Source organism: Megalops cyprinoides, chromosome 22 (assembly GCF_013368585.1).
Source record: "Megalops cyprinoides isolate fMegCyp1 chromosome 22, fMegCyp1.pri, whole genome shotgun sequence".
Classification (NCBI taxonomy): Eukaryota; Metazoa; Chordata; class Actinopteri; order Elopiformes; family Megalopidae; genus Megalops; species Megalops cyprinoides.
Window position 1 is genome coordinate 19,353,608 of NC_050604.1, and position 142,966 is coordinate 19,496,573.

Below are 142,966 nucleotides of genomic sequence, written 5' to 3' on the forward strand. Positions count from 1 at the left end.
TTAGTTTGCTGTTCAATGTTAAATACACTAGTGACCCCTATGTATGAATTGTGGCGAATACATCCTACCATGAACTTTGCACAATTTGAAATGTATGAGTATTGGAATCTGAATAATACTTGATGAATCAGTTGCAGCTGTGGGTTTTTATCTGACATTTAATGGACTTGTTTCTCTCTCAAACATTTGCAAAATGTCACCCCTACAATAGCACAGAATAAATACGTTTCAAATTAGAATAAAGATAATGTAATCCCATTAAACCACAGCATGTGTAAAATGCTATATGCTGCATTACATTTGAAGTCTCATGAATTACATTTTCATTTTCATCAAATTGTGTCAATAAAAGAAAAAAATGCAATTACAATTTATTACAATTTTTCTAAAATGGAACAAGATTATATCTAAATCAGATACTGATCAATATGTCTGCCTTGGGTACACTGACAAAGGGGTAGTAAGCATGTAATGCATGTAATTTAATGTATTTAGAGAATGGGTGACGGAAAAGCTGGAACTCAGAATTAAACGGTCAAAAAAAGCAAAATATTTGAGGGGTGGCCATCTTGTGGCCGTTTATGAAATTGCAGGGGTTTTTTTTAGCATTTCATTTACTTTATTAGTGATCACCCCTTTGTTAGTCGATCCACCGACATGTACTAAATCAAAACAACAAAAAAAATTAACTTAATAAATACAAAAGCAAGACTAGAAGCTCCACCCAAGAGAACCAACGCGTTAACTGTAAGTGAATGTGCTCTAAATGCAGAATCAACAAAATGGGAGTGAACGGTTTCACTAATGCTTACCATGATAGGATTTATGAATATATTCATTTTATCATGTTATTCTGTTAATATACGTCTAGACATACATGCTTCATGTGAAACAGCTTTGCCAAAACCACCATGTATGTCAGAAAAACTTACATTCAATCGACCTTATGCACACTCTGCCCTTAAACATCAGTCACATATTTCCATAAGCATTATTTTTTACTTACAGGTTTGGAGATCAGCAATAGCTAAAGGGTATGAAAATGCCACACGAATGTTGCAGCAAATTTTTGCAATGAACACAAAACTCACTGCTGGCAGGCTGAAGAGGCTTTGGTTTTTGACAAGACTCGATAGCGCGTTATCATTGCAGAAAACAGGCGGAATGTGACATGCTTGGACAACAAGTTGGTCACTTACACAGCAGCTGCAAGAGTGAGTGAGGCTTAGTGCTTATTTCACATTTGAGATGCCATTCATAATTGGCAAGTTTAGGAAGTGCTGTCAGAGTGTACATGTACAGAGAAACCCTAAGATACACAAAGCCGATGATTTTGAAACGTAGCTCTATGCACGTTTTTTTTTTGGTACTGAATACTCATGCAGATTCATAACCCCTCTCTTCAGCATGCTCTGGAATGAGTCACATTTGACAGACCTTAAACAGCAATGCCTTACCGAAGTACTGGCTCTTATTGAATGAACACAGACACACAAAGCACATGTATGAGAATGAAATGTTTCTCACGAACGGTAGTCACATTAATACATAGTTTTAGTGACCCTCGCCAAGGTAACAAAAGCTGAGCGTTTCCCTTATGTGTCGTTTTGAGGATTAGAGCATCTGTTCTGATTCAGATTGGTCATACAGTCACCAGATATTTTCCTTCAAAAATCCTGTTATTAAATCAGTTATAGTTTTATCCTGCCCACCCCGACTAATTATAAAGCACTTTGAATCAGCTGTTATACCCACTGATAAGGTTAGCTGCGTTGTATGTGGTCTCAGGTAGATATTTTATGCGGTAGTTTAAGACTTTAAACCTATTTCACCTTTTACACAGAAAAGCAAAATAAAGACATTTCATCGCTGCTGGTTTATTCTGTAACACGCGCTACAGTAAGGCGTCTAAGTGCGTCACTCTGGCCTGGGTTTCAAGTTGTTCTTCTTCGGCTCAAAGAAGTTCTCCACGATGGCATCCACCAGGTCGTCCAGCTCCGTCTTCAGCTGATTCACATCGCTGAGAGGGGGACAGACACAGGGTCAGAGCACACTTTACACCTGCATTACAATGCATATCTAGAGGCTTCATCTACACCTGAGCTGACAAGGAGAAAAGGGGCCTTAGCTAGACAGCGCAAGCTTCCCTACAGTCGGTAGTGGTGGCCGTTTGGCTATGATAATGAAATAAAATTTTCACACATGGCAGTCACATGCCAGCATGCGGTAATCACCAGAAGTGATGTGTTAGCTTGTATACAAAACTTACAGGTGCACCAAAACATTTCCGAAAGCAGTTCTTCTCCATTTTAATACATTCTATGTAAGAATGCTCTCTCTGAATGACTTTTTCACTTGTTTTCAACCTCTTAGCACCACCTAGTGATTATGCACCAAGGAATCCCTCTGCTTGGAATATCATAACCGTTAATAACACCTGTGGTGCTACACATGAGAAATAACTGCTGGAGACTCGAATTAAAGCACACAATTCACATCCAAAAGAGCGAAAAACGTGACAAGAAATAACACTTCCTCCAGTCGGGCCCAGAGGTTTCTCCTAACGCTCTTCAAACCTGAAAGTGCGTTCTTGTTTGAGCAACTTCCCTCTGGCTCAGCTTACAGTAAGGAGCCCAGTTCCAGAGAAGCGTCGTCTCACCTGTTCCCAGGTGCAGCGCACAGCTCAGTGTAATACTTGATCTTGGGTTCAGTGCCGCTGGTCCTCATGGTTGCCACGCCCCCGTTGGAGAAGGTGAAGGTGATCATCTGGCTGCTCTTGCTGGTGGGCAGCACCTGAGACAGAACAAACACCAACTTACAATCTACAGTGCCCCTAATATGTATTTATTACCCCTAATTAAAGCTAAACAGGAAACCTAATAACGGAAACAAATGTATGTATTGCAAAATGTTCTATGCTTAAAAAATCCACGTCAAAGGAGGATTAACTGAATACTTGTGACCCTTATGTTTTCTGGAATAAAATTCTTTATTTGTGAACAATATGGCTTTGCTTTGTGCAATGCTAATAGGATTACGCTAATAAGATGTAAAACTCTTAAATGTTTTTAAGCAGAAAAAAAAAACAATCCAGTAAGTACATTTCTCCCATTATATCATGTACTTTGTGCTGTTTATTTTTCATTTAATTAGGGGTATGATTAAATTGGTATGATCCCTAATCAATCATACACTGTGGGCGAGGGCTACTGGATCCCCACTTTCAAATCAGCCAGAGACACTACTTTCTGGATCAATTAATCCTCATTTTACTTGAAACTAGTCACGTTCCCTCCCACATCTGAGGGTCGAAAAACTACGTTTCATCATATTCAGTCTCCTCTTCTCATACTCTCTTCTGACTGGTTTAAACATCCTGTATGAAAAGTGAAGGCAAGGAAGAGGATATGCTTTGTGTGAGGAGCACAGGAACCAATTTAATTGTTATAGGTTTACCTGAATAACCTGGAGTGTGGCTCTCAGAAACCAGCCTTGAGTGGTGCTTCAGTTAATGGACTTACTTGAAAAGAAGAAAAAAAAAAAACGTCTTACTGCTTTCTTGTCTGCCTGGTTGCTGTCGTAGCCAGTTGTGAGGTCCCTCACGGTGGACACGGTGAAGCCTCCACACTCCTTGGGGTACGTGTTCTCCCCGCTGAAGTTGCGCAGTCGGTCAAAGAGCTGCCGGATGGTGTCCTGGTCATGGCAGATGAAGTAGGAGTTCTTGGTGATGTGATAGCCGTACCTGGGAGCACAGACAGAGGAGTGAGACTCAGAAACACAGAGCAAGAGGGTCCAGACTAAGAGGAGGCGCATTTATATACAAACACCTCACTGACCTGTCCATTTCAGCTATTTCAATCAGCCATCCCTGAGTCAGAACAGACATATTCTACGACTGCCTTAACACTTTGACTCAGACATCCAAACCACTGGATCACTGTTTTAACCCTAATCCACCAACACAGTGCTTCACATCACTGAACGAATGGAAGCCCCAGTGCCCCAGTCCCCTGGCTGTGCGAAGGTGGCACCCGGCCGGGCACTCACTCGTCATAGATGGCCTTGAGCTGCTGGGAGAGAGTGCTGCCCTTGGTGGCCAGGTACGAGGTGAGCTCAGCAGCAATGGCCGCCGCACTCACGCCATCTTTGTCCAGGACGGCTGGGCAGCACATGTACCCTGGGAAGAGAGTCATTTTAGACATTAGGACATTAACAGTTGCCTTGGTCTCTTAAATCAGCTGATCTGGAATCAGATGTTATAGCGCCCTCTAGTGTTCTGGATGTCTCCTTCAGTCCATGGACACCTGCTTAAAATGAATCTTAGTCTAATAAAAAATCATCCTTGTCCATTAATGCTAATCAATAGCCTGACACACTGCTCAGCTGTGCATGTGATCAGCTGCCTGTGGTCATCATATCTCAACTGTACAGAAATCTGTGCTTGAGTTCACAGTGTGGCGCGGGGCTGTCTGAAGGTACCTATAGCCTCCTCGAAAGCGAACAGCACCGTCTTGCCCTGGTCCAGCAGCTGCTTGGCCCTGTTCCCCATCCATTTGAAGCCGGTCAAGGTTTCCTGTTGAAGGAGGAAGAAATGTACCATTGGAAAATAACAGGAAGACGTGGGATGGCCAAACAGCACAAGCATGAATCTCATTATTAATTTTCCATTTACTGCTAGCTGGCATAACAAAGAAAGAAGTACCCTGGGTAATTTTACACACTCCACAAAACATTTAAGTTGCCTCAGGACATGTTACACTTCTCTCAAATAAACTGAAAGGTCTGTTCTAAAGTTACAGAGTATCTTCAGAGTTACAGAGTATAGTTATAGAGTATGTATTTATATGTGATATATGTACCTATATGTAACTATATGTGTGGCTCCTCTCAAAGTACTGGGGTAACATTAAACAAATACTGATATAAACAGATGCTACTTTGTTCTAACTATATCTTTCAAAATGAATGCTGTTAATTAGTATGTCACTATTTATTGTTCCACGGCACTTGTTCATTGACTTACTGACAGCATACTGTGACAGAGCCACATACACCGACCACCCTGTGACCCAGCAAGCCTCTGTGTTGTAGATCCGGTGCAGATCCGGAGAGCCTCGTATCTCGCACCATGGACACACGGCGGTGAGGCTGGCGGCAGGGGCTTACCTCGAAGTGGAAGCCTTCCTTGAGCGCGATGGCCCTGAGGATCTTGGAGGACACGGTACTGGCCAGCATGTACACGTCCTTCACCTCGGCGGGCTCCGGGGCCTTCTGCCGCCAGCAGCGAAACAGCCACCAGCCCAGCAGCGCCCCCAGCTCGTTCCCCGAAAACACCCTCCACCTGCCGCTAACACACAGACAGAACACACCGCGGGTCACTTCCGGGGCACAGAGGGTTGCTCTATGACAAACACGTTACACCGTTGGAGGTGCCAAGCAGCTACAAAATCTTCCGTGGCTTCTCCTTGGTGTCAGCTTGGTACACCCAACTGAACATTTTCCCCGTGCTTCTAAAAACTTAGAATGTTACGAATGTATAAATGTAAAGATGGGGAACTAATCCTTGCTTTTTCTGGGAAAATGCTCTCCGCATGCATGTGCACAATTCAGGAATGAGACAAAAGTATAACTGTGTCCTTAATCAACCCCACGCATTTACTGTGATTATCAATGAAGTGTGTCGTTACAACAATAAAATTCCAGGGTGCAGTATTGCTGGCTTACACCTTGTTAGTGGACTGTTCATAATACAGAGAGGGAGACAAACTGTTCTGTAATTACAGTAATGTAATATTGATGCAATATTAAATACCTGCACTTTAGTCTTACTCCTGAGACCAGTTCATCATCTACATGCTTAACACTCAAACTACATCAGCCTGTGGCAAATCACTCAAACTGAAAACTCAGTTCTGCTACCGCACTGGTTGTGTCTGTAACCACACCCACATCACTGACCACACCCATAGCCACACCCACAGCTCCTACCACACCCACATCCTTACTCTTTCGGTTTCTCTGCCACTGCCAGGCGATCTGCATCAGGGTCGTTGGCCAGCACCACTGTGGCCCCTTCTTTGTCAGCCAGTGCAAACGACAGAGTCTTCAAGGATCCAGAGAGGCAAGGACACACATTTTAACACCTGGGCTCTTTCCTCTCAGACATTTACAGGTCAACTTGGTTGACAAATCAACAAGGCTGACCAGTGATTCATTTCCACAAAATCAAAATGTATTTCACATCATTGCAATCACCTCTCAAGCTAGCGGCAGGCAGTCTTGAGTAACATTTCAATATTATTTAATATTATAAAAATATAATCATTATTAATATCACTTTTATTCTGTGACCAACATGGGTTAAAAATCATATTTCATTTAATTTTAGCGAAAGTCAAACATAGAGCAAGATAAGTGAAGAATATAAAGAGGGGATGCATACATATATTGTAAACTGAAGGAGCACATAGACAAGATTAGTGCTCCACACTCACCAGCACCCCCTCTCCCTCCTCTGGGTTGGGGTACTTCACTGTGGGGAACTCGGGGTCCGGGTCCTTCTGCTCTGGCACCGCGTAGGGAGGGTGCAGGTCAAACGCCTGAAACGCAGACTGGACAAATGCGTGGCCCACCCCGTGAACTGAGGTGTGGACAAACTTGACCTCTGAACTCTTGTTAATGTCTCTGTCGGGGCACAGGAACGCAGCGTTAGTCCAATCGGTTCCGTTTCTTAATTAAAATGATTATTAGCTCACACGAAACCTTAGTGGCAACACGTTGCATATGATAACAGGAATAGGATGGGGAAGAAACAAAAAGGGGAAAACGAGGAGGGAACGGTTTTTTCCTCCTATGACTTATCTCAATATAAGAATAAATAACCTACAACAAAAAGAGGAATATTTTTGCAGTGTGCTATTGTGACATACTATGAAATGCTAATGTCAGGACAGGATGAGAGAGACACAAAGAAACAAGACCAGGCCCAGACTAACAGAGCTGTACCTGTGGAAGCAGAGACTCTGAATGGCCTTGAAGTATTCCCTGTTGATGTCCTGGTAGGGGTCCTTCACCAGGGGGCTCTGCTGGGCCAGCTGCTCGTCCCAGGACTCAAGCCAGGGCTCCAGGTTCTCCTCGATGGCAGAGGCGATCCCCTTGTCATGGGGTGGGATGATTTGGGCACCATTCTCCCAGTACACCTGCCAGAAGCAATAACCAAAAGTGGATGGCTGAGGGAGCTCTATGTTATTACTACCAGTAGAATTGCTATGTGCCAGTTATATTAATGGTACTAATAACAAGATTAAGATTTTACACCTGGTGAACAACAAAGAAACAATTTTGGGAAGTTTTGTTAAAATATGTTGAATATTTATGATGACAATGGAGCACAGATTACACAAAAAAGTACCATCACTACCTTAGCAACAGACATGTGGAGACAAAGACGTGAACAGGGATAAGAAGAGCCACTGTCCAGATGAAACTAGGTAGCTAATGTTGCTAACTAGCAAAGGTTTGCATACTCAAATTAACAGGTTATTCGCTGACAGCTTGCATTTCCTGATAAGCCAGGTCAGGAAAATGATTTTTTTTTTTTTCCTTTCCAATTTTTTTCCCCCCAGATTTTCAGATTTTCAAAAGATTTAAGATTCGGCAGTTTAAACCACCTTGTCATGTGTGCCCGGTCACCTGAGTTATGAGGTGACGTGGTGCTTACGCTGCAAAATCACTTGATCTCATTATGGCCAGTGATGAATGACCAATTGATCAAAACTGAACCTTCAGTATCTAAAACCAGCATTTTTAATCTTATTAAGAATATTTCAGAATGCATGCATCAACAGTGACCCATTCCTTTTAATGCTCAGTGTTGTTACAAAATATTGCTGTTACTCGACTTTGCTTTTATTCTGTATGCCCCTGTTCATATTTTTAAAGTGGACCTTGAGTGGTTCTCTGAAAAACATAATCTCAGGGTAAGCATTTGGCGGGACATTCTGAGCATAACACCCTTGTGATAGTACACCCAGCCAAGCCAAGTGACAGTTCCACTGTCAAATCATCATCTTGTGAAAGGAGATTAAAATTAATGTTTACCTGCAATTAGACAGACATATCAAACGATGAGGGTCTGGTCATGTATTGATGTCTTTTCATTAAATGGTTCAAACGTGTGTGCCAGATTGCAATAATCCTGCTTTACACCTGCCAATACAAGCTGCTTTTCTGGGTAGTGCCCACAGCAGACAATGCTGGCATTGTGAGACATGCCAGCGAGACGGTTTAGAAGGATTGGAGCCGCGGGCCGTACCTTGTAGCCATTGTCCTGTTTGGGGTTGTGAGAAGCTGTCACCATGATCCCGGCACACAGTCCCAGGTGTGACACTGTGAAGGGCTGAGGGAAAAGAGCAGGTTGGGGCAGGTGAAATCAATGCAAATACAGTCAGTGTGTGAACTGGGCCAACAACAATTACAACTGGGTGGCGCTGGTCATACAAGTTACGGCTGCACATCGACGGCTTCGCAAACGTCACACGCAAATAACTTTTAACAACAGAACACAAAACGAATACCACAAAAAACACAAAACTTACACGTGCCCGAAAACTCTTGACCAGAGGAAAAAGCAAGTAAGCAGACGGTTAAAAAACAGCGACTTTCACTGAAGGTAAAATTACTGTCAAGGTTATTTTAAACCGATGAAATGTAAGTGGGGAATGACTTTGCTGGCATATAGCTGAGTAATAATAAACTGTAAATCAATGAGATGTTACACTGCAGAAGGACAGCACTACAAATGTGTGCCTGTATGTGGTTGATTGTATTTATTAGTTCAATCCATTGGGCTTCCTTAATATTTGTCTCCGCATGAATATATCTGCAACTGCTTGCAATTCCCTCGGGTGTGATGCTGGGTTTGTAGGCAAGCTGTTTCCATGTGCGCCTGTCTGTGTATTCAAATATCCCCATCACTGTGGAGACAAAATGCCGCAGTGTGGAAAGTACTGGCAACCCTTGACTCCAATCCAGCTCCACTCCATGTGCACAGTGTGCATGTGCCCATGTGAGGTGCGCATGGCCAGCGAATGCCTTCACTCCTATTGGTGCCTGGGCTTCACCGAGAGTGCAGATTGGCCGGAGGCATTTGACAAGTGAGTAGCATACCAATGGCGGCTACAGAGTGCCGAGGGGAGAGAGGAGGCTGAGAGTGTACAAACATAAAAAAACACAGAGAACTCCCGAGTGAAAAATACTAAATGTGAGACACAGGTGGTTCTTGTTGTAAAATACATACTGCTTATGTTAATCAAAACTGAACATCCCTGATGTCTAACCTTTAAAATCTGAAGCAAAACCTTAACACGGATAAGGAGATTGGCCATCAGAGAGAGAGCTGATCATTTGTGAAAACAGTATGACCGGGTGACAGACCGCAGTTGCAGTTTTTTTATGTAACCTGTGCTGCAAGTGTCTGTTTATCTGGAGTTTGGTCAGCGTTGCACCTCCATTTCACAGCCTTTGCTGACAGGATCTAGTATTACAGCTGCATAGGGCAGTCCCCATATCCACTGACAAAATAGCTTACCTTTTTAAACAGGGAATTACGGAACTTATCTAAAACCACATTTTGAGGTGTCAGTCTTTGAGTATTTGACTAGCTTCCAAAGAAACTACTTTTGAGAAGATTATTTTTTCCATTTTCACTGCAAGACAGGGTCAGATTCTCTAATTACTCACCTTCCCTGTTCCTTTCGCAGTCATGTTTTAGTTTATTTGACTTGGAATACGCTTTTGATCACTTTCCCATCCAGACAACAAAATCCTTTTTTAGGCAGTAATGTAGTCAGCCCCATTTAAATACCCACCCATAAATGTCTATGCATGTTAGTGCCTACAAGTCAGGCCTTGAACTTTACTCAAACACGGGCACAGATACACACTGAAGTGGGTGAGAGTACAAACTCTTCCCCCAACACTCTGATCCCGGATCAGTGTGCACCTCACAGAAAAAAGCGCAGCAGCTATTAATAGGATGGTGAGGATAGTGCTGGATCAGTTGCTGGGGGCAGAGTGTGTCCAAAGCGCGTTTCCAATTGTTCTGTGAATGATTGACATCCGTGGCCTGCATTCCTGAAGAAAAAAGTGAGACAGGCCAACAGCAGTGTCACTGGAAAACCATTCTGGCTTGCAGCTGGTTGCAGCTGGTTGGGCCTGTAAAAACTTTTCAAACCATTCTAACATGAAAAACAAGGTTCAGATACAGGGGAAATTTTACCTGGATTTTGGATTGCAAATCACTATATATACAGATGGTATCTAACTAGCGACATACCACAAAAGGTGTGGGGGTTATGTCACAGAAGAGGTAGACGGGGACTCCGCGGCTGACCAGCACCGTGGCAGCCAGACTGGCGAATCGCTTACTGCTCCCCCCACTGGGCGGGTGAGAGCGGGCGTCGAACCCAATCACCACGCCCCTCTCCTTCAGGTCTGGGAAACACTGCTCCAGGTAACTGCAGAATCCCTGCGAGGACAGTGTGGTTACAGCACAACATAACATGGCAGTGCAAAAGTGTCACTGTAATTTAAGGTTGCAAATCTGCGGTTTCATAGAGGTTCAACAAATACAACAGACATGGTGTATAATGCCAATCTCTAGATCTACATCTCTCTCTCGCAAACATATACACATACATATAGATACTTGCTTCTTAAGATTTTATACAAGACATCTACAAAAAGGTCAGGTATACATATCATCAGAACAAAGATGAAGCATTAATAAAAAAATTATACAATTAATATAGAGCAAATAAAGTCAACCATGAAAAAACAACACAGTATCTTTCATATATCATTAACATGTTTTAGGTGAACAATATTGTCATCTACAGTCTACTCAAACCCAATGATTTTTCATTCATGTCAAAGCAAATAAATGGCTAAACTAACTCTATCTCATTGCACGTGAACATTTATCAGATCGCCATTTTAGTCCTGATGTTAAAATTCAAAGTAGTCATATCAATGACCTGTTATACGACACGCAATGTGTGCAACATGGCTACATGAATGCCTCAGCATGTTGTGGTGCAATGCGCTCACTGTGCTGGGTCCTACAGCCATGGCCAAGGACACAGCAATTGTAACTATATCACTATGACATGCCGTGTCTGCCCTGCAGTCACCCCCCCACAGCCAGGTGTGACCGCCAGGTGCGTGGCACACCTCCTCACCTGAGTGGTCTGGATGATGGTCAGGTCGTTCATGCAGGAGACCCCTGGCCCCATGGCGGCCCTCAGCCCGGCCGTCCCAAACTCCATCCGGGCAGCAAAGCATCTCTGCAGCTCCTCCACCGCCCCCTCCTTCACCAGCCCCCGCACTGCGGCCAGGGTCTTCGGGTTCTACAGCCAAACATCCACAGGGCCTGAAGTTGGCCATCAATACTGACGACATGTGTGTGTGTGTGTGGGGGTATGGGGTGTATTTAAAAAAGTAGTGAGACATGAGATGAGTAGAAATGACATGATTAAGTCTGTTTCCACCACTCCATGGACATGGATACAGTACCTTCCACTTCACCATCACTCTAAGGAGGAGAAGCCTCAGTACAGGAGTGCAGGGGAAAAAAATCTGATTTAGACACAGTTTGACTCTCTCACGCTTGTCATTCACCATAATTACACAAGCTTCTTTAATCCTAGAAGTTTAATAGCTCTTTGTATATGGAACCCATATTACAGAAAACAGCAGACAGAACTGAGAAAATTTATGGTTTAAATCAAAAACAAAACAAAAAAAACTGACAGAAGTGAGTTCTGCATTGCAGTGTGATCTCACTCACAATGCGACTCACAAATGAAGCGGGAAAGGACAATACAGCAGGTGGCAGCCTGTTCAGCGCGTAGTGATACAAAGGCCAACACTTTATGCAGGAATGAATGGGGAATAAAAGACAACTCTGTCAAAGAGGACAAGCTCACCACCTGTCCTGGCCCCCGGATGGAACTTATCAGCCATAGGCTCTGTACAGACTTCCACGGACATCTCCCTGTCTGCACTCCTCAGCTCTCACATGCTGGGAATCTGCCCCCGTATAGCCGAACTTAACAAATCCCATGTGAGCACCCATGATGAAGCAGGGTTGCTGCTCCATCAGAGACCAACCCTGCCGTCTGAAAGGCCCGTGCATTTTAATGCGGCTAATCTAATATGGCTTCAAAATGCTAATTTATCCGATTTCTTTTTGGTTCCAATTCTTTTTCGCTTAAGTGGCTGCGTCGCATTTCCGCTTAAGGCCGTGAATGCGTTTCACGTGTCAGGTGGCATGACATCTAAGGACAGGGCACACGTTACTTTGATTAAGACAATGCTACAGCCCTTCAAAGCAGACAGATCTATGCTTCTGTTCAGAGGCAGTTTCAGTTTATTTTAGTATGTTTGCCAGTGAATTTGCCAAAATATTTATTTATGAATGTGTGGTGGGAGTCGTGCTACACAGGGCAAGGGGCAGGACCAAAACAGTCAACACTTTAAATTAGCCAGAAGCTCATCTCTGTCAGACAGGTACATTTAGGAGCTCAAATCAAACATCAACAAGAACAAACTCTCTCTTAAAGCAGACTGTTGACCATTTACAGTTCCATTTACAGTAAAAAGAATCCTACTCAGAGTTCCAGAAGGGCTTACAGAAATACTTCTATGTAAAATTCACTTTCTGAAAAACTATGACCATGCTATAAATAAAAGGGAATAAAGTATTTGCTGGTACGCGAAGCTTTCCTGTTCTAAGCACTGACCCCAATCTCCTTGGTTTCTACGATGCAACATCCATTGATGCTTGGATTCAGACTTATCATGCGGATAAAATCTTAATCTAATACTTTTTGAGCATTTAACTCCAGCATTACAATAATATACTTTCAAAGTAGCCTTCAGGGAATTAACACAAAGTCATATTTAATGTCTGAGCACAGTGTTCCAGACAACTTGAAACAATGCCTTATCTATTAGTACGTTGTGCTTGGTAAGGGCCAGCTAGACTCATCAATCAATACAAGGAAAGTAAGCATGCCCTGGTTTGCTTTGCAAAACCACCATCACACAGCAAATTAGTTACACTTTGTTAGTACATCTTCAGAGTCACTGTACCTGACCAAGACGTCAAACTGTATCAGTCACAGTGCATATTAACTTGCTGGCTAACACTATGTGAACTCTAATAGTTTGTATGTCAACCTTAGCTGAGATAGACAACTATCTATTTGTAAAACGTTGTCTGTCAGATAGTTAGCTAATAGTTTGAGTAACTACTCTGTGAGAATCTTCAAGTTACCAACTTGCCTCTTGTAACGTTAAGTGACTATACCTTCAGCTAACTATAATGTCGCCACCCTAGAGCAAGTATTATTACCAGATACCTAAATTAGCTACCCTGGAAGTGAATTTCATAAATTCATACATAGCTACAGCCAGCTCATTTACCTGAACAGCTGTCATCAAGCGAACTATCACGTATGTATACACTTTGTTAATCCAGATCCACACTCACTGTCTATCTTCGTGAGCTAGCTAGCTGCACACATGCCAACAACAATGTGTAGCTGTGTGGTTCAAACAAACACCGGCCCATGGCGAATTCCACCACCCATCAACAATGCAACACCTTCTGGATCCGCACTTACTTCCTCACTTCCAAGCTAGCAAGCTAACTTTGTAGCAAACGTAATATAGCTAGATTTATTTGTGTCCTGTGGCTAACTAGTCTAACGTTAGCTACTTTGGGCATTTAGGTTAGCTATGGTTAACGTTAGATATTTAGGCAAACGAGACACCGACGAGCATGAAAAATCAGTCTGCTGTCTGACAGACAGGTTCACATCACCTTGTCAAACCTCAACCACTGTTTGACGGCGTGGTCCAGATCGATATCACCCGTGGTCGCGATGTCATTCTCCATGTTTCTTCCCTTTGTGTATGCTGTCAGCACCTTTAGATTTTTTTAATAAGGAAAAGCTAGCAGCAAGCGAACACGTCGGTCCATACAGACCATCTACTATCGCGCAGTCCCTCAAGTTCCTTCCCTGTGCAGTGAACGAGTGAGTAGCTGGCTACGTCATATGACGAACAGCTAAGTAGCCAATCAGTGGACGCGGGGTAGCTTGATAAGTGAGCCGTGACATTACGTCACGGGTGGAGTTTGGCCCGCCCTCGCTATCTACCGGTGATGAGTCACGAGCTCGGTCGCGCATGGATGAGCGTGAGCAGCATGTTGAAGTCATTTAGGTTAAATGCGCGGATAATTTCCGTAGCTACGGCAGTCGTATTAACTCTATTCTCAGCTATGCACATTTTTTAACTCACTATGTTTGTTATTAACCCGTATCATACGTATCCTGCAGTATAGTTGGTTCAAGAGCGGTAATAAACCTCTGCGTTAACTTGTCAGTACAAGTTAAAATATGTTACTCAACCATTATAAACGTTCTCGGCTTTTTGTAGGTTAATCTTAGAGACAGCCTGAACCTACTCTTCCTCATTGTATGACGTTAATTAAATTACTCAATAGTTGGTCCATCATGTACGCCACCAGGTATTCGTACCACAGGAGACAATAACAAAGATATTACAGTATGGTTTTAATTGAAGAGGCAAACAATTTTCATTAAGATTTGCAAATGAATAAGAGGTTGAAGACCTCTAACAAACTCACTAGATTTTTTTTTTCCACAAAAAAAAAAAAAAATTCAAAATCCCACTGTACATTGTTTATGCTTTTAAAAGAACAGGATTTTGAGCTGACCTTTTGGAATCTGATGTAAATCTACAACTAATATTTAATTTTTAATTTCTGGTGAAACAGACCCACGAACAGAATGCAATAGAAAAAAAGAATATCACACAACCAAAAAAATGTTCAGTCACCAACTTCAATGCGACCAGCCATGTCCACATATGGGCATTGTCATGGCAGCGGTTTCCAGGGTGAGGGCTCAGTGAGACAGGTGTAAACTGACTTCAGTCAATGATGTCAGTATTGACTACAGTCAATGCTGAAATATTTAAGAATACAAAAATAAACAGATTTAAGCTTCAGGTGCTTAGAAATGTTCAGCACATCATTCCACCTGCATTCTATCTTGAACTACCCAAATACCAACAGCTTTGCAAAAGAAACACACTTGGGCTGCTCGGCCCTTGGACCCCTAGGCAGCACTTGAAATCGGGTGTGCTGGACAGCATGAGAGGTGAGAGGTCAAGGCAGCGACTGGACCAGGATGATTTTCTCATTGATGCAGAAACGGTGCAGCACGGTCAGCAGGTTCTCCCCGCAGCGGGACACCTGTCTCTCCATGGCCAGCCGAAAGTCCTCCTTCACCCCCTTGGTGATGCCGCGGGTCACCGTGTGGTGCCTGAGAGGAAGAGGAGGAAGAGGGAGAGGAAGAGGAAGGAAACGTGAGGACCTGAGGCTCTGTAATGGCTCACACTACAGGACTTCCAGCTGTAGAGATCCCATCATCTTCCATATACACAGAAGCACATGTGGGCGTCAACAAGTGTCTCAGAAAATTACGAGGCTCAGACTCACTGCCTGGAGGGCATGGATTCAACCGCAGTGTTCCAAAGTGTTACAATCATTTACTTATGCTAATTAAAGTGTTTCAATTACCAAGATAGACTAATAATACTGTACACAATAGCTCTCAGAATGAGCAGACTACAGGGGCCCGCTGACCAAAACGATTCACATGCCTCATTCCAGAACGTAAAGATTATGTCATAATTAGGTCATGTGAGGGGTAATTAACTCAATTACCCATGCGCATCAGCCACTGAAGAATGATGTTCTGCACAAGCTCCTGTTGCCAGGGTCTTGTGCATCTAGTTTACGTTAAGTGACTACAACAACCTATATGGCTGAAATTTCATTTCATTTCACCCTCATCCAGGAGTGGTGACTTGCATTCAATTTAATCTACTTTTGTGGTTTACTCAGAATACACCGAATGCAAAACTAAAAATGGAAAAAAAAAAAGAACAAGGCTATTGTGAGGATACATAGGTCATGCAAGGGGGACGACAGACAGGGGCGAGGTACTGTGGGAGGAATGGAGACCACATGAACTGGCCGTCACTGGGAGGGGCGGCTTGCTTGTGCGTCTCTTCTTTCAGCAACGAGTTCCAGCTCAGCATTGCGTCTCAACAGAGAGCAACTACATATTCAAAAATTCATGTTCACTGTCTGCTGATTTTTTTTTTTATCAAGAGAGCACCTCTCGTTCAGTAAAACAAACTGCCTGCAGTGACCCAGGACAGTGATTTCCTTAGTGGTTCTTCACATATGGTCATTGCAGAGAGACAATCTGATGTCCTGTTCCAAACAACAACCAAAAGTTCCCATGTTCCCATACTATGCTACAAGCACTTTTTTACTGATAGTACATATTACACAGCACTTTGCCAGCAATTTTAAATTTGGTTTGGATAGTACAGCTACATCTACAAGCTCAGCTGGAACAGAGGTGAAGAGAAGTCAGGCAGGGTACGATCGGCTAGGGGAACACTGTCTGTTCCACAGACTCCCTCTTCCTGTATGTTCCTGAGGTGGATATCCAGCACCAAGACCAGGAAGGATAACTGGATGGCCAGTTTTGGGGAGCTCAAGACAATGGCCAGGAGCCAAAAATAAGATCAAACAAGTTCATCCCTGAATAAAATGGATAATCAACACATGAAAAAATGAGTACCCAAACAGACTGCAGACATCACAAAAGAATGACATAACATTGGCCACTATGAAAAAATGTACATACAGCGTAACGCAACTTAAAAATAATGAAAACAAAATGCTGTAAAACAAAACAAAAGCCAGCTGGAGAAACGGCAGGTGAATGACCAGGCTGAATGGAGTTGGGTGGGGTGGGGTATGGGGGTACCTGTCGGTGGTCTGCACCCCAGGAAGCAGCAGGGTGTTAAACTCCTGGGATACCAGCCCCAGGGCAGGGCTGGGGTTCCTAGAGACAGCAAACACCATCATTCAGCTCCCACAAGCAACTCGGAACCTCCCTCAGGGTCAGAGGTCAAGCCAGCGAAACAGCCAATGAGAGGGCTCCAGAGGAGGGCAAAGACACAGATAGGACCTGTGTGTGCTTTGACCACCCTCAAAGGACCCCATACCTGAGCACTGAGAGCATCGGTCCGGCAGCTTACGATAACTTAGTCATTTCTGTGTGGGCTTTGAACACGTCATTTTACACAACGGCCACAGCAAGTGCCGTAGATAACATCTGAGAACGCTCTCCTCCTTTGAAAGGCAGACTGCTTTGCCGATCGTAAAAGGAATGCGTCTCAAAGTCGGTGGGGCACTACATTTGAAGTCTGTCATAAATCAGATCTCTGTGCTGTGCCACAGCCAACGGCAAGCAGATCACAGGAGATTCACAGGAAATTAAGTCAAGGGTCTTTGAAACGATACATAAAAAAAAAAATAATTAAAAAAAAAAAGGATTTGAAATGATCTAATTCAGGTCAAACTTCAAAGGAAAACAAGGGTTTTGTATTAGTCTGAAACAGAAGTGAAAGTCAAAATGAAAAAGGTGTATAACACTGTTCTGACCCCCCTCTTCCTCTGGAGAAAAGGCAGAACAGCAATCCATGCTGAAAGGAGCAACAGCAGGGACACCACAAGGGCTGAAAGCGCCTTGCCAGATCCCCTTACCAGTGCCTTTCTGCAACGTGGTGTTAAATGAAGGAGCTGTCCCTACTTTGGGGGAGTACCTCATCCAGTCAGGCAGTCAGACAGTGAGAGACACTACTGCTCTTCTGTAGTCCAAAATGACCACTGAGCAAAACAGGGTGCATCTAATAATCTGTGACCAGATACTGAACATCTACATGCACCTATTTCCCAGTGATTTCCCCTCTTCCTCCTCTGCTACACCAGTGAGAGCAGTGATCTCTGTGTTTGTGTGTGTGTGTGTGTGTGTGCGCGTGCCTGTGTACGTGCACAGCGACAGCAGGGACCTACTTGATAAGCATGCCCTGATTGGGCAGAAGCTCGAGCTGGACCTTTCCACCCTCTGTGGTGCGCAGGTAGGCAAACTCCTCCAGCATGTCAATGTCTATGCCAGCTCATTAAGGAGTTGGTACTAGCAATCAAGGATTCTACCGCAGTCACCGATTACTCAGCCATAGGCCAATGTTAAATTTCAAGTCCAAAACAATGAATGCTTTCTGTACATAATGAGTCTATATTGCTAAAATAGCATAACATTTGACTACACAGTTGCAAACACAACAGACAAGTGTGAGTTTATTTGGACAGACAGTGAATACTGTGCTGTATATCAAAATGGAAAAATAAAGGATACTGGTGACGTAGTTGAAGAAATTCTCATACTGGAAGCTGCCTTGCTGACATATCTTATCGACCGCTTTGAGGAACAGAGCCTCCCCCTGAGGCCAATCATGCTGCAGAAGGACGATCACGTGACCCAGAGCCAAATCGTCCCTGCTCTCTGTGAAGGCCCGGAGCTGACACGCAAATACAGTTTCAGAGAGAGAGAGAGAGAAAAAACAAATAATAAGGAATGGCAGGAAATACTTCAACTTAAAAGACATCCAAACTTTGAGCTTTCAGAGAATAAAAAAAAATCAGGAAAAGTGTTTGGTCTGACACACCGAGCATACATTTGGCATTGTAACATATATCCTATAGGTGTGCTTAGGACATCCAACTAAGCATTTTACGCAGGAGTGAAACACCAGTTTACATTTTCAAGGATTTTCAATGAATTTCATGCTTAAATGAGACATACATAATACATGTTGAATTATAACTGCTACTGATCAGTTTTCTGAGAAGCACACTTTGAAGTCAGTAAAGCTGAGGAATGCAGCAGACCCCTGATGTGAGAGTACCTTGAAGCATGCCAGCATTAGCTGCAGACAGAAGGGCATGATGGTCTTGCTGGTGCAGGGAAGCAGCCTCAGGTCCGTACCTGTAACGCATACCGCCATTACAGAAATGCATACGCTAACAGCCTCAATAAACACTGTCGTCATTCTTTTAACTTTGGAAAACCAGGAGAGACTTGCATGAGGATAATCTTAAGAGAACTTAGACAAAAATTTTAGCAAGAGAAACTCTGTCCTGACTCCATTCCCACGCTGCCAACCCAAACCCATGCTGGACCCTATGGAGTAAGGGGGGGCGCACCTTTCCGAAACTTAGTCCTGGTCCTGGTGACTTCATCAGTTGTCCTGCCTGGGCCCTGAGCCTGGGGAACCAGCCCGCTCACCACCTCCAGAACCTTCTCACAGGCCAGCTGAATAAAGCATGACACACACATGCAGAGTATGGCGTGAAGCACTGCTCAAGACTTATGAAACTGAGAAGGAGGCTTCATGTCAAAACAGATTATTAAATGAGACGGAACAGGTGGCGGGCCATCTAAAGTAATTTACACACTATACCCAGTTTAGTTCAAATATGACTTGACTGTATGTGGGCTGGCTATTAGAGAAGTGGAAGGAAGGACTGAATGGGCCTGGCAGGAGGATGAGTACAGAGGCAAACAGGAAAAGGTGGTGTAATCAGGAAGGGTTCTGAAGAAATCTGAGGCGTGTCCTCACCCGGTACTCGCCCAGGGCGTAGTGGCAGGACGCCAACTGGATGAGGGCGCGGTGGTGCTCCAGGCTGCCCTGAGAGGAGACCTGCACCTGCTGGGGTGGCTGGAAGGAGGCGAGCTGGTGCAAGCTGCTCAGAGCCTTCCTGTACTGACCCTGGAACAGACAACAGGCTGAAATCTATGCAAAGCCCCTTAATCAACAATACACAATCGGCTTTACTGTACTGACCCCAGAACACACAACATGCTGCAGTCTGAAGAAAGCACCTTAACCAGGGTAGCAGGGTAGCATAGTGGTAAGGAGCAGGGCTTGTAACCAAAAGGTTGGCGGTTGGATTCCCTGTCGGGGAACTGATGTTGTACCCTTGGGCAAGGTATTTAACCCAGAAATGTCTTAGAAGAAATCCAGCTATATAAATGGATAGCAATGTAAAAAACCTGTGTAAGTCGCTCTGGATAAGAGCGTAATGTAATGTAATGTAATATAATCAACAAAACACAGTCTGCTTTCCTGCACTGACATTGGAACATACAACAGATTCTTACGGCACTGGCAAACTATGCAAAGACACAGGACCTGATACAGATGCAGTGTTTTTTTTCTAAACCGGTGACAGGTGACAGGAGCAGGTGTTCAGCAGTACTAAGGCGACAGTGGTACCTGGTATATGATCATATCTGTGAGGAAGATCCTCAGCCACAGCCAGCTCTCAGTCTTCCACGAGGAGCAGATCCTGTTGAACTCTGGGAAAACAGGGTGCGTGAAAGACATCAACACACAAATCACACAATTACACAAGAACTAGGACATGTAAGTGTATGAACCACCCAAGTGCTGCAAGTGATAAAATGTCCGTAAAAACACAAATGTGACTTCTCCAATGTTGCCTTGCAAACAGACTTAAGAGCTGGCAAGTCAACCGAAATCTCCTTTAGGACAGAGGTGCCTGGCATTAGCTATAGAGGTCCTACAGGTTCTCCATCTCTCTTTGAGCGATTTACACTCTAACAAACTGGGCAGTGAAGCTAAGATGGGTAAATTAAGGCAGGAATTAGTGGAATTGAATCACTTAATTGCCTAAGGGAGCGAAGCCTACTGACGTCCCTGAGCAGGACCAGATACCCCAGGATAACGGGACAGAAGAATAAGGCAAAACAGCCCCACGAGCACGAAGTTCACAGCCATGACTTTGGTGTGGAGTACAAATGGCTGGTTGCTTGACACGAGTCAGTTCAGTTCAATGACACAGTGCGTGCTGATGTTTATCTATGCCTGTTTTCGACTTAAAGGCAGCGCTACAACTGTGAAAAATGCTACTGATGCTAACGCCACTCTGTGTTGCGTTATCAGTGACAGGCAAAGCCTGACCCGTCTCCAGGGCCTCGTGTGAGTGCAGCAGGTCCCAGCTCTCCCTGGCGGTGCGGAAGCTGTCCAGCATGTCTGCCCACCCCGGCATGTCCGTCTTGCTGACCAGGATGTGCCGGCCACGCCCCTTGCCGCTGCCGTCCTCGTCATCCGAGCTCTGGGGCAGACAGACCAACCCACACACACATACACACACACGAACACTCAGTCAGTGATGACATCAGATGCGTGTTTGTCAAATTCACAGACACACACAGAGAACATCACAGCAGCACACAGCTACTAGGATACAGTCGTGGCCAGGTTAGTGAGAAATTCATTAATGGAGAACTCTTTGTGTATGTGTACATGCATGACAAACTTGAGTGTCAATGAGACGAATCAAACGGTAGAATACTGGGTGAAAGGTCACTGCTATAATAGGTATGGATAACAAATCTCACACACACACAAACGGTGATAACAGCATGCTTGCCTAGATAAGGCATGCAAATCCAATAGCCATGAGAACACGATTCATGGTAAAAGGATCAGTGTAAACCAACCCTCTCACACAGTTAAAACTGAGATATGTAACGGTACTGCTGCAATGTGGTATAGTGGGTTAGGAATTAGACTTGCAACCAGAGGATTGTGGGTCTGGTTTCTGACCAAAGAGACTTGGCTAACCTGTCCTGCTTCAGCTCATATCCAGTAGTGCAAATGGATAATGTATAAAATATGAGCTATGTAAATCAGCATTAAGAAGGGCATTTGGTAAGCATGCAAATATTGCATACAGTAGGGATTCAGTGCAGTGTGTCCATATTAACCCTTTCATAGGTGGTGACTGCGCACAACATAAAATATATTTTTCCACTTCTCACTGCTTTTTTATGACCTCCAAAGAAAGGCTGGTTGTAGTTTTATGCGTTGAATGATGGTTCCAGCTTTCTTAACAGATTGCTAAATTGAAATGTGAGCCAGACTAGTCATAACACATTTCAGAGGTGTTAATCCCTTATTTTTGAAAACACAAAAGAGGTGTGAGGTGAGTGAAGTATGGCTAAATCTGTAGCTAATGTCATTTACATTCATGGAGTAACATAAATCTTTCCCAGATTGTACTGCTACAATTTAACATTTATTATATCCATTTAATGTATCCTTTTGACCTAAAAAGTGGCATGCCACAAGACTAACATGTGCTTGTGATGCTACCACTCCTTCAAGAAGAGAGGATACCCAGCACAAGAAATGGGCCATTTCCCATGCAACACTGCGGTCAGTAACGCACATGCCTACAAATTCAATTTCCATTGAAAGAAATTCAGCTGGAGTCCACATGGTTTATGAGCTAGCCGTGTGTGGTGTGTGAGGATTGGGGGGGGCAGAGGTTCGCGGGGGTTCGTGCAGTCACGATGCCCTCACCATGGTCTTCTCCCGGCCCTCTCCCAGCTTGCGCTTCTTGTGGACGTGCTTGCTGGAAATCCTCTCCAAGTCGGCCTCGCTGAACACTGAGGACAAGTCCTCCAGCAGGATCCAGGGCACCGCACCAGGGGAGCTGTGAGCTGGGGGAACAGGCTAATGGTAACTACTATGTACAAGCAGTCAGCTATTAAACAGGGCTAATACAAGCTAATAATTATTATAAATTAAATTATAATAGGAGAGCTACATGTGAGATGTGAGTTGTGCCAGGTCAGCTAGGCGTAGGGAAGAGTCAAAGACATTTAATGTAAACTTCCAAAGTCATTATGTCATCACTCCCAAATAACCCCCTTTTTGACAGCCTCCCCTTGCCCTCCCTCCCCGCCTCCCTCTCTCACCCTGGAAGAGTGTGGGCTGCACCGCGCTGACGTAAAGGTAGGCGTTGTGGAAGAGCACCAGGGTGGTGCAGGTCACCACCTGGCTCCGGCAGCAGGACAGGGTCTCCCCCTCCAGGCTGGGCAGATAGCGGCAGAGCTCCTTCATACGCTGCAGAATCTCCACGTAGCTCCTGAATGCGCGCGCGCACACACACACACACACACACACACACACACATTAATACAGGAACAGTCACACATGTACAGGCACAGGAACAGTCACACATATAATCACACACACACACACACACACACACACACAGGCGCAGACAGATAAACACACACACACCAACAAAGTCAAACATAAGCGCACACACATATTCACAAGTAAAATCTAAGCAAAATCAATGTAGCAGGCTTTGAAACAAACTTTGAGAGAGTGTAAGCACACACTTGTGCAGAAATTATGCCATTGATCCCCCATACAGAGCCTTTTGCAGACCAGTAAAGGGCCTATAAGTCAACTTTTCTTCATTTGTGAAAACATTTCACCCACTCTAGCACTGCTAAAACCACCCCCAGCCCAGCCCAGCTCGGCTTGGCCCGGCCCAGCCCTAGCCCCTGGCCTCACCGGCTCCCTTTGTCCCCCTGCCACTCGCAGCGCGCCCCCACGATGGCCAGGATGTCCAGCAGCCTCTCCCAGGGCTCCAGCACCACGGAGGACTTCTCAGTCAGCCCTTCAATGATGTAACGCTGCGACCCCCGGGGGGCGCCGGGAGACTTGAGACTGATGCCCTCTTGAGAGCCTGCCCCACACAGACACACAGCCACAAGGCCGTCAACATGCATGCAGTCTTAAAGAGAACGCTCATTTTCACTTTCACAGTCACTTTTATCCTCTGAAAAAGATACATTTTAAAAGTCATTTTTGTTCCTGCCCAAATACTATGCATATTGCTTTATGTATATCTTCAAGCCTTAGGCTCACAGGATCTGACAATTCCATAAAAAGCCATAACCTTGAGCAATAGTGCCCATTAGAAATGACACTATTAACACACAGCACTCCTGAAACAGAAAGCTACTTAATAGAGAAAATACAGCACAACGGACAGTGGAGTAAAAGGCATGCACTGGTACTGCGAGACATCATACCCTGCAGCTGGCCGTCGGCGGAGGGTCCGCGTGTCACATAGCTGATGTAGAACTCGGCAGCCTTGTGCATGTACTTGTAGAGGAGGCTGGCGGGAAGGCGCATGTCGTGGTTGTTGATGATTAGCGGCAGGACGTCACACACTGTGAGGGCATGAGTCGGGAACATTTGTTTACAGAAAACAAATGTGTTGCAAGCTTTAACAAGACATGTATGTCAAATAATAACTGCAAGACAAACTGGTGATATTCTCCCAGAGAACAACCAAAACTGCACTTTAAATTGATACTTCACTTTAATCTGACGCCTATCTAGTGAGACCTGTAGACTTAAATACTGGTGCCAGTAAATTGGTACCAACAGTGACACCATGTGGCCTAAGGCCTCCTTTTTGGGCTGCCCCTCTCACCAAATAGCTTCCTGAAACAGTTGACAGGTGACTCCAGGTCCTCGATGCTCTCTGCCTCCAGCAGTGTCTCTCCCAGACTCACCTGGAAGGACAGAATGCCGTTACAATACAGTTTACAGGACACAGCAAGCCTGCACAGATTCAAACTGTTTCAATAACTGTAACTCATAGACATATAATCTATATGGTTGTGTGTATTATAAATACATGCAGAATCTATATAAATATGCTTACAGCTCCTACCAACACAGATCTTAGTTACCATCCCTAAAATGTAACTCATGTTTCACAGCTCTGTGACAAACAATCTCTATGTGTGCAATTCCTGAACACTGGGGCAGTACTGGTGAGATCACTGAATTAAGCTAAATTAGAAATCACAGGGGAGATATGTTTTTCCCTTATGCATTGCTCTTCCCAAACTTTTAACACAGATGACAGTTGAAGGGCTCAAGAGAGGAGAATAATAGGAAAATAGTTAAATAAAATGAAACATAACTCTGTGAATAATATGGAAATGAAAGTGAGGGGAGAGGGAGGCTACTGACCCCGTGCTGAACCACAGACTCTGGGAAGCGTCTCAGGAGCAGCAGCAGCATCTCGGCCTTCTCCAGAGTGTTGAAGCACTGCTCCGTGGCCTTCAGCAGCATCTCACACTGCACACGCCCCGGCAGAGTCTCAAACAGGCCTGCCGCACACACACACACACACACACACACACACACGCAGGTGATTCACACTAAACACGCTCAGACAGGGCAACAGGCTGTCTCAAACACACCTGTCATGAAGACAGACTGACAGAGATAGCCAATACATCCAGGTATCTCTCATCAGACAGGGTCTCAAACAGACCTGACAAAGACACACTTTACACAGAAACCCATCTGCATGGCGCCAAGCCAAAAGACACGGAGACCACAGCGCAAAATGCTAGCCATGAAAAACAGACAGGTGCAAGCCCTTCGCTCTCAGCTTCAGCGAGGTGCACTCATGCGCGCACGTATGCAAACGAGCAGCACAGCTGGCCTGCTCTCCGCCGTACCTCGGAGGAACTGGGCGTGCTTGTCCTGGCAGTCGCTGCGCAGAGCTGCGGTGATCACCGTGATTTCCCGCCACACGGCCGGCTGCTCGGGGAAATTGACAAACCTGCAGGACAGCATCAAGAGGGTTAGCAAACAGCCCCCTGTCCTATAAACCATGGAGTGCACACTGACCTAAAAACGCGATCACACACACCTTCCAGTACTCCAACACTGGTCTGTTTGGCACACCCCCTTACGAACACTGTGTTATGGACTCAAAACATATTCAGCAGTCCTTTGAGCGCAGGAAGACCATCATGATCACTTCATTGACTTACATATGAATTTGTAATTGTAATCCTGTCTGTGCACAGCTTTGCTCGTGCTCTTAAAAACTTACATATCGTACAGCAGTCTGCCAGCAGAAGCCGTCCTCTCTGCATTGCGCTCGATGGTGTACATCTCATACTGTAGACACAATGAAGATTAAAACAAATACAGTCACAGAGGGCTCTTACATGTAGCTGACTAATGCACGCACACTGTAGTCAGATCACATTCTGCCTGCACGAAAATTAAGTGTAGGCTTGCCACTAATGCTGACAAAGATAACCATTGCTCTCGCAAAGAGCGTCCAGTTATTCGCACCGTAGTTACGACCTAGTTAGCAAGTTGTCGACGATTTTCTGACATTATGCAGTGCTGCTGCTACACTAAGCACTTTACTAACTGCTGTATGTTAGCCAGTTACCAGCCAGGTACCACTGAAAATGCCTTATCACTTATCTGGAGCTAACTGGCTAACTGTGAAGCCCAAACTCACCTGTATGTTGAAATCGGCTGGATAGAGGGTTCGAGCTGTGATGAGCCACGCTTTGGCAGCCCATGGGTCCTCGGTAACCAGCTCCCGGGCTCTTTTAACTAAAAACTCGCAGTCTCCCTGCGCAGACATGTCTGCATGAAGAGATACAGTCGCTAGCTCGCCGACTACAGTATGCAGCTAACGCTAGGTAGCTAGCTATCTACTAAGAGCGGACACATTGTTCAGTACCGTGGCGCAAAATAATGAGATAACGGGCAGAATGCAAACAAAATCCAATGTTAGCAAGATGTGCTATTCAATTTAACCAAAGAAACTGAATTCAAAACCGTCAGGTCTTTCTAAAGACCTTTTAAACCCCACGACTAATTCATTGTTTTCCAGTCCGGGAAGAAACGAACAGGAACGTTTTGATGACACAAGTGTTAGTCGCACCGAGATGATGTTACTCGGATCCGCTGATGATGATTGGAGTGGCGCCGGAAATAAATAAATAAATAAAAATAAAATAAAGCATATTGCATAAACCATTTCAAATTTAATTTACCTAGTTTGAAATAAATTACATAAACAGATAATAGTTTAGCCCATGGCATAAAATGGTCATAGATGTAAACAGTCAGTACTGTGGCTGGTTTGCAGTAGCCGATCACATACGTATTAAGCATCACTTTGCTAAAGCTGATATACGCTGCATGAAAATCAATAACACGTTTCACGTCAAGCCTCGAGCTCTTCAAAACGGAAAGCTCTTACTAAGCACATTGCAGCACATAACCAATACCTGAAAACAGCTTTTAAGACAATGGGCGACTCGATCATGGCACTTCTTAAATTCCTTGAATCAAATAGTGTTTAGAATGTCGCAACAGACAGTAATTAACTTCTTCTATTTGCTATAACCAGAGAGTGAACAGTTTTGCTAATTAAAGTGCCACATACTGATGGATGCATTTCAATAAGCAATTAGGCCTATTTTGAAGTCATCAATAACCCTGTTAATTATGTGTATTTATAGTAGACACTATGTGTAATTATAGCAGACACTGCCAATAATATTGTTTTGAACATCGTTCATTGTTCCAGCATCCTTTGTTTTGATCTATCTAAGTACTCTAGCAGTACCATTATTTTCAAAATCAATATGCAGCTTGAAATGCATAATCCAATCTATGCTTTATAGGATACACTGAAAAAAAATCAATACCAGAAAACGTGCATCTAAAATCATTCATAATTAAGGACTAGGACTCCCTCAGTCCAATTCTGGCACAACAGGAAATCAGGCTATGCTTATTTTATCTATATCTGAGGGTGCAGTTAACATCCAGCCATACGCAACGCTTTTTTTTTTTTTTTTTTTTACCACGTTCCTACTTCACTAAATCGCGTAAGGTGTGTTCTCCACTATCTCCAGATAACTTCAGCTACTCGTAATTCTGGTTCAACTGCAGCAGCAATTGGACTAAACACATGAATTTAAAGTTTACTTCAAATTGACTTTCCTGGTAAGAAGTGCTAATCAAGTCACCCTCTTGGAAGTAAGCGCCATTCATTATAAGACGCTCTGGTTTAGTAATGCCATCTAGCGGTTCTCTAGGCTGAGACTGTACCTCGCCCCTTATATTGCGCGTGCGAAAAATGAGGTTGCAAGACCACCGTTTGGATACCGGGCTGTCGATGGCAAAAATGTTCAATTCCAGCTAACACACAACGTTGCAGCAACGTCACCGCGACATTACCTTCTGGCGACGTTCTTGTGACGTCGCAGCAACGTTTTTAAGAGAATGTTGCCATTTGGTCCCGTGGATAACGTTGCCGTGACGTCGACCCTTGGTCACTTGCAAACGTTATCATTTCCCAGCTAATGCACAACGTCGCAGCAACGTCGCTTGTAAGTGCTCATTTGGTCACTGTTAAATATGGACGCCAGGACGTCGAGGTTACGGGCTGACAACGTCACAACATTACGTTGCCTTACAAGCATTCTGAAATTGCATTATGGTGTGGCCTGGCCAGTGTTTAGGGTGTGATGATGGATGTTAGGTTAACACCAGTATTTCGAAATAAATTGTGAGCCATTAGCGGTATCCGGTGGAGGGAGATCAGTAGGGGCAAGACATCAGTATATTTGGGAAGACTCTGTACTAGCCAAGCAGAAGCTTTCTGGTTGGGCTGCAGGGATTTGATGTTGTAACTGATGTTGTAAGTTAATAGCTGTCTAAATGGACAGACCTTTCAGGTTTGGCCCTGCCACTGGCTTGAAGGGAGAACATTCAGGACAGCCTAGACATGACTAGGATTACACGGCCTGGAGTGCAGTGTCTGCTGACCTCTTTCAGCAGACTGGATGTAAACAAACTGGTAAAATCCTCTGTCTTTCCACACGACTCCAGTCAGCTGTTATCAGAAAATCTGTAAAACAAATACACATGAAACCCGTTGAAGAACATAAAAATGAAAGCGCTTGAACTTGGCAGCAATTTAATTTCCCGCGACAGACGAACGAGTCCAACACGCGTTTGATCTTTACTTCCAAACGTCATCAGCAAAGCGCCGCCGTGTGGGCGGAGTGAGCTGCGTCGGAGGATGGGGGTAGTGTCACGGCGGAGAGTGGGACCTCTCCATGTTCAATGGTTCCTGGGTCTGCGTGTCAAGGTACAAAGACACCGAGGGAGGTGACAGCTGCACAACAGAGGTACGGTTGAGCGCAAAGCGCGATTGATACTCAAGTGCAAATTTTACATCCGTTTTGTCGTGTGCTTTTGTAATGTTATTTTAATACACTGGCATCGCGGAACACTCTTTCGCTTGGATCTCATTCCGAGTCGTTTGCAGGTTTGCTGGTATGAGTCATGACGGAGAAAATGCATGCAGCTAACGTTAACTCGCAAAAGGGTGACGGGGTACCCTTTCAGGAGCCCTTTGACGTGAGAGCTATCTACTGAACTGTCTCTGGCTTCTTTCATAAGCCTCAAATGTGCACCTGTAGCTTATTAATGTCAGTGTGGGCCGTGGACTCCGCCTAGTTAGCTAGCAGGCTGCCAGGCCATAGCGAGCTAACTGCAGCTGGGCACGATCTTGACCCCTTGACTCAGTGCAACGACTTTAGCTTGCTAGAGTGCTTTCAAGTCAATGAAGCGACTTGACTGGCTAGCAGGTGCAGATAACGAAAGTCTTATACACTTACGGTGGTTAACTGACTGGGGGTATTGTGCAGTTGGTGCCGATCGAGTCGTCGTAGCTGTAATGTAGTAACAGTTAGCTCGCTAGCTAGCTAAGAACTGAACATAAATGCTTCAGATCCGAGCGTCAGCTGCCCCTTGCCATCTGGACACTTCAGAAACCAACAGAATTGCAAGCTGGTACCTACGTGTTTTTTTTAGATTGGATTTTTTTTCCGTGATTTGTGTTGTAATTCATGCTACACCGGCATTGGAAGAAGAATATCAGTGCAGAGCCTCGCTGTAAAGCTGAATGTGTGGAAGGAGGCTAGGAAGCTAGTTAGCTAACCGGCGATGATAGCCCGCTAGTTTTGCCAACGTGACATGAGGTCAACGTTTTATTTGACAGCAGTACTTTGCAGATTGTCTGAACCTAACTTCGTTATCTTGAAGGGAACATTGCTGTTGTAGTGTAACGGATTGCTTATCGCCGTCGTGTATATGCACAGTTTTGAAAACAGCTTTCTCTGTATCGACACATCAGTCGACCTCAGGCAAGAAAGCCGGGTACCTAGCAAGCTACATCTCAGTAACAGCAACTTGCTAGCTAGCCAGCATTTTACAGTAGTATAGAAAAGCGTAAAAACCTAGAGAGACAGCTGGCGGTAGATATGCACATTTACAGCTGACGTTACTGCCTCTGCTAATCGGTGAATGAATGTATTGTCGTACTGTACTGTAGATAGCTAGCTATCTACCTTTACTGTTATTTGTTTCCTAAGCTTTTGTACTTTGACAGTCCACAGTGTGCGTGGACACAACCGGACTGCCAGCTGCAAGGTAACGTCAAAGGCGTCTTAGAGAAACGAAACACGTTCCATTACGTGAGGACGGTCAACGCAGGCTAGCTAAGCATTGCCCCTAATAGTATAGTGCCTGAACAGCTGAAAACTCATCTTGCTGTGACATCTGCGTGTAGCCTGCCTAGAAATAAGTGCCAATAATGTGCTAGTCGTGGAAGGTGTCTTCCGTATTCATTCATTTGATGGTATACAAAGGGTTTTTAGAGAGTGTTTAAAATACTTTCGTTGGCCCTCACTGTGCGGGGACATGCCGGAGAGATTAGATACGACACTGGAATGAGGATGCCGGTCATAGTCAGGGTTAAGGTTGGCTAAGTATGGGGGAAAAAAACCCGATGACCCCAAACGAGCAAGAACAGTGTATGTAAATGATTTACATATTAAAACGTAATCATAAGCGAAGATCCACTTTCTTACTGTGAGGGAAAAAAAAACGGAAATTGCCAAATCGCTTACAGTAATTTGCACTGATTAATGTAGGATATTGCTTGCATTGCATGTTTTTACATGAGTTCAGCATGGTGATTCAGGCCTGTGACCTCCTGTTACCCCCAAGTGCTCCCAGGTGTCATTGCCTTACAACTGCTGCAAGCTGAAAACCTCCCTTGTAAGGTAAACTGTGCAGCTCCACCCCAGTATAAGTTTACAGAAAGGGTTTCATTGTCATTTTAATGTGATCAGATTAGCAATGAAATTTCTGAACAGGGACCTTGATAGAATGACTAATCGTTGCCTCATTGCCAGAGGTTGGTTGGGAATTTGGCAATAGTATCCGATGGAGTGGCTGACGGAGTTAAGTCTTGAGTTGGTGTCATTTGCTCGTTCTGAATTCAGTGCTGTTTGGGTGTGTCTCCGAGAAGTCAAAACAGCATTGTGTAAGGCACAGTAAGAACCAATGGCCTCACTCCTCTGTCTTTTCACCCCGTTTGACTGGGAATGCCATTGGACGATTGGGTAGCTCATTGTGCTGTAAATGTGCATATCTGAGGGTGACGTTGCTTTAGCACTTTCTGAATGTGAAGGAGTGATTATACTGACGTATGCACACACTGGAATGAAAGGCCCCATTATGATGTCATATCAGTCAGGTGATGCGTGCGCTGGGGAACTGGATGGCTGTATTCTGTGGGCCAGATTTGATTTGCTCTGTTGAAACAGGCTGTGTTATATGTGTTTTATTCCATCTAAAAATGAATATTTTCAGTCCTCCTCCTCAGTTGCTGTGTTGCCCAGAGCTTGTTAGTTCATGTTGATGTTGGCATAGTGACCTAGCCAGTTTTGGCACTGAATTTCAGTCATACTGCCAGCTCTTGCCACAGGCATGTTGTACAACTGTTATCTCCTGTTAAGAGTTGTATCTAAATGTACAATTAATAATGAAAAGTGTGAAAAATTGGTGGGGTATGAGTGGATGACAGGAATGTAACCTGTGTTGTTTGCCAGTTATATAGTGATCTAATATGTGTGAAGGAGTTTTTTTTAGCATGAGTTTGAGTGTGTTTTAAATCTCTTACTTAAAAAAAAAAAATAAAATTAAGCAGCCACATTGTTGATTTATTTCTTTTTTAAAAATGGATTGATTTGAAAGACCTGTTGTGCTGTACTAATCTGAATAAAATGAGAATTTACTGATCGTGAGCCAATATCTTTCATGGAAAATTTTAGCCAATTCATTACCTAATTGGTTTGAAATTAGTCATGCAAATGTTACTCTGGTATCATGACGAAATATTTCGTAGGTAAGAATTTTGTATGGAGCGAAGACTAAGGCATTTTATTGTGTGCTTTATTGGTGCAAGTGTATTGCTTAGGTACTAGATCCAAGTCTCATTTTAATCATTCCATTCAGTGTTTACACATTGACTGGTAGTAGAATTCTGCAATCCTTCAGTCCTCCTTGTTCCTGAACTCCTGGTGTGTGTCAGAACATGTGACCAGTGGTTTAGATTGCATTCTGTAAACCAGCTCTATTTGAATTCTATTTGAAAAATTTCTTGAGTCTTCTTGAGTCACTGACTTGCAGCGCACTGTAATAAAAGGCAGTAGGAGCTCATGAATGCACTATCCACATTGCCAGAGCTATTTTAGTGCTCTCTGTAGAGGCCTCATATTCAAAGTTGGTAGTGTACACCTCTCTGGACAGAGCGAACAAAGGTAAAGTTGTTTTTTTTCCCTTTAATTACCCAAATCGGCTGTGTCAGCTGTAGTAGCCAGCTGGACTCTAATCTGAGCGGGATGTTGCGAGTATCACTGAACGAGGCCTTGAAAAGGACACTTTCGGCATACTCCGTTTCGCTTATTCGTGCAGAAAAAATTCCAGTTGAGTAACTTTGTTTTGGTAACTCTTACGATCCTCAGCCAATATTTGACACGCCTTGGTTGTAATGTGTGGGTTAGTCAGAAGCGCACGGCTGTCCGGTTGCTCTCGGGCATGCCGGAAGAGCTGGGAAGTGCAGCAAATGTCACCACACTGCGTGCAGAGTGCTCTGCTGGTGAGATGACAGAGTCTGATTTATCATTGAGGGAAAAGAAGCACCACATCACAGAGTAGAACAAGGCCAGAGTTTCCATTGCATTGTGAAACACCTTGAGAGGAGTAATACATGGCTATGCATGGAACTGAAAGCTTTTGCACACTACATGGTGGAGCATCTGGTTGAGAGGAATACTAGATGGACAAGCAGGAGACTAAAAAGGGTATGTGCGTGTGGGTGTAAGAGACAGACTTGGGGAAGTTTACGAAATGTGATTACGAAGTTGTTTTTCATGCGGAGAAAAAAGCAGTTTTATTTTTCTGGGAATGATCATTGGTATTACAAAAGAATTGCAGCCGTAAAGGGTAAGAGTCATGGTGAGGCCAAAAGTACTTTCTGCAGGGTTTTTCTGACTTCCTGTGCTTTTTCCTTTTCGGTCATTTTAAATCATAAAAGGGCTGTGCAGCGCAAATGCATCTGAGACAGCCTGTGTTCAGAGTGAAATAAAAATACTAATACCACCCTATTACAGGGCCTTGCTGCTTGGAGAGTTCAGGTCTTTTTCTGTTGAGCTCGAAAACAAGTAGAGTCTCTCTGTGAGGAAGTCTACATCCCCCAGCGTGGGAAACACTGCAATGCTATCCCATCAGGAAGTAATGTAGGCTACTCCATGCCCCCTGCTGTGAAGTTTGATTTCTTTTCATATGGTGTGGTTTTATTTTGATTTCCCCCCAATGACATATTACATAAAATAGTACAATCTTGTACTACAGAGGATAGAAGGATGAATTTTTGGCAATTCTCAGTTGATTCAGACAGTAGTAGACTGATAATGAGCTATGGTATTAATGCAAATGTAAACTAATTTTCAGTTTGGTATGTTTCTATTGTGGATCTCACAAGATAGATGATTCACTGTCACAATTTAGTTAAACCAAAGGCAACTGTATTCTGTTCCACTCATACATACTGTCAAATAAGCTGTTCTCTGCTTTCACTGCTAGAGCCTCTGACGTCAATCTTAGACCTCTGTATAGACTGGAGACATTGTACCTGTAAAATTAGTTTAAGGAAGTATTATGTTTTACTGAATTCATACTTAAAAATAGAATTAATTTCAATGACTGTGAGATTAGTCAGCCTCTAATTACTCAAAGCTAAGGATAAACTTTGTAACACAGTGAGTCGAGGCCTAAGTCTAATTGCAGGCAGGACTTTTTCCCCGCTCTTGGTTTTATTTGGTGACTGCATGTCGCCTTTGCAGGGAGTTGCTGAGGGGACTGCACGAGTGACGATGGCGCCCGGCAGCCTGGAGTGATTGTCATCATGGGGGCCGTCACTACCGCGGACCCCGAGGCCCCGCAGGGGAAGCAGGCCAAAGCGGTGCTGCTGCCAGGGGTGGACCCGCGCCAGAAACACTACGTGTGCGGCTCGTGTGCCGCCTTCACCAACATCGTGGTCACCTTCCCCATCCAGAAGGTGCTGTTCCGGCAGCAGCTGTTCGGCGTGCGCATGGGCGAGGCCGTGCAGCAGCTGCAGAGGGACGGCCTGCGGAACCTGTACCGGGGGCTGCTGCCCCCCCTCCTGCAGAAGACCACCACGGTGGCGCTCATGTTCGGCCTGTACGAGGACTTCTCCCGCCTGCTGTCGCGCCACGCGGGCGGGCCCGAGCTGCTGACCCGCAGCGTGGCGGCGGTGCTGGCGGGCACGGCGGAGGCGGCCTTCACGCCCTTCGAGAGGGTGCAGACCCTGCTGCAGGACCAGCGGCACCACGGCCGTTTCCACAACACCTTCCACACGTTCGGGACGCTGCTGCGGGAGCACGGCGTGCGCGAGTGCTACCGCGGGCTGGCGCCCATCCTGCTGCGCAACGGGCCCAGCAACGCCCTCTTCTTCGGCCTGCGCGGGCCCCTCAAGCAGCGGCTGCCCGAGGCCCAGACGCCCGCCGCCCACCTGGTCAACGACTTCATCTGCGGCGGCGTGCTGGGCGCCGTGCTGGGCATCATGTTCTACCCGCTCAACGTGGTGAAGTCGCGCATGCAGTCGGAGGTGGGCGGGCCCTTCCCCTCGTCCCGCGCCGTGCTGCTCACCGTCTGGCGGGAGCGCGGTGGCAAGGTGACGCACCTGTTCCGCGGGGCGCACCTGAACTACCACCGCTCCCTCCTGTCCTGGGGCATCATCAACGCCACCTACGAGCTCCTGCTCAAGCTCATGTGAGCGGCGGCCGGGGAAGGGGGGGGCTGTGGGCCGGTGCGTGACAGTGAGGGAGAGCGGCCATTACTGTACGTGTATGTGGCACAGCGGCTGGGGAGGGGCCCTCTGATTGTGCACGCTGGAGAGCGCGTGTCATCGCTGGGGGGGGAGGCAGAGAGGGGGCGGGAGACGTGCTTCTGCAGCTCTGTATGTGTTTAAGGGTGGGGGTGGGGGGGGGGGGGGAGGAAAGTGTGTGCCCTGGGTTGACCATATGTCTGCGGAGGAGAGTTTGTTGAGTCGAAGCAGGTATTAGAATGCAACGCACAACAAACTGATCCAAACGTTGATCAAGTATGTTTGAAAGCAGCTGAACAAGACCAGAAAGCGCTTGCGGTTGCCAGTGGGCTCAGTGACAGAAATGAAGAGAGATCAGCGAGGCTCCTTGAGTCTGGGGCGGAGGTGCACTATGCATCGGGCTTCCCCTGGTCATTTTTACGTGTTTGCATTTGTTTTTCTAAAAAAAAAATATATATATATTGAGATGATTTTTTTGCAGAACTGACAAGCAGTGAACTGGTCCAGCAATTCAGTTTTTTTCATCTGGGTTGGATTTTTTCCCTTTTGTTCTGTGTGTTTGTGGAGCACCTGGTGTTTTTAGTGTTATTTTTCATTGATCCCATCCCTTTAAGGTTAAATCTGATAATGCTGTTGATCTGCATTTAAAAAGTGTAAAATCCTCCTTAACCTACAGCTGTAAATGTGTGGTTGTCTCAGTGGTCATTTTTGATGTGCTTTCCCACCAGTGCATGTAAGCAGTTTTGTCTCTGTCTCTTGGTTGGCCTTGGGCAATGACAAAATGGCCATCCCTATCTAACCAGCCTGCACTGTGGCCTAAGACTGATAGAATTGTTCCTTGTGTCTTTCCACCATTCCATGTTCCATTCTGTTGTTCTTTACCGAGCCTCCATTTTAAGACAGTGGACAGGTTTGGAAAAGGAAAGTGTTCACATTTGCCCGATGGCCTCTGAACTCACAATGGCCCCAGATCAATGATAACTGTGCCATTAAACTATAAAACTACAGCATGTGCTCTTGTTTTTTATATATATATATATATTTTAAGGAGGAGGGTCTCTGTATCCCCTCTACAACTGACACAGTCCAAAATTCAGCAGTCGTAATCTTCCAACTGCTAAATGGCATTATTGGCGAAGAACCTGATTGCCTGATAGATAGTTCCTGTAACACGTGCCATTTTCTAGGGGGGCCTTTGGGTGGGGGGAGGGGTGGCTTCGGAGGGGGGGGGGGTGCGGGGGATGGGGGGGGGGGGGGGGTTTCAACACAGTGGTGAGACCAAAAATCAAAAACCTGTCGCAGTGAACACAAACGGCTGTTCCATTAAAAAAAAACAACCACATGTCACGGTTATGTGTGTTGTGTCGTACCCAGAAGACACCTGCTGTCCCTACAATGTATCACAATTTCTTTTGTTTATTTTTCAGAACTGCTGTGTGGTTTATGAAGCCACACAAACTGCCCTGTTTTGAACTACCGCACAGTGAGAAATGCTGAATAATGTGTGGAACATGACTGATTTTGAGAGAGCTCTCTCTCTCTGAAGTTAGAGAGGCATTCGTAAGCAGAATTATACAATTACTGTTGCTTAACTTTTGTCTTTTGATTGTTGATGTTATAATTTAGGGAAAGGGAAAGTGATGACGCCTGAAACGTGAAAGAAATTTTGAAGAACAGGATGGAAAATGTCCCTGTATCAGGACAAAAATAAATATTTAATGAACAAATGAGTTTGTGGATATTTACATGTGAGTGTAACTGGTTTATTTTTAATCTAATGATTTTGGATATATTTTTAAGGCAATAAATTGTCAGTTTTACAAATGTTAAGTGCTGCTTATTTTGTTGTTTGTGTTGTGTTGCTGTTTCTGATTGGCTGGTGTCGCTGAGGTCTCATGTCAGGTCATGTGGGCCTTCTACTCAGAGCTCCTGTTTCCATCTACACGAGAAGCCTGAGTGACCTCATTATATGTGCTGTGCAGAGTTGAAATATCCCGAAAATGGCCATATGTACTGCATTATTTGAACAACACGAGTAGTGATGAACATATCCTTGGTCTCTTTCTGGGGGAATTAATCTGGCATCCAAACTAACCATGCTCAGGCTGTAGACTGTGATCCCCTAAACAAGCCCAGCGGTGCATCATGGGTAATAGCACAGTCACTCTAGAGAGGCCTGCAGATAGCGCATGTCTCTGTGTGAACTCTGTTGACTGGGTGAGCAGAACATGGTAGTGGTGGGTGGGGAGGGTGTGCAAAGTTATCTCATTCACGGTCTGCCTGAGAATGCAGTCAGACAAGCAGTGAGTCAGCATGCGTACCACATTTACATGTACCTGCAAGTGTGCAGCACAGAAACACAAGATAGGCAGATATGTCTTCATGTAAACTTTGCTGTTGCAGAGTTCAGAATGCTACATGACTATCCAAGAATGAATCATAGCAGGCACTTTGCATGCTGTGTGAACAAATATGACAGTATGTAGGGGTGATTATTTAAATAATTTATATAATGTCTGTTTTACAGTTATGGTCTCTTTACATCTAAAATATAAATTTGTACTGAATACTGTAAAATTACAAATTACAGGTGTGATTTTTTTATTGTGATTATTTGTATAGCTAGCAAAATGCTAATTTGAGTCCCTAACATTAGTCAGCCTGGTGTCATTATTTAATTTGTCATTTTTCAGTGATTTTATGCTAACACACACGCCCATAGACTCAAGGAAAATAAACCTTGCACCAGTTGTCCTTTCGTGTTGTGTATATTGCCTTTTAAACCAGTTCTCTTCACTTCGGTTATTTAAACCCAATTGAATTGTTAAATGATGTTCATACTTTGCCACTGTTCTGTTGGATGAGAAGACCTTCCAGGAAAATACTCCTCCTATGATTTGTCTTCCACCTTGCTGCACCCATTCAAGACCACATTACACTTATTGTGAAGAATAGGGGTGACAAGCCAGCTAAATTTGAAACCTGGCTTTCTCAGGCTAGCCACATTTCTGTTCGTGTGTTCATTCTTGACTGTACAGTCCCTTGGGTTCTGCCTATGTGGTCATCATTGCAGAAATCGGAGTCTTCAGTTGACAGACACCCATGAGTTCAGTAGACAAACGCTGAACAACTTTTTTTGCAATGGTGCTGATGAGAGATGAAAGCCCCGGCTGAAGGTTTTGGAGTGTTATTACACAAACACTGCCATTTGTCTCCCACTATCACCTGAGAGACTTGCTCCACTTTGGTTGTTGAACTAACTCCTGAATAAGAAACTGTACATAAAGAAGTCCTTCGACTAGACACTGCCAATGTTTTCTGTACCTTATCTACCTTAAAAGAAAAAAAAATGTAATACTTCGCCTCATGACTTTTGGACAAATGTTAAACTTGCATTTTTTTGTATGATGCATGTCCTCCAAAATGTTACTCTCCGCCTATGCTGTAGCTCCAGCTACAGTGGCAGTTGACTGGATTCAGGAGTAGGACTGAAAATTCCATTTGAGTGAGACTATGGGCCTTCTGCTGAGAGGAACACTAAGCTGTATACCGTACGCACTCACTGTCTCCATTGTCCTGTGCCATTGTGCTTTTAGCCTATCCTGCAGTATACATTTCCTACTAGCTACTGAGGAACTGATCTGCAAATATTTATAATGGAATACCATTCTTGTAACAATAACAATAAAAAATAAATGTGGAAAGGTGGAAATTGCACTAGAAAAATCCTGTATTCATCAATCAAGGGGAAAATCTGAATTTAGTTCCAGCTACTGTAATTTTCATGCAATTTGTTTGTGTTAAAATATATTGTAAGAAATGCCTTAATCTGTAAATATGTTTCAATGTGTGTACTGTGCTGTAAAGCCTTATACGTTCTAATATTTGCATGTACAATCAAAGCATTACATATCCATGTATATACTGTATTCCTATATTTCTACAGGTTGTGGACATGTATTGCTAGTGACAAATGAGTGTGAGCTGAGCTCAATACATTTTGTTTTTATACATGTTAAAAATCTGTGTCTGTTGCCACTAATATGGACTTCGGTTCTGTGAATACACTGGCTATAACGTTGACTTAACATTTTGTTTTGGTGTGTTCTTTTGATGATACAGATTTGATTTATGTTTTAATTATCTGCCTACAGTGGATTTGAATGGAAAGGTTTTCAGTAGTTTTCTACTTTTGAGTATCTGAGCACAAATCATAAATATAGATCAACGTATACTATTAACATCTAGTTTGATTTATCAGAGTTTAAAATGAACATTTTTTTTCACCATACAATAATATACTTAATATATTTCTGAAATCACATATTTCTCTAAACATAAACCAGCCAGCTAAACTCTAGGAGGCTATTCTGCCAGAAATCTGTATGAACTGTATACTGTTAATATTACTTCAAGGTGTTTTAACAATGACCTATAATCAAGGTTTCAATATGTTGATGCATGATGTACAACAGGACAATGTTGACCAATATCTCAAATGTGTGGACTTCATGTCAAAAACTGATGTCTTTATCCTGTATAACTCACAACAGGAAAACAACCAAAATAAAGTATCAAACGAAATTTCTTTAAAATTGTTTTTTTAATGTTTGGAGTACAGCATAAAAAAACAACAGATTGTCCCCATTTATTCTTTTCCCTGAATCAACACAGTTTCCCCACTTGTCAGATATTGTATGGCTTTTGACACATTAACTGTTCTGGGTACAGTCATAGTCAAAATTTCACACTTTCCCTTGTAAAATGCTGCATCAACCCCTCCAAAAATGGTAGTAGTGCATTTTCCCACAGTCATAACGTAGCGTGGTCTGCAGTCTTAACACTTCAGTCAGTTTGGCAAGTAATTGGCATTCAACAAGGAATATTTTGGAAACTCAATCAACGTGATGGTTTTTTTGTTTCATGAAAGATGAATATATCTGACTCCCTACAATTACTTGTTGGTCATTGTACACCTGTGAGGTCACCTTAGTGCACAGAGCACTTTAGGAGCTTTAGGCGATCAAGAAGGTCTCCATACATAGGAAACCTTACCTTAATAGGTAACTTAATTTGTAAAACATTAGGGATGTCTGCCATGCAAAAAAAATAAATAAATAAAAAAAATACAATACATACAATACAGGATCAGAGATAATTTGTGCTCTTATATTCCAGAAAGAAATGACATAACACCTTATCTGGCAACAATGCAGAACGGGGGAACATATGTAATGCAGGGCCTCTTCACAAGCCTAACCTATAAAGATCTAATGGGATATTTATGTTAAACATATCATATGATGATTTATGATCAACACTGCAGAGATACATTTGGACTTCAACATAAGCAACTGCAATACGTCTCTAAGGGCTTGAAGGTGCCCAGGGCGGCAGGGGAAAAAATGCTCCTGTTTTTGAATGTTATCTTCTACTTAGGCATTGTGCTTTTTTTGATTTTTAATTTGGACTGGCTAAATGCTTCTGCTCATATTCTCTCAGTTCTGAGACGTTTCCCCTGTTCCATGAAAATAACCCTGAACCTGATATTCTCTGAGACTGGATTTGGTCACACCTGATCCAAAGGACCAGAAAAACACTGGGGGGAAATGCAGGAACAAGGTTTACACTTTAGTAGATTTGTAGGAAGGAGAGGATGCAAACACATCTTTCAGAGAAGGCACTGTTGCAGGTATCTGTGTGTGTGTGTGTGTGTGTATGTGTTGCTGGGATGGGCATGTGTTTTCTTCCTTGATGTTCCCCTTGCCATAGTCAAATATTCTGTTGGGGCATCTGCTGAGGTGGTTAAGGCTTTCCCTAGGGTACATTTCAAATTCTCAACTTGGACAATTTAAAGATTTCTCCATTTGATTTGTCCTTCTGTTCAATCTGATGAAGGCTGATAAAATGGTTGAAATGACAGTTTTTTTTTTATTTCAATAAGGTATTCCTTTTCCGGAGTAAGTGTTTTCTGGGAGTATTCCTGTTTAATCACCTTTGTTAGGAAGGAAAACTGTAAAATGGGATGCTCAGCAGTAGCTTTAGTTTACCGATAATCCATCAGATAACATCTGACTGTGTGACCCCCAAGCACAACACTGTCTGAGTTTGTATATATTATAGATTCTATTAATGGACCAACACACAGTTACTAAATGGCATGACATTTGCTATTGACCACTAAAAACACATATGTCTGCCAAGATGACTGTTTTATGGGATATGACCAACCTGCGGTGTAAGGGACCCACAGCTCATGAAAACTGCAGTTTAAGGCAGTTTATCTTTAGTGAAGCACGTCTTGTTATAGTGCTGTTTGATGGGTAAAAGATCAGTGACTAAGAAACTCCATCCTGGGGTGTTAGTTTTCAGATCCATCGCTGAAATGTGTGAATGGCTCTGAATGGCTTCCCTGATTGAATTTAACAGCAATGTAAGAGTATTTTCCAAAGAGCCTGCACCCCACTGCAGCCCACTGGACAACACACTTGCAGTGGTCTGTGCCAAAAGAAACACGTAAAGAAATGCAGCACTGTAAAAGTCCCGAGATCATACATCATCATGGAGATTACACATTCCATGTTACTTCCTGTTGTGGCTGTGGAGTTCTGGTCGCTGTTAAAATTGTTGAACTCCTTGAATTTAAGTTGTTGAAGGAGCTCCAGTGATGGAACTTGCAACAATGCAGAGGGAATAAATTTCAAACCCCTCATTCTGAGTGACACTGTACACCTGTATTCAGCTCTCGTAGTACAAACAACCCCAACACCTCTTTAGCCAATCTCTCCTCCGACAGCATCAGTAAAGTTGGCTAACTTCTCGAATAAATATCCTTCCTGCTTGAAAATGATCAACATTCAGTTATAATCGCTCCCCCCCCCCCCCCTCCCAAACACCTGGGTGAGAATCGGAGACAAAACAAAACAAAATAAATAAGTATCAAGTTTGTCCAGTTCAGCTCGATCTGCAGAGCGCAAAGCGGGGCGGCAGCAGTGCGGTGAGCGGATGAAACGCAGTCGTGTTCTGCTCTCAGGCAGGAGGTAAAGAATGGCATGCAGCAGAAATATGGCGACCCGGCCGAGAGATGGAGCCTTCGCCTACTGGTGCTTTCGGCCGCACGATTCCCCCGGGCCGCGGACCATCGAGCGAGCGAGAAACTGAGAGCAAGGAACGAGGAACTAAGTAATTAAATAAATAAATAACTGAAAATGTAAATAAATATACAGGAAGTTCGAACATATTTACAAACATAAATACGTGGATAAGAAATGCATGATTTAGCTCTAGTTATCAATGTTGTGGGAGGCCAAATAATTGTAGTCTTTGCGGTTGGCTCCACTTGACAAGTACAAGTTCCTCAGTTCAGGTTTGAATGTGAGTAAGCATATCAGTGAGTGTGCACTTGCGCCCCGCATGCACATCTCACTGCCAATGAGAATCTCTCCTATCCCAGAAGAATATGAGAATATCTCCGATCCCTTGCCCCAGTTGAACTGGAGTACGCCCTTCCCCCTCGAACATCACACACAGTCATTCAGAGATTGAGGTGTCGAGGGTGAAAGGTCGCTTCAGAGAGCGGTGAGGGTCCGGAACAGCTGCGTGAGGCAGAAGACAGAGGCGGTCAGCGCGGTGCACTGGCGGGCCAGCAGCTTGACGCTGAGGTCGTGGCAGCTCTTCCTCCCGCCGGCCCGCTCGGCTGCCTGGGCGAACTCCATGTACGTCCTGGCGACCTCCCGCAGGCCGCCCAGCGCCTCCTCGTGCCGCCCCTCGCAGCGGGCGCAGCTGGAGAACCACAGGCAGACGCTGGCCAGCTGCACCAGCGTGCGAAAGCTCTCCGCCAGGCACCGCAGCGTCTCCTCGGGGGTCTGGCCCACCCGGGTCACCCGCTGGCAGCCCGACATCAGCTTGCGCGCCTCAGCGTGGAGGAGGCGCTTGTTCTCAGAGAAGTGCTCGACGCAGGTCTCCCGGTGGTGCTGGCCCCCCCGCAGGCTGTGGGGCTCTACCCCCCGGCCCTGCAGGAGGGCCAGGAGCTCTTCCACGTCCCGCTGTATCGCGGAGAACCCCCCCGGGAGGCCGTAGCGCCGGTTACGCAGCTGGTTAAGGGTGTCCTCCAGGGACTCGGGCGGGTAGCAGTCGGCAGGGTCCAGAGGAGACAGCAGAGGGCTGAGCTCGGTGGAGGAGGAAGCGGGGAGGACGCCTCGGGAGAAAGGGGAGATGGAGGAAGAAGGGGAGGAAGACAGGGAGGATGAAGAGAAGGAGGAAGGCGGGGTGGTCATTAAGGGAGCCCCCTCCATCCCTTGCGTCCGGCGGGAAAACTCGTACACTGTGAGCTCCTCGTCGAAGCTGCTCCCATCCAGCGCCCCGCTGAAGCAGTTAGTGTAGACGGTCTGACACCCGCAGACCTCCATGGGGGTCGGAGCCTCTTCGGGTAAGGAGGGACATTCCAGGGGTGACATTGAGCTGCACCCGAAGCTGGCTTTCCCCTCCGGGCAGGGGTGGGCCCAGGGCTGGGGCTGCTTAGACTCACAGTGTGTAAAGACTCCACATACCGCAGTGGGTAGGTCCCTTTCCTCAGCTTCTGCCTGAGACAACTGGCAACCTGCCTGTGCCACAGCCTCCTGAGGGCTCACACCCACAACTGGATCATCATGGGTTAGTGATGGCAGAACTGTGCGAGGGGATGCAGTGATAATCTCAGTCACATCCTCCAGCACTTGAGGGGCCACTTCCGTGATGTCCTCTGTGACCTCGGTGGCCATCTCTGTGACTTCCTCTGAGTCTTCCTCTGTGAGTTCATCTGTGATCTCAGTGACTTCATCCGCCACCTCGGGGATATCTTCCGCATCCTCTGTGATCTCTGTGGCACCCTGGCTGGTGTCGGAGAACCTTCGTGAACCACTACTCTTGTTTGTGGTGCTGCCTTCATAGCTGCTTAAAGCCTCGTGTGACCGGTACAAGTACCACGGCAGACTGTGGATCTTGCCTCGCAGGGTGGAGGCGGACAGCCTACCCACGATGCCTGACGGGCAGCCTCGAAATTTGAAACCGCCTGTGTCTTTTGTTGTGGCGCCAACCTCTATGACTGCAGTAGAACTGGTAGTGGCAGAAGCTACCTCACCTCTGAGACACACGAGACTCTCGTGACTGAGGGAAATTCCCTTTTTGAGTGCCAAGGGCAAACAAGCTTTGCTTCCCTCAGGCTTTCCTGGGGGGATGCTGTGAGATGCCTCTTCCAGGCCCTGCTTTTCACTCGTCCCCTCTTCCTCATCCTCTTGGGAGCTTGAGACGTCGGATATGGTTGGGACAGCAGTTTGTGTTAGAGGAAGCTGCGATGGCTGGACAGGGGAAGTCCTAACTTTAGATAGTACAAGTCCTTCTTCAGCATCCACCCCCCAGTCCAAACAGGGGGCTGATAGCTTCCTCTGTGATTTTTCCGTTGAATTCTGTCCTTGCTGTTCTTCAGTGCTTCCTCTCCTTCCTCCTTCCACAGAGTCCTTGTCAGTGCTGACTTTTCCCTCTGTGTCGGAAAAGTCGCTCTCTGTCTCCGTGGGCTGCCTGGAGCTTGACTCTCTCCCCTCCGGCCCCAGACGGCACCGCACTGCCATGATCTGGGGCAAGGCTGCGGAGACCAGCTCCGTCACTGACTTGGACTCCATGGTGTCCGGCTCCATCTCCATCAGCTCCGAGGACAGCCGCTTGCTCCTGCTGGCCTCCTGGCTCTCTGGGCCATGGTGGAGGGGGTCCAGCAGATGGCAGCCGGAGCCGAAGATGGGCTTGGACTCCAGCAGGGCCGGCTCCCCCTCCGAGCTGATCAGGAAGGAGACCGTGGGGCATGGGTGCTGGCTATCCACGCAGCAGAGCTGGTCCTCGTCCGCTGCGTCCCTGCCCTGTCCCGGGAAGGACACTTGCGAGGTGTAGTCCGTCTCCATGTAGGAGCGCCGCTTGCGGGACTTCTTCCTCGCGTGCCGCGGGAGCCCCGCCCCCTTGCCCTCTTGGTCCTCGTCCCTCCCCCGTTCCGCCACACTGACTCCGATATCGCTGAGGCTCAGTGTGCGAGTCATGCCGCTCGTCTCCCTCCCTGTTTCTGGAAAGAGGAGACATTAAATGGTAATTAAAACCAAAGTTCCCTCTTTGTTGTGCCCCTGGACGTCCAGGCCTCCACTTGAGTCACCCAGATAAGCCCTTATCTTCTGCAAGTTAATTAGAATTAAACAGACTTATTCATTAGAGTCAATACATCAATCAAACTGTGTTTAACTAATTTTTCTAATGACTTCATTGATAAAAAAAATACATTTTTATCAGCACAAAATAGTGACACTTCATTACCATTTGTCTAGAAGAATGCATTTTAGGTAATTTCTGTTAACAGTAATGCAAACAGACCTGTGGTGTCCTCCCCCGCCACCGAAACCTCTGGAGACATGAACATTTCTTGCGCGTCGAAAAACTCGTCCTCCGAGCTGCTGTCTCCAAATCCGGGCGGCGGCTGGAGGATGGGGATTGGCTCCATGTCCTGCGGCGGGTTTGGCCCCGCCTCTTCCTGGGCGTGGCAGGGCCGGGGCTGGGAGAGGCTGCGCGCGCTGTCAGGCGTGACGTTGGAGCAGATGTTGTAGTAGTGCCGCGCGTCGTTCTCCTCAAAGGTGAACACGTCGCGCTGTGCCTCCTCCTCTTCCTCCTCTTCCTCGCTGGCTTCTGGCGGGCTGGGGAGACAGTCTGGCATGCGGGAGAGGTCAGCGAAGCACAGGCAAGGGTCACTGTCATTGCTGATGCTAGCAGGACGGGGGCTGAGGGTGTCATTGGTGCAGGTGCCCCCGTAGCCCTCTGGTTTGTGCTGTGCATGTATGTCAGGAAGGTAAGTGTGGTAGGGATGGCTGGAGGAACAGGCTACAAGGTCGTCTTCCTCCAAGGCGTCCATGGAGTCGCTGGAGAGGCTGGGGTTGAAACGGGAGTCAGTGCGGCAGGAGTCCGACGCCTCGGACAGTACGTCCTCGCCAGCGTGCTCTTCAGCTCTCTCCTCCACCACTTCTCCACCCTCCGCCCCCTCACGCCCTCCTGACCCCACTGCCACAGGCTCATTCTGCTGAAGCTCCGCCCCCTCTCCTTCTCTCCCTCCTTTTTCCCTCTCGTTTTTCTGCCTCTGTTCCACTGCCTGGTGATCGCCCTCTGGTGCCGCCCTGGTGTCGTCACTGGAGAAGCGCAGGTTGACCAGCATGTCGGTGGAGTCCAATTCAGAGGACTCCTCTGAGTCACTACAACCCCTTGACACGTAACCTTCAAACACACAAAAAACTCATTCAGTATCTCAGAAAAGGGCTACTCATTCAATGTTCTTTGAAGAAATAAACCTAGGAGAAGCATTTAATTAGGTATATTTATATTAAAACAATTATATTGTATATTGTGTTTGGAAGGGCCATTTATTGGGAGTACTGCATATTTGGTACTTTGAACTAAAAGCTTTCCCTTTTTTAAAAAACTGAGTTCCCAGGTACACTTTCAATGCTTAACCATTTTTTCTGGAACATTCTAATTGATTGCTAATTAATTTTAAGCCCCAAGTATGAATGCTCGTGAAAACAATTGTAAGGTAAACTACAGATAATACTTCTGGAAAACAGCATTGGATGTCCTTTAAATCACAGGGACTAATGAAATTATCATGACCACAACAGTTCTGTATCATCACCGTTAGGTTCCCCCTGTCCCTGGCCTCCATACCTTCCTCGGCCGAAATGCGGTGCACCTTGGGGCTCCCAGGCCAGGAGAAGATGGACAGCGTTGGGTCCACTAGCAGCTTGCAGTAGCCAGCCACCAGGCAGGACAGGTCTTTTGCAGCTTGGCACTCCAGCATCAGTGTGATGGGCTGGAGACCACACACACACACACACACACACACACACACACATACCACAGACACATGCAGAGATCACAGACACACAGACACAAATGCATGCACACATGCATACACACACACACACGCACACATAAACACACACACACACACACACACACACACACAGACACACACATACACACAGATATATGAGAAGTAATGGATACCAGGATGACTAGGCTTCTGAAATGTGCAGGTGGAGGCTTGAGCCAAGTTTCCATTTGCTCATGTTTTTGGCCACAGTGACAAAGACTTTTAGCATTTATTCTGACCTCAGCAGCATGAGACGAACTCCAGGAAAAGGAATCAGACGGTGTTACCCTCACCAGAGGCGTAGGGCACAGACCTCCTGCACTGAACCAATGCGGCGCTTAACGATCACTTACTTATCTCATGCACGTAATCCATTTATGCGGGCGGATATTTACAGAGGGAAATTAGATTACGGTAAGCACTTTGCTGTAGTTTACAACGGCAGGGCTGCACCCAGGATTTAAGTTGGAAACCCTTTGGTTACAACGCAGCACACTCCCATTCCCGGTGCGGTCGGTGTCGGTTCTGTACCTTGACATCCTGCAGGTAGATCTTGACCAGGCTGACCTTGTCGGACTCCGGCAGCAGCTCCACTCGGCTGACGCTGCTGAACTCGGTCAGGGTGGTCATGATGTTCAGCTTGTGGTTGATCACCTGGCTGACGCCGTACTTGGCCCCCACCAGAAGGCTCACCATGGACTCTCTGTCCTGGAGCTGGGGGTTGGTGGTGGGGGACACAAAGACACAGAGAGGCATGTCGTTACATAGCCCCCCCCCAAATTCTACTCAAAGTCTCTGACTTACGGGGTTATGGAAGAAGAATCACTTAAATTAGCCTTAAACATTGATAAGAATGTTTTACCCCTTTTTTTTTTAGAAATTCTTGCGTAGCCATTCACCTGCATAACATTCCTCTCATACACTGTTTCCCAAACATTTAAATCATGACACTGACCAATCGAATCTGCTTTAGTTTAAGTGCAACTTGGTTTAGGTGACAACAAACACTTTAACCCAGCCAAACACCCGCACAATATGACCCCGAACACATGCAGGTGTCTTGTCTTACCATCATGGTAGCACTGAAAGACTTCCCATTGTACGACTTGAGTTCCCCGAGCTGGTTCAGGTAGTTCAGCCGAGCTTGTGCTGCCGATATCACCTGTGTGGAGGCAGAGCCAGAACACCGCTCAGCATCGACAGCTGCGGTAATGAAAGTTAAATAGTTAATGTAGTTGGATTTTCGCTTGACCTCACCTTCTGCCGAGGCTCCAGGAGGGCCTGGGTCTTCTTCATGTGGTAGCTGATGGCCTTTCTCAGGTCTTTCTCTCTCATATTCCTCAGCAGGGTTGGGGACACAAAGTTCTCAATACCCCAGTTTTTCCTAAAGTAAATTAAAAATAAATGGTTAGGGGAAATGAAGAATTAATGCTACAGTACCTGCACTGGCCTGTGTGATTTCACCTCTGATTGTAGTTACTGTGTAGTTATTGTGTGTACAGTCGGTGTCTGTGGTAGTGAGCCCCCATCTGGGGAGTTTGATGAACTGCAAGCCATCTCATATTTCATTGCATATTGTGTACAACCACATGCCTGTATCAGGATGGCATTCAAGGTAGGTTTGCCTGTTTGTGTGTATGTCTGTGTGTATGAGGGAGTGTGTGTTCCTCTATGAATGTCAGTGAGTTTGTTTGCCTGTATGTGTATGTGTGTGGGTCAGTGTCTGTGTATGTGTGTGTGTGCGTGCGTGCATGTGTATGTGTGTGGGTCAGTGTGTCTGTGCCTGTGTATGCACCAGTGTGTGTGTGTGAGTGTGCCTCTGTGTGTCTGTGTGTGGGTCAGTGTGTGTGTATGTGTGTGTGTGTGCGCCTGTGTGTGTGAGAGTGCCTCTGTGTGTCTGTGTGTATATGCCTGTGTGCGCCTGTGTGTGTGTGAGTGTGCCTCTGTGTGTCTGTGTGTGTGTGTGTGTGAGTGTGCCTCTGTGCGTGTTTGTGTTCCTGCGTGCGTGTGTATCCGTGCAGGTCTGCGCAGGCATGCACCCACGTGATGCTCTTGAGGGAGGTCTTGTGCGTCTGGCCGCAGCTGGCCAGCCGCTCCTGGATGTGCAGGGCCGCCAGGCGCAGGGCGGTGTTGCACTTCATCTCCATGGCGAAACGCTCCTGTAGCACGTCACTGACGCTCTGGTGACACACGGCGCAGTCACACACCCCCGCCATGCAAACACAGAGACTCCGCCTCTACCACTCCATCACTTCATCCCCTCACTCACAGTACACAATACGGCGCTTACACACGCACATGCTCATGCAATACAATTGTAATTAATATCCTCATTACCATTATTTTACAATCACAGCTATAATATGAATAGTAATAATTAATAATCAATAATAATTCATAATAATTGGTAAAATAGGTAAAATACTAACAGAAATACTGTATTTATAGAAGGATTTTTTGGTATTATTTATAGAAGGATTTCTTTGGTATTACTAATGATACTTTTGTCTTTTAGTATCAATTAGTATCATTATTAGCATTGTGTCACTTAGATTCCCTTATCAAGGAACACTTTCAGTGCTCTAAAATAAGAAATATTGTATCAGACAAAACCTAAAACTGTAGAGTGTAAATTTCAGTTCCTGTGACCCACCTGCAGGTAGAGGTACTCAAAGGCCACGGGGTCCTCCTGCAGCATGTGCAGGGGGTCTCTGGCCATGAAGCAGACGCGGAACAGACACCTGTAGTCATGGGACTCCTTCCTCTGCACCACCTGGGAGGGTGCACGGCTCATTAGTGCATTCACAAAGGGGACGGTGTTCTATGATATGTTATATAATACTGTATGTGGGTATGTGTGTTTCGATGATGAAGCATGTCAATGTCATAGGTGTGTGTGTGTGTGTGTGTATGTGTGTGTATGTGTGTGTGTACGCGTGTGTGTGTCTGCACATATGTACCTGTTGAATGAGCTCCTCATCGTGCAACAGCAGTAGTTTGGTGATGCTGTACTGCTGCTCCAGGACCAGAGCAAAGTGCTCTATACAGCGGATGGAGAGCTTCTCCTTCAGAGTCATCACAATGTCCTGGCAGAGGAGACAGCAGGAGACCAAAAAGATCCTTCATCCCATTGCAGAATGCGCCCAGCACCTAGCCAGCTCCTTTTCAACAAAGCCGAGACTGCAGGAATCCCCTGTTTCTTCTGCCTCTCTGATCAGCTCTCAGGTGCCAACACAACAGCTACTGTGCTCAGCTTTTGACCTCTCTCAGCTCCACTGTACACTGTTCATCCACTGAACGAATACTGTTCATACATTAAGGATGGATACCTTCACAGAGGTGGTAGCTTCAAATTTAAAGGCCTTAGTCTGGCCATTCTCCAGGTAGACCTTCAGAACGTTGGGCAGGAAGAGCAGCGAGTTTCCCTAGAGATGGCAAAAATAACAAATGAAAGATTCAGTGGATCCACAAAACCTATCATCAAAACTTGCTAGCGCTGCGCTTTATGATAAGCTTGAGGGTTATTAATCGATTGCTTGGGAGTTGCCTCTTTTGATTACTCAAGAAAAAAATGAACAGCTCCACAGATTCTGTTTGAAAGTGGTGCTTGAGTAAAAGGATAATGGATAAATCTGACAGCTGATTATGTGGCTCAAAGGGCACTCACTGCCATTAACGATCAAGCTGTCGTGTGACAGACTTCAGGTAGGCTCAAGAAACATCTGCCATAGACATTCAACTTGCCAGTTTCCTTCATTTATTTGAATCTCTCTAAATGAATCTACGTTTGAGTGAATCAGGGGTATTGATTACTCATTCAGACTGATAAATAATGAAGGTCTCTTGCATGGCTTTCTGGAGGCAGGTATTTATATAACTGTGTAGTGATGTGAACACAGCTGAGCCATATCAGGTTTCTCTCACGGCCAGCCAGACAAGAAATGGGAGGACACATGACTACGAAATGAAATAATGGTCCCCTAACAGACGGGCTACACTGGTCATCTGTTGTAGTGTCACAAACCTCTTTGTCTCTGGAGCCCACTGATTTGTGGACAATGCAAAAAAAAAAAAACAAAAGAACGTTTTCACAGACATAGTGCTATAGGGTGAAGTATGGGCCTGAGGGGTGTTTCAGAGTCAGAGTACCGGAGTTTCTGACCTGAGAGTGACCGTTGACCACCACCTCCTCTGCGAAGCGCACCTTCACCGGATTGGTCCTCAGACGTGCCCTCTTCTCTGCAGTGATGAAGGATGACTTCGGCCCCTGGGATATGACACATACATCAACCTGTGTACACATACACACACACACACACACACAAAGGCACCTGGTGCAATGTGCAGAGCACATCTGTCCCCATGGAGAGTCAGAGCAGAGATTCTCATTCATCTCATTCAGATGACGCTGCAGAGGATATTAATATCCATATACACTCACAGCAGGAAGAAAACACATTGAGAAGAATGTGCACTAGGATATGCTATTCAGAACCCCATAGGAGAACAAAAAACATCCGTCCATATTGATTCTCAGGTTGACCTTGAATTAACAAGAACTCCTATCTCTTTATTGCAAGGCACACAATTTCCATTTGGATCAGTATCAGATTTTTTTAGACATGTTTGATTTTACTTTATTATTTTTAGTGGGTGGGGTCTTCTTAGTAGGAGATTCTCAGACTATGTATCTATCAAAAAGAGGTAGAGACCAGATTTTTCAGCCAGCAGAGTGGTTCACTGGACTGGGCTACGTCACGCTCTGGTCAGGGGTTCAGATCCCAGGTGGTGAGACCAGGGCTTTGGACAAAGATCTTGCCCAAAGCTCCTACAATGACACTGCTGCTCTATAACCAGACGGTAGGAAAGGAGTAACAGTCAATCAATGGCATTAATGGAGACTGAGTAGAGAGGAAAAGCAGATTCAATGATCTTGCACCCCCCCCCCCCCCCCCCCCCACCTGCCCTGGACAGAGAGTACACTCACCACTGTGTGTCTGAGGATTGTCATGGTTACTGAGTCCTGTGACTCCCTGGGCAGAAAGGAGACAAAGAAAGTGGACACACGTGATTGGAAGAGGCACAACAATCTCACTCTCATTGGCTAGCAAAGCTAGCAAAGCTAGCATCTCATTACAGACAAGCAGCTGATGTGTTTGTGCTGACAGAACGTCCCAGAGGCACCATAACATGAAATGTGGGAACAATCCCTTTCAAGACCCTCTCCTCCTGAATTATTCACAAATGGAAAGTTTCTCTGGGGCCTGCACTGACACAGAGGGAGTTTCCGCACTCTAGGACTTGTGCACAAGTGGGGATCCTTTCCCCATATAGACAACCACGCATAATGCGGCAAACAATGAACTAATATGTATAGTGATGTAACAATAAATTACATTACTGGCATTTCGCAGACACTCTTATCCAGAGCAACTTACATAGGGTACACTTTTTTACATGTTATCAATTTATTCAGCTGGATATTTACTGGGGAAATTCTGGGTTAAGCACCTTGCCCAAGGGTACAACAGCAGTGGCTCAGTAGGGAGTCGAACCGACAACCTTACAGTTATAAGTTGTGTTCCTTACCACTATACTACTCTGCCACCAATTAAAAATACACTAAAAAAGAGTTGATATGCAGATTTGTGTAATAACAGGCCAAAAATAGGGAGTGCTAAAACATCTAAAACTGCATTTGAACATTTGAACCTGCCAATCACAGGGGCCCTTGCACTGCCACACACACACACCTGCTTCTGAACAAATGTAATCAGAGTGGGAATGTTCTGGAAAGATACAACAAGAAAAGTTTTTTTTTCCCCTCCCTACAAATAACCTGAATTAGAAGATGCTGTAATTAAAATGAAAATGGTTGTCTAATTAGTTTTTGGTACCATGCAATCTTGGAGCAGGCAGTAAACGGAAGACTTATGACCCCGGAGAGATAGGAAATTAAATACAGTGTTTCCTTAATAACCCACTGCCTCCAAGGCATCTCAGCTAGATCTTTCTGAAATTAGACAGGGGTCTTCTGTGTTTGGCCAGAAAAAAAATGCAACCAGTATGCAACCTGGCTCTTCCCCAAGGATGAGCTGACAGTCTGTAGGTGTTTTGTTCCTGATAGATACTTCATGCTGCGTTAATTATGTAGGTGTACAAAGGGAGACACAGAGAAATGGAAAGAGAGATAGGTAGAGTGAAAAAGGAAAGAGCGACAGAGAGAAAGGGAGAGAACAAGCAAGAAAGTGACATTTAGTAGCTATCTGCTGTCTGCAAGTGCATGTCTCATCTCCTGAGCTGCTGTTGTGGTTAATTACAATTTTAGCTTTTGAAGATAGAAGTACATGGTAAAGTATGGTGTTTTCTTTGTGACACTGAAAAGATGCACCGATCGCATACCAAACAGGGAGAAGACTGAAAGCTCTGCACTCCTGACTCAGATGCACGGGCAGGTAAACCCGTTTTGTAGAGCCAGAATGCATGGGGAGGCTCGGACAGTGAGGAAGTTACCTGATGATGTCAGCTGCCTGCTCTGAGGAGAGGTCGTCTATCGCAACACTGTTGATCTTCAGCACCTGGTCACCCGGAACAAGTCTTCCCTCTGCAGGGCCACCTGAAGCACACACAGGAAGAGGCCAAGTGAGTCATTCGAACATGCACGCATGCACACACGCACACACGCACACACGCATACACAGGGCCCTGCTCATTCATTAAGCGTTCGCCTATGGGCCAAGATTCCGACAGGATGGAGGGGAGTCCCGCAGGGGCCTGGGAGAGCCTGCTCACCAGCTCCAGATGGAGATTACCACAGAGAGCCTGGACCAGTGCTTACTGCAGGACAAGAACACAGGCACTCACTAAGACACCATCACTCAGCAGACCTGATGATGAGGACGGCCCTACCTTTCACCGGGACAGTCAAAAGAGACAAGTGATTAATATCTGTTGTCATCAGTCACTGGTCGGTTGTAGACTTAGTCAACAGACTAAAAGGGAAGCGCATATGCATACACACACACACAAACACACAGACACACACACACACACATACAATTTTGCCAATTTGTTAACACAATTGCTGACAAATATCTGTTTTTTCCTCACTGCTATAGTCTCAACAAGGAAGACATCATGGTTAAGGGGACTGCTTAATTAAAAAAAATCAATGTTTATTACTACCATGTAATTTAACAGATGCCCTTATCTACCACATTAAAGTAAATAGACTATCATATTAACTGTAATACATTTGTGAGCATGATGCATACAGGGTGTAACAACAGTTCAGCGGCAGCTAACCACAAGTGGCTGATCTCTAAACAGGACTCTTATGGAGGAACATCAACAGTATTGATTTCCATTATAGCGTGTTGTGTCTGTTCAGTGCAAACAGCTACATGCAACTTTGTGGCATTTTTGTCTCCACCTTAAATGAGCATGAGTACTATATACCTAGAGATATTAGTCCAATGCTGCAGTCAGAATGCTAGGCACAAAATTACGATTATCTCAGCCTCCTTAAACTTTGTTACCAGTTGCTTTTAGGATTGATTTTTAGATGCTATTACTGACTTTGAAGGCATTACATGGGCTTACCCAGGGTACTTAGCTGAAATGCTGACTCTCTGCTTAGTCTAAAGCTGGCAGCAAAGGGCCTTTTGTGTGTTGCCCAAAACAAAAAAGAAATTGAACCATCAAAGAGTAATGTAGGCTTTCCTGCACTGGTGCCCAGACTGTGGAATTCCCTGCCCAAGAAGATTACAGCTGCTCTCTCTTGCGTTTGTAGTTGTGCTTTTATTTCATTGTAAATGAGGTTTTAATTTTAATTGTACTAAGTATTGCTTGCTGCATTCCTCTTATGTTTTGATGTTTCTCTGTGGCATAAACTTTGAGCACATAATTTTAAAATTATCAGTCTAACCTGTATTTAATCCCACTGTGAAAAGTAATAATGACATCACCAACAACTATAATAACAGTAATGTCAACCCAGAACCCTACATCTGAGCTCAGTGTAGACCTGGTTTTTGCAACAAACATCAGATCTGAGGTCGGTTCCATTTGAATTCAGTTAATCCAGTACATGCACTGACATATAATTCATTAATATAAAAGTCCTCATAGAAAATAATGGGTGACTTTCAATTCAATAATTAATGTAATTCCCTGAATTGACTAAAATGAAATGGAACTGACCCCGATTCTGATAAACAGCGGCATCAATCCCTCTCAAGACAGTGACCTGGTACTTTGCATCAGCGGGATAATCACCACTCTTGTATGGTGTTGTGTTGAGTGGTTCCAGAGGTTGTGGGTTTGGTCCTACGCTTAGACGCAATGGCACGCATGCATGAGAACTGTAGTGGCAGTAAGCAGTACCTGCAGTGACATCCTGCACCAGGATGGGTGGCTGGGTGGAGATGGTGAACCCATGAGAATCCAGCAGGGGGTCCCGCAGGATCTGCACAGTGACCCGGATGGGGAAGTTCCGCTGGTCTGAGCCAACTTCACCCGACTTTCCATCTCCTAGCGTCCTCTCCCTACAGAAAGTGGTGACACGGTGTCCGAGTCAGTACCACAGGTGAAAGCTCACAGAATCATAGTTTCCAGACAAAAGCTTACAGAATGACATCGTCCAGGAGATCACTCACAGAATCACACTTTCCAGGTGAACACTTACACAATCACAGTGTCCAGTTGAAAGCTCACAGACTGAGAGTTGAGGTGAAAGCTCACAGATTTACACAGGTGAAAGTTCACAGAATCACATTGTCCACGTGAAAGCTCACACAGATTCACACAGGTGAAAGCAAACAGAATCACAGTGTCCAGGTGAAAGCCCAGATTCACACAGCTATAAGCTCACAGATCCACACAGGTCAAAAGCTCACAGATTCACACAGCTGAAAGCTCACAGATTCACACAGGCGAAAGCTCACACAATCACCCCCACCTGCTGCTGGAGTCACGGGTGCGCCGCAGCCACCGCCCAACCACCTGCTCCACCCGACTGGTCCTTCGAGACGGAGACCTGCTTCTCTCTTGCTCCTCCATTTAACTGTCAGACACAGGGACAGGGAAACGTGTAAGGGACAAAAGACAAGACATGCCACACAGGACACAGACAACAGGAGACAAAGCAAGGGAAGGAGCAGCAACAGAAATCTGTCAGTGTCTGCCTTCATTCCCACTTGCTGCTTTAAAGTGCAACAGGACAAAGAGAGTTCATTAGACTTAATTACACAAAAGAGAAGCAGAGACCCATCCAGTCACGGTGCCTACTGCCAACTCTTAGCACTCCATTATCTAAGCCAGCAATCAATAAATACACAAGAGGGCCTTGTTTGAAATTAGTCTCATTTTTTTCCCATTATCCCATTTTTTGCTGTCATTACTGAACATTCTTCAGAGAGCTAGGTTAGTGTCTTTGAGAAACGATTCATATTGTAAATACATCCATCGCTAAACTTGGTAACTTTAGTTTTCCTAGCTTAGTGAGTGAGACCAAGGTGAGGTCAGATCCAATAACTACATTACGCTGAGAATTATTCATGATGACAAATGCCATATTTAAACGCCTGGCATTTAAACATTTTTCCGCTGGCACGAAAAAAATGCATACTCACAGTGAAAGGTTAGAGAGAGGCAATTTGACAGCAAGCATTTCAGCATCTTCTTGCTGAGACACATCCTTTCTTGTTTGTGTGTGTGTGTTTTTATGGAAAGGAACAATTGATTCACAGTCATTACTCAAAGCCGGGGCCGGCCCTGTCTCTGGCAGCATCTCCAGCCACAGAAAGCCCACGCTGTTAACCCTTATCGCATTAGGGAACGATGAGATCTCCACCTCCCAGCGCCGAGGCCAACGCATCTCCTCAGTTTGCAAAAAAAAAGGACCACATCCTCAGCATCAAGGCTACTCAATCCCCCCCCCCCCCCCCCCCCCCCCCGCCTCCCCAGGTCCTGGAGGGCTGCAGCCCATCAGATTTCTAGTCATCTTTACAGCACTGACACTCTTGGAGCTGGGGATGGAAGCTGAACTGGTTCACTTAGGACAGTGATTACTTGAATCTGGCGGTTATGTGCCTGCTGGCACTGTAGCCCTTGGAGCACCCTGTTCTTAAAGAAGGTTGTAATATGACTGGGTTTGCTGATCTCTTCCCAGAAAGGCCATGTGGCGTGTTCCTGACCAAGGATAAAAATGGCTCCTGCAGGACTGTCCCGACAGGCATTCTGGTCTGCTGACGGCTGGTGCTGTGTGTGCTGGCTTCTGTAAAAGGCATCCCTCAGGAGGGGTAATCCGAGATCTCTCTCCATCCCCTGCCACGCCCTACCTCAGTCATTAAAAGTGAGAGCAGAGACACTGCACTGCGAATTCCCTAAAATATTCATAAAATCTTCCTCCCCTCAACCAACACAAAGACCACACCATGCAATTAAGATAAATAGTGTATAATTAAGCATGAAGCTCATTTGAAAGCGGCTTTTTCTGAGTGCCATCCAAGCCACTCAAGAATAAGATATTAATGAAAGAATCAGTGAATCAATTAATGCACATGTGGCACAACTAACATAGGAAAAGAGCCAGCGAACCAGCACGTAGACAACCGATCTCAGCAGACGGGACTGTTCTAATCACTTGGTACTCTAATTTACCGATAAGTGTAACTGCTTTCTTGAGCCCAATACCTTCAGATGGGAATGAATGAATGAATGAAATAACAAATGAATAAATGAATGGGTCTGAGGTAGGAAGTGAGGAGTGAATGGGTGTGAGTAGAGAAGAGTGAGCGTGAGTGAACGAGTCAATGAATGAGGTGATGAATGAGTGAACTACGCACACACACACACACACACACACACACACACACGTCAGCGCAACACGTCACTCCTCACGGGACGCATATCAGCCTGGTCTCCGGGACTGGGACAGGGGGCAGATGCAGAGCCCCACGGCAGACAGACGATATTTGGGACCATTACGATGGAGACCCGCCGTCCATTAGTGACACAGAAAGCGGTCTCCGGAGACACGAGCGATGAGTCACGGCCACATTATCCCCTGCTCTCCGCTTTCACTCAGACCAATGAGTGACGGAGCCTGCCCCGCTAATGGGACCAATAACTGCTCCCGCCGTAAGCCAAATCTTCCCTTCTCCAAGGCTTCACTTTTTCCTGCCCAGGAGCAGACTTTGCTGACAAAATAATAAACGATGCAAATGTGTTGGAGTCTACTTGCCACAGCAACACTCCAAAAAAAAAAAAAAAAAAATCAGAAAAAGGGCTACCTCCCTAACTGCAATGGGTTACACATACATTGTTGCCTCTGCAGATGCTGAGTTTTCACTCACTTCAATGGCGCTCTTACAGCCAGCAGAGACACAGAGCAGCTTTACCTGCATTCAGGCAATGTGCAGAGCGGTTTCAATGCACACATTGTCAGACAGCATTGGAGAGAATTTGTGGCATCAGTGAATTTAAGAACACTGTTCGAATGATAAAACTCTGTACCTGTAGAATAAGAAATAAATGTACATACAAATATGAGGATTGTTCTTTTTCCGAGCATTGGAGAGAACAACTTGGCTTATTTGACTTGTGATCATTTAGCATAGAACAGGCCAGAGGTTTCTTAAACTAAGCTACCACTCATAGGGTGACCTCATAATGAACCAGCTATTACGACTTTACTGCTTTAACCCTGGGAAAGTGCCTCTTGATTAAATCATATCTGTAAAGCATTAGCTAGGAGATAAGCGCCATGATGGTCTTCCTTCATCCATAAGGGAGTTAGTTATATATAAACTGTAAAGAATAACAACATTTTTTTCTCTGGGTGAAGGACTGACTGAGGTCTTCTGCATTTTTCCATGAGGGAAATCCCTTTAATTTAGATCCATTATTAGTTAAATTATTGATGAGTGCATTCAGAACAAACCCACACAACATCACCAGTAAAAAAAGAGATAACTTTGAAGAGGAAAAAGGTACACACCAAACACACTGTTTAAATGCTTCAAAAGGACGTGCTGTAACAGATCAGGCTGTGTAACCCAGCATGGCCCTCATCAGGAGCATGCAGGTCCATGCCTTTTCCCTCTCCTTGTATTATTTCCTTGTTATCCTGCATCTGCAATAATCACTTCCCTTTTTTCTCCACAGCACAATAGCTTTCCCAGAGGCGATGGTCTGCAGGCGTGTTTCTGACACCATCAGGCATCGAGACGATCTCAAATGACCGCTAAGCTCAGAAGAAGAAGAAGAACGCTATAGGCATCTCCCACTGTTACTGTGGAGGTTTTCAGATTAGCGCAAGAGGAAAGAGGCGGAATCCAATTTCCCAGCACAGATTGCCTGATCCTCCATTAAGCCCGTGTGGAGGATTGGAGGGGGGCTTGCTGATGAGGGCACAGAGGTCTGACCAACACCACGCTAATGGCTAATGGACCTAATGCCATTCATGGAGACCGACGGCGGTTTACAAAACCCCCCCCCACCCCCCCGCCCCCCGCCCCCCGGACCCCCCAAAAACCCACCTTTACTCTCATTTAAAAACTGTTTTCCCATCTCAAAACGAAAGCAGTTGTGTAATTTGTAATTTGTAAACATATGATTTCGGAATATCTAGTGATGGCAGACTAACCTCATCAAATTTTAGCATTTGGTCCAAAGATCCCCATAAGAAGTAACCAAGATGGTGGACTCCCCAAGCATTAAATTGATAGTGGATTTATATTGATGGGACCTCATCTCTTTAGATTCAGACATTTAAGTGGTGACTGCAACTTCCCTTTCAGAGGCAGGAAGAACTACAGAGTGCGTGGTCTCCCGGGTGACCAGCAGTCTCTGAGAGATCTGCACAGACAGAGCGGAAGAATTCGGACATGGCAGGTATGTCACGGTGGAGTGACAGTATCAGTGACCGTCATCGCCCGTCTGTTCCTAGGGATCAGAGACAGACAGGAGAAGCTTATCCATGTGGGCTTCTGTCCCAGGAGAGACAGAGACAATGTGGAGGGTTCCAGGTCTAAAGCAGGAGAGGAAATGTACTATAGAGTCATTGTATGAGGTCATTATATCATATGCACAGTTCTGTGATCTGCATGTGAGCATTAGCTGTTTACGGTCATGGCCATGAGTATCAAACAAAAGTGTTTAACCTAACAATATTTGCATTTACTATCCTAGTACAGTAATTTGATTGAGTGATCGAAATACCTTAGTTAGAATGCACGACCCTAACCAACCTCTCAGACACATGCTTCATATCAAAAAAACAAAAACCAATAATGTAGAGCTCTCTGCCACAGGAGCACTTGCCCTCTCAGAAAGAGGATATTTGAATTTCTCAATTTTTTGCTTTCTTCTTCTGCCACAAATATACACTGACATAGAGTAACACGTGCACACACGCACACACACACACACACACAAAGACGCACGCGCGAGCACACACACACACACACGCATAAAGACGCACGCGCGAGCGCACACACACACACACACACACACACACACACACACACACATAAAGACGCACGGGCGAGCACACACACTCACACAGACAGATGACCCCTGTGCCTCCAGTAGGGCAGGCTAATGAGATTAAGCAGTGTTTTCAGCAGGCTGTAACAGGGCGTCAGTGCGTCACCCCATTGATCCGGATCAGAGCAGCTCACCTCAGCGCTGAGGCTGCCTCACAGAGCTCCATACCCTGCGCCTTCTGCCTTAAGGCCGCTCACACAACAGTAAAGCATAACATTAAAGGCTCTCTGGAAGAAAATAACCGTCCAGTTATCTTTTCATATCTGTATATGACACTTTTACATTTGACTTTTAAATTTGAAGCTTTTCCAAAAGACGTCTTTGCAGCTGAACTCAAGGGAAAGTGTTTATCTGGATGCACCAAACACACAGCAAATCAATTACCCTTACAATGTTTATTCAGAAGGGCTGCCTTTGTGGCCAACCAAACACTTTCCCTGGGACTGATTCTCTCATGGAATCTCCCAGGGGTGTGTTCGTCTGTCTGTTTCTGTGTTTTTCATTTGTCTCACATGATTGAGGTATATGTATCAGTCGAACCAGACGAGGCCCATTACTTGTGACGGGCGATCTAAAGCCTGTCCATCATGACCTGTACACGCATTCATTGAGCTGACGCACAGTACAACTATTCAGTGTAGGGGTTGACTGGGGCCACGGAGGCCTGCACTAACTCTCAGAGATGTCCACTCTGGCATCACACAACCTTCAGACAGAGACGACTGCCTACTAATCTCTCTGCTTGGAACTGATGTACACAGCTCACCAAGACAGCCATTAGGACAGCCATTACAGACTGTTTGTAGCCATTAATAGTGCATGCAAAAGTGACAGATCAAAAGGAGAATATATATATGTGATATAGACCAAATCTCGTTCTGTCCCTTTGCAGGCAGATAACCATTTAATATTTTATGAATGCTTGACCTTCCTTTTACCGGCTAACATACCAATTAGGGCTTGATCATAAATTGTATACTCTCTGTAAGCAAACAAAAAAGCAAAAATGTTTTCTTGGGCATACCAGGTATAAGCCAAGGGGACAGCCCTTGCAAAGGTATCTGATAAATGCTTTGTTCCACCAAAAGAACGTCCTTGACTTTGTTTTTTTTTTTTCTTCAGAGATCCAGTGTAGCTGCCCTTCAAAAGGCGCTTCCGATACCACAACACTGAGATAATATGACTGTTCAGAACCTGGTTGTGGCTTTTGAACAGGATCTCCTCAAGGGGGATTAGATGGCAGCACGGACCATTGGGCTGTGGGCCATTAGCTCTAAATATCCATGCCGATGGTCTTATTTGATCTTATTTGTGGTCTGTTTTGCACCATAACAAGTTGTTTCAATGTCATAGATTCTAGTTCACCTGTCCTTACAAATACACGCAATTTCATAAAATGGAATACATATTGTCGCCATACGCTTTTCAACTGCAATTTTTTTTAAAGACAAACTTGGCACATGGTTTCAAAGAAACATTTCAATTTTCTCTCCATACATATTGGGGCATACAGTAAATACAATACTCATCTGGAGATAGTGTCTGACACCCACAGTAAAAACTGGTGACATAATGATGGGGTGTACTTGCACAATACCTCTGGATACCTCTGGATGTTGGATGTCCCAAAATAAAGATTAGCTAGCCAGACATCAAGGTGCTAAGGATAGCAACAGATAAACCACAGCACCTAAACCCAGAAGGAAAGATTACTTACTTACCTGAATGCCACCTGCTAGCACAGGGCTCCCCAACATAAGAACCTTCTTGTAGTTTCAAGCATCAGATCTGCACTTTCCTTGTGGATTGGTTGATGGTCAATGGAGGCCGGCCTTCCAGCACATCTGGGCCAATCAGTACAAACCCTGCTGCTAACAGAAAACAGGAAGTGCATTATGACCCAGTACAGAGTTCAAGTCTGAAAGTAAAGGCATTTAGTGCTTGTGTATTAAGTTGTCCTGACGCAGATGGCCATTTGTTAGAATAGGCATAGACTTCAGAGGAAATGTGCCTTTTTTCTCATCAAAATATGTCACCACACATATTTTTTGTGATCTGACAGCAGACTGATGACAATTAAGACCAGCCAAGTTATGTTAATGCACCATGGAAGAAAAAAAAGGATGAATGAGAAAAGAAAAACCCTATGTGGGGTCATTTATGTGGCTAGAACTAATTTGAATGGGAATATCCATCAACAGTGTCCAGTCCTGTTCCTGGTGTTCCACAGTCCCAATCCTTAATGTTTGTGTACAGTGTTACTCACTCTGTACCCCAACAGAACTAACGAGCAGATACAAAAGAGCTCCTAATCTGAGATAGACAGGACCAGACAGAGGTTGGTGGCTGTTTCACCAAGCAATGGGATCTGAATGTGATGAAACAATGAATGCTCACAGGTTTGAAGCATAAAAGCTGATACATGAGAGTACACATGCTTTTTGTTGCTTAATGATGAAAGCTTCACCCTAACACAATTTTCACTTAAAAGAGGGCGGTTAAAAAATGAAAGAGCGCATTTCCCCTCGCTCTGCTCAAAGGCAGGGCCATAATCAAAACAGGGAGGCACCAGAGTGAAAGAGCACTCAAACAGAAAGGCTAGCTCCGTAAAGCCCTTTTCCCTCCAATTTCAGCTCCACCGCAATGAATATTTAATACGGCCTCTTCAAAGACATAAGGAGCTACCAGGGAGCCGTTGGACTCCGTTGTGTGTATGTGTGTGTGTGTGTGTGTGTTTTTTTTTTTCAAGAGAAGAACGTTTGCATCAAAAACTCTGTCTCATGTGGGGAAGTCTCAGTATTTCCTTTTTCATAAGAGTGCAAGGGTTCTGTGGAAATCTTTAATTTCTTGCTCTCAGTGCTGCTTTATGATGTCATCTGCCTATTTCATCATATTGTCATTGATGAAATATAAAATGGTCCACAGCCTGTACTGTACTACTTGACTTGTGTCATCCGATGCTCTGAGCTCACATAATTTCCATCTGCTCTTAAATATTATATCACATACGGCGCTAAAGGACAGACACAACTTTCAGAAAACTTTTTCTTTGGAAATGACTATAAAACACAACACAGCACAGAACAGCATGCTACATCACAGCACAGAGGACTGAGGACATTAATCATTTGTGTTTTAAAGATGATCCGTTGCAAGACACTTGGTATAGTGGCTTCATGCGTGTTATAAACTGACTGAAAACCTATCTGATCATGGGATTTTTCACTGAGGTCAGTACTCTGGCACAAGGGAATTCCACTCATTGAGGATAAAAAGACTATTCTCGCCGGAAACGGCAGACCTCCCTTTTACTGAATCCAAGGTCATAGTAAAGTTGCAGGCCTTTTCCATACATAACACAAAATGCAGATCACCAGGGACTTCTGGTCGACGACGGACAAAGCGACTCGGGGTGACCCGATCAGGGTGTCCTCTGTGTCACGTCCCCTAGTGCTCTATGGCATTCAGGGACCCATTCGTCAAGCCCTGTCTCTCCTCCCCTATGCCCAGACACAGTGGCAGCCAGTGCAGGCAGGCCTAACCCACAGAGAGCAGGGCCAATCAATAATGCATTCAGATAATGCAGCCTCCCCTCCAAGTACTTCCTGATATCCGTGCCAGCGCCGGGATCCGAGAGGGAGGGAGGGAATGAGGAAGGGAGTGAGCAGGGGGAGAGAAAGAGCAGGATGCGGGGGGGCAAGAGGGAGGGAGGAGGAGAGGGAGAAAACAGAGAGATGGAGAGATGGAGAGGGAGTCTGAAGAGAACTGTGAGGGGAAAGGCAGCATGGACAAAAGAAAAAGAAACACAATGAGTCAGGGAGAGAGAGATAGAGTCTGTGCGTCTGAGACAGGCAGAAACAGAGAGAGTGAGAGGGACGGAGACAGAGAGGAGAGGTGAGGGAGAGATGACCAATTCTTTCCGCGCTCTTAAAAGACAAGCCGTTCACCTCTTGTGCATGTTTGTCATCCAGCGAATCACTAAAGCCGCTTCAGCCGCCTAACTCACAGAAGGTTAGAGGCAGAAAGGATGAAAGAGGCAAAAGGATATAGAGCATGCCAGTCTTGAGAGGTAACAGAAAAAGGTGAAAGATGAAAATTACAGTACCAAACAAACTCTGTCCTGTGGAACCCACACTCCGATGCGCACTACATACATTTGCAATGAGACACTACATTGAGGCTGAGTCATACGTGTACCTGTGAATGTTTTTACATCTAATTAATGATGCTTTAGTGCTATTCAGGCAACTTGTAATGTCAGCAAAACATACAATAACTGCATGGAGAAAGTTTAAAGACATAAACTGAAAAACCACCGACTATAACCATCAAATCTGCCATCACAGACCCTGTTATTTGAACACGCTTTGCAAGTTAAGATAAGCAAGCAGGTAGGATAACCACGGTAGATGGTAGGATAACTATGTCAGAGCAGCTAACCATATAATCTCTTCCTTTCTCCCTTTCTCTCCTCTGGGTAGAGACACTGGCACTGGGGCCCTTGTCCCTGCTCTGAATGCAGGACAACATGTGCAGGATCCAATCCAATTAGCTCCTGGACCCGGCCAGTACACCATGGTTCAGGAAATGGTCAGCATCTAACAACTAACACAGCGCAGAGGAGGCTGGCCTGATTGCCTTGTTAGGTTAATTGAGGCTGCGTTGATCAAATAAAGACACGAACAAGCCCTGCCTCTGTCTGAAGTGTTGCAAATTCCCATCACTTCTTCCCAGATTGAGTTTGGTTTGTTTTTTCCTATTATTCATTGTCAAAGGAGCTGTCCTGGATAAACGTTTCAGCTGTGAACCAGTTAAGCTCAGTGACTCAGTTGTACTCACACCGTGGAGCTCAGGTTTGTCATTTTTAACAGACAGGTGGGTACCCATTCATCCTGCAGTTTATGGGTAGGAAAAGGTGTCCGTGGTATCAGAACACTCAAATGATAAAAGCAGTCACATATATAGCGCCCATATATTACTGTATACAGCAGAAACACACTCTGTTCTTCATACTAGGCAACACACATATTTGAACTCTGGTTTACACTTCAGTCCAAGTTAACTTCATTTAATATAACAAATAACAAGGTCTTATCAGACTTTCAGACAGACACATTACATTATACATGGTGCATTACATATAATTATGTTCTCTGATTTTGAAATGGACAGCTTTTCATATGACTCTGAATCATTTTAAATCGGATTAGATTAGATTTCTTTATTGTCTGTTGCGTGCAGAAATTTGCTTTGCATCTGACCTGTATTTGCATTCAGTAATCTTCCACAATAGAAACAACTTACAACAATTTACTCGTAAAAAAGCACAGAAAAAACAGGGGCTGCCCTCAATATTGCAAAAAAAGACCTGAAAGGACAGAAATATCCAACAAGTATTGGATACAATTTCACAAGAACTCATGCTCAAACTACACCACAGGATCAAAACATATACCATAGTTTCAACCCCCCCCTGATATGACCCTCCTCAACCTCTCATTACACCTGGCCCACACCCCTATGATTTCTTTCACTTGTTAGGGCGGATGCAGATGTCTCACCAGCTGAACAGAGCAGGTAATAGACTGCTGACATTCAAAGCTGTGGTTCCACAAAATTAATGTTAAAATAATTGCCTTGATGACACTCTGGGATCAAACATACAAAGATGGACAGCAGGTTGAAATTGATAGAGCATTAATGACACACTACACTATGATAGATGTGGGAAATACGCCTGAAACTTCTTCCTCTAATCGAATTGCAAAATAATAAGGAAAAAGGCATTACTATGATCCATCATCTCCATCACGTATGCAGTGGAAACCCTCCAGAGCAACAATTTCATTTCATCTGCAGGTAATGCAATTAATATAATTGTCAATCACATGTGAAACATCAGTACATCAGGAAATGCAACGAACTCCTACATGGATCTGCAGTAGAGACCCACCAATTCGCCACACAATGATAATCACACCAGGAATCAATACAACAAGGAATGTTTCATAACTGACCACCGGGACTGAGGGTGTCATACTACGAGAACATGAAAGGAGGAAGGAGCAGGGATACTATGGTCAGTTATTCTTATTATGGTCCTGCAAAAAATGATTCCCCTTTATTTTCGACTGACACAAAAAATCAGACTAAAGAGTGAACATTCAGCTCAAGCTGAGCTAAAGCAACGATAATGATTTTGATTTTTTTAAATCAAGCGCAAAGCTCAACACAAATAGGAATACCAATGATCTCTCAATCGTTAGCCCAAAGTTACATTGCTTAATTACATCAAAAATGATCTAGTCTTCTTCTGAGATCAAGTTAGCATTAAAATCAAGTCAGCATCTGCTGCTGTTTGTGAAATCATTTTTTTCTGCTCTGAAGATAATTCATATTCCACAATAATTTAAACTGAACACTGAACATTCTGTTCATACCGTGACAAAGAAACAATCATGATTAAAAAAAAAAAAAAATCAAGCATAAACTCAAAACATAGACCAGTGTAGATAACCGAACGGTCAGCCCTTGAGAAGGATGTGGTCTTCTCACTGCAGTCAAACGAGCGCTTGCTAGCATTGGTGGAATCATCGTTCCGGTCTGATAATCGAGAGATCCCTCCCTCCGACAGAGCCCTCAGGCAGGGATGTTCACCTCTCCGTCTGTTCCTTCCTTCCTCGCAAAACGCCTCGGCTCCCCGCAGCACTGCTTCCCAAATGTAATTAATTCTGTTCCTTTTCACTGCTAGTCCTGCCCGTCCCCTGCATTTAACATAATGAAGACTGAATCCGGGCTGTTCTTTCTTTCCGGCAAACTATTGTATTTTGATTATATTATAAATGTAGGATTAAACATCGGGGCAATTTAGAAATTAAAAATGCCAGACATTTTACCATGCAATTTAGAACTTTTCAGCCAAAAACATAGCTCAGTTTGATGGGAGAATAAAGCAATACAATGGAATGCCTAAATTCAACAGAAAGGATCTGGAGCACACAAAGAAAAGGGAAACATCTAAGTGTGGATATTTTAGGTTCCCTGACAAAGACGCTACATGAAATATGTAATGCCTTCCTAAAAATAACAACATAAATTAATAATGATGAGCAGTCCTGTCTGCTATTCTACTCTTCTCCCGCCTCACACGGCTATGTAGTCATCTCCAGAGACGCATCCCTACAATATGGTCCACGGGCCACAACACACTCTGTGAGCACCATCTGGAGAAGCAAAACAGAAACAAAGCTAGAGATTCCACTTGTTTATGATCAGAGAAACAGTTTAAGCTCCCACCAAAAACATACCGGAGGGTGGACCACATAATGTTGCATGGTTATTCTGTATCATAACCAATTTTATTACTATCATAAAAGTAAAGCTTTTTCCCTTATATCCTTGGAACTGCAATGACAGTGATACATGTGTTGAGTGACTTGAGTCCATGTGAACCTAAGTGTGAATAGACAGTGAATTCAATTAGGTCTGCATCTTCCAGCACGGCTAACAGAGAGGTCAGACGGAAACCGCAGCCAGCTGACACAGAAAGAGTGGTGGAGTTTCAGAGGCTACAGCTGAGAGCTGGCAGGGTGCCCCATGATGCTCCACCCCTGCTCCCTCCCTTATGGGAGCAAGGGGGCATTCGGTGCTTGATCAGTACAGGAGTCCAACCCTCCAGCTTTCAGGTGTCCAACCAGTGTGTCTGGCAACAGGAGTGATTCCTGGTTTTGCACAACCTTCCCTGTGGAGGGAGCGTACAAACCGTAACAACGTCACTGATATCATTGTGCTAGAACTGCCAAATACAAAAATTGTTCACATTCATGTATGATTTGCACACTAAACTTACACAGTAACATCACAGGGCTGTTTCTCAGTCAAAGGCCAACATGGATTCCCATTCACAGGTTCCCTCAATAGAGGCATGTGCCTCCTGCTGACATGGCCAGGTCAGGGCAGTTTGCTAGCCACGTCTCTTAGGTAATTGTTCTGGTGTATGGGGATTGAATAAACCAAGGCAAAAAAGATCTGTCACCTATTTTGCAGCAAGCAAAGTCTGGGTGGTCAAAAGGTGCTTTGGTAAGTACAAACCATGATGACTGAGTAACCAAGAAAGTTAGATATATGTTCTAGAAACAGCATACAGATATTCGTCACTAAGTCCACTTGCAAAACCTGTATCAATGGAAAGAAGGCTGCCATGCACAAATACATCATACATTTTACATTCACTAGGATGATGAAGTGTGTCTCAATGAGCAGAGACATTCTTATGAAAAAATAAACTGATACTGTATCTTAAATTTTGATGATATAGAGAATCAAACATCTTCCAACATATTTACTGCCCCTCGCATATCAAAGTGTCAGGACCAGGATCCAGACTGAAACATCAGCAGTCTTTTTGTTTGGTTTTTCTTGATCAACATCCTGCTATTGTCAGACTTTCAAAGCTTATCTTAATGGTAAACCACTGGACAATTGCAAATATTACACAGCAGCCTATCAAAGCGGGCATGGATCTCTTTTTAATAATCAAAAATGATAAGAATGATAAGGATGCTTGGTATTCAGAGTCCTAGAACACCAGTGCTGTCGTCAACATGAGGCATGTGTTTTTCATTGTTGAATCTGAGATTACTACCCCCGCCCATGCTGTGAGTTGTAAAGAACAAACCAGGAAGGACTAAACTGTGTTTGATTGAAAGGAAATAGAAATTGCACCGCTGGAGGACAACATAACCCAGTCCTGGAAGAGGTTTTTCCAGTAACATAATCAAGCAAAATGGCTCCCATTAGCAGCATCTTTGTGATGAGCAATTAGCGTAGGCACTCGAAGTTCAGATTTTTCCCAAGCAATGTGGGGTTAATGTCCAGAGTGCTCTTTGTGTGCAGACCTCACTAAACGTCTGCTGGAAGCGGCAGAGACCAGTGCAGCATAATGCCATCCCCCCCAAGTGCCAGTAAATGCTTACTGTTTTTCTGCTGACCTCTTGGTGCGGATGGAGTGGTTACCAAAAAGCCCCACACATCACTTTATAGCCACTTTATAGCACCCAACAGCACTCACCCGCAAGGACCATGCCTTTCCCATTGTTTGTGTTGACGTGTGTGTGTGTGTGTGTGTGTGTGTGTGTGTGTGTGTGTGTGTGCGCTGTATGCACTCTGATTAGCGACAAAAAGGCTTGTGATCGAATGTGATTATTACATTATATCTTGCTTTTTACCATCTTCACAAATGCATTGATGCATACCCATTAATGTAATCAGTACTGGAACAGTATTATGTAATTGTTCTGGAAGTGTTACATTTTCAAAAATAATAAAAAATTTGTGCATACCGAACAGCTGAAAGAGTCTACATTGAGAATAACATATAACAGTGCAATATGTTTGAGGCAGAGATGACAAACAATTCTGTGGTTTAGGTTCTGTAGTAAATTCTGTAGTAAATCTTTGCAGAAACCTGGCTAACGTTAACTTATGTTATTTCCATGTAGAAGGCTAGATGTTCTCCACAGTATGAATGAACATGGCCCGGACACGGTCGCTTGAAATATTTAAGTCAACACACGTGATGCAGCGAATTTAGCCGACCCTGAGTCACGTGGTCCGAGGTGCACAATTTACTAAGGATGCTGCACCTATGACACATTACTACGTATTGTGTCATAGGAGAAACGCATGTAGCTATTTACTACAATATTACCAGGCGATGATGAAGAACTCAAAGTATTACCATGTGTTGACAAATTGTTTTTTATATGTATGCATTTCAATCTGTCTTACTGTCTTGCCATATGTGCACTGTATTCGCTTGGTGGGGAGAGCGTTTATGTGTTTCTGTTGGTTAAAAAAAACAAACTAATAAATAAGCAATAATACACAGAAGTGATAACAAGGCTTATTCTTCTAGTGACGCTTACACTGCGCCATTAATTTATTTTAGTACAAGATTAAACCCGTTATAAAGGTTTTAAATATTATGAGGCAAAAAAAATTAAATTAAATGTTACTATCAATTTTCTGCACATAATACAGTTACTTATTCGTTAAGACTCCAGTATCACTCCTCAGCATTACTCCAGCCGACACTATTGACAAAATAAGGACCATAAATAATCAAAGGGAATAGTCATTCTGCCCTCCTGTGTAACGGAGAAAAGATCTTATTGCACTCTAAATATCTGTCCTCAGCTGGGATCTTGGATGGATCGCTCGCGATATCAAAACAATCCTCAAGACGAAAAAAAAAAAATGTCAGAGACGTTACTCCACTCTAAACTGTCACTTTGATGGAAGGTGCACTGTCGCACCTTACTGCCCATGTAGAGCAAAGTTCGATTGAAATTAGTAACTGCAAAAACGCAAAACTAACTCACCTTATCTACTGGGGGAAGCTGTTAAGATTCGCAGTCCAACAAGTGTAACGGTGCAAGAAAAAAGAGATGTTCTTAGTAAATCTCAAGGTATCCCTAGTCCAAGGGTGTTGTCAGTAAAATGTTCCTCTTTAGCGGCTCTAATCTCGACTAAGCTCAGCCAGTCTCGCCCTCCCCTCCCTCTTTGACGGACTCATTGGTCGCTCTCTCTCTCTCTCTCTCTCTCTCTGCCTCTCTCTCTTTCCATCTCCCTCTCCAACTCCCTCTCTCTCACTCCCTCACTCTTTATTAGATTCATTGTATCAGAACAAAATAAAATAGGCATTCTTGCAATACAAAACATCCTTGTTGCAACAGCAAACATCATAAATATGTAATTCCAAAACAAAGGAGACGACTACAGAAATAAACTAATACATGACAAACATTATTCGCGAAGCAACACCGAGAGGGTAGGCAAATAGAGGGACAGGCAACTGTCGCCACCTGCTGATACGCTCAGGTAACGTGACGTATATTTTGTCATGGGTACCAAACCAACTTTCTCCGTTGTGATTTCAACCACCAGTTTACGACTGGGGAAAAAGATGACCCAGTGGGTCTTGTTCCATTATCCTCTCATAATTGTAATTTTTTTTAAAAAAATAATAATAATAATAATAATAATAAACAGTCTCTGTAATCTTAATATGGAAAAAGAAAACTTAAATGCAATTATATTTGATAAGCCAAGGAAGATTTGGCCTTTGTTAACTCATTGACTGTGACCTGACCAAAATGGCCAGAATGAAACGTTTTCTTTTTTCATCACGCTACTAAATCACCTTCTGGGGGCTTAGTACCAGTGTCTATGTCCCATTGCTTATATGTATCCTACATGACTGATGCAAGCAACATCATGACAGAATTCTCACACATTAATGAGCATCTACCAGGGGCCACGTTGTCATACAATCACCTCACCTGAAAAGTGCACACTGTCTGCACAAAAGCTCTGGAGGTGGTCTGGTGGGAAACAGCCTTTATTGAGTCTAATTGGATTGGGGTTTCAAGCTTTCAACAGATTGTTTACAACTCAGAAAACATTTTTGCTGAGATGTATGATTTAAAACAGATTTAAAAAGAAAAATCTGTGCCTCAAAATAGGTGAGTGTGTTGGCAAACATGCCACAACGCCAAACCTGATACCAGTTAAATAATGACAAGTGTCCCTATTCTCTGACTGTGGGGAACAAAGCATTAACTACTCATACCTAGAGTTAACCCAGCTCTTTTGATTTTTAAAAATGTTTTCCATACCACGCATGATATGTTTGCTTAGGGCTACTGCATTTCACAGACATCAAAACAGGCAGGACGTTTATCTGAGGCTGGAAAACATATAGTAGTTTCAACCCCGGATATTCATTCATTTCATGCACTTATTCTTGCAATGATATCCACTGAAAATGCTTTAGTAGCCAAATTTGGTCTTGAAGCCAGGGTTGCATAATGCAGCCTGATTTATCCACGTGGAATAAGACAGGATTAAGGTTATCATCAAGGTATAAGTATAATACCTTCAAGTCAATCAACCAATCAATTCACCAATCAATCAATACACCTTTACCACGGTCTTATGTGTATATATTGCAAGTAAACGGATGATCCAAATGTGTGCTACAGGGCCCCTTGTGGATGGTATGAATTCTGAGAGCTGAGCGCCAATTCTTACTTCGCATTGTTTCTGTGCGTGAAGCATGTGCCTCTTGAGACGCCGTACAGGCCAACGTCTTTCACTTCCGATGTCGAGGAAGAAAGGTCAAACGCTAAGAGGCTAACACGCTGCTTGAAGAAAATCCGACTGACAGACGGGGCACAGTTCTGTTTAGTGAAAATCCACGCATACAGCTGCTTCAGCAATGTTAAAGATAGACGGGCTGGGGCCCAAAATGGACCCAGAGGAAATGAAGAGGAAGATGCGAGAAGACGTGATGTCATCATTGCGGAACTTTCTTATTTATGTTGCCCTTCTCAGAGTCAGTAGGTATCCTGGCTGGTTGGTAGATGGCAGCGTTAACAGTAAAGCTTATCCTGACTGTCACTGCATCTGTTTCTCGCGTTCGCAGCCTTTGTATCACTATTTAATAATGAAGACGATGGAGATGATGTAAACTGATTTTTTTAATGAACTCATTCACGGCCTTTGTCATTGACCCACCAGTTAGCTGTTGTTCACGTGTCTCCTGTACTGTAGTTGTCTAACTATTGCTTTAACGTAGCAAGGTAACTGGATCGATAGCAGCTATTTAGCAACTAACTAAAAGGCTCGTTTCTGAATAGTGTTTCGTCTTTTTGGTCCATCGCGTAACGTAGGGATCAGAGCTGTTTATATACCTGGCTAGTTATCTGGACGTGTAGTGACTCGATCTTGACATAAACCGGCCAGTTGTGATTCCCAGCGAGATGAAATGTATAGTCTGTTAACCGTAAGAACCAGAACTACTAATAAAAAAATACACCAGTGTTATGTATTGGTCAGCGGTACGATGTGATAAGGAGCATGGCTGTTAGCACAAAGCATGACGGTTCGATTCCCACACTGGGCACTGTTGTGTACCCCTAGACACGATTTTTAAAATCTGGTTGCCTCAGTAAATGTTCAGCTGTATACGTGGATGAAATGCAATTTTTATAAATTGCTGTGGGAAAGAGTGCTTGTTAAAAATGCACTGTACTTTTACAATGGAGAAAAGTTGCTGTAGCCTGGCCAGTGCCATGAGAGGAAACTTAAACGCTATGTTTTTATATTGTTAAGCCTCATTTCTCTGTTCATATCAAATGTAGTCCAACTAGGGCCACACGCAGGACACAAAATACATAGTGGACCAACAACTGCAAGACATCATTTGAACAGAGTCCTAGCTACCAAGCTGTGTGTCTGTTGTGTACTAATATATGAAGACAGACAGGGCAGGTATTTTTGAAAGGTGAGACGCTCACCTATATATCTGTGTAGATTTTATAGGTAACAGTATTTTCAGGTAACAGTAGACCAAAAAGACATAACCTGGTGCCTTTTTTTGGATATAGATGCCAAGTTTACAGGCTGTAAAATGGGATCCTTACCAAAACTGACTGAATTAAACAGCTTTTGACAACTAGTATTTGCAAGCACAGTGTTATTATTAAAATAATATTATCAAAAGCTGTTATTAAAATAAAATAATGGTCTGGACCCCTGCATAGTTAATTCAGGTTTAGGCTATTTAATCCATCTAGCGGAAAACCTGTGTGTTTTGAATTAAACAGATAGTATGCTCCAGTGTTAAATAGGAGAATGATTGACATGTTTAGCATAGTTCAGTAATAAGTAAAGATCCAGATAAATATTAACAGAGACCACGAAATGCAGACTTAAATGCCAAGATAAACCATACAGGACCAGTGCATGACTATAAGATGGATAACATCTGAGTTATTCATGAACATTCATGTAAGAAAGTTCTTTTTTAAAAAGAAGCAAGTCCTGGTAATGTCTTCAGAGCTAGATGGTGGTGTTTGAGAGGGGGGGGGTTGCTGAGGGAGAAGAAGTAAGGAAGGTACTTTGATGGAGTTTGATGAGCAGCCTCTGTTTGTATATGTGTGTATACACACATACATAGACATTATTTTTAAACTATAACATCCAACTACTTGAAGTTCACTGAAGCCCTTCAGGTAGAGATGGCTGAAGTGCTGAACAGCAAAATAATGGTTCTGATTGTGTGAACCCAACTGTTTCAAGTCCAGTTTTAATCACATGATGTCTTACCCACATACTGTCCTTTTTGGACTTTTTGGGGAAAAAAATAGATATAGATTCAGTAAATGGCAACTTGTTTTCATGAATGAATACTTGCCTATCAGTAACAGCCATGGACATACTAACATATGTTATTGATATTGATATTGACATATGTGCCCATCCTGCTATGAAATTCTAGTGGCCTGTACCCTTTTTTTGACAGATTTAGTACCATAATACTGCTAATTTACACCGATCAGGAGAGCATGTCTTGTGTATAATCAGTTACTCACTTGCACCTTAACATTGAATGAAATGTATTAGCCCTGGACTTGACCACCTCTGTAGAAACTGCTATCCAAGATTGGTAATAGATGTATATTGGTTTCACTGTAATTAAAAGCACCACTAATTCCGTTGTCTGTCTGCATGGATTAGATTAATTCGGGTGACCCTAACAGCTTCCACTTATCCTTGCAGCACCCTACGTCCTAAAGAAGTTGGACAGCATATGACCTGGGCACCACCCCTGCCCTCCAATTCCCGGAGACATTGAGGATCAGAGACTGGAGATTTCAGAAAAATCACTGTTTCAGAAGACACGCCAGGAAAGGAGCTGAAGAGAAGAGCCAATGCCAGTGTTGTGTGTGATGTGATTAATCAGTTTTGCCTTTGTTGTATTCAATTAAACAAGCTAATGAATGTATTTTGGGGTTTGTGTTATTCCTTGTTACAAATCCTGACTCTACAAGTCCGGTGTCAGCTACCATGGCAAGTGAAATTGGGAACATAAATCAACAGAGTGTCACAGAATGCGTATCACAGATTAAAGAAGCAAATGATGATGAATCTCTGAGATTGAAATGAAAATATTATTTTTCTAAAGCAGTGTAAAAACGTTCAAGTTGTTACTCGCCCTCAGTTTTGTCACCTGGGCAACAGGACAACATTACCAAGATGACATTTATTTCACATTACATTACACAGCTATTTTCTACTACAGATGTAAAGTGATTTGCAGTTGGCTACAATGAACAGATATTGCCATTATCTGAATATAAGGAGAAACTAATGGTGATATTGCGGCCCTGGAGTATTTGTGATAACGTAATACGGCAGAAAAATTAATAAGGAGAAAAAGGAAGAAGGCAAATCATCCAAGCCTGGCTGTTTATTGTATAGCTGTCTTTAAAAAATTCTGAAACCAGGTTAGATGGTACAAACGTAAACGTGTAATCAGTCAGGTCATTGTGGTTATGTCCATCGGAAACCTCAAAGGGGCTTAACTCTTTGTGCTATAGGCAAGGGGTCTCCTGCCCGTCTGTAACTTGCCATCCAAAAATATGTCCCGCAGTATCTCTTACTCATCTTCATAAAGTTAAAGTAATTTGTCAGCAAATGTACAATTTAAAAAGCTTCAACAAAACCATACCTGACATCTGCACGACCCTGTAATACACTGAGTATTAACAATTAAATGTAGATGGATGGATCCAGTGAAATCACCTGCTATTCAGATTTCTTGGACAGCTGTTTCAGTGAAATGACGCTGCCCGTGTCGGTAACAAAAATAGGCGGAAAGGGAAAATAAATCAATCCAAAATACGATTTCATCCTTCTTTCGTATCCTCGGAGGGAGTCACGGTATCTGTGCGACTGACAGGGCGTGTAGTGCTATCTTATTCCTTTCCTTTCATCCTGTCTTCTCAATTATTTGTGGCGCTTGCAGTTGCTAGGGGCTCGATCAGGAGAGATACGCGGGATTGACGTAATTGTTATCAGCCTCACGCAAAAAAAGGTACAGGATACCAACGGTGTGCAGCCGCGCTGTATTCGTCTCGGTTTATTCGTTTAAATATTTATTCTATTGCTTATAAAGCAATGGAAGATTAAACCAAAGCCGCAGCCTAGAGTAGTGCTTCTGTTGTAACGATGGATTTCAACGACTGCGGGAACACCGCTAAACACATCTGTCGAGACACCTCCAATGAAATAGGAACCGACCAGCGATGTATTCAGTTTTAGGCTGGACAACTGATCAGAAAGCTAACTTTACAAAGCAGAACACAAAACGAGGATCACCGCTTTCTCCCGAGACAAAAGTAGCCTACTCGTACAGTTGAACTTCTTGAATCCCCCCACCCCTTCATAACTCCCCAAAGCACGCCCCAGTTTCCACGCCTTGTCGTAAAGGATAGCGCTACCGAAACGGCGTCTGATGCCTTTCCCCCCTGACGCGTTTCTGTCTGGTTATGGTGTTGTTTTGATTCCGAGGAAAGGAAGGAAATTGGGCGACGATGCGCTACATGTCCCCGTCGAGCTGAAACAGCAAAGGTAAGATACGCGTTGATGGTTGTATTTTTGGGTCTTCTTATTCAGCGCTTGTGGTATTGAAGTAAACTCAGTCGCTCAAGTAAGAACGTCAGAACGTAAGAAGGCTCTGAGGCGCACAGATAGCGGTCTATTCTTGTTTAAGTCCAAAGACGACGTTCTTGAAGGGGTTTTTGAACAAAAGTTATTTTCATTTGACCTCTTTCATTGTTTAATCCGCCCAATTGTTCATCGACGTTATAACGCCCTGCCTGATTGCTGAAATATCTGCCGATGTTGGGTTAAATTCTTGCTGTCCATCTGCCAGTGACTAAAATGGGCATATGTGTGGCAATACTTATTTTAATGTTAACATGTTGCTGTGTAATGCAGTCGTCACGGTGTCTTATATTTAAAACGCGACCACTGTGCATACAGCAACGTTTGCATTGTAATTGAACAATGGCTTTACTTAAGCCAGAAAAACACATTTTCTTTTTGCCGGTGTATTAGTTTTGTGGAAATGTTTTTAAGGAATAATCAAATGTAGGCTACTTTTGACATAGACGACATGATGGCCCATGTTTTCCTTTTGTTAGAAGGGAATAGCAAAGATTAAAACCTTCAGCCACTGAATTCGAACATAAAAATGACGATGGTTGCCCCCATGGAAGTCCCGTAACGTTAGAGCCACCACGTTATGGCGCTCCAGGTATGCGTGTTTAATCATTGACATTTGTGGCAGGGCACACGTTTCAGAGCTCCGGGTGCAGTCTTCAGATTTGCTGAAAAACGTAGTACATTCCCTTGGTCTGTCAGAACCTAACTGATGACAAAACTGACCAGCAAGATCACCACCCGAGGCTGATAGACTAAATATGCTGGAGAAGGGCTAAAATATGACTTTGATTTGAGCCTATGGTTATACACAGCATTATACAAGGGGAGCCAGAAGATATACTTGGCACAAAATATCCTCTTCACATGGGAGAATGGTCTCCTTGGTCTTTGTTATTTTCATTAGGTGTTTGGTAAATTGACCCGGAGTCAGAAGGTGCAGTCATCACAGCTGGAGTTTCCACTAGTGCAGGCAGTGGAGGTCCCTGGTTGTTAAGCCCGCAGAGACACACAACAACAATTATGGCAGCTCATGGTGCATATTCCGTGCTGGGAAACCAAGCAAGCTGTCACAAATCGCTTTGATCATGGTCAGAAACCGAGGTAATTAAGCACACAGTGCAGAGAAAGGACTCAGTAATATAGTCACAAGCATGGTGAAGTCTGTGGTTATAAGACACGGTGGTCACAAATCATTACATTACATTACTGTCATTTAGTGGATGCTCTTATCCAGAGCGACTTACATAGTTTGCAGTTTTTATATCGTTATCCTGCATATCAATAAGAGCTGGATATTTACTGAGGCAATAGGCGGTTAGGTACATTGCCCAAGGGTACAACAGCGGTTCCCAAGTGGGGAATTGACTTGGCAATTTCTGTTACAAGCCCTGCTCCTTACCACTATGCTATGTTCTCTCTCTGTCTGTTTTCTGTATACTTCAACGTCTTGTCTTTGTTCCCCAAATGCGGGCATCCTTCATGCTGCTCTCCGACATGGCCGGCATTGGTGTCCAGGCCGGGACAGGAGTGATGGAGGTGGGCAGCCTGCCGGTAGAGGTGTGGCGGGTGATCCTGGCCTACCTGCCCCTGCCGGACCTGGGCCGCTGCAGCCTGGTGTGTCGAGCCTGGCACGAGCTCATCCTCAGCCTAGACAAGACCCGCTGGCGCCAGCTCTGCCTGGGCTGCCCCGAGTGCCGGCACCCCAACTGGCCCAACCGGCCGCACCTGGAGCCGCCGTCCTGGAGGGAGGCCCTGCGGCAGAACGCCCTGGCCAGCCGCACCTGGACCCGCAACGGGCCCGAGCCCGACTCCTCCAGCTGCCTCTACCTGTTCCGCCGCAAGAAGGACCGCCACGTGTGGCACGTCGGGGCCGGGTGCGAGCACAAGACGCTCCGGGGGGCGCTGACGGTGGCGGGGGCCTACGACAGGGTGGTGCTGCACCCGGGCGTGTACGAGGAGCAGGCCGAGGTGGCGCTGAAGGTGCCTGTGGAGATCGTGGGGAAAGGGAGGCTGGGGGAGGTGACGCTGCTGGTCAGCATCGATCAGCAGTGCGCCACCACCAGGCTCTGCAACCTGGTCTTCATGCCTGCCTGGTTCTCTCCTGTGGTCTACAAGGTTGGTGTGTGGACTCCCTCTGCCAGCCTTGCTGTTCCTTGTGTGTGTGTGTGCGTGTGTGTGTGTGTGTGTGTGTGTGTATTGATATAAAATGAATCATGAGTGTGTACGTGGGTGAGGATGTTTCTGTATTCATGTCACTCTTGTGTAACGGCGTGGCTCAGTGCAAGGCAGTCCTTGTTCTGCTTCCAGAGATACTGTGGGAGTGTTCAGAGACGTTTGTTAGATGTCTGCCAGAGCCCTAGTCAGGCCTGTTGCCACATTTCTCTGCTTTCTTTTTTTACCCCCCAGACATCATCGGGGCACGTGCAGCTGGACAACTGCAACCTGGAAGGGGGCCAGCTGCAAGTGCGGGGTCCCGGGACGTGCCAGGCCCGCTTCTGCTCCTTTGGACCGGCCAGCGGAGCCCACTTCCAGGGCGTGGCCCTCAGCCTGCTGGATAGTTGTGACTTTTCGGGAAGCGACGGGGCCTCTGTCACCGTGGAGGGCCCGCCCACCTCCGAACGTAACTGGGCTTGCAAACACCTCGCCGCCCTGGCCCGGGCCTCCAGCGCAGCAGCCGCTGCTGCCGCCGCTGCTCAGCTGGACGGAGGGGACCGATACCGCAGCGCCCCGCCCGCCGGCGTGGGGGTCCCTCTGGAGGAGCTGTGGAGGAAGGAAGGGGAGCTGACCCTGGGTCAGTGCAGGGGCGGAGGAAGAGGCTTCAAGGAGGCCACCGTGCTGGGGGACAGCTGTAGCGAGAGCGAGCTAAGCGAGGAAGAGGAGGAGGCGGAGGAGGAAGGAGACGAAGGGGAAGAGGCTCTCCCTCCGGCATTGTACAAACTCTCCCACAGTCACCATGGCCTCTCTCACCTCCTGGAGCAGGCCCCTAACTCCTCATACCCCTCCTCCTCCACCTCCTCCACCACCCCTGCTGCCCCCCCTGACCTGCGGACCCTCCAGGAGGAGCTGCAGCGGGACAGGGAGGCCCAGATCCTGGCCGGGTCGGTCCAGGGCTGCCTGCTGCGCTCCTGCCTGTTTCGGGACGGGAAGGGCGGGGTGCTGGTGTGTAACTACGGCCAGGCCCGGCTGGAGAGCAACGTGTTTAGGGGCCTCACCTATGCAGTACGCTGTGTCCAAAATGGCAAGGTACCCACCCCTGTCTGAGTCTGTCTGTAATGGCAGTGAATACTGTGTCAGTCTGTATAGCACATCTTCAACGATGAGTGAAATCTGTGTCACTACGGCTGCTTTGTAGGAAACAAATCAATAGCAGTAACACACCAGGGATAACAATCTTAGGCAGCGTAATATGTTGCTCTGAAGACTGTGCAGTGCTGGACTGTCATTGACGAAGAACTTGTCGTTCCTGTCTGGTCTATTCCCAAAGCAGCTTGCTTCATCTGCTTTATGCTGAACAGATGTGGGAATAAAACTCTGGCTATGTGTAGACACAGAGCACAACAAAATCTGTCCGCCCAGTGACAGAGAAGCAGAAGTACATTTGTGACATTTCAAATACGAAAATATAAAGTCTAATTAATAATCACTTAGTTTTTTATGGGATTATATTGAGGCATTATCAATAAACTGATCATATGATGTACTGTAGTTTAGAGCAGAGGAGAACTCTGAAATATGAATGTGGGCAGTTAATCTCCCGGCTCAGTAGAGAGATTTTTGTCAGACTGAAATTGGTTGAGAGAGCTTGCTCTTTGTCAGCAGCAGGCAAGAGCCACTCTGCACTTCAGAGATAAGGCAGGCTGCTGTGCAGGTGATAGCACTTTAGTGTGTCTTTGTGGACCTTTCACGGTATGTGTGTACTCTTATTGAACTGGCGATGCAGATGTATCTGACTAATGTGGCTATACATGCAACGCTCTGCGTGGCTCATTCATATAGTATACACTCTGCCTCTGATTGGCTCACTGAGTCTCATCCTTCCTGTATGTCTTAGATCATCATGCTGCGGAATGAGGTTTGCGGTTGCCGGGCGTCGGGTGTCTTCCTGCGGCTCTCCGCAGCTGGGCTCATAGCTGAAAACAACATCCACTCCAATGCAGAGGCCGGGCTGGACATCCGCAAGGGCGCCAACCCCATCATCCTGGTAATGTGTCCTGGTGCATATTCCTCACTCCTCATTCTATATACGCTAAAGCTATGCCACACTCCTATGCTACTTCCGTGAAGAAACGGATGGTATATCACCATGTGAATGTTCTGTGATGAATAGATGCTTGGGTCCACATCAGTCAGTCTGACAGCCATGTGGAGACTTGGATGGCCCTACAGGGTTTGCTTCTCGAGGTTTAGAAGGGGAACTGAGGAGTAGAGAACCTTGTATAAACAGATGTTTTGCATAATTAATCACAGAGGCAAGAATGGAATGTGTTTTTTTGTATTAGTTTTCATAGTTTGAAGCAGGAACTTGGTATTAAAAGAAAGCTTCGCCGTGTAAGTGGGGTTCGGCAATAACTCTGTGCCTTCCGGTGAATTTTAAAATAAGTTCTTCGGAAAAAAAGCAGGAATGTTTCCCGCTACAGCTGATGAAACTGTCACCTACTTCTGGCTTCTGTCTCCTCCTGGCCTGCTCGCTCTCCTTCTGCAGTGTAACAGAATACACAGCGGTCTGCGTTCTGGGATTGTTGTCCTGGGAAACGGGAAAGGTTCCATCCGAAGCAACCAGATCTACGGCAACAAGGAGGCAGGCATCTACATCCTGTACAATGGGAACCCAGTGGTGAGGTGTGTGGGGGGCTGGGGGAGGGGTGTGGGGGGGTTAGTCAGCCTTCGAGCGCTTAGTTTTTAGAAACATTTCTCCTCAGATTACAAGAGCATGTTGTGTAATAGTTTGCTTTGCTCTTACATTACATCCAAGCTTTGTAAGTACAGCCATATTCCTGTTTTCTGCCAGCTCATGCTCATTTAGTCCACAGTGGCATTAAAGGAATGTCTTTTTTATGACTATTTTTTTATTTGTACTGTTTGTGATTATTTTTTTATTTGTACTGTCCAGTGGGAATCACATCTTCGAGGGCCAGGCCGCAGGCATTGCAGTGAATGAGAATGGCCGGGGCCTGATTGTGGGTACGCATCATTTCCTGAACCTGCCAAGATACAGCTCACTGTTCAGGCCTAAAATAAAGCATCAAAGCATGTCTGCTCTCATGGGTTGATATTGTGATTTGCTTTCAAGAGCACTACTAATATTTAGAGGGCATCAAAAGCCATTTTCTGAAAGATGGCCACTTACACTTACTTAACAAATACGCTTAACTAATGCTTGTAATAATTTTTTGTGCAGTGGTTTTTCAAGATGAACCCTGAGAAAAATGTTAGGCTTGACACACTAAGCATTTAGATTCAGTGATCCTGATAAGGCTGATTTAATGCCTGATACAGTATGGCCAACCTAACCTTTTCCCTGGGGTTTATTTCCTCACTCTACATTTTTTAAGGCTACTGGTTGGCTAACACCACATACCCATAATGCCACCCTCTCTCCCCGACAGAGAATGTGATCTGGGAGAACCAGTGGGGGGGTGCTGACATCAGGAGGGGGGGCGACCCGGTGCTGAGGAACAACTTCATCTGCCACGGCTACTCTGATGGAGTTGTGGTGGGGGAGAGAGGCCGGGGACTCATTGAGGGGAACCATATCTACTGTGAGTGCATCTCATCTACCTGTATTTCTCTGGGAGTTTATGGAGGACTACACCACTGATTATGAGTTTCCTGAAGCAATGTGTCCAGTGAGGGCACTGGTCCTTAGTCTGCCTTTTAGGGCAAGACCTCTCAGCTTTGGCTCAGAGGGGGCCCTAATCCAGCAGGCTTTCCAGCTCTCTTTAATCTACCAATGCTCTCTAAACTAGGGGAAGAAGCTGTGTTGTTTCAGTCAAGGTCATAAATGGGGGAATCAGGCAGCTGAGTGCCTGGCTGAAGTGCAAGCTTGCTGGCCCACCAGCCCCAAAGTAGCATGGACCTGCTGCTAGGCATTATGAGCTGGTATCTGTAGTTGTGTAGTCTTTATGTCTGTGCGCTCCAGTAGAGAAGCAGGGTCAGGATAGAAGGACACATCTTGTGTTATGCCACTGAATGTTTACATTCCCAACTACACTTCAGTACCATGGAAACGTCACGGCAAAGCTGAGAAACATTAAACCGATTCACGCTGAGTTCGTCCTCAGTTCGGCTTCTTTGTCCCTGCAGGTAACAAGGGCTGCGGCATATGGGTGATGTCCTCCAGCCTCCCTCAGCTCTCAGGGAATCAAATCTCTCACAACAGCATCTACGGCGTGGCCGTCTTCTGCCGCAAGGACGCCGAGGGTGCCGGGGACGGCTACCTGTCTGGCCAAAGAGCCGGGGGAGGAGGGGGAGGAGGAGAAGGAGGAGGAGGAGGAGGAGGGGCAGGCGGAGGGAACGACAACTTTAATGAGGAAGGAGAGCTGCTGGCATGGGAGAGCGACCTGGAGAGTGAGGACGAGCGCCTCTCCTCCCGGCGGCCCATCAGCGTGGCGCTGGTGGAGGGGAACTGCATGAGCCACAATGGGGGTGCGTGGGGGGGCAGCGGGGGGTTCAGGATCACAAGATGTGTGTGCGTTGCAAGTGTCAGTCTGTGGTCTGGAGTGTGAAGTATCATGTTCTGAATGATAATGATGATGATGATAATTTTATGATCTTTGTTATTTGTCATTATTTATTACTATTTTCTAGTACAATAACCAGCACTAACGATTCTAGAGTGATCCCTAATGATCTCTGTAGTGGGTAGACCTACTATGTGGTGTCAGTCAGTTTTGAGCCAATCAGAAGACTGATGTCCACAGCAAAATACTCTAACTGGTTTAAATTACTGTCAATGATAACATGACAGCCCCACCCACATTCATAAAGCCTCACTCTCCCATTGCTTACTACAAGTAGTAATTGATAGTAATAACATTACTGTAATCAATCATTATAATAATAGTATTTCCTGTACCACTGTCAGCATCTCTAATCTCTGTCCCTTTCCTCTTGCAGTGGGCCTGTATGTGAAGAGCAGCGAGGCCCTGAACGTGGTGGGAAACGCCGTTCACAGCAACAGGGGCACCGGCGTGTCTGTGGTACAGAGCGGTCAGCTGACTCGCCTGGTGGCCAACTGCGTCTCCGGCAACGGGCGCGTCGGGGTCACCGTGGAGACGGGCTGCCGAGCCGAGCTGCGGGGCAATGGCGTCTACGACAACGGCAGCCACGGCGTCAGGTTCCGCGGCGACGGTCAGATCGTGGAGAACGACGTGGTGGGGAACCGTGGCTGCGGGCTCCGGGTGATGGAGAACGCCGATGTCAAGGTGAGCTGGGGCAGGGGTTCGGGATGGGTATGGATGTGGGCCAACATGGGGGATGTGACGGTTTTGGGCAGCATTTCTCATCTCTGCTGTCTCCTGTTCTGTCTCTCTGTGTTCCAGGTGCTCAGGAACCGTGTTCAGGCGGTGCAGGGCTGTGGCATTGCTGTGCTGGGACAGGCGAAGGGGCAGGTGCAGGAGAATATGGTGTTCCAGGATCGGCCTGGTAGCACCAGGGCGCTGCTTCATCATGACCCTGCAAACAGCACCTGCCTGCTGGTTAACAACACCCTGTTGGCCTGCTCAAAGAGAAGGCAAGTGTTCTGATCTTCTGTGCGCTGTCTGGAGCTCCGCTTGGGATGGGGTTACTGTAGTACATGACCTACAGATTTAAACTTTTGCACTGGATTATCACATCATCCAGTTCTATCAATGTATCTACATACTGTGATAAACACCCCCCTCCCTCTTCCCCCAAAGAAACAGGACTTGCACATTTGAATGAACGCCTTTTAAGAAAATCTGTAGATCATCAGGTCTCCACTTGGGTACTCCAAGCATATCATTGTCTTAAGAGTACTCTTCAAATGTAAAATGCATTACAAATCACTGTTGGCCAGGCTCTTAAACTTGAAACTGTTATTCTCTGAATGAGCCACACTAAAGTGCTAGATGCAGTACTTGGGTTTTTTTTCATAAATATGGCACCGGGTCTATGAAGTACCATGTTTCTCTTTGCTCTCTGTCACTTTGGTGGCATTTTCATATGAGGAATATGTTGTGTTACAGTAGATTTTTAATGCTCATCAAAACTCACTTGTTTGACTCCCTCTCAGTGCTGGACAGACAGACCCCCACTGGGCCCTGGAAAACCCTCTGCCACGCCCTCAACTGGACTGCCCGCCCAGCACGGTCCTGCCTGGCTCATCTGCTCACATGACCAGCAGAATCACCGGCAGGGTGGAGAGTGGCTGCCATAACCACAGCAGCATCCTCTGCTCCATCCTATGAGTTCCACTGGGCGCATCTGTCGCCATGACAATGTTCTGATGTTCTGGATCCAGAACAGCACCCTGCAATCCCTGTACACGGACACACTCCGGCCCACTATGACCACACAAACACCTTGGAACCGAGTCTATCAATGGCCATCTCTGTGATGATGATCTTCCTGCAGCCGAAATCATGAAACCCACTGACTCTGACTCATGGACTCAGGTGTCCATGTCTTACTTTCACTGTACCCTGCCTCACAACGCACTACTTCGTATTCTGTGAAAATAAGACGACTGTGAACTGATAGGCGTTCTGCCATTTTCGTGCACAATTTTGATGGGACTTATGAAGCTGTCATTGCAGCACACAGGTAAGTGGTTACCTGGCAGCATTACCAAAGGATACATGAATCCTGTTACTAGTCGTGTCTTGAATGTCTGTGGTTCATTCTGCATCCCATTTGGCCAATAGTGTATTAAGCTCACCACTGTACACACACAAGAGCAGAGCTGTGAGGGGAACGCAATCCTTGCGCAGTGTTCAACAGAAAATGCAGAGAGGAAGACAGGCACGTCTCTCACTGACGACAGCCTAGCGAATTACAATTCCCCGGCCGGCGGCTAGAGGGCACTCACGAGCAGTGTGATGAGAAACCCCGACATGCAAACTCACTCTGAAATGAAGCCAGTTCTGTCCCTCATCAGTCTCTATGATAGCTTCCCTGTCTGGCAGCCCTTCATTGGCGCCCTTGCTTATTACTCATGTTTTTCTCTCAGCATGGTTATGAAAGCTCTGTAGGGAGGGGGGAGGGCGGTGGTTCCTCCTCCCCCCCGGGGGGCTGCAGCCTGAGAATAGCCCGAAAACAGACGTGTCAGACTGGGATGCTCGCGCCGGAGCCTCGGAGGACTCCTCTGCTTCAGGAAAACACGCTCCCCGTAAAGAGGCACGCGTGTTTGTGTATGCTCGCCTGTCCTGGGGGGGGCAGGCCTTGCCACAGCAGGCCCCAGGGACACCCCCTGGTGACGTCACTTCAGGGTCGGTGGCCTGAACCCAACATCCAGGTTCCCTGATCCGCCAGGCCTCTGACAAACAGCCAGCAATGTGAGAGTCAATGTCCTGTTTATGGAGATCCTTTAAAACCACACATTCAATCAAACACACCTGTGGCCTTCTTGTTCCATCTTTTTCAAAACATATCTGTTTGAAATGTGCCTATATATTTTTTGAGTACATGTTTTTTATATGCATAAAATAAATCTATATCTACACATTATGAGTTGATCTTCCGAGTTCTAGGTTGTCAGTTATTCTACAATCAAATGTGTCACTTATGAAGAAACTTTTTTTGATGCAGGCTTTTCTGTTTGTCCTCAAAGCTTTACACAGCTATGTAAATGTCATTAGTCACAAGGAAATACTTTATCATGATCCTACGATTAAGCCAATGAGAGTTATGACTTATGTGACATCGACAACATAGCCAGTTTTGTATTTAATCTTCATCTTATTTATTTTACACAATATTTGTTGTAAAATCTTGTAAGCTTGTAAAATCAACTCGAAGTATCTTGCTTCTCAATACTTGCTCCCAAATTCTCAAATTCTCATATTTCTCATAGCCCAATACACAATTGATTTATCCTGTACAGAAATACAAAAAACTCCAAAAACTGGGTATCACTCCAGTCCCTGATATACATGTATATCAAGGTGTAGTCTGAGTAAACCATTTCCTCATAAATGGGTTACATACACTTCTGAATTGTTTGTGGCATGCATCGATGAAAAATGTATGGGATAAATCTGGGTGCGGAGGAGCTGAAGTTGTGGCCGTGCTGTACTGGCCGATCCTCCCCTCTGCCGTTTCTCCGAGACTGTCCATATTTCTCCAGCCCAGCTGTGGCATGTGACACAGAGGTGCCATTTCCGCTGCCTGGTGGCGCTCGGCACCGCAGTCCCCGTGCTCTCTGGACTCTCCGCTCACTACATCTTCTTGCGTTTCCTGCGCTGCCCGGCCTGCTCGTACTTGGCCAGCGGCAGCTCCAGCGTGGCCAGCCTGTGGCCGTCCTCCAGACCCGCCTCGCTCTCCGCCGTCACGGGCTGCCTGCTCAACCTCAGCCGCATGGCCTTCGCCACCTCCAGCATCCTGCACCGGGAGAAAAAGGGAGAGAGAGAGACAGGGAGGAATCCAGTCACTCAACGACCCACCGACGGATCAGCCAACACACTGTCAAGCCATGGGAAAGTCACTTCCTGCCCTGTATCTTAACATGAGGAGGAATGGAAACAAGAACTCCCATAGGCCAGGTGGGAGCGGAGCCAGGGGGCTTTCTGAGAGGGAACTGTGAGGCATTCAGAAAAAGGCCCTTTGTTCTCTCCGAGCGCTTGGTCACTGTCCCAGCTGCCCTGGGTTCAGACGAAGGCCAGGCCTCGCCCCCGACACTGCATCATTGTGTGCACGGCCAGAACCGTTGTTTCCGCGCAGTCCTCTGTGAGAATGGGGGGGGGAGATGGGCTGGGCTGAAGCCCTGTGCAGACACATTAATCCAGATAAGGACTACAACAAGGAAAATGACTAGGGACACGTGGGGAGCACTTCAGGTTGCTGGTTGGATTCTACTGAATTCACATGGACACTTTCACAGAATTTGGCCCACATGCTCTTAAAGGATGACAAAAACACTTTTCTGACAATTGTCCTGATGTGATATCCTTAGAGGTAATGGACGGAGATCATCTCAGGTGGGGAGTGCAGAGAAGCTCATACTTGTTCTCAGTGATTCCCAGGTCCCGGTGCAGCAGTGTTAGGTCGGCTGTCATGCCCCCCAGGTGGAGCAGCAGGACCAGGCAGCAGGAGGCCAGCTTTACCTTCATGGATGTGGGCACCATGTTCTGAATCCTTCCACAGACATACAGAGAAAGAGAGAGAGTGTCATTCAGACAGAAAGCATTGCTTGTGGAGGAGCACTCAGAGCTATTAGTTGACCTTAAGGCAGACAAAAAGTGGCAGTCAAGGAGCTTTAAGATGTCTTTTAGATTCTGACACCAACACAAAGAATACCTGGACCTCAAGACAGGGAACGGGAGCAGTCTAAACACCTTGTCTTCAAGGTAGCCGTTGCAACTGAGACCTCAATATCTGTTATTACAGTCAGCTCTTAACACAACTGGGAGCTGGTTCAAGGAAAAGACAGCGTGAGGTCACGGAACGCTCACTGGGGAGAGTTAGCAGAAAGTCAAGGCTGCGGTACAGCAGAATTGCATCAGGGTCGTCGCCAAGAAATGAAGGAAAATGCAGGCTTATACAGCAATGTAACAGTGCCGGCAGCTCCCTGCAATTTAGACACTACCTGAGCCACATTGTGATGAAGCAGACCAAAAGATGTAGCGTATAACTGGACTTAACGACTTCTTGTCTCGTATTTTTGGAGAAATTCTCTGGTTTACTAAAAATACTCGTTATTACACACCGGGTCTAGGTATTTTGTTAAGCATTTTGTTAGTTATATGATCTGTCACCACTGACTGCATGTCAAAAGCAAGTTTGCCAATGAACTCACATATTTGGCTGGTAGGTTATCAGAACTATATCACCTGTAATGCCAATTTGCTTTGAGACAAAAGTCTGGGAATACTGTTAGACTAGGTAGCAATCAAAATCTTTCAGCTTATGGATTCCTCAAATATAACATTTTTAGAAAGAAAAATATCTTCACATTTTGATTCTTTCCAGTGCCTTAAGCAATCATGTAGCATTTCCATAAGAATATTAAAAAAGATGCAGTTATGAGGAGTGTTTTGGGTTCTACTCCTTTCAGCATTTGCCTCTGATTCCTCCTCATATAAATTTTAAAGCACTGCAAGTATTGAGATATCAATGTCCAGTTGTGCTTTGGTCCTAGTCCAATGTCTCTGGTCAGACACTCACCTGCCATTATTGAAGGTTTCCACAGTGAAAGTCCTCATCAGCTTGTTCTGGATGATGCGGGGGCATCCATCCTCCAGCCCAACTGAACGCAATTAAACATCAGTATAAATTATTCACGTATGCAAACCATAACACATATAATGAATTCACCTTAATTGAAATTCACATTATAAGGATTATTTCAAGTGCTCGTCTTAGAATAAAGTGTCATTCAGCATTCAGTGCATTAGCACTACACACATTTTTTCTTAACACCATTATGACTGATGACCCTTTGTAATTTATGTTAGCAAAGCAGAGATGGCTGGACTCTCAGCAGAGAGCTGTCTAGATAGAGGTGCCCCCTATGGGTCAGGAGGTCCAATGGCCCTTGCATGCCACCAGGACTCACATTTGCGGGTGATGCTCTTCTTTTGGGCCAGTTTGATGAGCTGGGAGAGGTACCACAGGCAGCGGATGCTCCGCTCCCGTGACTCACCCGCCTCTGGGAGGTCCTGTAGCAGCCGGAGCACTGACAGGGAGCTGGAAAACATCATCCTCGTCATCTTTGCTATCATCATCCTCATCATCACTGTTACGGTTAGCTAAAGTGCAAAGTTGGTGAACAGCCTGTAATGTGATATACCTGCCATCCTGGGCCATCTTCTGCAAGTCCTCTGGGGAGAGCTCCATCAACTTCCGGCTGGGGGCCTCAAGAGCCTCATACTCCACTGGGGACAGGACTGATACAATGGTCAGGAAATCTGACACAGATTACATTACCTACTGCAGTGAAAACATTTTGTTAGCTGTAAAAAAAAACCTAGACACAGTTTTGGGCTACATCTCATCCCTGCATTAACATTTACATTTACATGTACATAAGATTAAGGTTACAGAGATGATTTGGTCCTTTTTTTAACCATTTCTGTTCCTGTATAAATGCGAATCATAGCTGTAGAAATGGCCACTCCACAGACAGGGAGGCAGGGAGACAGACACAGAGGGATGGAGGCTGATGAAGGATACAGTCATCAAACAGGTATACGTCCTCTGGTTTGTCAGCGTCAGCGTGACACTGTGGGAGGTACGGTACGGTGTCCATCTGGGCCTTACTCGCAGCCACATCCTCCTCCAGGGCTACAGTGCATGGGAACAAAGAACGAAAAGAGCACACAGAGACAGACAACGATTTATGAATGAGACGTGTATTCCATCTTTTACACAGTCACTGGGAGTGCACTGAAGCGTAGGAATGGGTGACCATGCAAACAGTGTGACCATGCAAAGCACCTATTACCTTCCAAGCCTTTCTGGTCAATGATGGTGTTGGCGGCTTTGGCCACGGCTTGCTGCAGGGTATCGCTGCCCACCTGGTTGAGCCGCCTGGAGCTCAGAGCACGCTTCTGTTTGTTGGTGCCAAACGCCTCAATCAGGGAGTCCACCTATGACATGGATACAGAGGGCCATCACTCCTGACCAAACAACTCCTGCACTTGGGAGCCAGTCTGGTGTATGAGGGTGCAGAATGATCCATTCTTAATAGTCAACTGCAAGTCATCTGTCAAGTCAAATGAAATTAATGGCATAAAAAAATAAGTACCTTATCCCTGTATGACTTGGACGTGCTTGGCAGGGTTTCTTCCTCCAGTGGAGATTCCCCTGTAGATAAAGTACACACACCATTTAGTACCGATTTAGTTAAGAAATCCCGACAAATCGGACTCTTTCTCCTCAGTACCTGGGATGACAGGCTGCATGTTAAACAGCTGGGCACTGTGAACTTCCATTCTCCTGGTCTTTTTGTCTAGGACGCCGACATAATACCTGTGGAGGAAGCAGAACGCCCCATGTCAACACTGCTCTTGGATGAATACTATTCCTCCCTTTTACATTTCCCCAGACTCAGACCTGGGACCTCCACGAGTGTCAGTAAATCCAAAGCACGGGTTCTGGTGTGTGCGCGCATGTGCAGGCTTGAGGGAGTGCACGTGCAAACACTGCTTTTTGGATCTTGGTAAACAAAGCTTTATAGATCTGTGCTGTGGGGTTTCCAAAGCTGTATTTTGGCTGGTGTTATTGTTACTCTAAGTTCAGGTTGTCCACACATAAGGAAGTGTAACCTACTTGCAAAGAGTGTTGCATTTCAAGGACCCCGCTCCAAAGTTATTTCCAACGTAGCAAAGCCTGTCCGTTTCAGCCACCTACGACAATAACCATTATAAATGAGACCTGGGACTGCTCCAGAGATGAACTCAGTAATGTGAATATAAAAATAAATTTTAATTGTTACAGAAAATATATATGGAGAACATAAACCAAAACTGGATGCGAACTTACAAGGATTCGTCTGTGTTTCTTCCTGGCGTTGCTGCCATCAACGTTCTTATACAAGGAGAAGTCAAGCTGCTCTGTGTTTTTCAGACTGCCATTGGAAAACTGAACTATAGAAGAAAAAAGTAAAATATTTTGGTTAGCTAGTTAGCCATAAATAGTTCATTTAAATCCTGCCCATAAAACAAAAAAAATATTTGATTTAGTTTGGGCTAGACTAGCAGTCCCCTTGCTATAAAGTGTTCTTCCTTTACTGTCTTAAAACTTAAATCTAACCAGCTCGATCATTTAGAAAGATGAGTCTCTGTAACCATCACCGCTCTGACAGGCTAGCTAGCCAGTTAGCTATTCAAAATCCAGTGTCGCTAAGGCCTTAGCTAAAATTTGTACAATACTGGTCGCACACATAGCCATCAAGCACACACCACCAGCCTATCGTGACGTGACATGCCAAGCTATTCAGCTATCTGGCTAGCATTACGCTCATCTTAACCAGCAACAGAATTAGCTTCCCTGCTAGCTATATGACATAGTTCACAGCGATGTATTAGCCAGTTAGACAAGAGAAGTAGCTAGCTATCGTTAGCAAGCCTGCTACCCACGTGGAACTGCACGGACAGCGCATCCAGCTGAATTCAGCCTCTGTCTCCTACCGTGTGTTCTCACCCGCTAGTTAGCCAGCTATAACAGTCGATTATGTTATTTTGTGATCTTATTTTCTTACCAATAACAGCGCTGTCTCCCTCCTTCTCTTCTTTGCAATACTTCCACACACAACTTTCTGCCATGGCTGTGTTCAGTCTTCAGACCCACAACCCACCAGTGAGAGTCGGGCAAGGCAGAAAAAAATCCTTTTACACGACAGCGCCTCCCGGTGGCAGGGAATGTCATTGCAAAATACACCTTACAGCATTTTTACGATCATACAGGTGTAGCTGTAATGCCTTGCTGGAGAAATGATGATTCAACAATACGTTATATATCAGTCGTTACGTTTTTATTTATGAAACCTGTCATTGATATCCCTCGCTGTGAGAGAATGTGGCATACATTTTCAGAAATAGAAGACATTCTGTTTGCCCTGTATAGCCTACTACGGTAACGCGTCTTGTAATATTAAATATCTAGGCTAAGTTCTCCAAACCGTTACATAGCCTACTGCTGAGCGACTTTGCTCACGTATTCTGTTTTGCGTGGTTGAAAGCCATAATCAAGGGGTTCTTAAGGCTCGTTTATACCAGCGAAGTAAGAGTGGAAAGTAGGAGGCTTTTGCCACAGCCACAGTTATTGACGGTCTCGACAGAGCAGATTTCTAAGTGGACGTCGTGGTTAAATGACCGCAAGCTGCCATGTCATTTTGGAGTCCTCAAGTCTGGTCTGGTCACATCAGGATATCCATCGTCAATTGTAACTATATTTGTGCGCCGTATTTTAAATGCAAACAATTATTCAGTCATTAACTGTTTTATTTTAGCTGAATATTTGGGATATTTCTATTTTATTTTTTAAACATCGAACTAGGCTATGCCTACTTTTAACCAAGGATGAAAACAAGGAAACAAAACCTTTACATCGATGTTCATCTCACCCGTGCCTAGAAGTGTTTTTCATCAAGTGGGCATTTCTCATGAAGTTACACGCAAATCATTATATCAGTGGGGCTCACACCATTCACAGCGTCATCCGAGAGCGGCCCTGCACATGGGACGGCCACCAACAACGCCCCCCGTGGACGGAGAACGGCGGCAATGACGGCCAAGTGGAAGTAATGTCTCGTTAAAATAAAGACCAGTTGCGCTGATCTAATGTATTCTCGAAAGGGTCGTTTCACGCTAGAATCAACAAGACACCGCGGGTGCTCCTCAAACCTCCCGTGGACCTTAGTACCCGGGGCTGTTGAACGCACCCAAGATTCTGGTGAAACTTGCTTGCCTGTAAATGTTAAATTTCGAATTCAGTTGCTACTGTTTTATTTTGTATGTGTGTATACTATGCTTTAGCAGCGTGTGTCAATAAATAAAGATAATTGTGTAGAGTGCGCAACTGAACTCGCATGTGACAGGTAGCCTAATGTAGAATACTTAAGATATAGTAGGGTTCCAGATGAAAGCAACAACTAAATTTACCATCACTGTGATAGAAAAGCAGTAGTCACAGAAACGAAAACAACAGTGCCAACTCATTTGACACAACTTTTAATTTCATATCAGAACGTCGTGTACCACCTTGTTACAGTATCCTTATTTGTGGTCACAACGTGAGCAGCAAAAGACACACACCCTACGACAGCGAAAACTCATTGGTTCACTTTTTCTCCGTGTGTAAGCGCGTCGGGTAGCCTAAGACTGAAAACAAATAATGAATATTGCATCTGCTGGTTCTCTGTTCTCCGTCCCACACTTTTGTAAACAGAGCGTGAAGGATCCTGTAATTTTCCCGAAGGGTGAGATTTTAACGGTCCAGCACGCGTGCGTGGGAACATAGTAGCCAGATAGCAAAGCTAGCTCGCTAGACATTAGAAACCGATTGGGGACTATATGAGCGCAGCTAGGGGGAGGGGATTCGTCTCCTGTAAGTGAGGTCGCCAGGGTGCATTTCGGCGCAGCCACATCCGTGCAAACTGGGTAGAAATCGCGCTGCCGTCATTGACAGGGGATGAGACAAGTTTTCGAGGTGGGCTTCATGCGTAGCCATCTCTTTGTCCATCGTGCTCTGGTACCGCTTGGTGTAAGGTATGATCGTTCTCAATTGCATTGTGTCGCTTAATAGGCTGCTTGGGAACGGACGTAGCTCCGTGGTGTCCCCTTTCGTGTGAGAAGAACATGTGTGTGACAGATGAGAGATGACTAACAAGTGACTACGAGCGGGGTACAACTGGATTAATGCCGAGGAGACTTTTTTTTATTATCTTCGGGGAGTTTAAAAATCGCTTAGCTAGCTGGGCAGCTTGCTAGTGTAGTTAAATAAACAAAATGTCGGTCTCAGCATTCTGATGATTAGCAAGATAGCTAGTTTTTTTTTGTCTGTTGCTGGCAAGCTAGCTGTCTTGAGATGTAATTTGATTAGTTATATTTATTCCCCATTTGTTCGCAGGAAAACTTGCAGTAAGATATTAAACACGCCAGAAGTTGTATAATAGGTTACAATACAACCCACAGAGGAAACAGCCTAACTAACGTTACCTGTGTATTTATCAGGCTGTTTAGACACAGTTGGGTTTGTGGCAAAGCATTTTGGTAGTTTGCTACCGAGGATAATCCGTATGTCAGTGCAAATAGCCTTCATGTTACAAAACGACGTTGGATAGCTGACCGCAAATAAGCAACTCTCATTTCTGAAATTTCCTAAACATCTCGTATGTTTTATTTATTAACACCGTCCCTTTATTAACACCGTTGAAAGAGGACATTCTACTGCTGTGTCGGTTGAAACAAGAGTACAATAAACGGCTAGCAAATTAGCAAACTACATTTTTATTGACGACTGACTGAACCGACAGAGGGCAACTCGAGTCTGGGGGCGAGGCATGGTCGTTCAGACGCAGGCGTTACCTTGAATGAACCTACTCGGTCTCCAGGCGCGCTGCCGACTCGCTTTCTTTTTCACCGCCTTTCTGAGAACACCAGCTCCTTTCAGGTCTCCCAGGTTATTTCCATGATATTTCGAAATCAAAAGAAATATTCTGTTCTTTGATCGAGGCGGACCTTTTGCTGATTGACTCTTTTGTAGATATGGCTCTTTATAGAGATCGACTCAATTATTTGTAATCTCGACTCATATCCAGCAATAGTAGCCTAACCTATAATACTGCCGGGCACATAAAGTATAATTCAACGGCAGGAATATGACTTATAAACTCAAGCCTACATGGGACGGTAATATTGATATTATTGCGGTCCAGAGCCCGCGTCTTTTAAGCTTAATTTTCTTCAGATAGCCTAATATTACAAAACGTGCTTTAGTACACCATGTCCTTTTTGATCAGCTAAGCAGAATGGAAATATCATTAGCAATATACATTTCCTTACTGTTTGTTATTGACTATTGTACTTTCATGGCACACGGGAAATCGTCAAATATGTAATTTCTCTAGAATTAATGCATTTTGTTTTCTTGGCGAGATCATACACTATCACGATGTAGTAGTGAGTTTAGATCTGTTTACTGTATATCTCCCATTCACGTTGTGAGAAGACAACTTGTATTTCTCAGTTATTCAGTTGGTCTTCATTTAGGCAGCTCAGGTCAGAAATGGTTCAAAAGTGTGTAACCTGTCTGGTATCTAAAATATTCCCATATTCGATAAGCAGGCTGTTCTCTGTGAATAGGTCTACAGTCTCCAACGCTCGCGCAGCACCAGCACTGAGATTAATAAATGTTACAATATCATAAAGATGTGTCCGCAGACGGTATTATGACCATTTACTGAACTCCAACACTCCTGTCGTCCCGCATTCACTAGGTTCCTGAAGGGACATTGTGTTATGACCAGATATGACGCGCCTGCGCATTGTCTCCGCCAGGTGGCGTATTTTGACGATTGTGTAAATATATGTAAAACAATATATAGTAGTTGTCTGTCTCTACGCTTGAAAGTAGCATCTAACTTATAAGTATTAGTGCATGTACGCACCGAATCAGAGATCGTACTACCACATACAAAGCAAGCCCGCAACGGTTTCAGTCTATAGAATTAACACTTTTTCAGGTTTTACCGACAGAGAAGATTAACGTTGTTTACAATGTAGGAGAGTTAAGGAAAAGTGTGAGGGAGCTGGCCAATGCTTCTCACAAAAACAACAGAACAGAAGGACAAAACTTACAAAAATCAAGTAAAAACCCCAAGCTTTGGACACAAGCACAACAAGCTGCTCACAAGAGTATGTCTTCAAAACAACAGCCACACACCTGTATGGAATGCATCTTTAATTAGGGAGGTGTGACCCGTTAACCAGTGGCTGGCTTCACACACATCAGACAGTTACATTGACGACAGGCAAACATGTTAACATGTCTTGATGCAATTGATAAAATATGATCTGCTATTGGCAGGTTTGAATTGGATAGAAGAAAAAGGGAATTTTAATGATCAACACAAACTAATAGTTGACACACATTCAGTGTCTAGGGGAGGTGAAGGCTGTCCTTCACAGAAAGATGAGGGACCATAGCAACAGTGGCTACCTTCTGGCGACACAGTATTGAAGCCAAAGGAACTGTTTTTCCTCAGAGTAATTGCTAAATATTAGACCAGTGTTTCTCAACCCTCTCCTGGGGGCCCCCCTGCCCTGCATGTTTTAGACCTCTCCCTGCTCCAACACAGCTGATTCAAATGTTCAGTTTGTTATTAAGCAGCTTCAGCAGTTCATAACGAGTTGATCATTTGAATCAGCTGTGTTGGAGCAGGGAGAGATCTAAAACATGCAGGGCAGGGGGCCCTCCAGGAGAGGGCTGAGAAACACCGTGTTAGAAAGTGTTAGCACCTGCTCTCCTTCCGTGCTCCGTCTAGGTTCTGTTTCGATAATGTTCTGTTTTGGACTAAGCCCCGTTAAGAATGTTCATGACATGTTGAGGTACTGTCTGCATTCCTCCACTATCTGTTGATGTTCTGGACTATGCTTCTTTAAGAACGCTCGAAATAATGAGCGTGCCAACCATGCATGTTACATTACATCAGCGTTTCCCAAACCTCTCCTGGAGGACCCCTTGTCCTGCATGTTTTAGATCTCTCCCTGCTCCAACACAGCTGATTCAAATGATCAACTCGTTATGAACTCCTGAAGCTGCTTAATAACAAACTGATCATTTAAATCAGCTGTGCTGGAGCAGGGAGATATCTAAAACATGCAGGACAAGGAGTCCTCCAGGAGAGTTTTGGGAAACGCTGCATTACATTATTGTCATTTAGCATAGTGTTTCTCAATCCTACTCCTGGAGCCGCCCTGTCCTGCATATCTTCTAACTATCTTTGCTCCAAACACACCTGATTGAAATGAATAACATGCTCTTGATTAAATCAGGTGTGCTCAGCTAATCAAAAGTGCCACTGATGAGTTCAGTCAGGTAGGTAGGGCAGGGAAAGATGGAAAACGTACAGAGCAGGGGGGGCCCAGGAGCAGGATTGAGAATCAGTGATTTAGCAGATGCTCTTATTCAGACCAACTCAACCTTTTGCCATATTACCCATTTATACAGCTGGATATTTACTACGGCAGTTCTGAGTTCATTACCGTGCCCAAGGGTACAGCAGCAGTGCCCAGCAGGGAATCGAACTGTAACCTTTCAGTTGCGAGCCCTGTTCCTCACCACTACATTACACTACTGGCCTGGTACATTTTGAATATTTTGCTCTACCACACTGTCACCACTTGTTACAAGCCTTGTTTGCCACACGCAGATGTGCTCATGTATAGTGTTTGTTTTGGTGAGAGTTTCTCACTGGCGTCTCGTTATTTTCTCCTACGCAGGTCATGGATTTCCCAGGCCACTTTGACCAGATCTTCCAGCAGCTGAACTACCAGCGCCTGCAGGGGCAGCTGTGCGACTGCGTGATCGTGGTGGGCAGCCGGCACTTCAAGGCCCACCGGTCGGTGCTGGCGGCCTGCAGCACACACTTCCGTGCCCTCTTCACGGTCGCCAAGGGCGACGCCAGCCTGAGCATGATCCAGCTGGACAGCGAGGTGGTGACGGCCGAGGCCTTCGCCGCCCTGGTGGACATGATGTACACCTCCACGCTGGTGCTGGGCGAGAGCAACGTGATGGACGTGCTGCTGGCCGCCTCGCACCTCCACCTCAACGCCGTGGTCAAGGCGTGCAAGCACTACCTGACCACCCGCATGCTGCCCGCGTCCCCCCTGGGGCGGAGGACACCCAGCAATCCTGTGGAGCCCCAGCAGCGGCAGGACGCCCCGCCCGCCTCCGGCTCCAGGCTGCAGCGTTCCTTCCTGTTGCAGCAGCTGGGCCTCAGCCTGGTCAGCTCGTGCCTGGACGGGGCGGACGAGGGAGCGGGAGAACGGGGCGGTCAGGTAGCGGGCGGGGCGGTGGAGCAGCGCGCCTCCTTCCCCATCCGCCGCTTCCACAAGCGCAAGCCCTCCCTGCCCCTGGCGGCCCCCTCCGACCGCCCCGTGCAGCGGCCCCGGCCCTCCGACGCCCCCGAGGAGCCTCCGGAGGTGAGGGTGGGGCCCGCTGACGGCGGCGAGGGAGGTGGGGTCTCCCCGGATTCCCGCAAGGTGAGCGACGGGCCCAGGCTGGACGTGGGCGTGGCTGAGGACAGTGGCACACAGCAGTGCAGAGCAGGAGGGGCCCAGGAGGATGAGCAGATGCCCACACAGTCTGACAGCGCCACAGAGGGGGAGCAGGTGGGGCAGGGAAAGGAGGAGTACCCCGACGGCCAGCAGCGGGGAGAAGGGGTCTGTGCCAAAATGAAGAAGGGGGCCGAGGAGGAAGAGGAGGAGGAAGAGGAGCAGCCACAGATGCGGGTGGTGGTGAAGAGCGAGCCACTGAGCTCCCCTGAGCCGCCGGAGGAGACCAGCGACGCCACCTCCCAGGCGGAGGGCAGCGAGCGGGTGCCCGGCGCCGACAAGGTGGAGCTTAGCCCTGGGAGCAGCGACCGCAGCTTCTCGGACCCCCGGCCAAGCTCTGACCACGTGGAGGAGGGGAGGCTGCGGGGGGGCGGGGCAGGAGGCGGGGCTGCCAATGGGGGAGGAGGAGCTGGAGGAGACAGGGGCGGTCCGACCTGCAGAGGGGGGCTGGACTCCAAACAGGGCTTCAGCATCTCCAGCTTCCTGGGTGCCAAGGGTTTTGGGGTCACGACGGGGGCCGACAGCACGCCCAACACAACCGGCGCTGAGTGCAGGCTGGACCTTATGAGTCCGGAGTCCATTAGCGGTTCTGGCTCCCTCCTATCCCACCCACACCAGCACCTCCTCTCTGAGGACATGCACGCGTTTGCTGACCTCCACGCAGACTCCCTCTTCCTGCGGCCCATACAGGAAGGGTTTGGGTACCAGCAGTCCGGGGCGGACCAGTTTGCCCTGGACTTTCACCGGTCGAGCCTGGGCCTGCACTCTCTTGCCCGCCCTCCCAGAGGAGGCGTGGTCGGCCTGGGGTTCCCCGGGTACCACCGAATCATGCCCAAAATGCCTTTGGATGTAGGAGGAGTGTCAGGACGAGCAGGTGCCGCTCAGCTCCAGGACGCCTCCTCCTCTTCCTCCTCCTCTGCAGCAGGGGGCGCCGTCCACCTAAACGGGGTGGGATTTGAGGGCGTGGCCGGGCAGCACGGGGCCCCCATGGCCGCGCCCCCTCAGCTGACGAGGGCCTCGGCGGACGTCCTCTCCAAGTGCAAGAAGGCGCTCTCCGAGCACAACGTCCTGGTGGTGGAGGGTGCGCGCAAGTACGCCTGCAAGATCTGCTGCAAGACCTTCCTGACACTGACGGACTGCAAGAAGCACATCCGCGTGCACACGGGCGAGAAGCCCTACGCCTGCCTCAAGTGCGGCAAGCGCTTCAGCCAGTCCAGCCACCTGTACAAGCACTCCAAAACCACCTGCCTGCGCTGGCAGAACAGCAACAACCTGCCCAGCTCGCTGCTCTGATCAGCCCGGCCCCTGCCGTCACCGCCACGGGTACAGTGGCCCTCCCCGGGATCACAGCCTTCAGTTTCTCAGCACTGTCTTTACATCATGTGACTTTAGCTTAGAAGCTCCCAAAGTACCAAAGACAAAGGCTGTGACATTCAGTTGGATAAAAGCAAGGCACGCATATTCACTCTTGTCCGGTGCAACTTCCAGCACAAAAGAACAGATGTGTATCCATTCAAGCTGAATGAGCAACAGTGTTAGCAGGCTAGCAACACTCCCAGACCAGTAGTTACCATACACTGTTACATAACCATAAGAAAGGTAATGGTAGTTTTCTAAAATATAGCCTAGTTACATTCTCACTATAACCAGATTAATGTAATGTGTTTGGATGTCACAAAAAGTGTATGTTGCCAAGCGAGTGCATCTGCCAAAAAAAACCCAAATCAATTAATTCAAGAATTTCCAGGAAGTTCCAGCGTACAGCTGCCTTTTATTTCAGCTGAACAGATCAACAGATCCTTTCATAATGTTTTGGATGCTAAGAAACAGGGAGATAACTTAGCCTGCTGGCACAGTGCCCCTGTCTCTCAAACAGCCCCCCTGAGAAAGCCTGCTGCTTTTTATACACGTGGAAACCCCCAGCTGATTGAGGGAAAAGAAATTGGAGGCATGGGGATTGAATGGTTTATATTTAGAATAAAAAGCTCATATTTCCCAGTGACTTTTTTTTTTTTGCAGTTGTGGCAGCTTTATTTGCACAAAAGCCCATCTTTAGGAAGAGAATCCAAGTATCGGGAGCCTGGGGAATTCCCGATTTTTGTGTCCTGTAGGTTAGTAACGCGTCACTTGGCAGCGTAGTGATGTGCTGTAAACAGGGTAATGGACATCAGAAGTCTGCCATGCAGTGGAATAGTGCCTAAGATCTAGGCTGTCTTGAGTTTTTTTTTTTTTTCCAAGGTCAAACTAAAAAAAAAATGAACTCAATGTTCAACATTGAACTAAGTGTTAATACTGTAAATATTACACATTGTACGTTTCCCCCTGTATGTTTTTTCTCTTTGGGAAAATGGAGCATGAAGTTGCTGATCTGTTTTTCACCATTTAAGTTTTTTTGTTGGCTGTAGTTTTTATTAAATCAACTATGTTGTAATTGCTAGAGAGGGTTTTTGTATGCCAAATGAGAGCAGACACTGTTTGGGGGCTGAGACTCCTTTTTCTGGATCCCTTTATTAGTGCCTATGCACCATCTAGTGGTAAAGTGAAGGTACTGCTTGTGCACGGAGGGGAACCAGTTGGTGAATGAGCAAGTGAGGGACACTGCTGTTTGTAGGGCTGCTTAATAACAGCCAGTAAATGCCAGTGACTTATATCTCATACTTTATTCTGGCGTTCATTCTGTATTGCCAGAATTGGTGATCAAAAGGTGATGTCACCTGAAGTTGTCAAAGTACACACCCCCTCTCTGGTTTCCACCTTTGATATTTTTATTTCTAATGGCCCTAATGGAACTGTGCTTGCTCCTGTGTGGTCCTCTGACTCTGAGCCTCATATTTTGATCTGTACATACCTGATGGAAAGTTACTGTGAACCGGACACACGGCCAGGTCCACAAGATGGCAAACTGGGTCTCATTACCAGTGTGAAATTTTCCATGGGTCCTTGCTATACGCTATATATATATATAGTGTCTTCACTACATTTAGCCCATTAATTGTACCTTCCAGTTTCTCAATACAATCAATTTAACAGAATTTGACACTTTTTGATGACATAACAGCAATAAGGGAGCGCACCAGAGGGTAACTGTTGAAAAGTAACATGGGGCTGTCATTTTTGTAAATCTGCTTGGTGTTATTGTACAGCGTGTTCTCCTGAAATTGAAAATTGGACTTCAAAATTAAATTCAGTTGGGGATGAGATTCAGGAGATTGTATGTCAGCAGCTCTTCCTGTTGGTTTAGTCATGTTCCCTTTTTCCCTTTAGGACAGTGACGTTTTTATTTGTCTTCTACTGTTTGTTCCATCGTGGCTCTTTTGTACCTGATGTCCTCTTATTGTTTGAACCTAGGTGACCTCCTTGAGAATTTCACGGTACTTATTTTCACAGACACATTTTGGAAAATACCCACGTAATTCCTTTTTCACTGATACATTAAGCCTGTGGTTGTTAAACTGTGGGTTGGGACCCAAAATAGGTCACAGACAGGTTTGCACTGGGTCACATCAAATGATGTAGGACCCAGTAAATTAATACCCTCATTACTGTCACTGCTACTGCAAAATGTACTGGTGCTGATCTATTCTATTGTAGATAAACTAAGCTGTTTTTGCCACTCTAAAAGAACTGATCTTTTTTTACAGTCTGATTCAACATGTATTCAGCTGAACAAACAAGGAAGCCAATACGAACAACAAGTATTGTTTATAGGTTGCTTTTTTCAATCTTTTACGCGTGATCTTTATAATACTTTATAACAAGATATGTTCTAATAATAATAATGTTCTTATAATGTGATGTGTTTTTCTTTGGATATTGAATCTCTTTTAAGGAAAGCATATCCTTTTATTTCCCACACAGTTTGTTTACTTCACAAGTCTGTGATGTGCCTTCTGGGGCGTTTCATTAGGTCCTAGAGTCAAAAAGTTTAAGAACCACTGCCTTAAGTCTCTCTTGGAGCCAGTGTCAATGTTTGACTCTCAGTTCATACTTGGGTAACAGACCGACTTGAGGCAACGTGAGTGGGCACTCTCAGTGAACCCAGGGCCTGAGTTTGAGACCCAGGACTAGCGTTTACCCCATACTGTGACCTGAGCCCATTCTCACGGTGCTGCCGTATCATGTTTCAGTTCAAGCTGTGTTCAGGGGGCCAAGTACCAGTGCACAAGCACATTATAGCTTCCAGTCTTTTATGATTCTCCATCTATATTACTTCACCTGTTTCTTAAGATACTCAAAACATGGCTGGATTATAGACCACTTCGTGATGTGTGCTGACGGTCCATTTTCAAGCCACACAATGAGGCTGCAGTATAGGAATTTGGACTGATTTTTACTTAAGTATTTTTTAATATTCATGTCTGAAGTCAAGAAACTTGGCACATTTATCCTATCACAAGTAGCATTTCTGTAATGTACACCTATGAAGTCCACCATTTTGGAGTTTTTTGAAAAATTAATGTTTCCTCATAGACCATTTGGCATATAGAATTCCCTGGCACATTTTTGGATGGTTCAGTTTAAAAGCTGCTCACAAATTCTTCGTTAATTGAGGAAAGTTGGCTGTTATATGATAATAAATTCATGGTGTTGACACGTAAGTTGCAGATTAGGTCTAGCTTTGTACCAGTCGGTTTGAAAATGAGTACGTCTTTGTGGAAATTTTTTTTTCCGGTGTTCACTGCATCATCCTGCTTTGAACATTGTGATAGGCACAAGGCAATAAAATTGCAGCCCTTTAAAACTGTTTGAGATTAGAAATGATCTGAGCTGGAACCTTTGCCAGCTATGTGATTTAATATGGTGGTCAGGTGTTTGGCCTCCTTCAATGGCCCCTTGGCCCCCTCACAACTATATGTATATATATGTGAAGTTGCACATATTTGTCTTATATTTGCCAAATTTACGTTACTGTATAATTATGACTTCAATTTATATGACAAAAACTTTGGTAACTGAGGTGTGAATTTTACATTATGACAATGTATATGAAAAATTGGTAAACAAATGCCTTATGACTGGCTGTTGAAGCCAGGGATATGAAATGCCAAAAGTGAGGGAATCTCGTGCCCTGCTTACACTTAGTGTATTATGACTGATAGAGAACTAAATGTGATTACTTTGTAAAAAAAAAAAAAAGAAGTGAGCATATATTTAAGTCATGTATTATATTTAATTTTGTTGTATAAGCTGGAATAAATATGTAAACATGCAGAGAATGGTTTTATCGACTGGTTGTTTTGATTGGCTCCCTGTTGCACTCCAGGAAAGAGAAAGAACAGAAGCCGTTGAGGTGTTAAAATTTCCAGAAATGGATTCACTTTGTTGCCAGAGAGGCCAAAGGGGGGCATGTTGCACTTCTCTGTCAACCATGTACAGAGTGTGCATTGTGTGCAAACTACCAGTACTCCCTAACAATGGAACTTTGTTCATCGGCTACCATCCACGGTTAACACAAACTAACTGTATGGACATTTTGAAAACATGAGGTGCTCTACACTGACTGCAGTTTAGTCTACCAGCAATATGAGTATTGTACACTTGCATGAACATGGAGTCAAAACATGTTGGATAGTTGTGTAACGTCATGTGATCATGATGGTAACACTTAGTGGAATGTCAGTTTCACAACAGTGCTGTTCCTAGCTGGTCCCTGTTCATTTTGTGCCAGGCAGCGGGGTGTACGACAATATTCGTGAGTGATGTACGAGTCTACACTGCCGGTTTTCTGGATTCTCAGAAGGCTGACTTTTGGGTGACAACGCTGATGGGTGAATAATGAAGTCAAAGTGCAACAGGATGCTCTATGAGTTCCCATGATGCATCTGAGTTTTGAATTTCCACAAAGTTCTTGGCAGAAAAACCGAAAGACAGAAAAAGAAATTCTCTGCATTGCCTACTGGTTTTCCACACAACTGGAGCACTGACTGGTAAAGTCATTATGTTTTTAGTACACTGAATCCTTGACTACAAACTCAAAACCTTGGAGTCAGAACTGGAAAATTGTTGGGGGTATGTTGCCCAGTAGTCCTGTTCAGTGGGACAGTAGTGGACACTACAGGTGAGCTCACTGACCGTGGCTTTGGAATGATGCAGATAATCTATATTATGACCAGATATTCAACTCCTGATTTTCTTCTGTCCACTGTCATGGACAAATATCAGAGCTATCCATACAGTGAGCACAGTGGGCTCTTCTCCCTTTATCCTGATACATTCAAACTCACCACAGTGTTTTGAGGATCAGTAGAGGGCAGTTGGGGGAATAGGGGCACAGGGGTGGTGATACCCAGGCCAACCGCTGCAGGCTGCCATTCAGAACAGGGCCTTCTATAGGTCCTGTTGGATCAGCACTGTTCTCCTGGACACAGAGGAAAGGGGACATAAGGGAGAAAGGCTGTTCAGGTGGTGTGTAGGATACGTGAACTAAAGAACTGACTGGAACTGAACTTATTTTACAGTAACTAGAATGCAGACATAGGAAAATGTCCCTGGGTAAATGCGAGATGCACCACCTGCTGGTGTTGACATTAGCTAGCTGGCTACCATTTTACAAATGCTGTCTGTGGACGGCAGGATGCACATCCTTTTCAAAAATGAGCATTCAAGTGATTTAATATGTATAACGATAGACGTTGCTGGTCTTTGCTTCCCTCTCCTCTTGAGCTCGTCTGGATATGCCAACTGACTTGAATGGGGGGTGGTGGTAAGTAGTCTTTAGGACTGTCACTACAGAATGGCTTGATCCTGTTGTGCAAAAACTACAGCCTTAAAAATAGCAAACAAGGTGACACTTTCTCCTGCTGTGATGCAACGGCGACATCTTGTGGTCATGTTTAGACACAGCAATTCAAATGTAACCTTAAATGTCACCACCTCAGCTGAATATACATGGAGAAATATGATTCAGTTGATCCACTCAAAACGCGACTTGGAAAAAAAAATCTATGGCTGATAATCCTATGATGGAGTGCCTTCACTGAGATTGATATATTGATATATTGAGTATTGACTGATATATGCTTGTAATGCGTTTCACTGAATTTTAAATACCACAAACTTTATCCACCTGATCTCATTCAATCAACTCAATTGAATTGCAAATCAGTTAATTATCATTGTACAGTTGTGTGCGATTGTCTGTCTGGATCAGCCATTGGTTAATGAACCTCACCTGTGTAATCAACAGTTCATTAAATACAGGTGTGGGTGGAGAGACATCTTATGGGTGTGGGAGGCTGCTGTTAAGGAGAGGGTAAAGATCTCTGAGGGTGAAGTAGGGGGAACAGGCTGCTTGGGGGGGGGGGGGGGGTTTGGTGGCAATGATAAGGCTGGGAAATTGGTTTTGAGGGCAGGTCTCTGGGTCCCTGCTGGTCATTGTGACCGCTGTGGGGTGCCTGAAACTGGCACATGTACTTTTAGAGTGTTATGCCTATGCCAGGGAAAGGAGGGAATTGCTCTGCTGCCTGTTAGACATTTGGGTTTTCTCCCTCCTGTATACTGATGCTACTGGCACCCCATAAGTATAGTGCTAGTGTTTTCCTTGACTTTTGGGTTTCCTCTGTGTTGATGGGTTGCAATGGGTTGGGTCCAAGGTGTAAACCTGGCTGTGGGCCCTGAGACTACGCAGCAGCAGACCTATGGGTGGCAGCAATGGGCTTTGCATGCTGTTAAACACGCAGAAGTTTCACATTTTTCAGCAGTTTTGTTTGCTGTGGCTGAGCTTAAGCCGATTCTTTGCGTTTCACTAAAAATTTTCCTCCTGTTGTGTAGTGTAGCACAGTAAATGGGGAAATTCAGAAAAGGGGGGTAAAGAACTGTCAATGTTGAGGAAGAATTACCACAATAGGAGTAAGGCTGAGCCTTAACCCTGGTGAGGGGTGATTTGGCAGTAATGTCTTGCCAGGCTGGATATTCTTGGCTGTGAGCTCCGGAAGGATTGGCAATGGCAGGCTGATTTGTCACCCTCCACCACGACAAGGGCACAAAATGGCCATGCCCTTAATACATGGGGCAGATGATTACACTATTTTTTTTGCACTAACGTACTTAGCAAAAATCTATTATTTTAAAAACATTGTCTTGCAATTTTGAGAAGTCTCTCTCTGTGCCACAAGATGTCAGTCTTGCTCAAGTTCATGTGGCTGTGCAGCGTAGTTCTAAGGAGCTTGACACCGAAAAGTTCGATTCCCAGTTGAGCCACCTTTGTCAAACTGCTTAAACTCAATTTTCTCAATGTCCAGCTGTGTAAATTATGTCCAAGTTGTAAGCTATGTAAGTTGCTCAGGATAAGCACATCTTCTGCACAAATGAGTAATGTGTGTGTGTGTGGGTTTTTTTTTTTTTTTTTTTTTTTTTTTTTTTTTTTTTTTTTTTGCATTTTGTAGGCATAGCCTGAATTTGTTCGGCTTTGACTTTTGAATGATAGACTGCCGCTTCTAACCAAGGAGTTTTAGTGGTTGTCCCATTGTGTAAAAACCATTAATCCTAACATTCTTGACAGATCTTTGAATTTCTCCCTTTTCCATGAAAATATGCAGATTTAATTCTAGCAAGATTGTATGGAGAAACGGCATACATATAGTCAAATTGAATGTGTTTGCATTTTTTTTTAAATCAAACCAATAGTGTTCATCCGTGTCTGGCATCACATGCGCTGTTAATCTGAAGCCTAAAGTTTAAATCAGCGCTCCTAACATCTTAACATGTGGACCAGAAGTCATTACATTATCCTTTTGGGGTGTGCACACAATCCATAATTTTATATGCATGTTCCAATTGTGAATCTTTCATGATTCTCAAGTTGGAGAGCATTTGTTCCCTTTCAATTTTATATCAATTGTACTCAATTTCAAAGAGAATACACGCTTTACATTAAATGCCTGCTAATTTTAAAAAGCAAGCATTGCTTGTTACCCTTTTTATACCAGCAAATTGTAACAGATCACTGAAGATTTGAAATAGATGCTTGTTTCTCTCAACATGCTGTAAATATAAATCCCCTCAGCACCCCAGTACTGTTCAAAACAATGTATGAGGGGAACTGTGCCTTCATGGGACCCCTTAACACTGTGTGTGTGGTGGTGGGGGGGGGTGGGGGGGGGTGGGGGGTGGTGTGGTGTGGTAAGAAGAGTGTGTGGGCCAGTGGGCTGATTTGCTTTCAAACACTTGATTCAACTTGTCACTTCCATTGGAGGGGCCCAAGTGGTCCAATTTGTGGTAATGAGGGGTAATAAAGTCATAGTCCCTTTTATTAACACAGGGAGGGTGGTGGTGTTGGTGTTGGTGATGGGTAATGGGAGGAGCTCTCCCTGTCACTGCCTGACAGTCTGCACCCCCCCCCCCCCCCAGTGTTCACCTAATTAGTTTACTATTGTTGAACAACACTGCTGCCATCTGGTCGACTGTCAGGTTCCAGCCGGGTGTGGGATGGCCCCATTGTGGAGAGTCTCCCAGCGGACACCCACCCTGGAGTGGCCCGTTCACACTTAAAGGGATTAGCGGGAGATTTACGCTCCTTGCCCCCCCCCCCCCCCCCACCCCCTGGAGTGGAATTGCTCAGGACATGCGCGTGATGGGACAGCATCTCTCTCTCTCACCCTTGCTGAAAGGCGCCATGGTCAGAACAGACCACAGGGCTGCTGTTGTCTGCATGGCCGTAGGTGTCAAGGTTGGATTCTCTCTCCCTCTGGGCAGAGGAGCGACTGGGACATGGATTCAGACCTCTGTGTCTGCCTGTTAAAGGGATAAAGCATATACTTGTGGTAGTGGCACAGTTGGAAATGCCGGGTGGTTCCAGAATAAGTCAATACTAATCAAAAGTAACACTGATGAGAAATTTAAGACATTCCCTGTACATTTAAGGTATTACCTGTAAGAGAGTATATATTTTTTTGTATTTATTCATTATAATATATATCTTTAATATACATACAGGGAAGAGACCCCTATTTGTTTTTTGCACCAATTGTAATTTCACATTTTCATAACCACAACATTTTTTTTTTTTTTTTAGATTTTTCATTTTTTTAAATTTCTCATTTACATATGAATACATAATAAATAACTAACAACAATCCAATAAATAAGAAACAATAATCAGTATCATATCCAGTATTTAACATTCACATCAATACTGTCTGAGAAACTCTGACTGCTGCGGGTCTGGCCTGTGATGCCTTATTATCTAAATACAGAATGCGGATGGCCATCCTGGTCGGTAGGGGGCAGTACATCCTTGCTCATAATATTTGCTTTCTCCCTCTGCAGTGAAAGTGGTGAGAGTTGTGAAATACTAAGCAGACACCCAATGAAAAGAAACATGTGCACATTATATTCAAAAATGTCCAAAAACTCATTGTAGGATTGATTCAAATATAAAGACTGCAGTGCATTGACATGCACATGTGACATGGGCTGGTCAAACGTGCCTTCCTTTCTGTGATTCAGTCAGGAGCAATAGAGACAATGGCATGGATTCCTTTGGCATTCACTTAGTCTGTAACAACACCACGATTCCTCCAGTGTACCTCCTGTTATTCTGAAGGATGAGGAAAAGAAACACAACAACATTCCATAATGTTTGATGCTTTGCTGTGCTCAGCGGTTTTATATTTTTCATTGGACCGATGAATTGTATTTTCTTAAATCGCAATAATAATAAAAAAAAAAAAATCTTACCTGATAGTTGGTCTTTGGATTGTACTTAAAACACTGTTGTTAGTGACTTTAGAGAGGTCGTAACAACTGGTACACTTTCCTTATTCTGATCTCTTGATTGATTTTTGCACTTTTTCTCGTCCTGTCATTCTTGCTACACATTTCCTGTATGCTTACCTGCTTTTTATGATCGCACAACCAATATGTGAACAATGTTGCCAGATTGACACCAAACTGATAATGCTATACCATTGATTTCTACCCCATTTCCTCAGGTGTTAATGATAGCAGACCATGTGCATGGACGAACCTGAACACCACAAGACAGGTGATCAGCGGTGCCTGTTGGTGATTGGCGGGAGCCTGTGAGGGATCACGACTCGGGGATAAATTGGCCAGTTGGGCAGGATGTCGTAGGAGTTACTGCCAGGCATGGTGACATTGGAAGTGTGAAAAGGCCCTAGGAAATGTGCACCAGAAGCCCCATAAATACCTGAAGAGCCAGGAATCTTGGAATTCCTTGTGTTGTACATCCAGCCTGCCCACACAAGCTCTCAGCTCTCCCACAATTAAACTTTTTTTTTTTTTTATTTATTATTATTTTTTTTTTAGAATAGAATAGAATAGACTTTATTGTCATTGCCCCCACTGTGCAATGACAATAAAGTCTATTCTATTCTATTCTATTCTAAAATAAAGTTTAATTGTGGGATATTATGAGTCCGATGGCCGGCTGGTTTCTCATAACTTTAGCTAAATGTGAATGACGATGCACCTGTGTGGTAAGCTATAATGTAATCTGCAGGGAAACTGTTAAGAGGTTGCTTAAGAGCCAGGTGACAGTGAGGAAGCTCGCAAAACATCATATCTTAAAAAAAAAAACGTAATAAATCCTATGTAGACATCGGGATATAAAGAAACAACTGGGGGTGCACTGATGTCTGTCTAAGCACCCCCATGACGCCGGCCCCGGCGCGCCCACAGCTCTATCCGGAGACTGGGGGTCTCTCAGTAGCTCGCAGGCGAGCCATCCAAGCGGTGAGATAAACGAAGCCGAAGCTGACTTCATCCCCCGGCAGACAGACAGGCGCACCCTCCCCCGGGCCCGTGCGCATGCCCTCCGCGAGTCTGCACGGTTAAAATGAGCCTTACCACTGAACCGTATTGCCTGCTCGCCCCCCGTCCCCCGCCCCCCACTCCACCATCTCCTTTATTCACAGGCGCGTAATTGGTAGTAAATTTGAGCTCCCCCTCCGCCGATTGTGCGCGCATTTTACTCTGACAGAGTGCGGAAGATTAATGGCCGCAGGAGGCCCAGGGGTCTCATCTCAGCAAGCATGGATGCCCTAAATTCATTACGCCGATTTCCCCCTGTCCTGCACCCCAAAAAAGGGATAGAATTAAGAAAAAGAAAAGAGAAAACAGTCAGATGGCGCCTGTGACAATTCAAAGGAGCAGACACAAAACGCTAACCAAACGGCGACAGATTTTTTTTTTTTTTTTTTTTGCTCAGCGAGTCAATCCGTCGCACACCCCCCCCATCCATCCATTCCTCCCCCACCTGTTCTTTTTTCATTCTTGTCCAGTGTTAATTTCATTTTACAAGAGGCGTGATGCTCTGAAACAGGGGTGTTTCTATCTACTGAAAAGATCAGGGGCTAAGTCAAGTTTGCCCGGGGCTTGTCTTGATCAGACCTAACAACACCACTGCTCCAAAAGTATGTGTATGACTGTCTTATTACCATATTGAAAAGGACTGGGTGGCATGTCAAACTGAATAGCAAATATTCTTGATATTAAGCTTGATGCTTAATATGCTTGAAGTGTGATTCTTAATCCTGCCCTGTGGCTCTTTTGGATCATTTCCATACAGCGATTGTGCTTGCTCCTGATCTGCTTGGCCTTAGACGCTGATATCACTGAAGAAATTTCCTCCCCACCTTGAGCATTTTGCTCAGTGGGCACAGGGGACAGCTGATAAGGGTGACCTCGCCTGATTTACCAGCTTGCAGTCTGCTGTGATTTATCTGTGTCCTCCGAGGCCGGCGGGAATGACAGCCTATGTAACCCCTCTCTTTCAGACTTTCACTCTGTGGATTCTCTCTCTCTCTTCTCTCTCTCTCTCTCTTCTCTCTCTCTCTCTCTCTCTCACTCACTCACTCACTCACTCACTCACTCACTCACTCACTCTCACACTCACTCACTCTCACACTCACTCACTCACTCACTCACTCACACACTCACCCTTTTCTCTCACCCTCTCTCTGTCTGTGGACTCTACATCACTCTAACTCTTCAATTTTCAGTTCAATTAAAATCTGCCTTATTGGCATGAAATAGAATTTGTAATTATCACCAAAGCACACTGCACATAATAAAAGAAAAAAACTAACATATAAATGGCAACTACAAATCCAAAATGATGAACATGCATAAAGATACTAGTTATAAATGATAGACAGCTATGTTTAATAACTGCACGTTCTATAAGAACAGACTAGAGTACGTGTACATCAAATCCTTTTTATTTGTTATTTATGTGGTTCCTCCCTGTCCCTCAGGCTACTCTTTCTCTCTCTCTCTCTCTCTCTCACTCACTCACTCACTCACTCACTCACACTCTCTCTCTGTCTGTCTCTCTCTGTCTCTCTCTCTCTCTCTGTCTCTCTCTCTCTCTCTCTGTCTCTCTCTCTGTCTCTCTCTCTCTGTCTCTGTCTCTGTCTCTGTCTCTGTCTCTCTCTCTCTCTGTCTCTGTCTCTGTCTCTGTCTCTGTCTCTGTCTCTGTCTCTCTCTCTCTCTGTCTCTGTCTCTGTCTCTGTCTCTGTCTCTGTCTCTGTCTCTCTCTCTCTCTCTCTCTCTCTCTCTCTCTCTCTCTCTCTCTCTCTCTCTCTGTCTCTGTCTCTGTCTCTCTGTCTCTGTCTCTGTCTCTGTCTCTGTCTCTGTCTCTGTCTCTCTCTCTCTCTCTCTCTCTCTCTCTCTCTCTCTCTCTCTCTCTCTCTCTCTGTCTCTCTGTCTCTCCCCCTCCTGCCCAGTGGAACAGTGCCCTGTATGGGTCTGTTTGGCAGTCACAGGTGGCACGGAACAGAGGAGTGTGCCAGTTGTCCTGGGAAAGAGAGTCTTTGAATGCTCCTGTCAGACCCAGAGCACTGGGGGAGCGACCAGCAGCTGCATTATGGGTAGAGCCTCGACCAGTTCAAGGTCTGCCAGGGCTTTCAAGTCTGTGTTGCTGGAGGAGCCCATTGTTTGGCCAGCGAGTGCCTCCCCATTCATTCCATGTTAGCTTGGGTTTCACACAGCCACGGTGATCACATTTATACAACTGATAAACCATGTGAGAATGGCGTGAGTCTTCACAAGTGTCTCTCACATGAAAAGTTAGCTTTTTTTTCTTTTTAGATTGCAGTCTGTGGGTGATTTAGTCTAAAATACTGTAACCATCCATCTTTGCGAGCATGCTGTCTCTGCATGTAGGAAAATACATGACAACGATACAGCATCGCCTCACTTTGGCATACTTGTACGCGTAGTGACATATTAACACAGTTCTGCCTGTACCATTTCATAAGCAGAGATTTCAGGTTTTGTGAATGGTATTTCTACCCCCCATATTCCAGTGATATTGCTTAATATCAACTCTTGTGGAGATTACTCTGAACAGTGGCTTCACTCTTTGATCACATCTGAGAGAACCTGTTGAGCAGCTGTGAGCTTTCTTTATGGGGTGAATTATAGCTTAGTGTCTCCCCCACAAGCTCTTGGGTAAGGATTAAGACAATGAGAGTACGAGGGTGATTTGGCCGCTTGCGTAATTTATGTGCGGAAGAGTTTTTCAGCACCTGTTCTGGCCATGTGCAGAGTCCCAGTGTCACAGTGCCAGGTCTGGTGAGGGAGAATCTGTGACAGTGGTCACCTTTGCCTTTACTTTACAAGACAAGTTTTAAAGCTTTCAACTTTTAAAGCTACACCTGAATCACCGCGGGGCGTTAGCTCTCCCAGGCCCACTGATAAATCCACATCGACCTCATACTGGGTGCGAGAAATTTTATCGATACAAAAGTTTCTCCCGGGATGTTAGTGCGGACAATACGAGAATGTTAAAAAGGGTGGCGATTTTTTTTGACACATGGTGGTGTCTGTGACACCGTCGCTGAGCTGCGGCTGCTGTTGCCGTGCGTACGCGGGGGGGCCACCATTGGAAGACGGCGCGAGTGTTTCGCATTATGACTCACCAAGATGGAGAGGAGAGTGGGAAAATATGACAGAACCCGAGGAGGTGCTTGGCCCGGTGAGTGGGCGTTAATAAAGATGTCATGATAAAACGGCAGGAGACGCAAAGTCTCAATTTTCGGCCTGAGGCGCTGCCAGCCAGATGTGGAGGCGTGGAAATGCGATTGGGCCGCGAAACCCCGCTGTCCGCCACGCTGAACCCGCACCTAACAGGCAGAACCTCCTGCGTTCTTTTGAAGTGGGTGCCAAGAGGTGTCCGGCCCCTTAATGACCGGCAATTTATTACAACATCGTCCCGCTGTGGCGAGGGGGTCAGAGGTCGTCCCGTGAACCCCCCCCCCCCCCCGCTCTCCCTTTCCTCTCCTTCTCTCCCACTCCTCCTTCTCCCTCTCCGCCGTTTCTCGCCTTGGACTGTTTATGACCCTTTTCAAGCTGCTTTGAGCTGTTTCATGTTGCTGTTGCCCAGGCAGGGGGGCGATTGAGTGAGCAAACAAGGATCGCATGTGGTCCTCTGTGAACCTCATCCAGGGGGATTTCGTCCCTGTCAAATCTCGCAGCCCTTTTTTTTTTTTGAAATGTGGAGCATGTAATATTCGCCACATAAAACACAGTGCCGCATTTTCACAGTTGTCATGGGCCTAAGAGGCCATTTCATTTGCTTTGCTTAAACTACATTTACATAGGCGGTAGTGTGGTTTTGTGCCAAGAAACTGGTTCAGTTCCCCAGTAGGCCACTACTGTTGTACGCTTGGACAAGAAACCCAGCCTGAATTGCTTCAATAAATGTTCTCTTTATTAATGGACAATGTGGAACAATGTGGGTAACAGCATCTGACAAGCAAGTAAGTATACATTTAAAAATCATCTCTTGCGTCAGGATTCTTGGTGCAACCTTGTCTTAACTGGTGGACAGCTTTTTTTTTTTTTTTAAAGAAGCTTCATGTAAAAATGACTGTGTCAAATGACTCTGCACAAATACCCAAAATTGTCCAGCTGGCTTTGGGGGCATCTTGCCTCTCATCAAAAAACCAAGCGTTGCGTCCAACTGGACCAAGCGGCGGCCCAAATCTGCCTCTTGACATGGAATTCCTTCCAAACAAATCCCTCTCCCTCTGTCTTTGTGACACTGCCAGAGAACATTGGCTGCATATGGTCCACAAGCAGAGAAAATATTTGCCTGTTAGATTTACAGCTCCAGCAAAACTTTAATACTATCTCTTAACCACCAGCAGCAACACAGTCTAAGCTTGGCTCCTCAGCAGCCAGGAAAGAAAACCTTTTATTTATTTTAAAGGGTTTATGACTGTTGTCCTGGCTAAATAAATCAATAAGAAGCTCACTTAAGACACAGTTTCATCATCCACTGCACTCTCCTGAGCATTCAGCATGAACTCTCTTCAGTGTTCAGTATTGTATGTACATTTACATGGATATAGTCAACACGCAGGTGCAGATGCAGTAGTGAAATACTCATTTAAAATCTTAATGCATACAAACTCCTGAAACACAGCTGTACACTTAGACTTAAATAGGCAAATTTTGAATAAGCCTGTGTAAAGTGGAAGAACTGACTGGCAGAACAGGTGACATCACAATATAACCAATACACAACATGTATTTAGGTAAGCCTTAAATTCAAATGATAAAATAAATGTGTTAGTTATGAAATCACATTAATGCAAGGGTTTGGCACCAAAATGGCTGCAATCCGCAACCTAAAGGTCTATGTCACCCACCAGACTCCAAGAGACCATTTGACTAATGGACTCATAATTGCAAACATCCTAGCTGTACACTTGTTGACAAAGTAAAGGTTAAGACAACAGAATGCCACCCAGTTAACTTAAAAGGACTTCCTAGGACAGGCAACAAGCAGGACAAACAGTCAAGCAGGAAGCACCCAGCTGGCTGTGTTTGGGAAGAGTAGAGGGGGTGTGACTTCTCATGCTCTCTCTTTCTGCAGCAGGCCCTGGCATGGTGGGGATGCCCCACTTGCGGCCATATGGTCACTTGTTAAAGTGCGTGTAAAATCCTCATGGCTAAGCACCCTGGCGTGTCCCTGCTCCTAGGGGGGGGCTACATCTGGATGTGACCACCCTCTAATCGGCCTTGCAGGGGTGCACTGATGGACTTAAGTCAAACACCTGGGTCGTCTTCAGTTCCCAGAATGTTAGTAACATTTCTGGCTCTGTGGCCTTGGAGGTCCTGAAATCACCCCTGGAGAAAGTCTAGTTTAAGGTGGACGTCACGTCTTGTGGCAGTCAGGACAACGGTGATAAGTTGGAATCTCAGGTGTGACACTTATGTTGCACCCAGCAAGGTACTTTAACACAGCAAGGTGCTTTAACAAGGTACAAACTCAGCTGTGCAGCTTACAGCACATGAGACATGCCCTCAACACCAATGGGCAGCTTTCACTGGATTAAAAAATATACAACCACATCCTGTTACAGCCAGTGGTGTCTCAAACACTGCTCCTACTGTCACCATGAGACCCCTTTAGCACAATTGCCCAGCTTCATGCATTTTCTGCCTCATCTGGAACCTTCTACCCTACCAGGGTAAGAATTCATTAAGTAGCCTTGTGATAAACCCACAGACCCACCCCAAAATGGTGTGACTGTAGTTCTAGATGCACAATGCATCAAATGGGGGGGGTATCGTAAATGAATTCTTGTGGGCGTCTTTTGGCTAGGGAGTTGTGTGATACATTGAGAGTAAAACACTGTATGGCAATATAGAAGACTCTTGACTGTGCTGGAATGTGATGGGATGAACCTCATGAAAACTGCCTTTTGGTATGGAAAAGCTGTTAACATTGTGGTGTTAGTGGCCGTGAGAAACACTGTCTATGATGTAAATAACCGGTAATGTGGAGACAAGAAAAACAACCATTGTATCCTCTTTAGAGTTTACAGCCTGGTCTAAAAAGTTTTGTGAGTGGTGGTGACCCCTCTCAGTTAATTACTGTTTCTGTGGCACCAGTGCTCCAATTTTGCTGACATTACCAATAAAAGAAATATTGCATGCAATGGAAATGATTGAACCTCTAGGCCTATCCTTTAAAGACTGACTGACTGAAAATTATTCTCACTGGTTTCCTGTCTGTGTCTGCTTGCCACCAGCCTTTTCTGACACTTTTACTCCAGTTGTTGCCGTAACGACTCAGGTAACGGGTCCTCTGACATCAGGACATGTCCTTATACCCACCTTAACAAATGTTTATGGAACCTGATATTCTAACATCATAGTCTTGAACATTTGATATTCTAACATAATCTTGGCTAGTATTTTAAAACGCCACCATTTTTAAAAGCCTTTTTGTTCTGTAACATACTAATTTATTGGCAAGAACAATTATATTGGCTCCAAATATCCTCAGTTGAAATATTTTGGCAAAATATGCACTGGTAAATTCCCCAGGAGCCCAACTTTCAGGTTTTCTTTGTACACTAATGATGATATGTGATACACATTGCTATGGGCTGTTCACTGTGCAGTGACTACGGTAACGAAAGCTCCATTTAAAATACAGTGATGCAATGTGTAAGATATCGGGCATCAGCTGTGACTTCTACACAAACCAGCATATGTACTAACCTCCCATATGGTCTAGCGGTTAGGATTCCTGGTTTTCACCCAGGCGGCCCGGGTTCGACTCCCGGTATGGGAAGAGTTTTATGGCGACAACTGGGATATTTCCCCGTGACCTGGTCTGCTTAATTGTCGCTCTTATACCCACTTGGGTTGTGGAACCACAAACAGTTTAAGAAAAAAAAACAAAAACATTAACTCTGGCTGAAAACCTCATGGCAACAGTGTAGCATGGTGGTTAAGGAGCAAAAGGTTGCTGGTTCAATTCCCCATAGGGGCACTGTTGCTGTACTCTTGGGCAAGGAACTTAACCCACAATTGTCTCAGTAAACATCCAGCTGTGTAAATGGATAACATTGCAAAAACCTGTAATCGATATAAGTTGCTCTGGATAAGAGTGCCTGCTAAACGCCAATAATGTGCTGTAATAATGTAATTTAAAAAGCAATAATTATATTGTAGAACTATAAAAATTACATATACTGTAAATAGTGTTATGAAATTACTGTGGCAAATGTCTAGTCAGGTAAGATGACAGTGGAACTGTGGACTAAATATGCTGTAGAGGCACACAAGGTATATAGAATCACTGTTATGATACAGCAATGCCAATGACAATTATTTTCAGGCTACTAAAGAGGTACATCACTTATACAAACGAACTGTGAAGTAAATGTTCCAACTATCATGCTTACTGTATGTTTGCACAACATTGTAAGATGTTACAGCGTTTCTGCTGCCCACTTGTATTTCAGCCGATCCACAGCTGGACCGTTTCAGTGTGATTTGTAATGGACACAGAACCTTTTTTTTCCAGGAATGCAGCTCCTTCACACATGATGGAAGCAGATTTAGTGGAGAGGCCCAAATGCAGACTCTTACAAGGAAAGCAGGGTTCGCACCATTGCGCTCTTCGCTCAGATCTCCAGCTTCTTCACAGGTGATGTGAGACCTGTGCCAAACGAGCCAGCTGCTAAAGCCTGAGTCTGTCCATGCACTTTATCTTAAAGGAAAGTAGGGGATTTTTTTTGCAGAGTGATACCGCTGTGAAAGACTGATCTCCTCGACGGCTTCTGCAGCTGTGCGTGACCCGGAATCTTCCGATCTTCCTCTTCCCGTGGCATCCCAACACGAGAAGGGGAGATGCCTCACAGTGCTGCGAAAGGCGAAAGTGGTTTTGTAGTATCTGTAGTAGCTGTCGAGTGTTATCAGACCCCCCCCCCCCCACTCCCCCTGTACTCTCTGGCTCACATGCACCTGCTGCCTGTCTATGGCTTCAGCAGCTGCTGCACACACATTACAGAGATGCTACACACATTGAGGTGAGCATTATCAGGGATGGATGAATGTCATCCTCTACTTTTCCCCATGATAAATATCCTTTATTGTACATTATATAGAAGTAAAAAGCTCTGCCTTGTATGCCATACTCAGACTCAGCAGGGAAATGCTATCCATCAGCATAACGCAGCAGATGTTGAACTGCTTGTAATTCATTGTCAAGAATGGGGCTGTTCACTCCACTTAGTCAAGTAATAACAGTCAAATAATGACAAACGTAGCAAAATAATTATTTGGCAAATGATTATAAGCTGGATAGGGGGGAGTTTTGTGGCCAAAAGTTATTAGATGGTATTACAATGTACAGATACAGCATCAATGCTATGCTGTGACAATGTGAAGTGCAATATCAGTTTAGCTTCCAAACTGTTTCCCCACATTGAATATACACAGAAAAACTCCCTTCAGTCTCTTCACTGGATGTACATTGTTGGTAGTGTGACCAGGCATACAATGCAAATTACTGAAGTAAATCTCCAGTTGCTTCAAGGGATAAACTCCCACCACAAAATTTTCATGAAAAGCAGGAGTGAACAAAAACAAAAAAAATTGAGATTAAAAGGAGGGAACAACAGCTCTTCAGCACTCCTGACAAGCCCCCCAACACTCCTCACAGAACTCAGTTGCAAAATCTATAAACAAAGATGTATAATTCATTTTAATCATATTATATTTTTATATATTTATATTTATAACTAAAATTTCTATAACTATCAAACAAAATATGTTGACTGTTACTGGACAACTTCTCACTTGGCAATTGACCTAATGCATTGATTTTATATTGGATAGGGGGTTGAACTGGCTGTGGAAATATAACCCTGGAGATCAAACACTGAAGTTTTGTTGACTCTTTATGATGTTGCATTGAGTACTGTCTGATAATGTGTGAAATTTGAGGTGCATTAAACTTCATGAATAAAGGCGTTCATCGGGCAAAAACAATAAAAAGAGAAAATAATGAAGTAGGTTTGCCTTTGGGTTGGCCTGACAGTATACTGAATACAGTGCTGTTGTCTGGATAAGCAATTTGCTGCCTCCTCATGGGTCATATGAATCATGGAAATAAATGACACTGTCAAGCTTTAATCCCTCTATTCAGGGTATGACCACAGCGTGTGACTATCGCTAGTCAGGCCTACTTATGGACACCGACCGCAGCAGCCAGTTGAAGGCCTGGAGTCTCCACCCGACCCCAGAGGTCGGTAACCTTGACCAAAGCCAATGGAGGGGGCAAGCCCAGAGGGCTGGGAGGAATGGAGATGTTCAGTTTAAATACTGCCCCCTTCACCCCTCTGTCCTGCCTGGCTGTGGGTCTCATTCATCTTATTCGCTGCTGTCTAAGGTACCCTTTACTGGTGCCCGTGACGTTCGACGTTACGTTTGGCAATGCAGAGGAAAAAGGTTACATAAACAAGGGAGCAACAGAAAAAAGCAGTGGCTTGGAGCGCAGCCTCATCAATATCTGTCAGCGAGGGCCAGCCTGCACCTGGCAGGATGTGTCTTTTGGGGAGAGCGGTTGGTTAAGGCAGATTTCATGCTAATTACAGCTGATAGTGACAGTAAGGATGTCCTTGATTATTTATATCTGAACTGACATAGTTGCAACATACCATCATGATTTATGCATGTTCTTTATTCTTCTGTTTCAAATACCTACGATTGTGCTGTGATGTTCCCGAACCTTGTCCGAAACATTTCTTAAATCATTTTCAGCTAAAAGGTCATGCACAAATCCCATCTTTATTCTTTATTGACAATATGAAATGTAATAAATTTTACATTGCCCTCTATATGATGTGTAGAAATTGACGTTTACAGAAACAGCTAATTCATGTCTCTAATGATCTGTAAACGTGAAGTCATGTAAAGAGTTCAAGTGATGTGTTAACCTCTGATATTTGTTGAACAATCACTGAATTTACAGTTATTGTAGCAATACAGCTGGAATATGATAGCAATAGCTAAAGCTACAGTAGTTCTCTAACTTACCGTATGGAGCAGCACTTACTTGTCATGAGTGCATTTTCAGTATTGCATGCAAACTCTGCCCTCTGTCCAGCACTGCTCACTATAACATGCATATGATGTGTTGCAAACAGCATATCTGACACATTGTCACCACATAACATGTTGATGAACAAGGAGCCACATGCATCCTATTTTAAGACTACAGGTCAAGCTCATTGGCTGTAGCTCATTGAGTGGTGATTGCTGGGGCAGCAGAAGATGTCTTTGTCAACAAATGGGTCATGTAACAGGTCTCTGTTTTCTTTGCATATGATGTCATAAATCAAACACTGGTAAGCACATGCAAACCACTGTGTACAATCTATAGATACAATACAAAATACCATTCATGCTACAAGTATCTATTGTGATAATACAATTCATGACATGCAAAATTCCCCAGGCAGAATGAATGACTCCTGTGATATCATATGTTTTACAGGAGTAATCTCTTGCTTACTACATGTTACAAGCTAAAGATCCAACCAGGCCATGACAACTACCATAGTTACCATAAGTCTGTCTGGGGTAGGGAAACACAGTGGTAATGACTTCTACAGGTTGTTGTCCCTTTTTTATTTTTTATTGCACAGTAAATCTGCCATAACAAGCTGAAAACAGTCATAAACATGGAGGTGGGCTTGGGTTTCAGGGAGGGTGGGGCTGTTTCAGGGAAGACACCACAATGCTTCTTGAGGCTGGAGGGAATGCCATACTAAAACCGAATATATGTAACAGTATAATTGTTCATATTGTTATTGTTGAATTATTATTGTTATTGTTAAACTTTTGACTACAAGGAAAAGCATAGCAGAATGCTTTCCATTATGGGAGCTAACCAATTGTGGTCAGATGTATGATCTGTTGGTCTGTTCCCAATAGTGACTTTACCCAGTGGCATCCAGGACCAGGTTTTTGAGGAGAAGCACTGAACCATGAAGAAATCTCTGGAAATTTAGTAGGAGTTGATGGTAAATGATGGCTTTTAAAGTTCAGCTTGAGGATGAAGACAGAGTGGTCTGTATTGCCTTGAAATATACGCACATACGGTGACATTTGCACCACAGAATTGTCATTACATTACTGTCATTTAGCAGACACTCTTCTCCAGAATGACTTGCATATGGTACAATTTTTTACATGTTATCCATGCATACAGCTGGATTTTTACTGAGGCAATTGCGGGTTAAGTACCTTCCCCAAGGGTACAGCAGCAGTGCCCCAGCAGGGAATCACGCCAGCAACCTTTTGGTTATAAGCTCTACACCTTCCCACTACGCTACACTGTCAGAGTATGTTTAGTTTCTTCCTCTTTTTGTTGCCTCCATTGGTTATTCTATCCACATTAATTTTATTGATACCAACACACAATACAAGCTCTCAACAGTTCCTGTTTACCCCCGTCATCCAGATGCTGGTGGCTTTGAGTTATTCTGTACCTTTTTCAGATCTGCAGAAAAAAAAAAAGACAGGCACAAGTTCAACGAGTAGCAAAACCTTCCCGTAAGCCTTCTCCATGTCGACCTGCATAAAATACCTCCTGGAAGGAAATCAACTGCTACATGCAAAATTGAGGGTGCATAAACGGAATAAAAACATCACTCGGTGAGGGCAATATAGATATGATAACTATATTACAGAATCCCCCAGAGCGGCGGAACCAGCAGGACCAATTGCTGGTCATTTGATCCAAAGCCAAAGAGCCGTCGGCAACTGCGAGGTTCTGGTCGCTCTGAGGAACAACTGGCAGCCTTTAACTCCCGCGGAGGGAAGGGAAGCAGCCAGAGACTGAGGGAAGCATATAAATCGATGGGGTCAACGCACGAAACGGTCCCTTCTATCACTTTCAGCACTTGGTCTGGTTCCTTGCAAGAGCGCCGTGGCGGATGCAGCCTGCTCCGTGTCGGGGCCCTGGCTCGGCCTGCGCCAGGTAATAAAGACCAGAGCAGGAACTCGCTGGAACTGAGCACCGAGGCCTGGCTCGCCATCTCCGCCGCCAACCTTTTCTATGAAGGAGAGTTGCTGAGATTAATGTACTAATGATAATTGAAACCAACTGCCCAGGGTGCCTTGGGTAAATAGCGATGTCTGCCTTTCTCAGTCTCGCAGATGCCACTTTAAAACAAAAGTGGAGATGAGAGTTTACTCTGAGGGCTCCAGTTGCATACGGGCTATCCGTTTTAAAATTTCAACTCTTTTTGCCATCTTTAGAGATTAATACCATTTTCACTTAATCTCTTTGATCTCAGTTTTCTTTTTTTTGAGTTCGAACAGGGGTTTACACGCCATGTATGAAGATGGCCCTGATGATCCAGAACACGGCTCCCCTATCTCCCCTGTAGAAGAGAGACATTAAAACAACAATATCCAGAATTTTGGGGCCTCATCCCCCCCCCACACACACACACACAAATTGTATGGTTTTATATCATATTTACTGATCAAGTTCAGCATGTAATCATCTAAACAGGGTACAACCTAGTTTACTGGTATCTGCAGAATCTGTTTTACAATATAGCTATGCAATTTTTTTTACAATATATTATACAACATACTTGTCACTTGTAATCACATTTGAAAGCTTTATTTAATATGTAGAATAGTTCAGTAAATATTAAATGTATATGTCTTATAATAGGATGTCAGTTTTTTCATGTAAAGCAAAAATATAACTGCAGTACATTCGCATCCACATTGGTTATACCATACATCAGTTATGACTCCATCCTTGTGGTGTGAAAAATGTAATTTTCTCAACCAGAGCGTATAAAGACCAAAACTGAAGAGGGATTCATGTTACAAAGCCACAATGGGAACGGTAATTTGTAATAATCATTGAAAGCTTTGCGTTAAACAGTAAAGTATGTTCTGACACCAGTAGAATCCTGTGCATAGACCTCGGGATTTACGGCCGGCGTATATGAGGTGGGATAACAGGCACTCCACATGTGCGCCTACGCCATTATTTCGCTGCCGCCTTGAAGACATGCCGTGACGATCGCGGCGATCTCTGAAAGCCCGTGATGGATGTGTTCCTCTGTCAGGCACCGCACAGGTCTGGAAGAGTTTCCTCGCGGAATCATGCAGGAATGCCGTATATCCCGACTGACTGCAGCCCTTCCATTGAAGTCAGAGTGCATCATGTTCGGAGATTAGTGCAGGAAATCATTTCGCAGTTGCTTCTGCCATTGTTCTATCATCCCGCAGCCCATTTATCGTAATCAGGGTATACGCAGTCAGATAACAGCTGGACATGTGTAACTAATGCGTGCTTTACGTTCTTTTAAAAGAAGTATCAATATTCATCTCCAAAATTGAAGCCCTGTGATGTCTACTGAAAATAATTTTTCCCTCGCGCAGCCTGTGTACGTCACATAAGTATTTCAGGTTTTCATCGCATTTGAAATGCCTTGATGGATGTGGATCTCTCTGCTCTTTCCAGGCAAATTCTCTCCATCATATGTGTATTATGTAACCAGCGTCTATGTGAGAGTGAGAGGGTTTTTTGTTGTTAAAAGTTACCCTGAATGACTTCGAGATTTCAAACAAGATTACAAATTATTAGGGAATTATTTTTCCCCAGTAAACACAGTTCAGCAAGGGTGTGTTCAATGCCCTAGAAAGAGCCCATCATAGTGTTTTTTTCTGATCAGTTAGTGCTGGCATTTGCATTTACTGATGTGAACTGACAAAATAAATGGGGTATGTATTATTGTATTTTTTGCATTATTATCTGTGTCATTGCTATTGTTATTACTAGTCAATGTGGTTTACAAGGCTGACGTTACACAAAGCATCTTATGAGGAAAGATGTGTCAGCTCTTTGTCACAGAAGGTGTTCACTTTGACTCCTGGCTGTTCCCATTACGTGTGTATGCTTTTCAACTTAGTCCTAGCATCTCACAGTTCAAGTACTATGGCTAGCTGCTGCATTTCCAGGGTATACAGATATACTCAGCATTCACCAGCACTGTTTTGTTTGATATGCAATTTTATAATTTTTATGTGTATATATCAGATTAGGCTTGGCCATGTACAAGTCTCTTCTGAAGGCTACATACCATATTTTTACTGATGACTGAAAGTCATTGATTGTATACTTGTATACTTGATGTATAGTACAATATAACCTGAGGAGAATATTTTTGAGCCGTATAGACCATTTATTCAACAATTGTTAATACTATAAATCCAAATTCAAATTGGAATCCAGGTTTGAATTACTCCAGGGTTTTTCCATAATGCTTTAATGGATATTCTTTTTTTTCAAAACCTGTTGGAAAATGATTACTATGTGTGTATCAATATACAGGAGCTTATTCCCACATTTGTTTGTTGATAATGATACTCTTCATTTCCATTTATAATCTGAGAAAGAGGCCACAGAATGTAATCTTCAACATCTGCACTCTGTCTTTAAATAGATCGATAACCCACAATCGTGTGTGCTTGGTGCCATTAACAAAGTAAACTTGAGCCATGTCATCAGATTACTCAGCCTGACAAATCCGTGGGTTTCTGCCTATTTCGAGGCCTGATATATGGCGAGCTTTGGTATGTTGTCCATGCAAACTTAACAATGCGTAATCCCTGGGCCAGAGGCAATAAAACTCAGGTTTCTACTGTACCTGCCAGCTGACAGTCTTACTATATTAGAGCCACTAAAAGCGTGAAATTCCAGAAGAGGGATTTCAAAGACTTGGGCCTGCCATTATGACATCAGAGACCTGTGAAGTAAACAGGCATGAAAGGGGTGGGTTCTCCACCAAAGGGAAGACTGCTCATAGGTGGGGGGGTGGGGGTGGAGGGGGGGCATGAAGCTCCACCCATGGTTTCCCTGGCAACTCCTCAAACTATTATGATACTCAGAACTTCTATAAAGATGGCTGTGCTCTGGTGGACGCCGCCGTGGCACCAAGAATCAAATATTTATAGGCAATGACGAGCATATGAATTTCATGTATTTTTATGGGGATGCTATTAAAAAGTAGATAAAAATTCACATTTACCTTTTTACGGTCACTTCAAGAAAAAGAGAACCACGCATCAAATTCTTACATGCATCTCTGTTCTTCCATCTTTGACTCAGATGTTAAACGCACCGTTTCAATGACAGAATTTCCCGTGCCATTGTTTTAATTATTTTATCATTACCCTTTCTTTCTGTTATCTCGGGCCAAACACGCTGCAGAATGCCAGAGGGGTTGAAAAAGAGCAGTGGGGAAGATTAAGGCATTTATAATACGTTTCTTGCTCTGCAGAGCATGCCACGAGATAGTCTGGCACAGTTTCCAGTTTTACATGGCTGGGCCCAAATTTCTGGCCGGGGGGGGGGGGGGGGGGGGGGGGGTTGATGTAGAGTACTGGGAGGGCCTGTAATGATGACGGATGGTCTGAGGGCTGGAGTCCATGGGGCAGGCCGAGGATCATTGGCTCTTCCTCCACGGACGCTTCCAGGAGATCTCCCTCTCACGCTCTTCAAAGAGCAGCCCGGGGGCGCATCGCTGTGAGACGGAACGCTGCCCGGTTAACACGGGCGTCAACATCAAAGGGATGGGTGCTTCTTTACGTGGCCTGCTTTTGGAACGGGTTTGTTCTTATACCTGTCCCCTCCTGTGTGTCTCCCCCATTCCTCTACGTCTGTGCAGAAGCAATGGGGAACAGTTAAGCGGATACGGACTATGAAATTTACAGCCCTGCACAGGATTCAGACGACAATCTTATCTTAATGTATCAAGGAAGGTGTAGTGTTGATCCTAAAAGGAGGAGGGGCCATTCACAACAGTTGGTCAATAGCGACCAATGAGAACGTAAACGGAAGATGTTGGGATCAATTTAACCGCCTTATACAGACAGCTCACCTTCATTATGCTGAACATCAATAGACATGTATTTATGTACTTACGTACTGTCTAACTGAAAGCTAAACTTTTTCCCCATATCATATGTAGCACTCTTTTTCAACTCTTTTTGTTATGCACGATTGGTAATCAACTGAGATCAAATATATGAAGTGTACCATTTGGTGATAGCAAGGCTATCTATTTTTAAACATTTAATAGGACACTGTGTCTTCCAAACAGAATGCAATAATAGCATATCAAATGACTCATGTCCTGGCTCCTATCTGGGAAAATGAGGTATTTGAGTGTATGTTTTTGTATTATTTATCTTTTGATTTGGAAGGTCAGAATGGGGTTACTCGGTATATGTTAAGGAGATACTGTAATGCGGCATTGATTGAAGTTGGCTTGTTGCCTGGAAACACACAGTTCTCTGTGTGAATAGGACCATGGATCACCTTGGACACTACCCCGGAATATGGCTGGGACGTGGAACCAGGAGCTGATCTAGCTGTGTGTCATGTGACTTCTCTATTTAATATCAGTGTTTTCAGCTTTCCTATTCATTTCGTTTCTGCCTTTCATCATTTACCAGTCATCTGTACAAGAGTATTGGATGTGTAAATGCCTCTCAAAGTGATTTCAGCTTTCTCGTAGTCTGGTCATATGTTGCTCCATGATATGAGTAATTATGTAGGTAGAAATTAATGGAGTATCATACAGACTCAAAGAAGGGATTAACTTGCTGGCACAGGCTTCTATCTGTTCTCACACCTCACAAGAAGCCTTTGAGGTCATTTGGCTCATGTGCTGCTCAATACCCATTGGTCAGATTCCTGCCAAATTCTGCACATTGCATGACCTGCTGATGTGGTGTACATGGTGCTGCTAGGATGGCAACCAGAAACTTTTATTAATTACTAATTAAGGGTGTAGAGTGAAAGTGGCAAGCTTGCATGATACTGATGTCACTCCAGCCTTCGGATGGAGGGGAAGCACCATTTTTCTCTTTCTGTTTCCTGCAATATTCTTACAGTGCTAACTTGCTTAGCAGATGAAATGGCTTAGGTTTAACACATTTCTTAATTTACAGGTGTGTACCTTGCTCTTTCTAGCTGTGTCCCACCTGGGATTCAATTCAGACTTTTTGATTGTGTCCAGTGCTCTGACCACTGCACAACACACTGCTCTCTGGTTTCTGTTCTGGCAATAGGGGAGCCTCAGATAGAACTTGACACCTTGCTGGTTTAGGAGAAAATGGTTAAATTACAAAAATCACACTGTATGCATAAATTGGATTCACCCCTTAAATATCTGTTGATAAATCTTTCTGTTGATAAAAAAATTGAACTATTTAAGGCAGAAATCACACAACTCAGAAGAGACACTACTAGAAAGATGGATCCATCTAATTAGCAGGGACGGAAGTTTCTTCCAAGCAATGCAGGACAATACTTGGCTGATGGGAGTCAGATTCCAAGGGTCTGTGGCTTCCATGTACCCATATTCCACCCCAGAGCTGATCATGGGGGATAATGAGTACTGACATCCACAGCCGGACCAAAATCCCTCTCTCTGTGGAATGGTTGCAGCTTGCCTTGTCAGTCTTAAAAAGAATCCATTTTTAAACCAGTGATACATAAATTAACAGCCACAGTATGCAACTGATTTGGAATCAATTCCAAACATATGAATTCTACAGTTGTATCATAACCAGGCTGAATATCATCATCATGGAAAAAACATGAGGACAATATTAAAAAGTGTGATCATGAGGAAACATTAATAATTCAACTGCATGGAAGTATATGTAGGCGTTGTTAGGTATTTGAATTACTAGGCAGATAATCCACCAAAACACAGGTGTCAATAATATCAACCCAGATTCTTAAATTTACTCACAATATTTTTTTTTTTGTCTCTGGCAAGACGTAATTTTAGAATGTGACTGCAAGTAGTGTAAATGAAAAAACATGACCAAATGGTAACAATATTCCTTCTGTTTGCGTAGCTGCATTACTTGAGTAATGTCTTACATCTAAGGCCTTAAAGACCACGGAAAACCTAATCTGATTTCAGATGGTAATGCGTGGCTGTTTGTTTTTGGTGTGGCTTTGTATGTTTTAAGAATTGCCATTCTTGTGAATTAGAACTGTGTTCTGATAGGAATGTGTGAAATAAAATGCCTCCAATGGTGCTCTTATACGGTAAACCATAAAAGAGGGCAGGATTCTATTATTAATCTCACCTGTTTCATACATGTAGCTGTCCTGCCACATTATACCACCAATCCTGCACCAGAAATGTACTTCCCCCTTCGTCCAGAAACAGCTCGATTTCTTGGTGTTCAACTGGCTGAGGGATGATATCTAAATCTCCACACAGCTGTTCTGCCAGGAACAATGAGAGAGTCATGGGGTCGGATTTGGACTGAGGGGAGCTGCGGCCTGCGTGGAGCCGTCCCGGGGAACTGCGATACGATTCCCGAAGCCGGGGTGGAATCCTCCCGTCTCCCGAAATCCCCCCGTAAAGCCAAAAGGAACCCGGCCTCACATTCCACGGTCTAATTTGGTTTATTGGCTGGGAGGTGGTGGTGATCCAAACATAACACATTCCTCGGGGTGGTCAGAGGAAAAAGGCTGAAATCTTGGACCTTGGAAACCGGAGAACCGTATAAAGTACTGTAGTGTGAAACGGGAGAGCTGGATGAGACACTGCACAGGGCAGGAGGGTTAGATAAAACGGAGCAATGAGGGCTGGATAGAGCAGTGTGGTGTGAAAGAGACCTGGACAGCGAGTTGCAGTGTGGCAGCCTTGCCTTGTTTTCCTTGTGGTCATATGTGTGTTTACAGAACAGCCTCCAGTAAGCTTACTGTTTGTGAAAGTTATGTTTTTTGCTATGAAAAACGTATGCTTTGTCTAATTATGTACGAGGAACTTCTGCTTTGTCTAATTTTACATTAACAAAACCTACATTTCGTGGAAGGCAACTCATAGCAAATGTACAGATCTTTGTTTTTTCAAATGTCAAATTATGTTATGGTTTGATATATTAAATTATGTGATGCTGAAACTATGGGTTTTATCTTCCCTTATGTCAAATGCAGTCATAAGAGTTTAGACATGAGTACACAAGACAAAATTGAAAGACCAACTGAGGTCAGAAAGAAATGAACAAAGGCAAAACGGATAAAACTATATATTTCTGAAAGCAATTTAGGTGCCAAGGGGTTGATTTTATTCTCGGCCTTGTTTACTGGATGACAGAAATGGAAAACTACCTTACATCTGCAAAAATCACCAACTTGTGCTTGAGAATGTTTATACATAAAGGAGGGATACTGCTTCATAAACTGAAACAACAGAAAAGTCTTTCTTTTTTGCTGACAAAATTTACACATTTTGAAGTTTCTGAATTTTCTTTGTGCAGGCATCATATCATGCTTACCATTTGCATGTTGGCCGCCTACTCATAATAGTGTAAAATTGCTTCCTTAAATGCATACTTCTAAGTTAAAATGCTGTGTTCTCTTGGAACAATTTTTCTGGTACAAAATGCTCAAACACATGAGAGATTACCCCTCTCTGTCTGTGTCTGGTAAATAGCAGTTGTATAAGATTTAGTGTCCTATGCTATTGGTTTAATGTTCACAGACTATTAACACCCCTGTCCTGATTCAGTCTAGAATGTGTTAATACTTCCACCAAAGTTATCACTCATAATGCCATGTGCTTAAACTGTGATAATGTGCTCGTTATGCGGTTCGCTATGTGCAAATTTGATCAGGTCACATATGCCACTGTTATATTGCTATTCTTAAAGATGTGGGACAATAGAAACAAGTTCTAAAATGTTCACTTTGACTGGTTGTTTTACTTTGGTCTTCTTTTTTCCTTTCTAATTGGCAGCCAGGTGATTGCCATTAACAATCAGTAGCTGGAGGTCTGAAAGCCTGTTCCTTTGCCTAGCAAAAGCTTGGCCATGTGAGTAGTGTGTTTAAAAAGCCACTGAAGTAACATTAGGGAACTGGGGTAATCAGGGTTGATTTCTCAGAGATTTGGCAGTTTTTTTTTTTTTTTTTTTTTGCTATTGTCAAAAATGGACATCTATATCCTTCTCTATAAACCAATGAGGGTACACGAAGCCACATTTTGGTTTATTTTGGCCATGCGGCTTCTTTGACGCTGTCACTTTGACTTGGAATTTTGAAATTGTCCCAGTGTTAACGTATGAGTAATTATAATTTGAATGAGTAATAGTCGTCCTTTTTCACTGTTCTGGAAGCAGTTCTGATGAAGCTGTGACTGTGCCTGATTTTTCCCATTGTTTTTTATGCTGAGGCAGATCCAACCTGGCACTCTGGCCCGCATCTATTTGATGAGGACACAAATACAGTATGTCTGAGGGAAGAATATTATGTTTTTCTTCTGCTTGGGTATTTGATTTGTTTTGGTGATTCTTCTTCTGCTCACATTTGCGAGATGAATTGCAGCTTAGGTGTAGCAATCGAAAAACCAAACGACCCCTGCCACTATTCTCCAAATGGTCTGCAAAAATCTACCATAAGTAATAAGTGCTCCTCTGTTTTCTCAGTCAGGCCATGAAAGTTGGATGTGCAGTAATGGCAGCTCCAACAGAAAGAAATGGACTGTCCCTGCGGGTGGTTCCTTTTTGAGGCAGCCATGTTACCCTCTCTCAGTTTCATGCACAGCTGAACGATATCTGGCGCATCTTTGTGGAAACACCTGAGCACCTCCATGCCTTTAACACCTGCTGCAGACGTTGGCTTCCTCTCTCCTCCCCCTCCCTCCATGTAAGCATTACCAATCAGTGGAGGTAAGGGTATGGGACCGCAGCCAGCCTCTGGTCAAGGCTGCTGCCAAATGGCAGAAGCCCAGACCATAAGCAGCACAACACACTTGGGGGAAAAAATATTTCCCATCTGTGTGCCCGGTGTAAATCCACTCGCTCGCATGATATTTGCCAAACCATCAAATCATTAACCACACACAGGCCACAAGGTGTTTCACATGAGAATAATGACATGGGCAGAGCATTGAGGCACACCTTGGCTGAATGCATAATGTCGGTCACAGACACACGGTGCTTGTTCAGTTTACGGGCTCTATGATTTATGAGTTATGAGTGACAGATTGACCCGTGTCCAGCACCTGGCCGGATCTTCTTTCCAGATAAGTCTCCTGGCACTGGCTCTCCTCACAGTCCCCTGTCTCCAGCAGGTGTAGAATCAGTCAACCAGGTTTGCTTCAACTGATTGATACCAGGGCAACACACTGTAGGGACAACCATGTGCACGCACGCACACGCACTCAGCACACAGAGCTTACAGGGGGTAATAGTCACACCTTGGCATTCTAAGCGCTCTACATCATCACAGTGCTTGTAGGATAGTCTGGTTGTTAATGCTGGAGATACCCTGCTGTAGCTTACAGTCTATTGACCTCATTGCTTTAAAGGTCACATCTTCTCCTGGATGTTTCAACATGCATGCTGTCCCTACTCCTGTCCCTGAGATCAGCCATTGCCAACACAATACCAATACTAAGCCAATCCAATACCAATCAGACTTCATGGCATGCTCATACTAAATTCAACATGCAAGGGTATTGTGAATGTTGGTGGTCTTAATGATATATCACAATACTTAATTATTCAATTAAAAACATCAGATGAATGTAATTTTTTCACATGGAACTCTCACCAAAATTCTTCAGTAGAATTCGAACAGCTTGTTAGAACTATGCCAAAGAGCCATACTGTCCTTCTGTTCTTTATTCTCTATCTCATCCCCATTGTATCTCACAATCCAACCAAAAGTATCTAAAATCTGTTGTAACAGCATTCGAATGGTAGAATACCTTTTAAAGCGCAGTAGCTTTCTCCATCCTTTTCCCTGTAAGCTGTCCGTTACATGTGCACATAACGCTGAATGATAATTTGCAATTCTCATGTTCATTATGAAAATAACCAACTGCTCAATTCCAATAACGGCATACATGAAGAAAGCACTTGAACAGCTTCCCTACCTGTAAACATGTGACACAGTATACTTGTCGACCTGAGGTTGGAGCTTCTGTCTATTGCCTTAAAAATGACAAGCTGATGACAACCTGAGTTCTCATTCACAACTTCATCAGGGAGAAAAATCTGTGGCCAAAAGGCAAGGAAAACTAAAAGCTAGACCACTCATCATCATATAAGAGTTGCTTCTTATAGTATTTCTTGTTTGGCTCAATACTTGGCTACTGATTTCTGTGTTGTCACAGCTGAATCCTGAATCCGATACATGAGTTGTCATTCTTAAACTTAAGAGCCACATGGGCCTTAACTGCCTCTTTAAGGGAAATTATTAGCCTTACCTTGGTTGGTTTAAGCTTGTATCATAATTAGTGCAATCTTAGATTAGAATAGGAGTCAGCCAAGAATGTAGCAAAACAACAGAGAAATGACATACCAAATGCTGTCAACAGGTAACAGGGTAATTGTCTTTTAGACTAAACGGAGTCTGCTGATGTATTTCATACAACATACAACAAGTCCACCTCACACAATGCTTTACAGCTCACATCCAATCATTATATTTCATTATTGGCATTTAGCAGATGCTCTTATCCAGAGCAACTTGGTTACAGTTTTTTACAATGCTATCTATTTCTACAGCTGTTTACTGAGGCAATTGTGGATAAAGTACCTTGCCCAAGGGTACAACAGCAGTGTTCCAGCAGAGAATCAAACCAGCAACCTTTTCGGTTACGAGTCCTCCTCCTTAACCACTATGCTACACTGCCGCCCACAGTTGAGGGAGGGATGTTGGGCCTGGGTGCTCCAGCTGTCGCGAGTATAGGGAAACAAGCTGGGCTTCTGTGTCATGCAATCCTGCCCACCACTTGACAACATTTGTGATCTGTTACCAGGAGGATAAGATAACGTCGCGCTGTCGGCAGGATGACAAACGTGTTAGCCCCGTGGTCCCATCCCCGCATTCTGCCTAGCTAATTAAGACACTAAAAACACAAGAGCTGCTCAGTCAAACTGGGATCAGAGGCTGGTTTTGAGTGTGACACCAGAAGGTCTGAGATAAGGGAAGTATGCTTGGCCAAAACAAAACAAATACAGAAGGAACTTCACTCGCATTGAGAACGCTGCAGCTTTGACTCTGCGCGACCGCTGCCTTTCACTTCGAGTGTTAGATGAAAGTAAATGGGCCTTAGAAAGGCATTGGGACCTTCTCCTAGCCTGACTGTACTCAATTACAATGCCAGTAAACATCAGCTTTGCACAATGCTCTCTACAGATTCACAATGGAAAACAGAACAGATTGGAAAGATAAAACAACCCAGATGGCTCTTCCATCACCACCGTTAGAAATGACATTGGAACTGAATCGTGTTAGATTCTGCAAAGTTTAAGCTGTGCTTTTGCCCTTTCAACCTTTTAAGCAGTCAAGGGTTTGTTGCATCTGGTTTTATTAGCATCATATCCTTGGAATGATGCGAGCATGCTATGTGCTTGAAATTAATCATAACATAATTGTAAAATAAACTTGGAAATACTGTGACATCTGTGCCAATTATTTATTAGTTATTTTAGCTTCATTTTCATTCTCCAGGACATTGCAATTCCCTGCTGTAGGCTGTGTGCTTTTATTACATTGTGGATTTATCTATAATAAGAAATAATGGCTGTCCAGCAGTGACTGTACTAGCCTCATGTGTGTTCTGTTTAAAGCAACCGCAGAAACCCATTTGACTTATATTTTTACACCGAAGCTTATGTGATTCCAACTGAAGCTCCCCCTGATCTGTTTTATTCAACATAATCATACCAATTTATTCACATTCCTTAACTGCCATTCTTGTAAAATCTACCTGAATTATTTCTATATTTATTCACGGGCAGCGTGGAAATGAATAAACAAATCATGGACTTCAGTGCCTCCAGAAATAAGAGGAAGCTCCCACTCATATTGTAAGTTTCCCCATTGGACTCACATGGTTCTCTGCATTCTAAACTCAATCTATGTTCAGATCAACACAGAGAAATGCAGGGAGTGGTAGGGAAGGTCAGCATTATGTTACATTCCCAAGCAACTGTCAGATTGTCACAGGCTTACTCTTGAAACAGGGGTTTTTCACGGGTTTTAACCATAAAATGGATACCATTGACAGACACAACATCACTGTGCAGTGCATGTGGGTGGGTGCTCTTTCTGTGGTGATTCTAAGTCTGCAATCTCTTTGTGCTACCTGAATTTATCAGCAGCTAGGTCAATTTCCTCTCCTCATGGTTTGGCATCCGCCTGGGAACTGTGCAAACTCAGCAAGAAATTAACTCCGAGTCCAGACGGGCAGCCAGTGTCCAAATGTATCCGTCCAGTTACAACTGAGGCCAGCATGCACGTCACCTGCTGCCCTGGAGTGGAGAAAATTTGCTTCACATCTCCATAATGAGCGTTTCAACAGACAGGACGCGTCTATGTTCAGAAGACAAGGCTGAATTACCGTATCCACTTTAGTGAAAGACGAAATAAAGCAGCCTCATGCTCTGCCTTGGCAAGCTTTAAAATAGCCTGAGAAGCATTAAGTGACAATGTGCCCCCTTACATCCCCATGAAGATGTCATTTCACAGCATGTTAGGGGATGGCATCTGTCTTCAGTAATCATACGCACAGACAGTGCACGCGAAAAGGAACAGGTTCTGACCGAACAGCTTTACCCTTCAGCTTCACCTTCTTTTTGCAATTCTGTCAGAGAGCAGGAACTTCCACCTCTCAACAGCAATTACGTTTCACCAGATTAATGAAATAAATGCACCAACAAACAAATGAAACGGAGGTTTCCACAAACAGCATAGCAGCGCCAGACGTGATACAGTTAGAGTAGCCTGGGTGACTTTGTGGCAGGGCATGCACCTATTTTTATACTGTCCTGGTCTCAGTTGCCCCTGGCCATGGTCCAGAAACACAAAACTAAAATGCAAAGCTAACGTTCCCTCATGTATGCTGTCCTGTAATACTCATACTGGGGAGATGGCCAGCAATGCTTCATCCGAGAATCGGAACAAAAAAGCCCATTACATTCAAAATTTTTTTTTTTTTTTCTGTTGTAAACCAAGATTTATTTTAGAAACATTAAATGTAAACCGCGTCATCCATCACTGCTTCCTTTTTGTTTTTCTTGCAATCCACACAGCACCAATCAGGCAAAATCCGCATGCCTTGTCCTTTTACGGACCGCACTCTGTTGACACAGAAAGACTGGATACCCAGTTAAGAGTCACGGTTTTCTTAACTTCGGAATTCCTCAAGGTGGCTTACGGGTGCTAAAAAAAAAAAAAAAAATCAAAGCAGTGGGCGGGGTCACAGGGTGTTTCAGAGACAATCCCCTGGATTTGTGACGGGGTCCCCCCCCCACCTCCTCTGCCCATGGTTGGAGAAGTTCGGTTGAGAAGCGGGAAGGGGGAGGGGGGCGGGGTCTCTTGCTTAAAGGACACACTCAGCTGCTAGATTAACTCATCAACGCTACATTGCCAGGTGTCAACACAAATGTTTCACAGACTGGGTTGACATGGAGTGAAGACCATTTGGAGGTCACAAGTGGCAGCCCCTGTCTGTCTCTCAAATGCAGAGACATGACCTCTATGCCTTTGCAGAGGAAAAAAATACATATGGTGGAAACTACTGCTTTCCAGGATTGACTGACCGTATGAATCACTATATGCTCACGCCTGCAGACTTGGAGCCTTGGGATGTTACTGAAAGCGTGAGGAAAATGGAGAGAGAAGGGGACAAATTGTTGTTAATACGATACAGTTGAAAGGCGAGCTCAACTCACTTCATTTTTGCTCAGCCCTCCCAGACTCGTTCGGGACCCTGGGTCCAGGCCCGACGGCTCTCCCCTGCCAAGCGGTGTGGATTGTGTTGCCTTTGCACCCAGTACTCTGTAAAGCTTGAGAGTCCCTGAGGGGAAAGTCTCCCCTGTTTTCCTTCTAAATCTGCCACAATGCGGGGCAGTGGGCACTTCATGCCTCCTGTGTTTTCTTTAGATTTGAAGAAGATCAGGCGAGGCAGTTCCTAAGCTGCTACATACCGCTGGGTGTATCATTGTCTGCGCTCCAAACTGCTGCTAAGCACTCCTCCTGAGCTCCCCCTTGGAAAAGAATGTCTCAGACTGTAATTGTTCTGAGCAAAGTAGCTTTCCACCTCATAAATGCCAGGATGAGTTTGCTTTTCCTGCCGCAAAGATGCTGGCTTACAGTCATGTGTTTTTCAAACCGCCTGTTGTTGATTTTTTTTTTTTTTTTTTTTTTTATGTCATTACCATCATATCTGATTTCCTTAGAACCTACACAGCAAATGCTTCCTTTACTTCACTCCAAAAGTATAATATGCATCTACATCATGCCTTGTTTGTATAATCCCAATTTATCTGAATTGTGGACCATACACATGACCAAAAATGATGTCTGTATGTGTGTGTGTGTGTGTGTGTGTGTTTGGCTGGGAGTGGGGCATAATCTTGTCTGTGCCATAGTTTATTTTTTCACCCTCATATTCTGTTGGATTTGTGTTACAAAATGTTTCATCTGAACTGAAAAATATAAATATAGGCAGCCCTTCTTATTCTAAAAGTGCACTTCTTGAATGTACATAGACTGAGATGTCATGGACTGATATGAGTTTACATGAAAAATATCACATGTGTGACAGCTGTAAAGTCACTGTGTTAGGGAATTCATCATGTCCCAGCTGCGAATGTAACTTGACCTTTGCATGAAAATCTTTGCATTGTGATGTCATTCTGATCTCACAATGTAGAAACAACAGTAACTGTTCTGGTAGGATCCTCATTCAGGTATGGACTTAGAAAGCAGGAGGTACACAGTTAGAAACCCTCAAACACTGACACTTCGAAGGGTGGAGAGGGACAGACAGCAGATTCCTCCCATTCCTTCCCCCTCTGACAGTGATCCCAACGCCCGGGTTCTTGGGTCGCCCTTCCTTGGCAGAGGGCGAGGGGACGACCCCGGGTTCTGGTGCTGTCAGCTCGCTCTCGGCCGCTCCCGGGGCCTGGTGGGTCTGGCGCCAGGCAAGCCTGGCAGCTGGTTAAAAAATAGAGCCCCCTGCAGCTGGTGTGCAGGGGGGGAGAGTGACAGGAAGAGCATGTACCGCAGGGTATAATATTGCAGCCGCTGTCATCAGAGAGGCATCGTTACTTCTGGGCTAATTATCTCAAGGCTTGTAAACAAACAATCTGCCAAAGAGCAGGCTACAATGTGCGTTCAGCTCTGAGGCCCTCATTACACCCCCAGCTTTGATGGATCTGTGCTCATTACACCCCCCAGATTTAACAGCTTTGTGCTCATTACACCCCCCAGATTTAATGGATTTGTGCTCATTACACTCTCAGCTTTAACAGATCTGTGCTCATTTCATTCCCAGATTTAACAGCTCAGCGCTCATTACACTCTCAGCTTTGACTGATTTGTGCTTGTTACACCCACAGATATCACGACTCTGAGCTCATTCCACCCTAAGGTTTAAGAGCTTGTCACACCCTTACTCTGAAAACCTCAGGCGGAGACAGTCACTTTCTGCCCAGATTTGGAGGTCCCAGATTAGTTATGTTGCAGAGGCAGAGCAGAGGATTAACTACAAAGCAGGAGATGCAGAAATGCACATTCCATGGACATAAAAATCACTTAAAATTATGTTAAAAATTATGGCAATAATGTTGCCACACTGGTAAAAGAATTCTGTGATAAACTGAGCACATACAGTCTCACAAAAACTCATATTTGTGTATGTAATTAAATTTTGCATACAATTCATACTCAGCCGTACACCATGGCCTTTAAGACTCCTCTCAAGCCCCTCAAAGAACCAAAGGGAGTAACATGAACCACTTCTTGTATGGAAATTAATGGGACGCTGCTTGCACCTAAATTTGAAATTTAATGACAAACTCTCTGAGATGTGCTTTGTCCTTAACTTAGAATAGCAAATTTCATCAGCTGTTTTTTCTTGCACAATGGGAAACTAACTTTCCCTTTTTAAAAACGTAATTGTGACAGTTACCGAACACCTTGCTCAGATGGCAGCCTTTATCTTTTTTTACAGTGACTTTTACTTCATGTACACACAATCTCAGCTTATGCTTGCTGTTCTACCATGAGCTGTCACTTTGGTGCAAGACTGAGGTGTGATCGAATAGCAGCATAACACAAATAAATGATGACTAACTTATGTCAATTATATCTGTCTGAATCAGGTCTGCTGTCAGGTCTAAGGATACATTATTAATTGCTCTATACAGCAAGCATGCATTCGTGCCTATTTAGAAACCCTGGTTCTTTGTGCTTAGATATTTATGTATGCTGTGCAAACCTAATTACCCCATTCCCCTAGATATGGATAAAAGGCTCATTTGCAAGCCAGGCCTGGCAACAAGGGCATGAGTCAACGACAAACTCAAGAGTGTGATCAGCATGTGAAGTGCACTATATGAGAGGTGTGTAAAACCCCCTTCAATCCCCATTTAGATTTGCCTGATCCCTCTTTAGCTAATTGAGTTATGATAGTTTTTGGGTGGGAACCTGAGAAGCACACCAGGTCCTCGGGGGATTATACAATGTTCTGTGTGCTCAGGGATCATGCGGGTTTAATTAATGATATAATTATATCCTGTGAAACGGCGGCCGAGGGCGATCGTGTTCCATGAGGTGCTCTGCGCTTGCGGTCTTTGGTCCACCGTGCAAACTCACGGCATTTCACAGTGTTGTCTTTCACATGCTCGGCCTCTCTATCAATGCATTTGAATGGGAATTTCAACTTGTTTGGCACAGAGGGGTGAAACTCAAGGCTAACGATCTGCGTCGACCTCTCTGCGGGTGTCTGACATTGCTATGAAATGGTGAATTAGGCTATTCTGGGGTGGGGATGGAGTGTGGGGTGGGGACTGAATGTCGATGAGTGTCCCACGGTTGAGAGTGGACATTGTCTTTCACCAGCCAACGGACTGAGTAATGCTCATGTTCTTCTCTCTCTGGTGATTCATTGATAGGACCTGATGACAGACACTTACAATATTCCCAAAGATCCACCCTCACTTTCATACAGGTCAAGACCATTGCTGAGCACATGCACATTCCCCTTTTGAAATACAAATATACGTAAAGATATGATTCAACTACACACATCCCAGTATGTCATCGCTGTAAATGTCCAAAATGATCGCCACTGTACTATAGATCCAATTTTATTGATGTCTTATGATTCTTGATTATATGATACAATACATTTTCCTTCTCTTTTTAAAGATTTGTGTATGGAGTGTGCAGTATTACTTTTTCATTACCCTACAAGAGCAGTTCCTAAGTGGAAACAGGTTGAAGCCTGGGACCTCGTCTCGTGGATCCAGCGAGATTTCTCTCCGTCACACCAAAAGCTGACTGTGGAATAGCACTGGCAGGACTGACACATTACCAAATGTGTTTCTTTCTTCCTTCCCTTCTCTGACACCCCGTCACTGTCTCTGCGAGCTCCCAAAACCTCAAGCTCACAGTCACGCCCTGTTGATATACCTATGTCTGAAGGGCTGTCAACAACAGAGAGGAATCTGGGGCCGTATTACAGAAACATCCTAACTGTCAAATAGTATCCAGTCTTGGAGACAAGACTCAGGGCATTTGCCTGTACAGAACAAGTGATCCTATGTACATCAGCATATCTTAGCTGCAGTTAAGACACTGTATATTATAGAAGGTCTTGCATAAAATGAATGCTCTTTCAAACTTTCATAAATGGAGGCAACAGATGGCCACTCTTGTCAGAAGTACAGCTGCAGTTAGACATAGGGACACAATGAGAGAAAACCAAGATCAAAACAGTTTTTTGTTTTCTTTGGGAAAACATTTTAAATTGTAATTACAGACCAAAGCGGACCCAAAAGCTCTCCATTTGACAAACATTAAACCCATCCTCGGAGAGAAATACAAGAGGGGCTTAAAAAAATTTTGCTATAAAACAGAGGCACAAATCTTCAATTGTTTATTCATCTGGGGGAAGCTGTAGCATAGCTTGTTTTTCTTCTCAATCCCACATACATGGCGGAACTGTGGCCAAACTGTAGTAGGTAGCTATTTTCCCCTCATAATTTTTCCGCCTTCCACAGAGACTAAACTAGAAACATTGCTACCAAACTCTGTTTCTATGTAAGAAATCAACGATTCCCCTCACCGCTCATAAAGCCCAAAAGACGGTGGTTTTTCTACTTTTCCTTAACTGCCTACCAGCGTTATAGCGTGCAGTGCAGCACATGGATTTTCGTTTCAATTTTGAAGTTTACGTAGGATATCCAAAGTGTAGTCAAGATACGATGGGTGAACATACGATGACCAATAGTGGTGAAATCAAGAGCAAGCATCTTATTGGAACACGCCTTTATCTGCACCTCTCAACATCTGTGCAAGGAAAACCTATGAAACTACACACGCTGTTCCTTGGCATTTTGTATGCATACTGCAGATTGGAACCTCACATAAATCTATTATTTTTAGCAACAATGACTCTCCACATAAAATGCTATATAGCTTGTGGCCAACTGATGCTGTAACCTTTCAGTTTTGTAAAATGGCAGCATGCAATCTTGTATTACGTACACTGCGCTGTGGCAATCAAACTTTCAGTACAAGGGCCCCATCTTAAGCAAAAAAAAAAAGCATAAAATCTATGATCGACCACATGTGGCGCAGAAACAGCCTCAATATGGTGAGCAGAATGATCTAGGCTCTCGCAGGTTAGGGTGTGACTGGGGCCAGCAGTCCGCAGTGTACTGCAGGCCTGCAGTCTGACTGGTGCTATACCCGGCAGCGGTGTCAAGACCCAATAAATCACAAAATATCAAAGTGGCCATGTAACCATTTCTGTATGTCAGCACATGTGGAATCCGAACCTGTTTGTCATCAGTGTGCTGTGCTCCTACAGACAGATATTAAGACCCCTTTCCCCTGTTTAATCCTTGCCATGTGGGTTGCTGATTTGAAGGCATACCTGTCAGGCCTTACGAATGAGGTGAGGCAGATATTGCCAGCTCCATAGAAGCTTTCAAATTGAGAAGGGGGGGGGGGGGGTGATTCCTCAAAACCATAACCGAAGATTTGGCTAATATGAGAACACTCACTCTGGTCTAGTTTTGTCCATTTGTATTTGAACTGCTTTCAGTCTTTCAGATAATTGTTCATGTGCTATTCATCTGCGCTCATGTATGCTTTAAAGCTCTGGACAAGAACATCTGCCAGTAATAATAATAGTAGTAATGATGATAATAATACTAATACTAATAATAATAATAATAATAATAATAATAATAATAATAATAATAATAATAATAATAATAATGGAGTGAGAGTAATTGGTGGTAACCTCCTGTTTCACCTGGGTGATGATCTTCGTTCTAAGGACATTTCTCTCTTCCTTTTTTTACATGCCCATGTTCAGCTTGGTGCACTGTAGCCAGCTCATCTACACTGATCGTCCAGTCGGAGCATCATGACCGATTACCCGGCCCTCATAAGGTCATTGGTTTCTTTTATCTTCCAGTCCACTTCATCTACTGATGAGTGATCCCCTGGCTAGCATCTGTGTCATGGCAACTCCATGATATATAAGGTAGCATGTCCATTGTATAGTTACATATAGAGCACTAAAATTTATACCAGTATAGTGGCTGATGAAACTGGGGTTAACCCTTTTAACCAATTTAAACTGACCTATTCACAATTAACCAGAGAATTGACCAAAGCACCAAACATGTAAGCAATTATAGCAAGGCAGCAATATACAAACTACTAACAGCCTTATCAGCCTGAATAATTTACTCAGTGCTGAGTGGATTATGTTGTTGTTACTGATGTTGCTATTTTACTTGGTTGGTCTATGAACCGATTGACAGATGGTTTTCCACCACAGACAATAAATTTAATTCCACCATGTCCGGCAATGTCACGAGCGGCCAATCCGGTCCGATCGTTAAGAGGTCTCCCGCAGTCATTCGCGGTTTCGAGTTCTCTCGGCGAGCGAGGTGGGCACCACCGCACGTATACAGTATCTCCTTTTGGGAAAGGGCTTTAGCGGACCCCTGCTGCTTTGCATTTAAGGTTTGACCTCCATCTTGATTTTGACCCACTTCCCCCCCTGCTGTTTTAACATTGAAAACCAACCTACTGTTCCCCTTGCCCAATCCAGAATGCACCCCCACTCCCCACCCCCCACCCCCGGCCCCCTCACTCCCACGCTTACC

General features: G+C 44.7%; 8 protein-coding genes and 1 non-coding gene across 11 annotated transcripts; 5 read left to right on the plus strand and 4 right to left on the minus strand.

The window, feature by feature from the left end:
* Positions 1–596: 596 nt before the first annotated feature.
* On the minus strand, positions 597–14,084 carry pgm2 (phosphoglucomutase 2). The gene is made up of 13 exons (XM_036516987.1): positions 13,889–14,084; positions 11,241–11,408; positions 10,337–10,528; positions 8,315–8,398; positions 7,006–7,199; positions 6,495–6,684; positions 6,006–6,103; positions 5,167–5,347; positions 4,480–4,573; positions 4,048–4,177; positions 3,553–3,742; positions 2,660–2,793; positions 597–2,020 (listed from the first exon to the last, which is right to left on the minus strand). Exons 1-13 carry the CDS (start codon positions 13,961–13,963, stop codon positions 1,918–1,920), a joined length of 1,833 nt encoding a protein of 610 aa, XP_036372880.1. The 5' UTR covers positions 13,964–14,084; the 3' UTR covers positions 597–1,917.
* Positions 14,085–14,807: 723 nt separating this feature from the next.
* On the minus strand, positions 14,808–26,601 carry ints10 (integrator complex subunit 10). 2 transcript variants are annotated; one of them, XM_036516706.1, is made up of 18 exons: positions 26,198–26,601; positions 25,775–25,842; positions 25,395–25,498; positions 24,898–25,037; positions 24,350–24,431; positions 23,943–24,083; positions 23,419–23,593; positions 22,809–22,978; positions 22,411–22,550; positions 21,004–21,157; positions 20,296–20,378; positions 19,639–19,788; positions 19,223–19,331; positions 18,925–19,004; positions 18,375–18,537; positions 18,032–18,125; positions 16,941–17,018; positions 14,808–15,416 (listed from the first exon to the last, which is right to left on the minus strand). In XM_036516706.1, exons 1-18 carry the CDS (start codon positions 26,324–26,326, stop codon positions 15,260–15,262), a joined length of 2,217 nt encoding a protein of 738 aa, XP_036372599.1. In that variant the 5' UTR covers positions 26,327–26,601; the 3' UTR covers positions 14,808–15,259. The 2 variants fall into 2 exon arrangements, with proteins under 2 accessions (XP_036372599.1, XP_036372600.1); XM_036516707.1 differs by lacking the exon at positions 16,941–17,018.
* A 2,201-nt stretch (positions 26,602–28,802) lies between these two features.
* On the plus strand, positions 28,803–35,046 carry slc25a51a (solute carrier family 25 member 51a). Of its 2 annotated transcripts, none has more exons than XM_036517126.1 (2): positions 28,803–28,892; positions 33,960–35,046. In XM_036517126.1, exon 2 carries the CDS (start codon positions 34,022–34,024, stop codon positions 34,910–34,912), a length of 891 nt encoding a protein of 296 aa, XP_036373019.1. In that variant the 5' UTR covers positions 28,803–28,892; positions 33,960–34,021; the 3' UTR covers positions 34,913–35,046. The 2 variants fall into 2 exon arrangements, with proteins under 2 accessions (XP_036373019.1, XP_036373020.1); XM_036517127.1 differs by lacking the exon at positions 28,803–28,892 and adding an exon at positions 32,441–32,918.
* Positions 35,047–42,531: 7,485 nt separating this feature from the next.
* On the minus strand, positions 42,532–70,955 carry LOC118769493 (FERM and PDZ domain-containing protein 1-like). Its single transcript, XM_036516619.1, has 17 exons — positions 70,826–70,955; positions 62,165–62,311; positions 55,852–55,956; positions 55,278–55,438; positions 53,406–53,508; positions 51,880–51,925; positions 51,055–51,159; positions 50,222–50,317; positions 49,853–49,978; positions 49,546–49,665; positions 48,936–49,072; positions 48,150–48,276; positions 47,962–48,054; positions 47,424–47,606; positions 46,685–46,829; positions 45,350–46,237; positions 42,532–45,047 (listed from the first exon to the last, which is right to left on the minus strand). Exons 3-17 carry the CDS (start codon positions 55,950–55,952, stop codon positions 42,532–42,534), a joined length of 4,947 nt encoding a protein of 1,648 aa, XP_036372512.1. The 5' UTR covers positions 55,953–55,956; positions 62,165–62,311; positions 70,826–70,955.
* A 1,661-nt stretch (positions 70,956–72,616) lies between these two features.
* LOC118769886 (mitochondrial import receptor subunit TOM5 homolog) lies at positions 72,617–75,294 on the plus strand. Its single transcript, XM_036517272.1, has 2 exons — positions 72,617–72,844; positions 75,069–75,294. The coding sequence occupies exons 1-2, from the start codon at positions 72,724–72,726 to the stop codon at positions 75,101–75,103; spliced, it is 156 nt and encodes a 51-aa protein (XP_036373165.1). The 5' UTR covers positions 72,617–72,723; the 3' UTR covers positions 75,104–75,294.
* A 1,595-nt stretch (positions 75,295–76,889) lies between these two features.
* Positions 76,890–86,243, plus strand: LOC118769494 (F-box only protein 10-like). Its single transcript, XM_036516620.1, has 12 exons — positions 76,890–76,922; positions 78,534–79,133; positions 79,425–80,261; positions 81,070–81,219; positions 81,721–81,857; positions 82,129–82,199; positions 82,625–82,777; positions 83,322–83,438; positions 83,514–83,663; positions 84,135–84,442; positions 84,560–84,750; positions 85,273–86,243. Exons 2-12 carry the CDS (start codon positions 78,549–78,551, stop codon positions 85,445–85,447), a joined length of 2,874 nt encoding a protein of 957 aa, XP_036372513.1. The 5' UTR covers positions 76,890–76,922; positions 78,534–78,548; the 3' UTR covers positions 85,448–86,243.
* A 766-nt stretch (positions 86,244–87,009) lies between these two features.
* polr1e (RNA polymerase I subunit E) lies at positions 87,010–92,483 on the minus strand. Its single transcript, XM_036517144.1, has 12 exons — positions 92,398–92,483; positions 91,680–91,783; positions 91,467–91,543; positions 91,081–91,166; positions 90,943–91,001; positions 90,640–90,784; positions 90,369–90,479; positions 89,986–90,082; positions 89,752–89,882; positions 89,361–89,442; positions 88,200–88,331; positions 87,010–87,578 (listed from the first exon to the last, which is right to left on the minus strand). The coding sequence occupies exons 1-12, from the start codon at positions 92,459–92,461 to the stop codon at positions 87,416–87,418; spliced, it is 1,251 nt and encodes a 416-aa protein (XP_036373037.1). The 5' UTR covers positions 92,462–92,483; the 3' UTR covers positions 87,010–87,415.
* Positions 92,484–94,261: 1,778 nt separating this feature from the next.
* LOC118769854 (zinc finger and BTB domain-containing protein 5-like) lies at positions 94,262–100,888 on the plus strand. The gene is made up of 2 exons (XM_036517220.1): positions 94,262–94,405; positions 98,141–100,888. The coding sequence occupies exon 2, from the start codon at positions 98,144–98,146 to the stop codon at positions 100,265–100,267; it is 2,124 nt and encodes a 707-aa protein (XP_036373113.1). The 5' UTR covers positions 94,262–94,405; positions 98,141–98,143; the 3' UTR covers positions 100,268–100,888.
* A 16,570-nt stretch (positions 100,889–117,458) lies between these two features.
* Positions 117,459–117,530, plus strand: trnae-uuc. The gene has a single exon. It is a non-coding gene; the product is annotated as a tRNA-Glu (tRNA).
* Positions 117,531–142,966: the final 25,436 nt, after the last annotated feature.

Excerpts from the sequence above, each read along its gene's own strand:
- pgm2 (XM_036516987.1), bottom strand. The coding sequence starts at position 13,963 with ATGGAGAATGACATCGCGACCACGGGTGATATCGATCTGGACCACGCC. Across the intron at positions 11,409-13,888 it reads AGTGGTTGAGGTTTGACAAG|AACCCGAAGACCCTGGCCGC; the intron begins GTGATGTGAACC and ends GTTTGGCTGTAG. Across the intron at positions 10,529-11,240 it reads CCATCATCCAGACCACTCAG|GGATTCTGCAGTTACCTGGA; the intron begins GTGAGGAGGTGT and ends CTGTCCTCGCAG.
- ints10 (XM_036516706.1), bottom strand. The coding sequence starts at position 26,326 with ATGTCTGCGCAGGGAGACTGCGAGTTTTTAGTTAAAAGAGCCCGGGAG. Across the intron at positions 25,499-25,774 it reads GGCAGACTGCTGTACGATAT|GTTTGTCAATTTCCCCGAGC; the intron begins GTAAGTTTTTAA and ends GCTGTCCTGCAG. Across the intron at positions 22,551-22,808 it reads GCAGCCCACACTCTTCCAGG|CTCACAGCTCCCCTGGTGCG; the intron begins GTGAGAGAGGGA and ends CTGTTCCCCCAG.
- slc25a51a (XM_036517126.1), top strand. The coding sequence starts at position 34,022 with ATGGGGGCCGTCACTACCGCGGACCCCGAGGCCCCGCAGGGGAAGCAG.
- LOC118769493 (XM_036516619.1), bottom strand. The coding sequence starts at position 55,952 with ATGGAGGAGCAAGAGAGAAGCAGGTCTCCGTCTCGAAGGACCAGTCGG. Across the intron at positions 48,055-48,149 it reads TCCTGGAGCCTCGGCAGAAG|GTGATATCGGCAGCACAAGC; the intron begins GTGAGGTCAAGC and ends GCCTCCACACAG. Across the intron at positions 46,830-47,423 it reads TCTACCTGCAGGATGTCAAG|CCCATCACACTGATGCTGGA; the intron begins GTACAGAACCGA and ends TGTGGTCTCCAG.
- LOC118769886 (XM_036517272.1), top strand. The coding sequence starts at position 72,724 with ATGTTAAAGATAGACGGGCTGGGGCCCAAAATGGACCCAGAGGAAATG. Across the intron at positions 72,845-75,068 it reads TGTTGCCCTTCTCAGAGTCA|CACCCTACGTCCTAAAGAAG; the intron begins GTAGGTATCCTG and ends TTATCCTTGCAG.
- LOC118769494 (XM_036516620.1), top strand. The coding sequence starts at position 78,549 with ATGGAGGTGGGCAGCCTGCCGGTAGAGGTGTGGCGGGTGATCCTGGCC. Across the intron at positions 80,262-81,069 it reads GCTGTGTCCAAAATGGCAAG|ATCATCATGCTGCGGAATGA; the intron begins GTACCCACCCCT and ends TGTATGTCTTAG. Across the intron at positions 84,443-84,559 it reads TGGAGAACGCCGATGTCAAG|GTGCTCAGGAACCGTGTTCA; the intron begins GTGAGCTGGGGC and ends TCTGTGTTCCAG.
- polr1e (XM_036517144.1), bottom strand. The coding sequence starts at position 92,461 with ATGGCAGAAAGTTGTGTGTGGAAGTATTGCAAAGAAGAGAAGGAGGGA. Across the intron at positions 90,785-90,942 it reads CCAAGTCATACAGGGATAAG|GTGGACTCCCTGATTGAGGC; the intron begins GTACTTATTTTT and ends TCCATGTCATAG. Across the intron at positions 87,579-88,199 it reads CTGGGAATCACTGAGAACAA|GATGCTGGAGGTGGCGAAGG; the intron begins GTATGAGCTTCT and ends CTCCCGGTGCAG.
- LOC118769854 (XM_036517220.1), top strand. The coding sequence starts at position 98,144 with ATGGATTTCCCAGGCCACTTTGACCAGATCTTCCAGCAGCTGAACTAC.